We start from the raw sequence: 144,179 nt of genomic DNA on the forward strand, positions 1-144,179 counted from the left end.
GCATACAGTATTAGAAAAACATCAAAACAAAAACCTTAACTTAAACCACAGAACCATGAAAATGAGGGCAAGGTCACATGACACTTGCCAGTTGGACATGTACAACTTACAATCATTCCATACACAGAATATTGTTGACCTACTGCATACAGTATTAGAAAAACATCAAAACACAAAACCTTAACTTAAACCTTAGAACCATGAAAATGAGGGCAAGGTCACATGACACTTGGACATGTACACCTTGCAATCATTCCATTTACCAAATATATTAGACAGTTACTTATAGTATTTGAGATATGGACTTTACCATGAAACTTAACCTTGTTCACTGATCTATGAAATGAGGTCCAGGTCAGTAAAAACTGTTCGATGGGCATGAGGACCTTGCAAGGTACGCACATACCAAATATAGTTATCCTATTACGGTACTCATAATAAGAGAAAAATTATTATTAAAAATACCAGTACTAAAAGTCTTTATCTTATTCTCAAGTAATCACTGAACCATGAAAGGAGGTCAAGGACAAAGGACATGATAGTTGGAAACTTCAAAACATAAGGCATCTATATACAACGTATGAAGTATCCAGGTTCTCTACCTTCCATAATATTAAGCTTTTAAGAAGTAAGCTAATGCTGCTGTCGCAAGATCACTTTCCCTATGTCAAGCTTTCTGCAACAGAATTTGCAGGCTAGACAATGAAAATAATCACTGTTATTTTAAAAAAAAATTTATTCTATGCTGTGTCAGCTGTCTACTGGCTTCTGTTTTTGTATGAGACTGTTTAGTTCATCAAAGTTTCCATCCTGTAGAGATTGTCTGATTTGATGGAAGAATTCAAAATAATGATGGAAGTTGTGGCTGAAATAGAAAGAATTCAAAATAATGATAAAGTTGTGGCTGAAATAGAAAGAATTCAAAATAATGATGGAAGTTGTGGCTGAAATAGAAAGAATTCAAAATAATGATGGAAGTTGTGGCTGAAACAGAAAGAATTCAATACTATATATTTTACATTGTCTTATCGGGGCCTTTTATAGCTCACTATGCGGTATGGGCTTTGCTCATTGTTGAAGGCCATATGGTGACCTATAGTTGTTAATGTCTGTGTCATTTTGGTCTTTTGTTTATAGTTGTCTCATTGGCAATCAAACCACATCTTCTTTTTTATATATAAAATATCTGATGGAAGAATTCAAAATAATGATGGAAGTTGTGGCTGAAACAGATAGAATACAAAATAATGATGGAAGTTGTGGCTGAAACAAAATGAATTCAATACTATATAAAATATCTGATGGAAGAATTCAAAATAATGATGGAAGTTTTGGCTGAAACAGAAAGAATACAATACTATATAAAAAAAACAAAAAACAAAATGTCTCCAATAGACAGTACAGCTCAAGATAAAATGGTGTTGTATGTTTGTATTTTGGAAAAAAGTGTAATAAATACTAAATCGTTTTAGCTGTTGATGTTGATGTTTAGTGTTTAGGTGATAGCAAATAGTTTATACTCTTAATTTTGTTAGGAAATTATAAAATGAAGGAATTTTTATTTTATGACATAATGACCTATTTAGGTGACATGTATAAAAAAAAAATCTTTTTAATTTTCATGTGTTATAACCATAATTAAGCTTAAATATTTCCATCAATTCATTACTTAAGAAGACTTACATCATTAGTAAAACAGATGATAATAGTTCTGATGTGTTCAGTAAATGGTTGATATAAGATCTTGTAAAGTTCTGACAGGCATAACATGTACAACCTTCTAACAACGGTCCAAAGTCATCTACATACCTGAAATAATAAACACACAATACTCAAAAAAGACAAGGTACTTTTTAAGACATTTGTGGCTGTTTTCAAAATTACCAGGAGATTAAAAATCAATGACAATAATATGAATAATAATAACATTTTAAAATGATGTAAGAAAGGTTTTAAAAAATTTACTGCCTTCATAAAAAGCAAAACCCACAGCATTAAAGTGATATGACCAGGGAGACTGATTTACCAAATATAAGACTAATTTGACAAACCTTTTGTCTAAATTAAAACAAATCACATATGTCAACTAAAGAAAAATTGTTTGTATTTTTTTCTTCAATTTAACAATTTTATTTTCAGTCAAGGTTATATTACCTTTGGAAAAGACATATATATTTCAAGCTAAATTAACACTGCATATTTCTGCAAATTCCAGACAATTTGAAATAAGTATATTAAAACTTCACATTTAGCAACACAATAAGTTTTTCTATTTTCAAGTTACCTCCCTTCATATACAATGACAAATAAATCTTTTTTTGTTTCAAGAGTTATTTCCCTTTTCTAATACATCATTCTAAAATTCTTTATAGTATTTACATGTTTTATACATTATTTTCATATTTCAAAATTGATCCAGAAATTTTAAAATATTTTGTAAAAAAGTTTTATGAAAATTGTGTGTGCCAAATCCATTATATATAGTCAAAGTGTTAGGTACTCCCTTATTTATCAGGTTGACTAAATTACTCAGTAAGCTTACTTTTTGTCAGCAAGATTTATTTGAAATCCAAGAAGATGGTCTCCATTGCCTTCCTGTTCTTCAGGACTGGCACATACATTGAATTTAAACACTAAACCACATCCTCTCTCCGTAACAATGTAAGGATATCTGATCTTCAGTTAAGGCATATTGGGAGAAGACAATGCTTGTATAATTCACGAAAGTATGTTACAAATACCACCCATTGGTAACCTCAGATTATAGAAGTCTGTTGATGAAGTTTCAGATTCATTAATAACATCTTTTTATAAATTATATATCTTCTTTATTGTACATCTTCAAGTGAGAGTGAAATGAAAAAAGGATGTGGTGTACAATAAATGAGAGACAAAAACCTGATACTTGTAACACAAAAAAGAGAACTAGAAAATTTACACGGTCGTCATATAAAAAGATAAAAAAGATAAAATATAAAGTATTGATTAAATTGTATATTTTGCTGAAAATAAGGTTTCCAAGTTAAAAAATTATGCAAAAATTATAATGACTTTTGTGTATATGACATAACTGCAGGAGTTAAAATACAGAAAGTACCAAAATCATGAAAATTTTAGTATTTTGTATGGATGCAAAATCCAAATCAAGAAATTAGGAAAATTCCCAAAACATGCATGCATGATAAACATTTTTAAATCATGACAGATTCTAGATGCTAACATGTCGCCAGTTAACTTAATTTGTGACCATCAAATCACAAATTGATGCCCTAGATGCTTAAAATACAATACAGTTATCTCCTAATTGATGTATTTTTTCAAAGGATACGAACTATCAAACATATCTATTCCCAATGCTATGCCTTCCATGACTTTATCTGGTCTCCATGCATTCTGCATAAGTCTGGGTTTGTTCTCTGGTAAACATTCCTGTAATAATAATATAAGGAAACAACCATCCAATAGAGTTCAAAATGAAGGGGACTTAAGTCATCATAATTTATTTTCAATTTTCTTAATGTTTCAGTTGAGGAATATCTTGAAATTGTAAATTACATTTTATAGTTTTGAAATAATCAAACATTGAAATTTATTATAAAAGGACCAATTTTACCCAATGACTTATAATTTTGTGTTTTGTTGATAAATACTGCTGATTAGTTTCTAATGGAGATTATGTCAACATCCATTGAAATACAGATTCTTGGGAGTATTCTGTTAGTGTGATGTTATATTCTGTTAGTGTGATGTTATAATCTGTTAGTGTGATGTTATATTCTGTAAGTGTGATGTTATATTCTGTTAGTGTGATGTTATATTCTGTAAGTGTGATGTTATAATCTGTTAGTGTGATGTTATAATCTGTTAGTGTGATGTTATATTCTGTAAGTGTGATGTTATATTCTGTTAGTGTGATGTTATAATCTGTTAGTGTGATGTTATATTCTGTAAGTGTGATGTTATATTCTGTAAGTGTGATGTTATATTCTGTAAGTGTGATGTTATATTCTGTAAGTGTGATGTTATAATCTGTAAGTGTGATGTTATATTCTGTAAGTGTGATGTTATAATCTGTTAGTGTGATGTTATATTCTGTTAGTGTGATGTTATAATCTGTTAGTGTGATGTTATAATCTGTTAGTGTGATGTTATAATCTGTTAGTGTGATGTTATATTCTGTAAGTGTGATGTTATATTCTGTAAGTGTGATGTTATATTCTGTTAGTGTGATGTTATAATCTGTTAGTGTGATGTTATATTCTGTTAGTGTGATGTTATATTCTGTTAGTGTGATGTTATATTCTGTAAGTGTGATGTTATATTCTGTTAGTGTGATGTTATATTCTGTAAGTGTGATGTTATATTCTGTAAGTGTGATGTTATATTCTGTTAGTGTGATGTTATATTCTGTAAGTGTGATGTTATATTCTGTAAGTGTGATGTTATAATCTGTAAGTGTGATGTTATAATCTGTTAGTGTGATGTTATAATCTGTTAGTGTGATGTTATATTCTGTTAGTGTGATGTTATAATCTGTTAGTGTGATGTTATAATCTGTTAGTGTGATGTTATATTCTGTAAGTGTGATGTTATATTCTGTTAGTGTGATGTTATAATCTGTTAGTGTGATGTTATATTCTGTAAGTGTGATGTTATATTCTGTTAGTGTGATGTTATAATCTGTAAGTGTGATGTTATATTCTGTTAGTGTGATGTTATATTCTGTAAGTGTGATGTTATATTCTGTAAGTGTGATGTTATAATCTGTAAGTGTGATGTTATATTCTGTAAGTGTGATGTTATAATCTGTTAGTGTGATGTTATAATCTGTTAGTGTGATGTTATATTCTGTTAGTGTGATGTTATAATCTGTTAGTGTGATGTTATAATCTGTTAGTGTGATGTTATATTCTGTAAGTGTGATGTTATATTCTGTTAGTGTGATGTTATAATCTGTTAGTGTGATGTTATATTCTGTAAGTGTGATGTTATATTCTGTAAGTGTGATGTTATATTCTGTTAGTGTGATGTTATATTCTGTTAGTGTGATGTTATAATCTGTTAGTGTGATGTTATATTCTGTTAGTGTGATGTTATATTCTGTTAGTGTGATGTTATATTCTGTAAGTGTGATGTTATATTCTGTTAGTGTGATGTTATATTCTGTAAGTGTGATGTTATATTCTGTAAGTGTGATGTTATATTCTGTAAGTGTGATGTTATATTCTGTTAGTGTGATGTTATATTCTGTTAGTGTGATGTTATAATCTGTTAGTGTGATGTTATATTCTGTTAGTGTGATGTTATATTCCGTTAGTGTGATGTTATATTCCGTTAGTGTGATGTTATATTCCGTTATGGTTGTTGCTGTAGAACATCAGTCAATAAACACTGAGTCATAGATTTTTCAGAATCAGATAAAACTTTGAATAATCACCAACATTTAGATCAGATAACTTATCAGACATTTTTCTGTGATTTAAACTTCTTGTTTTGATATTAACCTTACCATTGTTTTCTGACAAATTTCTGTTACTTGGCTTAAGTCAAACATTTCTGTTTTTGGTCCATTGTTATGAAATCCTGCTAGTACAAACCCTGTTAAAGAAATACACACTCTTTTAAAAGAAATTCATAATGCAGCAACTGACATTTTACCAATGATGAATATTCAAAATAAAGTTTTTAAGTTCCAACAGTCTTCATTTCTTATTCAAGTGAATTACATACATCTTAAATTTATGGCAAATATCTTTTAAATTTCATCTGTAATCATTATTTCACATGAATCCACTTCATACTTTGTCTATATTGTGTATCTTAATACAGTTTTCAATGGTTACAATGCTTCATATTGTTTTCTCTGATTCTTTCATGTTTTCCATGTACCATGAGAAAACTCTTTAATTCTGATGGGCATTTCTAGCCTGACTTCTAGATTAGATACAACCAATTAATATATGGCACTTCATGTTTTACATCCCCCCAAAACAGAAATGATTTAAAAATACAAATACAACCAAGTCATCATGACATGCAAACCTCAATCAATCCTTAACTCATGCCAGTAGATAAACGTTTTTCTGCAACTGGTCAGTTAAATATGAATTTAAGCTAGGCAACTTAATAAGTATATCAGTATTGCTCAAATGAAACAACAGTTGACACTTCCTTAATATTACCAGAGTTCACACACACATTGTCTGCTTCAGTGCAAGCCTCAGATTTATATATTAACACAGAGAGGAAATTACAAGAAATTTGCTCAGCACTTATACAGATATTAAATAACAGAACAAAAATATTTTGTAACTAATTACCATAGACATTTACCAACATTAAGCAATATATATGTCAGAAATTTTTAGCACTGAAGATTAATTTCCAACTGGTCAGATTCTGGTTGAGATAAGGATCTAAATTGTAGAGTAAGTTTTTTTATTCGAAAACCAATTCTAATGATGTTTTTTTTTTTGGCATACAAATGCTTTTTTGTTTACAACTGTTTTTTTTTCTTTCTAATATCTTTATCACTTTTAGAGTAGAAGTTACAAGTAAACTAAGACAAGCTCACCATCTACATTTCTAGTAACAGTTTCATGTGCAGACTTCTGTCTTTCTTGTATGCTAAATCCTCCTTCTATAACTCCAAACAGTGCTGTCTTCTGTAACTTCTGTATCATAAGTCAACAAAAAATTGTATTAATAAAAGCTAAATTAAAAAGAAGATGTGGTATGATTGCCTATGAGACAACTCTCCACAACGACCACAAGAGACCAAAATGACACAGAAATTAACAACTATAGTTCATTGTTTCTAAAATAATATTCTTTAAAATAATGAACACACTCGATTAATTCCCCTCACCCACTGCAAAGAGAAAGTATGCAAAGTGTGACAAAAAATGTAGGTGTCAAGTAAACAGAAGGTACAAGTAAATACCTAGTGGCAAGACAGTTACTCTAAAAGACTTTAAGAGACATACAAACCTGAGAACTTTTCCATTTATCCTGAATTTCATCAAGATAGTTCAAAGTTCTATCCATTGCTTTCAGTAATCGTTTGCGAGTAGAATCTTTATTTGTATCCCCGTCATACAATGCTTCACAGATATCAGGTTGAAAAGCTTCCTGGATTTGCATAAAGTGGATGACATCTAACTTTCAAATAAAAAAGTTTTAAAAAATAATAATACATGTAAAGGTTCTTTCATCTGATACATCAGTACTTTCTATGTCTCATTGTTCTAATAAGGGTTGAGATCTCATAAACTATGTTAAACCTCATTACATTTATGTGTCTGTCCCAAGTCAGAAACCTCTGCCGTCTAGTCTTTTTTAGTCTTGCATGTTTTTAAAATTTTAGTTCATTTATATGTTTCAGAGTTTAGTGTGACTCCATTTTCACTGAACACATTTTTGTTTAGGAGCCAGCTGAAGGCTGCCTCCAGGTGCGAGATTTTGTCGCTGTGTTGAAGACTTATTGGTGGCCTTTGGCTATTTTCTGCTCTTTGGTTGGGTTGCTGTCTCTTTGACACATTCCTCATTTCCATTCTCATTTTTATGAATAGAGTCTTATATTTTGTGAATAGAAAATAATTACCAGGAACAGGAAGGGCTATAAAATTCTAAGATTATCCTATCCATGAAATAATTGTATAAATTCATATTTTCTAATCCAAATTAATGAGTCTATATTTACTGTAAATTCAGAAATTATTGTGATGTTTTTATTATTGCGAAAAGTGTGACAGGGTTATAATCTCAATAATTTAAAAATGCATTTTGAAATTTTTTATAAGAATTAAAACAGGATTTTGCTCAATATCGCAACAATTAAAATCGCATTTTAGTCTAAAATTACAAATTCACAATAATAAATACACGCAATAGTTTCCGAATTTACAGTTTCCATTGTTTTTGTGTTGTTGGGTTAAGAAATTTTGTTTCCATTGTTTTTGTGTGTTGCTAGGTTAATATCTTTTTTATGTAAATGACCCACCTGCTTTCTTTCCTAATAATCCTAGTAACAAGATGATTCTTTAATGCAGAATTAAATTTATAACATTTCAAACTAGGTCATTAGCCTTATTTTGTTATAAATACACTATTTTAATTTTCTGTCTGGTAAACCAGCAACAAACCAAAATAATTTTAGAAGTAAACATTTACTTTTTACACGTTGTGACTTGGATGCCGAGTTGTCTCATTGGCACTCAAACTACATCTTCTTTATTTCTATTTGAAAATAACACCAAATAATTTTTCAGCTCTTTTAAACTTTTTGCAAATAATAGTCAGCTTATAAATAAAGGCAACAGTAGTATATTGCTGTTTAAAATTAATAAATCGATTGAGAAAAAAAAAAAACGGGTTACAAACTTAAACTGAGGGAAACGCATCAAATATATAAGAAAAGAACATACAAAGTATCTATAAAGGTGAAAAGGCTATACCTTATACTTCCCTCCCTTTGTCCAGATTGCTGTCCCTGATTTTTCATTGTATCCCGAAGGTACCTCTGTAGCTGGGTCATGTAAGGAACAGTAAACTGCAAAATCCTTTAAAAAAATTATAAACTTTGTTTTACATTTTCTTTAAATACACATACACTTCCTAAAATTACTAAAATTTCAACATATGTATAACTCATGTAATTACAGAAACAAAATATTTCTCCTATATTATCTTCAAACATGGGCCCATTAATAAAAATAAATGGATGTGTTGCTGAAAGAATCTAAAATCAAGTTTATAAAACCTGTACAGATTTTTACTCCACGGTTTTGCAATCTGTTGTTTGGCATTTTTTATCAATGGAATATATCCTGTCATTAAAGGTTATGTAGATATTGATATAAACTTTAAACACAGATATATGTCTCGCCTATTTGTGTTATTTTGATAATACAAATATTGAAATAAGAATAGCAATACTTTAACATATAAGTTATGCAAAGATTTAAAGTCAATGAACCATGACTGAAGGTACAGGGCTAAACAATTGCCATGGAAATTAGATGTGCCTATGCTAATATGTTTTACGAGTTGATATAGATGTATTACGCGTTATAAGCAACAGACATTGTAAGTCTGAGGTACTATTTGTCAGTAAGTCTTCCATATAATACAGACATATTACTGATTTTTAACGGACATAGCTATTTTACCTGTGTAGAACTCACATTTAAAAAGACCAATATTTTTTGGTGTAGAACTAAAAGCTGAAGCCATATTTACCTGCATGCCACAGAAATTAGCTATTCCTTCCTTAAACTGTGTGACAGCTTCACTATGTTCTGCCCTGGAAGAAAAAAACATTAACAATTCATGATGATGATGGTGGGAGTTTTTAACAACATTGACTGACTATACAGCCCTCAGGTAAAACAATCCATTTATATTACATCATAAATTTACATGGATATATTAAAGATATAATGAAGGTCATACTCCATACATAATATACATCTTGAATTTATACATTTATGTTGACTTAGTCAAATTAAGGCATGCATATTTCCCATAATAAATATCTTTAAGGGCATGAATGAAAAAGTGAACATCATAGATCATGGGACATAACTCTGCTTATTCCATTGTAAAGGGAAAAAAATGATTCATGGTTCATCTAATTTCATTGTAAAATTATGAAATTGAATCATAATGTATAACATAAAACTGAACAATGCTTTTTGCATTTTAAAAAGTAAAATTTCAACTAATACAATGAAATTTAAAAAGTTATAATTACTCGTTTTATTTTACTTACAGAGAACTTAAATACATGTGAGCCATTGGAGGAACTCTCTGTATCTTCTTTAAGACGTCTAACGTCAAATGAGGAGCATTGCCTAAAAAAGACGAAAAAATATAACACGATGTAAATGTCAATTGGTATATATGACAAAATGCCACTGAAATGAATGTAAACTGTTGGATAGGATTAAATGAGAATTGAAAACACAATGAATTATAAATGTGGAAACTAAACAGTATAACAGTGTGGTGTAGCATACAATTTTATTTCAGTGGTAGGTTATAAGTCATTAATAAAAATAGGATCAGTTATCAAAAATGGAATAATTATTTTATAACAGAAATATTGTCCTAAAAACATACTTTTCATTTCTATGATACAAAACACAAACAATATAGGTTTCTGCAAATTTCTTCAATTTCTTTTTAAACTCTACTTATTTTCATATCCATAATTTACTTACCTCCTCTGGTATATAACATACACATAGGAGTTTCTATACTTTTGGTTCCATTCTTTCCTAGGTCAGTGATAAGCCCTAAACGACAACCATTCTTCACATTCTGCACAGAAAACTTCATTTTTTCTTACAGTTGTGTAATTCAAATCAGATGGGAATACTAAAAATAAAAAAAAACAATGATAAAATATTATAAATTTAAAGATGCAATACTGAATGTCATCATATCGTGTATGTGTATCATATCAACTTAAAAAAAAACCCTAATTTTCTAGTAAACATTGCTGTGGACAATAGACATATTTACACTTGTATGCAAATTTGTACGCCATTACGTAAAATCACACAGGTTCCCGTAAACTCTGACATCATAATTCAAAAATTTGACTTCACATTTAAAAAGTGATTGTTGCTTGACGTCAAAAAGGTGATTCAGAGTAGATTTAAGGTCATTTTGAGGCTATATATAGCTAAATACTAAAAAGTGTAAATGCGTTAATGCTGGGCAGAAAAACCATTTCAAACTCAACCCTCCAATTGTGAACTTTCCATTTCTAAGTAGCAACATTCCAGCAGCACCTGCATACAGGGTACATATCTCCTAAATTGGTACGATATTTCCGTGCTTGTTTTTCTTATCATGATTTTCTTAATAGAGGGTTGCTGCTCACAAGGAAGCTATTAAACCAAGAGTTTCAAATGGCTTCATAAATTTTACAGATGCCATCACGAGTTGGTTGACCGTTATGGAATAACTGTTTCACAGATGATATCGGATATGTTCCTTACGTCATAACTACAATCCCTTTCCCTTTCATGAATGTGACCTACCAATTTAGACTATTTACCGGTTCTGTTATAACATGAGCAACACGACGGGTGCCACATGTGGAGCAGGATCTGCTTACCCTTTCTGAGCACCTGAGATCACCCCCAGTTTTTGGTGGGGTTTGTGTTAATTATTCTTTAGTTTTACGTGTTTTGTCATGTGAACTATCGTTTGTATGTTTTTCTTTTTCATTTTTAGCCATGGCGTTGTCAGTTTTTTTTCGATTTATGAGTTTGACTATCCCTCTAGTATATTTTGTCCCTCTTTTTAAGCTTATTTTTGTTAAATTCGGTATTGGGCTTATCTGATTTTTACAGAATTCTTGATAAACAATTATCTGACTTTGGGAATTGAAAACTCATTGTTTAGGATCCTGGACGAGATCTTTTTTCTGGGGGAGGGAAATTTGGGAAGACATATCTCTCAACCCTGCACATAGCTGACAATAGCGACAAATACAAATGCAGAATAGCTGTATGCTTACTGTTTGCATTATAAATATAGAAGAAGTATATGTCAAGAGAGAGAGGCAGACAGATACAGATGTGACTGTATACTGTTTTGACAGTTGTTTCCTTCATGTTAGTGGGTGTGACATTTTGTTTCGAGAGTAGGACTTTTCTAAGAAAAGCTGTAAATTCTTGGAATGGAACATAATTATCTAAAATTCAGTTTCTTCATACGGTTTGCTTCTCTTTATTTTTACGTGTACCATGTGTACTCACTATACTATTTTACTTGTTTTCATTTGTGGTATTTAGTGAGTCCAAAGGGACCCTTAATTTCTACAACAAAAATATTCCTAAGAATGAATCTCAAAAAATAAATACTCTCTAAAAGGTTTCATTAATGAAAATTTAAAAAAAGCCCATTGTTATCAAACATTTAAACATTTCTAAAACCATTAGTTTTTCTGATAAATGTTTTTGAATTTAATTCTCCCATTTGGATGTTTTTTTACCTTCTACAAACGAAAGCTGATATTTTGTGATAGATAGATTATAATTTTACGGTTTTGAAATATAGAATACAGAATGGTTCACATTATTTTTCCACCAACACTGACAGAAGAAGAAGAAATTCTCAAACAGAAATATGCAAAATTAAGAAAAAAGGTTAACATTTAAGATCGTGTGCAATGGTTTGCTTGGAAAAACAACAAAAAAATGACCAAACAAACTTTTCGAGTTTTCCACTTTTGGCCGAAACGACCAAGGCCAAATCGGCTTCATACATGAATCATCTTTTTTCCTATTATTTATCTTCTTCATGATTTTTTTTTATAGTCATTTACATTTCCTTAATGTGTCCTCGATAATACCAGCAAATATCTAATACCACAGTCACACTAGGCCACGATCTGTGAAAAAAAATGCAAATTTTAACGATCATAGTGTGATCTTGTAGATCTAAGTAAGGTCGTTATACGGTGGTGGTAAGGTCTTCAAGATCGTGATGAGCGTGGCCAACTTTGAACATGTTCCAAACAATCATGGTGCTGTTGAGGCGAAATCAGGTCGTAGTAGAAGTGTAGTGAGGGTGCAGCAAGGTAGTTGTAAGATCGCAAAGGTCTCTGTACCATCTTAGCAAGAGCGTAGCCAAAGCGTGATTCAATTAGGAGAGACTGCGCTACATGTACGATCTCACAGCAACATTACTGCAAGCTCACTATGACCATCACAGTCTCACTGCGATCTACTCTTCCATTATGGCTATACCACATTTACACCATGCTGTTTAAGACCATAGTCAATTCTAGCACACCAATGCCATTATCATCACGCTCTTCTTATAACCTGACTAAGTTCATACTACAACCATCATGCTCATTGTCATTTTCACATGAAATACATAAAAGCCCTCCAGGTTTTGTTTGTCTATATATATGTAATTTGGACCTTTTGTTGTTTTTCTCCAAAGGCTCAACCATGCTTGATCTGTGTCATCCCTGCTATTGTTCACTAAGGCAGCAACCATTTGATTTTCTGGGGGGGGCTATGGTTTTTTTTTCTGTACAACCTTTTTTTATCGCCTGCGGCGAAAAACAATCTATTTTTTTCGCGACAAGTCGAAAACAATTTTTTTCTTTCAATTTTAGCATTACATATAGACTGGCAGCTGAGGGTGAAACAAACATTTTTTTTTTCTCAGAATCAAAAACAAATTATTTTTTTCTCCAAAAACTGGAAACAAACTTTTTTTTCCAAAAAAAACCATAGCTCCCCCAGAAAATCAAATGGTTGCTGCCTAAAACATTGTCATTTGAGCTTGATGGACCAGCAATAGGTTGTGAATCAGGTTGGATTGCTTGGTCCGACATCTCTGCTAGATCAGGATTAGTTACTATCAGAGCTCCCTCTGCCTCTACATCTACTCCTACCACCATGCCCATGTGTTCTGGTAGATTTTGGTGGCATGACTGTGTTTTTTCCGAGAAATCTACGTTTTAATCAGAAATATAAGGAATGGAAAAGTATTTATATGGAACAGGATGTTGATGTTATTGCTGAGAATGTAGTAAGATCGCAATATGAATGTAGTATAATTGTGTTAAGAACGTGCTTTAATCGCAGTAGAAGTGTGGTAAGATCGTGTTGCAATCAGATAACTTTTGGTACAGTCGAAGTGAGAATGTGATGACAGTAGTAAGATCATGATAATGGTAGGAAAAGCGTGGTGAGAACGTGGTATAATTGTAGTGGGATCGTTGTAGAAACATAATGAGGACGTAGTTTCATCATGAAATAACGAAAATTAACATTTTCCTAATGCAACCTCACCACAATCTTTGTTTATATAAGATCTTGGTTAGCATGGTGCGATCATGGTATAGTGTGACTTGGGCTTTACAGATGTACTATCTTTGGCATATCCATCACTTAAAGAGTAACAAGAATGACTGAATTACACCGTTATTATCCGCTGAACAATTGTAATATCCAAATAACACTTGAAATTTGAATACTATGTTATATTAGTAGCTCATATTGGTGACTTTTAAACATTGATTATTAAATAGTAATATATAATTGATGTATTTTATAACTTATAAAATGATTTAAAGAAAGCAGGTAAGTTCATAAAGATCATTTTAAATTTTGTGTGTACATCTAACATGGCAGCCATTGTGATTTCTGTGGTCGCCATGTTGGGTGTACACACTTTATTCAAAATGATCTTTATAAACTTACCTGCTTTCTGTAAATCATTTGTAAGTTAAAAAATACATCGATAATATACTATTATTTAATAATCAATGTTTAAAAGTCACCAATATGTACATGCACGTGCATATATTAAAATTTCAAGTGTTATTCGTTCATTACAAGTGTTATTTGGATTATAATGGTGTTATTCGGTCATTCAATGTACCGTCACTTAAATGGTGTCAGACCTTTAATTCTGACAGTCCTTAACTCCAACAATCCTATGGTTTGACAGTCCAATAATGTGGCAGTCTTTGAAAAATTTTTGTACAGAATATAGATGTGTTACTGTTGTAAATTGGTATATTTTTTCACACAGAAAATTATCAAATCAGTCAGAATGATGCCTTGTACAGAGTCACACTAATCCCATATGAACAGGAACTGAAGCAGCTGTCTAAATTCAATTGGCAAACTTCAGATGAATCCGCTAATAATCTAAGATCATGTAGATGGTGGAACAGAATCAACCAAGTTTTGACAATTGGGTCTAAAACAGTAATAGGCCAGTCTTAAATGATTAATAGGAGAGCATTTATTACTTCAACATCAACCAGAGTTAATCAAGTTGCCATTTTAAGTGCATGTGCAACAACAAAAAAACTATTAAGAAAATTTAGGAACATTTCATTTTGCAAAGACAATTTTATATAATCATGATATATCAGTATATCCCTTATTATTTTCAGAAAAAAGCGTTATTAGCTGCTAGAACTCCAAAACCAGAGAAAGAACAACCAATCAATGCGCCAACAAAACGAGGTATATATTTCGAAGAAGATTAAAATCATTGAAATTTAGATCCATCTAAGAACTTTAGAATCTCCATATTTGTTCATGTTTTTTGGTGAATATTGTACTAAGACTATGTAGTCATAAAGTATTAAACACCTTTTTAAAGGAATTTATTGGTGTATAAACTTAACCAATTCACTCTTAAACAAATAAAGGAAGGACTTTTATAATATGTTTGTGAGTGACTTGGCCCAGTTTATACATACAATAAATTCCTTTAAATTGGTGTCAAATCCTTATAATTCTTTAAAATTTAAGATAATAAACTTAATTTCCTCACTTGTAACCTCTATTATACATAGATTTTCAAATTGAGAATGGGAATGGGGAATGTGTCAAAGAGATAACAATCCAACCAAAAATTGTATATTTGTGTCATTGAATGAAAATTTAATTGGTGCATAATGTCGAGAGCCACTACTGGAAGCCCTCTCGATCAATCATATAAATGTATCATAATAGCCAAATCATATTAAAATTGTGATTAATTAAAGGCCCTGTTTAAAGGAGATGAACTTAAGCCAAGTTGGCTGAAGGAGATACCAGTACTTTTAAGACTGTGTATAGATCATAAACTTAGTCAGCTTCTGAAATGTTGTTAAGATGAAGTATTATGACTTGCCATTAAACAATTGAAATGTATGGCATATTTTGAAAATTTGCTCACCTGAAAATTAAATTTCTGTATAATAGAGTAGAAGAAAATTATAATCCTGATCAACATGATCAAGATAAATTTAAAATACACTTTTTAATGAATGAATTAAATCTAAAGCATTATTTAGTCATTTTGATTTTATTGTAGCGCCTCCAGAAAATGCAGGAGATGCCACACAACAAGCTAAAAAATTATTGAAGTTAGGGGTAGGTAATTGTAGGTGGATCCAAGGGGGCCCTGGGGCCCCCCTTTTGTGGGAAAAATTTGGTTGATTATATAGGGAATCACTGAAGCATGACTGGAGCAGGCCCCCCTTAGGTCAGTCAGCGGACCCCCTTAGGAAAAGTACTGGATCCGCCACTGGTAATTGAATACCACGTTATTATACAGTGTTACCTGCCTAATCCGACACCTAACTATTCAAACATCCTGCTATAACGACACATTTTTATGGTCCAAAAATATGCCTTTCCTTTCAGGAAAAACCTGCTTTATCTGACAATTTTTTTCTGGTCTCCCAATTTGTGGGATAATGCAGGTTACACTGTATCTGTATCTATAAGAAGATGTGGTATGATTTCCAATGAGACAACTCTTCACCAGAGACCAAATGATAAGCAATATAACAACTATCGATCACAATAGGACCTTCAACAATGAGCTAAATCTTATTTGCATAGTTAGCTATGAATGACTGGGAAATGACAAATGTAAATAAATTAAAACGAGAAAACAAATGACCTTATTTATGTATAAAACAGTAAATGAAAAACAAATATGATATACATAGAGCCTCAAAGGGAGACCACTGAGTAACAGGGTCATTATTCACATATACTACAATTTTCTGAAGTTTGGGTTAAGAAACAAATACATATAGGAAGATGTGGTATGAGTGCCAATGATACAACTCTATATCCAAGTCATAATTTGTAAAAGTAAACCATTATAAGTTAAAGTACGGTCTAAGTACATTTGTAAATATATGTGGTTACATATGTATACTGAAATTGGGTAGGAAAATTAAGTACTATGATATATATGATTATTTATATTAGTATTTAAATGAAAAATAAGGCATGCAAAAACGTCCAGATATGCAGTATGCCAAAAATAATATATTTTGAAATGTGTACCATATAATTTACATACAAATGAAAAAAATAAAGAATGCCAATGGGCAATGATTTGAATTTATATTGATATACAATGATTAACACAAATTTTAAAACTGCAATATTTGTAACAGAAATTTTGTTTTTTAAAAGGCAATTAAGATAAAAGAAAGTCAGGAAAAGCAGAATTTTAAAAGATCAAAGAACTTTGAAAAGAGAAAGGTAAGTTGTCTTGCCTCACTCCGACATGTCAGATGTTGAAACATGACTTAGGCATGCTGTTTCTGTCTCATGATAAGTGTCAAACATTGGGAGCATGGGTAGATCTTATGCACTTAATGATTTATTTTTAAATTTCAACATAAACTTTTTAACTATGGAATAATAAGAGAGGAAAGTGTGGCGTTTTATTTACATTGACAGATGGGTTGTAAATTATGGGCTAATGACATCTACTCTTTTAAGAATCAATCAATAGTTCAAATACAAAGGCAAACTAGAAAGTAATAATATATAGATGAACATCAAACTATTGAAAGGTTTTGCTTTATACAGATTATTTGTGTACAATTATTCAAACAGGACGAGGACAAGTTTCTCCTGGTTTTCAGATTTTGAACTGTAACATAACAGTATAAAATTGAGAGTAAAAAAACGAAAAATGTTTGAAACGAAAAAAATCATAAAAAAAGAATTGTATGTGGCAAGTCATTTCAACAAAACAGTATCTGTCTTTTTCTACAGGACTCTGAGAAGATTCCAGCTGTGGGATTTCAACCATTCTCATCGTCACACCAGGATGAGGAAGAAAAGGAGGTAATAAGGTCAAAGATTTATATTTATAATTGTTGGCATAGTAACAGTTTAGAAGGAACATGATTGAATTTAGATCATTCTCAATATGTCTGTACCTTAAGACAAAAAGTAAAGTTATTGTTGACATAGTAACAGTTTAGAAACTTTAGAAGGAAAATGAATCTGATTTATGACATCAGAAAACAAAAAGTGAATTAAAAAATATATAAAAGATTAAACAGTACCCTTAGAATAGCTGTAAAGGCATTGGTGAGAGCCATACATGTTTATAAAATCAGTTGGGAATCAAAGGAACTTGAAAAAGGAGGGTTTCATCAAGGCATCATTAGGGGTTGGACTTGTCAAAAGTGGGTTCTGGAATGAAAAAGAATAATAAAATGTCCTTCAAATCTTTCTGGATATCATAATAAAAACAGATTGCACCACCCTATCTCGTGTAAATTGATTTAAATATTTTAAACAATAAACGAGCCTCATTTTTAAATCCCAAAAGGTCACTGTCTTGTGAGGAGAAATATCTTATCAAATGTGATCACCTATGACAATTAATTATATGTTCCATTTCAGAAGAACAGACCAAGAGCGAGAGGTCTATATGATACCTTTGTAAGTGGAGGTACCGGTAAGTTATGATTAATTGAAGAATAATAAAGCCTGTTATTTGGCCCCTGAAATTGCATAAATATCAGTAGTAAAATTACCTAGTCTTTTCAATATTACGTTAGTTCTATTATTAGGACAATATAATCTGGTCTAAAACATCATTTGTTATGTCACTCATAACATCATAGTCATATTTGACCAAAATCTGCCATTAATGGATTTTTCATATCTTTTTTTTAGATAATAAAGTTTGAATTCTAAATGCATATATATAAGAAATGGTTCAAAAATATAAATACATTACTCAGTCTTTTTTTTTTTTTTTATAGATATAAGAATATGTGGTATGAGTGCCAATGAGACAACTCTCCATCCAAGACTTAATTTGTAAAAGTAAACCATTATAGGTCAAAGTACGGTCTGCAACAGGGAGCCTTGGCCCACACAGAACAGCAAACTATAAAGGGCCCTAAAAATGACTTGTGTCAAACCATTCAAACAGGAAAACAAACGGTCTAAATCTATATTACAAATGAGAAAAGAGAAACACTTAAGAACCACATCAACAAATGACAACTACTGAACATCAGGTTCCTGACTTAGGACTGGTGCAAACAAATGCATTTTAAGGAGGTTGTTTGATAGTTTTAATGTATTTTTTCAATTTCAAACAGGAACAAATATTATTTCTACTTACATGTATTAACACAAAAATTGATAATCACTTAATTAACCAAATTCAAATATAACTTTATTTGTACAGAGAGAGAAGGAGGGAGAGAGAGGGAACCACCGCCAAAGAAAGGACATACAATATATGTAAATGGTAATGGCATCTCAGAAGACATTCTTAGAAAAGCCTTCAAAGATATTGGTACTATATCACATATCACCATGGAGAAAGACAAAAAGTAGGTCATTTCACATATCACAACGTAGAAAGACAAAAAGTAGGTCATTTCACATATCACAATGGAGAAAGACAAAAAGTAGGTCATTTCACATATCACAATGGAGAAAGACAAAAAGTAGGTCATTTCACATATCACAACGAAGAAAGACAAAAAGTAGGTCATTTCACATATCACAACGTAGAAAGACAAAAAGTAGGTCATTTCACATATCACAACGTAGAAAGTCAAAAAGTAGGTCATTTCACATATCACAATGGAGAAAGAGAAAAAGTAGGTCATTTCACATATCACAAAGTAGAAAGTCAAAAAGTAGGTCATTTCACATATCACAATGGAGAAAGACAAAAAGTAGGTCATTTCACATATCACAATGTAGAAAGACAAAAAGTAGGTCATTTCACATATCACAACGTAGAAAGACAAAAAGTAGGTCATTACACATATCACAATTGAGAAAGACAAAAATTAGGTCATTATTTTAAACATATTTTATTGTTCAAATTTTATCAATATTATTATAACTATGAATACCAGTATAAAATTAAGAAGGTGTGGTTTGATTGCCGATGAGACAACTATCCAACAGAATCCAAACGAAGTGGATTAAAGCAACTAAAGGTCATCTTAAAGCCTTCAACAGTGAGCAAAACCCGTACCTTACAGTCAGCTGTAAAAGGCCATGACATGACAAAATGTGAGCAATGATTTATGATTAACAATAATCAAAAGAAAAAAAAAGAACATTTTTCTTAGATTAACTGAAAACATAATTCTGAGGGTGTTTGTTACTTACTTTGTTAGTTTGTTAAAGTTAGGTTTCACTGTAGTATGAATAATTGGCAGACCTATCTACACATTGGATTCTATACTATTAAATGAGAAGACCTCATTTTGTGAGTCGCTTCTCTCCCTTCCACAATAACATGCCTCTGTGTCCTATAGGTACCATGCATAGTCACATTTGTCATCCATTTTAATGATTATTCAGTTTGGGTTATTTTGGGAGAAAAATGAAAATAAAGGTATCAGGATATTGTTTCCGTTATCGGACATACTTTTAAGTCATAGACAAGACTTTTGTTTAGGGCTTTTTTTAAATTACACATAATTTTCATAAGTACTTAGGTACATGACAATTATTTTCGTGTTTATCTGCACGTATACTATGATCATACTACTTTAATATATAGAGACTCTCTATATAATATATCAGTGACGGCCAGGGATGATAATTGATAGTAAATAGCAAATTTTTATACACTAAATATTAATGATAAACAATTATGTATGTTCATAGTATACAGAAAACACAAAAATAATTGAAACTAACAGAAAGAAAAAAAATAACGGACTTTGGAAAAAAGGGAGAGGGCTAGATAAAATTGTCCTGTGCCAGTTCTCATGGTTTTTGATACCTTTCCTGAAATTCTCCATTCATAAAATCTTTTACAAAAATTCATCCTACAACATACTTGCAACCAGAGACATCTGTTTCAACCACGCTCTAAATGCCCTCAATTTCACGGGTGTGTTCTAGTAAATTATAAAGTTAACAATAGAAGCCACTGAAATACAAGAATTGCTGGAAATCAAAATTAATAAGATGTGTAAGATTTTTGTGGTTATTTGCAGTGTTGGTCTTGTAACATTTATTATGTGGTTATTTGCAGTGTTGGTTTTGTAAGATTTTTGTGGTTATTTGCAGTGTTGGTTTTGTAAGATTTTTGTGGTTATTTGCAGTGTTGGTTTTGTAAGATTTTTGTGGTTATTTGCAGTGTTGGTTTTGTAAGATTTTTGTGATTATTTGCAGTGTTGGTTTTGTAAGATTTTTGTGGTTATTTGCAGTGTTGGTTTTGTAACATTTTTGTGGTTATTTGCAGTGTTGGTTTTGTAACATTTTTGTGGTTATTTGCAGTGTTGGTTTTGTAACATTTTTGTGGTTATTTGCAGTGTTGGTTTTGTAACATTTTTGTGGTTATTTGCAGTGTTGGTTTTGTAACATTTGAGTCGATGGATGCATCAGACAAAGCTATAGCTGAGGTAAGATTATAAACAACTAATAGTCGGCATGTTTTTATTGCCATACTGATGTGTGGAGGGGTGGGTCAAAGTGAATACCTAATTTGTGTGATCAACTACTACTACATTTTCAACTACATATTATGAATGAAAGAATTTGCAAAAAATGCTCCTCTGGCTGTGTTGAAGATGAAATCCATTTTTTAACTAACTGTGAAAATTTTAAATCGGATAGAGATGCTCTCTTTGACTTTGTTTGCCAAAGAATTACGAATTTTTCTACACTTGATAATCAGCATAAATTTATTTATTTATTAAACTGTGAAGACAATCAGGTCCTTAGTGCTGTTGGTAAATTTATTAAAGTGAATATGAGTTAGTAATTGTATTGTAACTGTATGTAAAAAATTGTTGTATCTATGTATCTATGCAAATCAATATTCTTTTGCCTTATTCATGTATGCTCTGTATGCCCCTTGTGGGCCCTTAATTGGAAATAAAATATGATGATGATGATGATATTAAACATTTTTGTTTGCTACTTTCTATTTTTCTTTCAATCTTTCTTTATTTCAATCTTTCTTTCTTTCTTTCTTTCTTTCTTTCTTTCTTTCTTTCTTTCTTTCTTTCTTTCTTTCTTTCTTTCTTTCTTTTTTTCTTTCTTTCTTTCTTTCTTTCTTTCTTTCTTTCTTTCTTTCTTTCTTTCTTTCTTCTTTCTTTCTTTCTTTCTTTCTATCATAGTAATGGATGTAGAAGTCATACTCTTTAAAAGGGCTCCTCTTAAATCAGACTCTTCCTTCCAATGTTGTAATATATGAATGTATTTGCCTATAAGAAGCAAAATTGTTAGGTTTGAAAAGCTTTTACACAAATGTGAAGGTTTATCAGTCAGGGGCATTACTTAAACAAGTAACAATTAAAATTACCTATACAAGTAATGTTGAAAACGAGGCTATTTTAAATATTACTTATATAAGTAACTTTTCTGAATATTGATTTTTTAGGTGTCCAAGAATACAGATTTTACTATCTTTAACAAATTTTCACAGTCATCTGGTTATTTTTCCCATGAAATATAAAATATAATCCTTCTGAAACACTAATTAACTTTCTGACGCACTTATCTTTCATACCGACGCTTCTGGGTCAAAGATTAGTCTTTTAGGACTATTAAATTATCATTTTACTCCAAAATCTTTAAGGTAGATGGATATAAATAGATAGATACTTGTTAATTAATTAAGACTTGAAGTAATTTATAGTTTGTAACCCAATTCATTTGAATATGTTCCTTAAATTAGTGTTATTACTAATCTTTACAAAAATGTATAAAATAACTTATTCAAGTAATATTTTTGTCATTATTTTTAAAGTAACCCTTTACCTCTATACTCCTCTCTAATCTAATAAATTCTGTATTAAATGATATAAAATGATGTAAAAATTCTAGTAAACAACATTCAGTCTATGCTTCTATTGAAATTTAAAATAACTCTTTTAAGTAATTTTATTATTTTTAAAAACGAAAATAACTTATAAAAGTAACTAAAAAAAATTACTTGTTTAAGTAATGCCCCTGACTGTTTATTGTCAGGTTTGAAAAGCTTTTGTAGCAAGCATATACCGGTAGATATCACTTACATGATCATAAAAAAAAGGACTTAAATAGAGCATTCAAAACTATTTCATATTAACATTGCCTGTCAAAGGATTAATTGCATATTTTTGGATAAACAGTTATTAATTTTTATTTTTAAATTATAAAAATAATGTCTGGGTTGATATGAATGAACAGAATATATTTGTCATTGTGAGATTGAATGAACACTTGAAGGTTCTGTCTATTGATTTTTGTTAAGCAGTCTTTACTGTTATAGATTTTCCAGAATGCTTACAAAAATCTGACAAAACCCCCAAATTTCAGCCTTAAGAATGTTTAAAAATGTTTGAATTTTAGGTGAATGGAGCTATGTTTGAAGGAGTGCAGTTACGAGTTAGTATGGCCAGGAGACAGCCAACGTTTGATTCTCAGTCCAATGAACCTCAGTCAACAGCTTCATGGTCAACAATAGGTAACAAACCAATTTGCCATGACATGAATTTCATTTGTAAATGGCATTAAACTTGTGTGCAATTTTTTTATGTGAATTTCAAAAGAAATTAGCTTTTACTTGACAAATTGATGAGAAACAATTGTAAATAGAGATCAATTTTCTTATCTTTAAAGCCCTGTTAAGTTGTACATAATAAGTGCCTAATTAAGTGTGTTTTTAGTTTACAAATACTCATACCTTTCAGTATTGATAAGTGTGAAATAAACGTAAGAATTATGAACTTTCATATTTTCTATTAATACAAATTTCCATCTAAATGTTAAAGGGGCACTAGCTGTCAAATTGATTGTAACCGATTTGACTCAAATTCTCATATTTGGTTTATAACAATGTAAAACATTTATCCAAACTATCAAAAGTCTAAAATAAACAGTTTACAGAGCATGGAGTAGATAATATATAGGTTCGTTTCGTGTGTATTTTAGTCCAGACGCCATCTAATTAACTATCGATTTGACCTCAGATGACCATATAAGCGATGTAAACAAAAATAAAGATACGAATAGATTAAACCAACACGTGCAATTGCATTTTTATAGGTCTGTTTGATTTTATTTTATAGATTAAAAATAGATGTTTCTCATTGTTTTTAACCGTATAAGAATGATTTTATGTGTATCGAATTAGTAATCAAATGATTTACCGTAGTTTCACTTTCATTGTTGACATTCTTTTTCTTTAAATAGCCAGTACACGTACAATGCATGCGTTGTCAATCTCTAGCTAGGGGTTAACTTGAAGTTCACATGAATACCGGTTAGAATGATGATGACGTTTTCACTTGCAAGTGAATCAGTCAAAAATTATGTTTAATCGCTTATTTCAACAAAATTAAAGGAAATTGATTGCTAAAAGCAAATTATTATTTCATTATTCCAATTTGATTAATGATTGATCTAAAAAAAATCATGCTTTATTTTTTTATATATATCGTAGCTAGTGCCCCTTTAAAAGACCAATATGTCATTTCTTCCTTGAATAAGAATGGAGATTCCAATTAGCATTACACTCAATATTTTATATAAAAAAAATGTGATGTTTAGATATGAGTTCAGGTAACTAGTCTGGAGACCAGAAAAAGAGCTTACTGAGGATCATTATATTCAGCGTTTTGCATTTGCGCCGATTTTTTCTTTCATTTGTGCCGATTTTTTTTACAGGTAAATTACAGGTGAATAGATATAAGAATATTTCGTATGAGTGCCAATGAGACAACTCTCCATCCACGTCATGTTATTTTTCATTTATCATTATATACCTCTTCTATTAGCCACTTGTACAAATATAATGAATTGTCAATCATAACATGTATATAACTGTTGTCCCCTGCTCATCACGGGGAGATAAAGAAGGCCTACAAGATACATCTCCAGACTTTTTCCTTAACAGTAACCATAGTTCTTTTGCCTCTGTCTTTCTGACATCTGCCACATGGTTATGCTCGATCTGTGTTTTAACAATAGAATCCGTGGTGACTCTGGCTCTACACGATGGTACATTAGTAAGATATGATGTTATGTTTCGGGACACTAACCTTCTGATATGTATGGCCCTCGATGATTAAAGAATTGACTCCTCGGCTTGTTTCAATGTGCAATATGTCTTTCATGTTACAACAAAGTTCCAAGACAATATGAATCAAAATTAACTTAATAATAAATTAGCAACATTGTTAACTAGATTTTACTAACGGTCTAGTACAGTACATTTACAAGTATTATCTTACCTGTAAATCTAATTAGGAGCAAATATAAAATCGGCGCAAATGAAAAAAGGAAATTGGCGCAAATGAAAGAATGAAAATTTTAATAATCGGCGCAAATGTCATACGCCCATTATATTTGTTGAATACCAATTTTCGTGGGTTTCACAGGTACAAGTGAACCACAAATTCAAATGTCCAATGAATTAGAATTTTTTTATAGGCTTTGTTTGCAGACTTTGTCAAACCATGAAATCAAATAATTACAAAAATGCATGTTTTCCTTAATTCACTAAATGGTACCAATTACAAATGTATAATATTAAACAAACACAATTTTGTATGATTTCAGCTGCCAGTTCATCACAGAAAGGTAACCATAGAGACAGAAGAGGACAGGTGCATTATGAAGATGAAGATCTGTTTGGTTAGGAAGTGTTTACACATGTGTGAATAGTGTGAAGATCTGTTTGGTTAGGAAGTGTTTACACATGTGTGAATAGTGTGAAGATCTGTTTGGTTAGGAAGTGTTTACACATGTGTGAATAGTGTGAAGATTTAAAACATGGGTAATTGTGTAATCTACAACAAGCATTGAATGGTGTGATGATTTGAAGCAAGCATTGAATGGTGTGTAGATTTAAAATATGTGTGATTGGTGTAAAGATCTGAAGCAAGCAGTGGATGGTGTGTAGATTTAAAATATGTGTGATTGGTGTGAAGATCTAAAACAAGCAGTGAATGGTGTGTAGATTTAAAATATGTGTGATTGGTGTAAAGATCTGATAAAAGCTTTGAATGGTGTGAAGATTTAAAACATGTGTGATTGGTGTGAAGATCTAAAACAAGCAGTGAATGGTGTGTAGATTTAAAACATGTGTGATTGGTGTAAAGATCTGAAAAAAGCATTGAATGGTGTGTAGATTTAAAACATGTGTGATTGGTGTAAAGATCTGGAACAAGCAGTGAATGGTGTGTAGATTTAAAACATGTGTGATTGGTGTGAAGATCTGAAACAAGAAGTGAATGATAGGAATGAGGGAAAGTTTTTATATGAAGTTTTTGATTGTTTCTGTTTGAATGGTATGACAAAAAAGTTAATAAATAATTAGATATTGTTTTATTTGGACAAGCAATGTGTAAATATTTGTGTGTGAATTATTGTGATAATGCTTGTGAAAATGTGGTGTTTTAGTTGAACAATTGCGCGCTCCGATTGAACTATTTGTTTAGATATAATTTCATTAATTGCTGTTATTTATGAACTGAACTACAGGAATTAATTTCAAAATTTGATGTATTTATGTATTTAAATGATAACTATATTTAATTGATTAAATATAATTAAGTTATAGTTATGTCCAAAAACATTTACTTAGAATTTATAATAATTCTTTTTGCCTGAAAAACAAGTTTCCCTCCCTTATTGAATTGATAGATTGTAGAAGGTCTCATAGACGAAGTATATATTACAATAAAAAATTTGATCTGAAAGCAGAAAGCTAAAAAATAAGTGTTGTGCATGCAGACCAATCTAATTTAAATACATATCCTGTCTCTAGGCTTTGCTTACAAGGATTTGACAATACTCCAAAATTCCAGCCTTCAAATTTTTGAAACTATTTATCTAACAAAACAAGAGGATCCGAAAAGGTCTTTAAAACAGATGTTTTTAGACATTTGTAAGTGAAGGTTGGACACACAGTATTTCAATCGGATAGCATGCAGGCAAACAATGGATTTTTAAAGCCCAAACATTCATGTGTTCTGCTACTGGAGAATATATTTTTAAATAATTGGTACTAAAATGAAATCAGATTTATGTATTTATTTTTATCATGTACACAATTTTTAGCATCTTAAATTTTTGTTTATAATACATTAAAATGTTAACATGAATCCCCAAAATGTACAAAAGACACACCAAGAACCAGTATCAAAATAAAAGATTTGCCAACAAAAAAACCAACAACACATTGTCCAGATAGCCTGACTTGATATAGGCAAACGTTCTGTGTAGTTAATCTGATTTAAGTGCCCCTTTGTCTATATAGACCATATGATGTTAAGTTGATAAAGGGGGGGATAAATGGTTTAAGCAAAAACTAATCCAGGTTGAACAGGGATGCAGGGCTCAAATGGATAAATCTGAGATTAGAGTTTAACATTCAGTGAAATGATTACGAAAGCTTTGAATAGGATAATTTATAATAGGAAGCAAAAGAAGTGGGCATACATAAGTGGTTTGTATCATATAGGATCTAAGAAAAGATGAGTTTGGTCAATGGATGGAATATTTTTATGTTTTTTACTTCACCGATTTTTTTTTATGTTTTTCATTAAAATACCTTTTATTGTTCACCATATAAAATTCAGAAACTTACCATGAACAAATAAAAAGTAAAATAACAAAAATACCAAACTGATGAAAATTTAAGACTGAAAGTCCCTAATCAAATGGCAAAATCAAAAGCTCCAACACATCAAACGAATGGCTAACAACTGTCATATTCCTGACTTGTTACAGGCATTTTTGTTTGAAGAAAATGGTCGTTTAAACCTGGTTTTCATAGCTAGCTAAATCTCTCACTTGTATAAAAGAGGGACGAAAGATACCAGAGGGACAGTCAAACTCATAAATCGAAAATAAACTGACAATGTGATGGCTTAAAAAAAATACAATATAGAAAAATAAGTGCTAAGCAACCGTAACCCCACCAAATACAAGGGGTGATCTCATGTGCTCTGGGAGGATAATCAGATCCTATACAACACTCGTCTCGTTGCTCATGTTAGTACACACCAAGTTATAAGTCCAATTTGTTACGTCACATTCAGGAAAAGGGAACGGGATTGTAGTAACCACATAAGAAACATATCTGCTCTGAAACAGAGACTCCATAACGGTCATCCAACTCGTGATGGTGTCCGTAATTTGTAATTTTTTGTTTAAAGCTTCCTTGTGAGCAGCAACCCTCTGTCAAAGTAATGATCATAGTCAATACAAGCCCGGGAATATCGTTTCAATTGGGAGATATATACTCCATATGCAGGCGCTGCTGGAATGTTGCTACATAGAAATGGGAAGTTCACGATTAGGAAACTGAAATCATCTAAAGTTTTGTTTGCAAACGACCCTCATTGTCAATTTCTATATGTTAGTCAAGATACGAGGCAGACTTAACTGTATCAAGGATTTGTATAGTAATACTATTACTATACAAATCCCTTGACTGTATCTGTTGTATCCTTTATCTATAGTATGATGGGATAGATGCGTTCAATATTCTGTGGATTCATTATTATTTAGTTTTAAAATGAAATAGAGGGATATTAATGGAGCCCAATCTGAAAAGGATGTATTGTTCATGGAAAGAACATCATCAATATACCTAAATGTTCTTCTTGTTTTTGACAAGCCATCTGAAGGAACTCTGAATTAAAAAACATAAGAAGAGGTCGACAAGGAGAGGCGTACAGTTCGTTCCCATGAAATGCCGAGAAGAGGTCGACAAGGAGAGGCGTACAGTTCGTTCCCATGAAATGCCGACAATTTGTTTGAAAACAATTGCCTCCAAATTCACCAAATATGTTGTCAAAAATTAAGAAACTCCATCAAACTGATCAAATGTTTCTTTAGGAACGAACTGTGCGCCTCTCCTTGCCGATCTCTTCTTATTTTCATATGATTCGGAGTTCTTTTAGACACTTATAAAAAAAAAAGAACAAAGAAGCTATTTATGACTCAATGTACAAAAAAATTAAAATCATATTCAAAAGAGGTTAAAGATACCAAAGGGACATGCAAGTAACAAGAGTACTTTTTTGTAGTGCAAAAGCGTGACTATGCAAATGAAGTAAATATAAAACAAGGGGCCTATGCAAGTCAGAGCACATCTGTATACAAGATATGAATTATTATTTTTTATGGAATTTACTGATATCTGTGATTAATCCAATACTTTATACAGTATACTCTAGATGTGCATTTGTGTGTATGCACACTTTTTTAGTGGACTATGAAAATGAAAATATGATAGATATACTTTTGTTTGTAACATTTGTTCTATATCCTATTTGAACTTGAGTTTAAAATTGGTATTTGTAAGTTCAAATTACTACTAATTTCTCAGCTTTTATGAATTGGCGGATACGATATGTCAGTGTCTCAACTCACTACCGACTTTTTCGCAGTCTTCGATGTTTAGATAACGGCATAAGTCGGATCTGTTATTTTGCAGATTGTTTTGAATTCTTGAATGTAATGTTTTAAGTGAGTGTTAATTCGCACGGTGGGTGGTGCAGGTACAGCTTGAGACGTTTAACCTCTCGACCCTCCAAGTGTCGCTCATTTTCGGGTTAATCGGGATTCCTCTGAATTTTTAAATCTCATTGATTTGTCCCTTTCTAATTAACCTACGAGATTTACGAGATTTGAACATTTGTAAATTACAGTCGACTAAATAACTGTTTACCATTCGTTTGATGTGTTTGAGCTTTTGATTTTGCTATTTGATTAAGGACTCTACGTTTTGAATTTAACTCGGAGTTCGTTATTTTTGTGATTTTCCTTTTTTTTTTTATATATTTCCCGAGAAAGAACTTTCGATTTTGTTCTGTTAAATTTTTTTTTCGTCACTTTTGTTTCTGAAATGTCGCTTTTGTTTTTCAACATTTCTATAAATATTTTGTGTATGATATCAAACAGTTATTGCGCTTGTTAAAATCTCCATTTTTGAAGCAAGCACCTTTTCATATCCATGAAGTGTTAGGATATTTGTTCATTACAGTACAGGTACATGTTATTTCAATTTTTGTTTGACATGAGTATTAAAATTTTATTGAAAATTGATGAAATACAAACTATACAATTTGAACACCTTTTTGTTTACGAAGATTTCTTTTCTGCAATCGAAAAAGATTTTGACATATCTGTATAAAAGTTAGGTGGACAAGAAAAACCTTCAAATTTTCTTTGTCAAATTAATTTTCCTTTCAAATAGTTTTCATTTGAGTGAACAGGTTTATGCTTTTTGCGCTTGTTCAGTATTTAAAGTCTTACAGAAACATGAAAGAATCGCGAATTCAAAGCGTCTTGCGTCAGAATTCATTTCAGGATTTTACATTGATAAAAACAGTACAACTTTCTCCCCAATTTTGAATAAAGAATACATAATTTAACATATGAAAATAACCCTTTATAAATCAGTATGCGACTGAAACGCTTTTTTCTGGATTTAAATCCATCAGGAACATTCAAAGCAAAAAAAATAAAGACCAGGTTATAACTCATTACTTCAGAACGACAGAATCTGATATGAGCCAAATTGAAAGAACTTTCTCTTTCCTTAAAGTGAAAGGTTACGTTTAGATAATACTAAATTATATAAATATATTAAATCTATTTATTAAAATCTGTTCCTTCTGAATATTATAAAAGATATGTTATTTTAAGACCGCAGTACTACTGTTAATCTATCAAATCAACAGCGACCATGGCAGTAAACCAACAACACTATTTGTTTCCTAGAACCATAAAACAGATATTGACACGCACAGAACATGCAGAAGACTGAAGTGAATTTTACTTAACACGTGGGTTAAAATGAATTAATTCAATTTGGGGTTTTCAATACAATAATGCAAATAAACTAGTACAAACTTTAATCAGATCTTAACCATATTTGAATTAATACAAAATTTGATACAAAAGGAAGGTGTATTCATTTCTTCTGGCCTCTCTTGAAGATAACTTTCTCCAGTCCCATCATTGGTGATTCAAATGCAAGCGATACTATTAAAGCAGCAGCATATGAAAGTCCAAGGTTTCCTAGGAAGTCATAAATCTGCCAAAAAAACCAACATAGTTAAAATTTCATAAGATTGATAAACAATACAAAATAACAACTTAATGCGCGGTTCACACATTGCCGATTATTGCTCCCGTTTGAGATCAGACAGCGATACGACACGAAAAGTGAAAAAGTCTGATTAGTATCCTCAATTATCTGGAATGTCCTATTATTGTCTGAACGCAGTCGTTTTAGTTCGTAACAGATTCCTACTGGTCGGGAAGGGTCCGAATAGTTCGGCAAATCACCCCGACACTTAGGTGCGTCCCGTAACATTCGGGGAAACTCAGCCGATTTTGTCTAGTCGGATTACAATCGTGCCTATGTCGTGACAGATTCTGCTGTATCGGATCAATTTCCTAACAATGTTCTGTGTTTTCGGGACGGTGTCCTGTGGAACGGGAATGATCTGGAGAAATTTTTCATTGCTGTTTTTCTGCCGATTGAGTCCAGATTGCATCCAGATCTTGTCGATTGCGAACCGTTTTTGCCGAAACCGTTCCGAAACAGTCCCGTTATTAATTCTAAATTCGTCAATGATACCCACGTCAGAGTCCCGACAATTACAGAATTCAATACGACTGAGACCAGACAAAGCCGTTTGCAATGCGATAGAGCGGACCGTGATAGGATTACGTTCCGACAGTACCTGATCATCCCGAGTATGCCGACAGTTTTCGAACGGATAACTTCCGTCAGCGTCGGTTCACTGTCTTGTCACTATCTGATCTCTGTCGGATTACATTCGGTAGAATCGGGACGCAGTCCTGACAGACTCGGTCGAATTTTACCTGGCGAAAGATACAAATCGGATTAGAAGCGGATTTAGAACGGGATTATCGGGATAAATTCGCTTGGAAACGGTTGAATATCGACGCTTCCTGAACAATATCTGATTGTTGTCGTGATTAAATTATTTTTTTTACAAATTTTAATTAAAGTTTGAATTTCCATCCACGATTCATAGGATCTTGATCAGACTTTTAATAAATTTTAATCGGGAATGGTCCTGTCAAGGACGGCAGTAAAAATCGTGAATGTGTGACCCCAGCTTAATGGAAATGCTATGCATTTTTGATATGAAATAGATAATGTTTCCCGATAATATGGACTGAACATTAGCTAACAACAATGGTAGGAGAGCTGGAAGAGACTTCAGGTAAATTCAAATTTACAAGTAAAAAACAAACTGACTATGTTATTGGAAATATAATAGTCTTTAACACAAAACATTAAAAATAAACAAAGCAAGACGAACCCCATCAAAAACCATATGTGTTATCTTTCTTGTTGCACAAAGCCGGTGCGGTGACAAGTCTTATTCGAGGATGTAACATTTCTGACAAACACTTCTAGTTCAAATGATTTCGAAGAGGCTAATAAAGTACATTATAAAAAGGAGATAGGGGGTTAAGGATCACTCTTACAGAAAAATGGATTAAAACATTATGTTTGGGAGTATTTACAATAACGTTCATTAAAGTATCCTTATAAGTCGAAAGGTACTTAAAGGAAAGTCAAACTCATAAGTGAACTGACAATGATTTGGCAAAAAACCGAAAATCGACATTAAGGTCTATAAGCAAATAAACTCATCATAGATACCAGGACTAAATTTTGTATATACGCCAGACGCGCGTTTCGTCTACAAAAGACTCATCAGTGACGCTCGAATCCAAAATAGTTAAAAAGGCCAAATAAAGTACGAAGTTGAAGAGCATTGAGGACCAAAATTCCTAAAAGTTTTGCCAAATACAGCTAAGGTAATCTATGCCTGATGTAGAAAAGGCCTTAGTATTTCAAAAATTCAAAAAATTTTTAACAGTAAATTTATAAATATAACCATATCAATGATAATTCATGTCAGCACAAAAGTGCTGATTACTGGGCTGGTGATACCCTCGGGGTAATAAATCTCCACCGCAGTCTTCAAAAAGCAAATAGAATACGACATATCAACACGAACTTCACCAAAAACCGGGGATTATCTCATGTGATCCGGAATACGACCCCGGTGCCAAGTCTTTTTCAGAATGTCACATTCGAAAAAAAGCAGACGGGATTATCGTTACAACAATTGAAACATATTCGTCGTCATCTGGTAAACAGATAATTCAGAACAGTCAAACAACTCGTGGTGGCGTCCGTAAACTTTACGAAAGGATGGCTCAAAGTTCCCTTGGAACTCTTTGTTTGAAAAATACCTTGTAAGCAAAAACCTTAATCTAGAAAATCATGATATGAAATGCAAGTTTCAGAATATAGTATCAGCTATTACATATGCAGGTGCTGCTTGAATGTTGCTACACAGAAATGGATTCGTTCTTCAATTCATTAGAGGCTAACATCAATAAGGGTATTATCCTTTAACTTCATGTTCCGCTATATACAAGTATATGGTATTTTTTCACGAAGTAATTCCAAATTTTGTGACTATCTTGAACACATCGATCTCACCGAACTTGATATACAGGATATAATAGATATAGTTTGGATCTGCTTCATACTTGAATAAGATCTAGAAATGTTTACAACAAAAGAGAGACTTCCGTTTCCCAATGGCGAACTTGCCATTTCTATGAAGAAACATTCCAAATGCACCTTTATTTGGAGTATATTTCTCCCAATTGATATCATATTTAAGCTTGCATTTCCCATCATGATTTAATTGAGATAGGATTGCTGCATTCAAAGAAGAAGCCATTGAATCTAGAGTTCTAAGTAATGAAGATGAAATAATCCCTACGTAAATTCTACGGACGCCATCATGAGCTGGTTGACCATTATGAAATATCTTTTTCACAGATGCCGTCGGATATGTTCCAATTGGTGTAACGACAATCCCGTCTTCTCTTTCTCGAATAAAAAAATACGAATTAGACATATGTTTCTTAAGGTCCGTGTTACTTAATAGGCTTTGGTTTCGTTATTGGTTTTTTGTGTGTACTGTATGCCTATTTTTTTTTTTGTGATGTCAATGTCAATAAAATTGAAAATGGAAATGGGGAATGTGTCAAAGAGACAACAACCCGACCACAGAAAAAACAACAGCAAAACAGTTTGTTTTTCCATTATGAGTTTGAATATATTCATAATTAGGTATTTTTGCTTCTGGCATTTTTTTTTTTTTAGACTGATGAGTTAGAATATCTCTTTGGTATCTTTCGCTTCTCTTTTTGATGCAACTCAAGATATAAGGCGGACTTTACTTCGTTTGTAACTGTTTACTATGTTTGTTTTATAGGTTAATTGCTGTTTTTGTTTTACATAAATCAGTCATTTAGTTTTCTCGTTTGAATTGTTTTACGTTTTTATTTCGGAGCCTTTTATAGGTTGCTATACGATATGGGTTTTGCTCATAATTGACGACCGTATGGCAAACTATAGTTGTAAATCTTCAACGTAATTTGGTCTCTGATGGAGAGTTGTCTTATTGGCAATTATACCACATCTCCACATTTGATTTACATACTTTTTTAAAAAGTTTTCCTTAGAAGTTCACGTATGAAGTCTACTTCAAATGAATGAATGAACACATTTGCAAGAAAAGGAGCTTAAATGGTTCCCATGAGAATGTCGATTATTTGTTAAAAAATACATCCTCCGAATGCAATGAATATGTGATCAAAAGATAAATCAAGCATCTAGAGAAACACACGTAATTTTTGTTAGACATCGGGAACAAACGTGTGTCAACATTTAGAAATAACTGACCAGTGGTCTATTTGCTAAAAGAGGGGTGAAAAATACCAGAGGGACAGTCAAACTCATAGATTAAAAATAAACTGACAACGCCATGGCTAAAAGTGAAAAAGACAAACAGACAGTTAAGCCTGTCAATTGATATTTTATCGTGTGTTTTTCTATGTTGTGATGTTATGCTATTGTTTCAGAAAAAGGGAGAAGGTTTGGTACCATTAAAACGTTTAATCCCGCTGCAAATGTTTGCACCTGATGTACAGTAGTTGTCGTTTGTTTATGTAATTTATACGTGTTTCTCGTTTCTCGTTTTTTATAAAGATTAAATGGTTGGTTTTCCCGTTTGAATGGTTTTACACTAGTAATTTTGGGGCCCTTTATAGCTTGTTGTTCGGTGTGAGCCAAGGCTCCATTTTGAAGGCCGTACATTGACCTATAATGGTTTACTTTTATAAATTGTTATTTAGATGGAGAGTTGTCTCATTGGCACTCACACCACATCTTCCTATATCTAAGTAATAGTACACATGACACAACATAGAAAACTTAAGACAAAGCAACACGAACCACACCATCAACTGGTGGTGATCTCGGGTGCTCCAGAAGGGTAAGCAGATTCTGCTCCACATGTGGAACTCGTTGTGTTGCTCATGTTATTACAAACCCGGTAAATAGTCTGATTCGGTAGGTCACATCCATGAAAAAGGAAGGGGATTGAAGTTACGACGTAAGGAACATATCCGATATCATGTAATACTTGTATGAAAAAGGAAGGGGATTGTAGTTACGACTTAAGGAACATATCCGATATCGTGTAATACTTGTATGGAAAAGGAAGGAGATTGTAGTTACGACGTACGGAACATATCCAATATCATGTAATACTTGTATGGAAAAGGAAGGGGATTGTAGTTACGACGTAAGGAACATTTCCGATATCATATAATACTTGTATGAATAAGGAAGGGGGTTGTAGTTAAGACGTAATGAACATATCCAATATCATGTAATACTTGTATGGAAAAGGAAGGTGATTGTAGTTACGACGTAAGGAACATATCCGATATCATGTAATACTTGTGTGAATCAGGAAGGAGGAAGGGAATTATAGTTACGACGTAAGGAACATATCCGATATCATATAATACTTGTATGCCTAACTTACCATTTGATGATCATCCACATATACCATTTGTTTCCGTGTATACACATAGTATTGTATTATAACTGGATGGATCAGGTATGCAGAGTAAGTCAGTCTACTCAATGGTACAAATCCTTTCCAGGACAAAATTGTGTTGATAAATCCTAGTATAGGTATTGATAACAGTAGTTATAATATGCATTGATAACTTACTCAAATATACATTAAAAACAAATGATAACTTGTGAGGAAAAGTTTCATAGGTATTAAATAATTAAAATAAATATTGATAACTTTCATATTTTTTTAATGTGGTGTTTCATTTCTGATATATTTATCTGCTCTACATGATAGTGTTACACAAATGTGTAAGAATATTTAAAGTAAATCAAGCAATACACCTTATTGTATACAAAATTTCCTGTTTTTTTTTATTATAATTTTACAAAAATGCATATTATTAGAAAAAGCGCTTATTACCTAAGACGAAGGTAAATTCGTCAAAAGATTACATTTAGCAGTACTTTTTACTGCAATACATTTTTCTGTATGTCATTTCTAAAATAACTGAAATCTGCTTAAATGTTTCATTTCTCATTTCTCATTACAACCTTTTATGTATATATTACATTCCTCTATAAGTAAAATTTATGGAATAAACCTATATTATATGGTATAACCCCTCTTTTATAGATTAAAATAGATCTTATAATCAAGGAAAGCTGATAACGCGTTTTCGACTTTATCTAATACTATTTTTTGTCTTTTCGATGTTCGCAAATTCATGAAGCAAATGACCGATTTCTAGAATGCATTAGGGATTATACTGTTTGCAATTTCTTGAACACAAATTTCGCTATCGTTTTCGAATGAACTTTACATGCATTATTATATCACAAAATACTCTAGATCTAACCCATTTTTTATCAACGGACTTATTTACTTTGTAATCATATTCAATGATATTGACTGCATCAGGCCGAATAACGTATGTGTTTGCAGCTTCACGTATCTATGATGAGTTTATTTATACAGAATGTTAGGTTTGGCATGTTTAAACACCACAAGTAGTTGTTTTGATCTGTCTATGATTCAGTGAACACATCGATCCAAAAACCTTGATTTGCTATTATTTTTTTGTTTAGTGTTTCAGATTGAATTCTAAGAGATATTCATGTCACCTCCGTTTCCAGTAGCACAGGCAAATATAACCCAACAAACAGCGGCACCCCAAGCAGTTTTATGTACAGCATTATATAAAGAAGCCACCTCTGTTGAAAATGGTTTTCCATTGTAGTGGTCGTATACTCCATACAATACTGAAGAGGCCACTGCAGTGAACACTCCCCACAAAAGTAGGTTAACAAACTGTAATAGAAGAAATTTATTTCGGTAACTGTTTTTTAAATTTAATTATGCGTCTAATTCGTTTATTGATACATGAAATGTGGTGGGTTATGCAATTATATATTGATTTAAGTATTCAGAAGTAAATTTCAAAAATATGCTGAAAATGATCAAATACATGCTGTTTAACATTTAATACTTTGGATACATTTATATCAATAAATTGACATTATTTTCCCGCTTAGTATAATAAAATTCTAATTTTCTTTTGAAGAATTATTATAAAACATGGACGGGGATCTCCTGTTGCAGATCAAGAGAACTTTATCATAGTAACTTTAAATGCAATTGCATGATGATGAAGGCATATACAAATAAGATACCTTATTAATTTTGAATGTACACTTAATTTTATACAAGATATAACCAGTGTATATTCCGACCAGGTATGGACCCATCCTAGTATATGGTTTAATATAGTAGTTGTTAAAGTAGTCCATTGCATTCTTGCTGAAATAAACAGAACAGAAGTTTTAATTAACCAATATGGTAATTGATTTGGGGCACTAAAAATCATAGTGGCCTCTTTAGATTTTAAATGATTGGTACAGATTTTTCTGGTAAACTTTTATATTTATATATAAACATGCAAATATATTTTCAATTGTTATTTCTATTAAAATATAGATATTGGCTTTTGAATTAGTCAAACAAAATAGATATTCGCGATTCTTTTTATTTGCTAGAAATATTTATAGCAAACTATCTCATAAAATCTATGTTATATTCAATAGAATTTAGCAGTACCATGAGTACCTGTTAGTTAAAATCGGTGACATTGACATTATCTATTTTAATAGTGTTATATAACGTAAACAACCGATCTGTCATTTGTAAGATACATTAAATCAGATGTGTGTTAAATAAAAAGATCCTTAAAGATATTTGTTGCAAATATGATATCTTTTATATTTGAAATACACATAGATGAATATCTTTTTTGTTTAAAAAAAGTTTGTTATTCATATTATGACTTATTTATATTCTAGACAATAATTTCATGATGATCATTCACAATCGCTGTTCTATATACATACACACAATAAAATAATTCCGCGGATAGGTGAAATATTATAACTTAATTCCATGTACACTTGAACATAGATATATGTTAATTAATTATAATAAGATTTTTTTCCCTCATTTGCTCTTCCCCTGACAAATGAGAGTGTAAAAATCGGAGCCCCCTCAGTTGCTTCCTTGGGTGACTTAGGGTTGATGTAACAGGTGAAGAAAATAAAGATATATATATGTTTATTTTTTTATTTTTTTTAACTAAACAAGAATGTGTCCCGAGTACACGAATGCCGCATCCGCACTATCGTTTTCTATGTTCAGTGAACCGTGAAAATTGGGGACAAATCTCTTATTTGGCATTAAAGTTAGAAAGATCATATCATAGGGAACATGTTTACAAAGTTTCAAGTTGATTGTACTTCCAAATTCATCAAAAACTACCTCGACCAAAAACTTTAACATGAAGCGGGACAAACGGACGAACGGACGCACAGATCAGAAAACATAATGCCCATAAATGGGGCATAAAAATATAATAAGTGAAAGACGGATAGTCAACGCTGTTTTGAAGAAAGGAAAAATATAATACATAGATAGAACACTAAAGACTGAACAATGTGATTGGCTATTAAAGTCATGTTTTCCGACTGAACAATGTGATTGGCTATTAAAGTCATGTTTTCCGAAAATGCAACGACTCTTTAGTCCGTCGTCGTGGCATGTAAAATGTAGAAATTTGGGGACAAGTCTTACACTATTGTGTCCCTCAGATATAATATGCTTTAGTGATTTTTGTGATATAGCAGCTGTACCCACACTTATTGTAAAATTATTTTCTACTTACTCAAAAGTAGATAATCCAAGGTCATAGTGTGTAGAAATAATTCCTGTAGCTATCGTTGTACCTCCTAGGAACATGGCTGTTACAATAGTACCTGCTACTTTGTTACTGAAATTGTATTTAGAATCCTTACTTCAAAGTTCAAACGTTTTGTATGTAAATTATGTACAAATCACAAACATACAAATATCATCTGCAATTTTGATTTAAGGCTTATCAAAAAAATAATGCATGCGGTGTAACTGTCTGGAAAAGAGCTAGGCAGATAAGATTTGTCCAAAATAGTTTTCAATAAGTGACGTTCAAAACATGACCCCTTTTTTTATATTGAAAACCTCTTTCTTTCAATGTAGCATATCATTATGAAACAAATAAAATACCCTTTTTCAGTAGAGAAAAGTAAAAAAACAAAAATACCGAACTCCCGAGAAAAATACTAGACGGAAAGTCCCTAAGAAAATATCAAAACGCTCAAGCACATCAAACGAATGAATAACAACTGTCATATTTCTGACTTGTTACAGGCATTTTCTTCTGTAGAAAATGGTGGATTACACCTGGATTTAGAGCTAGCTAAACCTTTCACTTGTATGACAGTCACACACACACTTCCATTTTATTGACATCGATATGTGAACAAAATAAACAGACGTAATAGGTAAAAATGTCAAAATAGGGGTACTGCAGTCAACATTATGTTATCATCTTAATCATTATAAAACAAAGAAATATGTCAACAAAGAAAAACAATAAGACATGTAGAAGGCATATATAAACATATTTACTGAAAATGAAAAAAATGCAATACACATTGGCAATACAAACAAGGAGGGATACCTGGTTTTTCGATACGTAAGGGTTCCTTTGTGTTTCAGTATACCTTTACCCCCCCCACACACACACACTAACAAAAGTTCAATATGTTCTCTTAAGCATTACTTATTTCAACTGAACGAAAACACTTTAAATTAAGTTAGAACTAGCTAAGTAGATTTTCAGAATATTGATAAACATTTTACTTAGTATACATTACTTACAAATAAAGCGGAAGAAGAAGAATAGGACTGATGACATAAAACTGCATGTCATTGGCTAAATACCAGGCCCAAGCAAAGCACTGAAATAAAAACAAACAATTGAACGCCCAAAATGAAAATGTCTATGTCATTTGGTCTCTGGTGAAGAACTGTACCATTGGCAATCATCATTATTTTTATAGTTATACAAGACCTGAGCACAACACTGAAATATTTATACAAAACTCCATATCATGTGTCTGATAGGAGCTCAAGCAAAAAAAAAAATAAATAAAATAAATACAACAATAACAAAAATACAACAAAAAAACAAAACAAAACAGAAATAAATACACAAAACTGCAGATACCGGACACTGACAAAGATAGTCAAACATAAACTATTAATCAAGGTACAATAAGTACAAACACAAAACATTATTGCGAACCCAATGCCACTTTTCCACAGATTTACCTGCAAGTTACCTGTCGATTTAATTTTTTGTAAGTTCTATTGTCCCATCTAACAAATACAATAGCTATTCTTCTCTGTGTAGTTTATTCACTGGGACTTTTAAATTTCTTCTAGGAGAAATCTATCACTCACTGATTAATTTACCTTAACAAAAAATTTAACTGTCAATGATGAAAATACATAATACCAATACTAGATAAGGACTCACAAAACTGCATGTTGTGTTGCATTTATTCAATATCAATAATACATTTTTAATGTGTTCAATATCAACACTGATTCAAAAAATTAGAAGTTGATTTCTGGTCAAATATTCTATATTTTACCTATTAGAATTTGCTTTCATTGTGTGTTTGATAAATGTATTCTATAAATGAACAACAACAAAAACAAGTAAATTAATTGGAACAATACTAAAAAAATGTCAGAAATAAACTTTTTATTATTGTATCAGATTTTATATTAAACAGATTGAAAATATATTAATGATATATTGAATAAATGCAATATCGCATACAGTTTATTTGAGTTTATAGAAGTATTTAAATAAAAAAGGAGATAATTTTCGGTCAGGTAAATTAATCAATGAGTGCTATATTTCTCCTAGAAGAAATTTAAAGTTCCCAGGGAATAAACTACACAGAGAACAATATCTATAATAATTGTATTTGTTAGATGGGACAATAGAACTTACAAAAATTTAAATCCACAGGTAACTTGCAGATGAATATGTGGAAAAGTATCATTGGGTTCGCAATAAATATCGATACAAAGCTCATGCAAATCCCTGAAATAACTTCCAAAATATTAAAGTACATGCTGAATATTGAAGATGATATCAATACTCAAATCAAAGTATTGGTACCAGGACCAAAGGTAACAATCAAATGAATATTATTGACCATAGACAATATTTCAATAACAGTCTAACACAAAACACTGAACTAAGTATAAATGCACAAAAATCAGATATACGTCACTGCTTGTTATGTCCTGTGCTGTCTGTCGTTGGTGGAAGATTTTCGTTGATGTTCTGCGGTTTGCATGTTGTGTGGACTATAATATTATTTGTTTGTGCGTGTTGAGTTAACTTGCGTGTTTTGGTGCTGTATTTCTGTCACCTAGTGTTGTCATTTTAGCTAAAAAAAAATAACATTGCCGTATAAGCGGGATGTTTGGTTAACCATAAAACCAGGTTCAACCCACTGGTTTTTTTCTAAAAATATCCTGTACCAAGTCAGAAGTACGGCAATTGTTATCAACTAGTTCGTTTCTAAGTATGTCGGCGTTTCTTTTTTGTTGCACCTCCGCGTTCCTGTTGTTCCTTAGTTTTCCTCTTATAGTTGATGTGTTTTCCTGGCTTTAAGGCTGTAACCCGGATTTGTTTTCTCTCAATCTATGTATGACTATTGAGCAGTCGTTTACTACTGTTGCTTTTATTTTTAGTTACCCGATTAAAACAATAATTTTCTACATATTGGAATCAAAATCAAAACTCTGATAAAGACAATGTCAAACAAAACCAAAGTATTGCTACTAGACATCTACGTAAAAACCGATTAAAACATCAATTTGCTATATAAAGGTATAACGCAAGAAAAATTAAAACAAATATCTAGAATTATTAAAAGCAAGCTTTGAAAATATAGCTTCAGAATTGATTTTTTATTTTTATTTTATTTGCATTAAAAATCTTTTAATTTCGTTAAAAGAGATATTACATAGATTAAGGAAAATAATTTCAATATCCATGACACATGTTTTTCTACCTAGTAACACGGCACCAATAGTGTGCGTGACTAGTCCAGAATATAAAATACCCCCTATAAAGTCGATTTCAAAACATACCCTTTGATTGCGATTTTTGACATTTGTATCAGTAAATAATGTCGATTACTATTCCATTCTCACTAATAAACTTTCATATTGTATTTCCAGTTTACTATTGCAATAACAATTCCTGAAACTGTTTTTGAAAAGCGCCACGCTATCCTATGACAAGCTAATATTACTACTTCGATTGTCGATAGGAATGTGCTCATGGATTTTATCATACTGAGTTATTTTGTTGTCTATTTTACCAGAATTGAACATCAGTAAAATAATGTTGCCTTAATTTATACCTGGACTTTTTTGGGGTATAAATAGAACATCGATATTCTTTCTTCTTATTGAAAACGTTTTTACTATATTTGCAATGTTAACGATTGAGTTGTATGCGAAATCAAGTTAAAGGAATACAATTCGGAAAAAAACATACCTGGTCCGTTATAGGCCGGAAATTTTGTATATAGAGTAGATTGTACCACCATGTATCCTCACAGTAATTATTTTCTAATCCATTCTTTTTCCATATAGGACCACTTCCAAGGTACGGAAACAAAGCTATATAGACCATCATAACCAGCATATATGGTGGTGTTAGCCTACAACATTACATTACATCATTAAAACAATACGTGAGACCCCAGTCAACCAATTCATAATGACATTCGTAAAATTTTTAAAAGGATGGCTTTGACATAAACATTTGGAACCCTTTGTTCAATAGCTTACTGATTATCAGCCGAGTAATTAGCACGTTTCACTTTGTGCTCTTTGGTGATAGATAAATAAATTGAAAAATCGTGTAGCTGTACTCACAGTGATGTCCTTGCATTGTTTTAAAAGTTGTGCTGTATTTTTTATTTTTTTATCTCAAGTCAACACGAATACTTGAGTATATACTAGAAGTCTTTTAGAGCAATTTTAATTCTTCTGTCCTGTAATTTTGTAGCCTGGCACTAAAGTTTTGAATCATATCCATATGCTTCAGTGTATAAGGATGTCATGGAGCTCGATGGCTCAAAATGTGTTCCTTCATATATAAGGTCTTATATAACGGAACATAATTGTCAATATTTGCAAACAATCTTACTTACAACAGCGAAATTGTTAATTTTCAGATTTCATGTGAGTATTTTCTAATGTACATTACAAAAGAAATGATTAAACAAAGTTATTACAAACTATACATACCTCCAAAATCTATGAAAATAGAACATAAACCAGTTCAGTTTTCCCTTTTGTTTCTTCAATTGTTTTAATACGAGGTAAGTTAATAAACATCCACTGTAACAAAAGTATGGATTTGATAATATAATAGATAATTTAGATTTTTTAGCTTATTAAAACAACTAAATATATATCTAGATGAGAGATGCTATGTGCATCCTCGTTTGAGTTGGTATTTCTTGTTGACATTTGTGTGTAGGAGTTTTAGGTCCACCACCACTTTGGCGAAGTTTATCTGAAAAGTTATTTTCGCAAGTAAAACATACATCGTGAGTCTAAAATACAATACCTTACCATGTAATTGGAATTTCCATAATTGTTAATTTCAGTTATAGGGGGCGATTAAATGAATAGAGAAACAATGTAAAGAAAAGAAATGTGGGAACACTAACATTATGATAACTTGTACTTTCAACGTTAACCCATGTCAATATTCGAATACAGAAAAGTGAAGTTAAAATTGAATTCAACCCAACATTGCTGTTTTAAATCAGTGTATTTCCTTTCCTCAATTTATTTTCATGCAATTGTTGTGGGATTAGTTTCCATCTTATAATAATCTTGATAGCAAATTTACAAATAGCCACAGACACCTCAACATTCAAAATGCCCATGAATGATTTGCTAATATAACTGTTACATACCTTAATGAGAAGAATGTATCCACAGACACCTCAGCATTTAAAATACCCCTGAATGATTGGCTACTATAACTGTTACATACCTTAATGAGAAGAATGTATCCACAGACACCTCAGCATTTAAAATGCCCATGAATGATTGGCTACTATAACTGTTACATACCTTAATGAGAAGAATGTATCCACAGACACCTCAGCATTTAAAATGCCCATGAATGATTGGCTACTATAACTGTTACATACCTGAATGAGAAGAATGTATCCACAGACACCTCAGCATTTAAAATGCCCATGAATGGTTGGCTACTATAACTGTTACATACCTTAATGAGAAGAATGTATCCACAGACACCTCAGCATTTAAAATACCCATGAATGGTTGGCTACTATAACTGTTACATACCTTAATGAGAAGAATGTATCCACAGACACCTCAGCATTTAAAATGCCCCTGAATGATTGGCTACTATAACAGTTACTTACCTTAATGAGAAGAATGTATCCACAGACACCTCAGCATTTAAAATACTCATAAATGATTGGCTACTATAACAGTTACTTACCTTAATGAGAAGAATGTATCCACAGACACCTCAGCATTTAAAATACTCATAAATGATTGGCTACTATAACAGTTACTTACCTTAATGAGAAGAATGTATCCACAGACACCTCAGCATTTAAAATACCCCTGAATGATTGGCTACTATAACTGTTACATACCTTAATGAGAAGAATGTATCCACAGACACCTCAGCATTTAAAATACTCATAAATGATTGGCTACTATAACAGTTACTTACCTTAATGAGAAGAATGTATCCACAGACACCTCAGCATTTAAAATGCCCCTGAATGATTGGCTACTATAACAGTTACTTACCTTAATGAGAAGAATGTATCCACAGACACCTCAGCATTTAAAATGCCCATGAATGATTGGCTACTATAACTGTTACATACCTTAATGAGAAGAATGTATCCACAGACACCTCAGCATTTAAAATGCCCCTGAATGATTGGCTACTATAACTGTTACATACCTTAATGAGAAGAATGTATCCACAGACACCTCAGCATTTAAAATGCCCATGAATGATTGGCTACTATAACTGTTACATACCTTAATGAGAAGAATGTATCCACAGACACCTCAGCATTTAAAATACCCCTGAATGATTGGCTACTATAACTGTTACATACCTTAATGAGAAGAATGTATCCACAGACACCTCAGCATTTAAAATACTAGTACCCCTGAATGATTGGCTACTATAACAGTTACTTACCTTAATGAGAAGAATGTATCCACAGACACCTCAGCATTTAAAATGCCCATGAATGATTGGCTACTATAACTGTTACATACCTTAATGAGAAAAATGTATCCACAGACACTTCAGCATTTAAAATGCCCCTGAATGATTGGCTACTATAACTGTTACATACCTTAATGAGAAGAATGTATCCACAGACACTTCAGCATTTAAAATGCCCATGAATGATTGGCTACTATAACTGTTACATACCTTAATGAGAAGAATGTATCCACAGACACCTCAGCATTTAAAATGCCCATGAATGATTGGCTACTATAACTGTTACATACCTTAATGAGAAGAATGTATCCACAGACACTTCAGCATTTAAAATGCCCATGAATGATTGGCTACTATAACTGTTACATACCTTAATGAGAAGAATGTATCCACAGACACCTCAGCATTTAAAATGCCCATGAATGATTGGCTACTATAACTGTTACATACCTTAATGAGAAAAATGTATCCACAGACACTTCAGCATTTAAAATGCCCCTGAATGATTGGCTACTATAACTGTTACATACCTTAATGAGAAGAATGTATCCACAGACACCTCAGCATTTAAAATACTCATAAATGATTGGCTACTATAACTGTTACATACCTTAATGAGAAGAATGTATCCACAGACACCTCAGCATTTAAAATGCCCATGAATGATTGGCTACTATAACTGTTACATACCTTAATGAGAAGAATGTATCCACAGACACCTCAGCATTTAAAATGCCCATGAATGGTTGGCTACTATAACTGTTACATACCTTAATGAGAAGAATGTATCCACAGACACCTCAGCATTTAAAATGCCCATAAATGATTGGCTACTATAACTGTTACATACCTTAATGAGAAGAATGTATCCACAGACACCACAGCATTTAAAATGCCCATAAATGATTGGCTACTATAACTGTTACATACCTTAATGAGAAGAATGTATCCACAGACACCTCAGCATTTAAAATGCCCATGAATGATTGGCTACTATAACTGTTACATACCTTAATGAGAAGAATGTATCCACAGACACCTCAGCATTTAAAATACTCATAAATGATTGGCTACTATAACTGTTACATACCTGAATGAGAAGAATGTATCCACAGACACTTCAACATTTAAAATGCCCATAAATGATTGGCTACTATAACTGTTACATACCTTAATGAGAAGAATGTAGCCACAGACACTTCAGCATTTAAAATGCCCATGAATGGTTGGCTACTATAACTGTTACATACCTTAATGAGAAGAATGTATCCACAGACACCTCAGCATTTAAAATGCCCATGAATGATTGGCTACTATAACTGTTACATACCTTAATGAGAAGAATGTATCCACAGACACCTCAGCATTTAAAATACTCATAAATGATTGGCTACTATAACTGTTACATACCTTAATGAGAAGAATGTATCCACAGACACTTCAGCATTTAAAATGCCCCTGAATGATTGGCTACTATAACTGTTACATACCTTAATGAGAAGAATGTATCCACAGACACCTCAGCATTTAAAATGCCCATGAATGATTGGCTACTATAACTGTTACATACCTTAATGAGAAGAATGTATCCACAGACACCTCAGCATTTAAAATACCCCTGAATGATTGGCTACTATAACTGTTACATACCTTAATGAGAAGAATGTATCCACAGACACCTCAGCATTTAAAATACCCCTGAATGATTGGCTACTATAACTGTTACATACCTTAATGAGAAGAATGTATCCACAGACACCTCAGCATTTAAAATACCCATGAATGATTGGCTACTATAACTGTTACATACCTTAATGAGAAGAATGTATCCACAGACACCTCAGCATTTAAAATGCCCATGAATGATTGGCTACTATAACTGTTACATACCTTAATGAGAAGAATGTATCCACAGACACCTCAGCATTTAAAATACCCCTGAATGATTGGCTACTATAACTGTTACATACCTTAATGAGAAGAATGTATCCACAGACACCTCAGCATTTAAAATACCCCTGAATGATTGGCTACTATAACTGTTACATACCTTAATGAGAAGAATGTATCCACAGACACCTCAGCATTTAAAATGCCCATGAATGATTGGCTACTATAACTGTTACATACCTTAATGAGAAGAATGTATCCACAGACACCTCAGCATTTAAAATGCCCATGAATGATTGGCTACTATAACTGTTACATACCTTAATGAGAAGAATGTATCCACAGACACCTCAGCATTTAAAATGCCCATGAATGATTGGCTACTATAACTGTTACATACCTTAATGAGAAGAATGTATCCACAGACACCTCAGCATTTAAAATGCCCCTGAATGATTGGCTACTATAACTGTTACATACCTTAATGAGAAGAATGTATCCACAGACACCTCAGCATTTAAAATGCCCATGAATGATTGGCTACTATAACTGTTACATACCTTAATGAGAAGAATGTATCCACAGACACTTCAGCATTTAAAATGCCCATGAATGATTGGCTACTATAACTGTTACATACCTTAATGAGAAGAATGTATCCACAGACACCTCAGCATTTAAAATGCCCATGAATGATTGGCTACTATAACTGTTACATACCTTAATGAGAAGAATGTATCCACAGACACCTCAGCATTTAAAATGCCCATGAATGATTGGCTACTATAACTGTTACATACCTTAATGAGAAGAATGTATCCACAGACACTTCAGCATTTAAAATGCCCATGAATGATTGGCTACTATAACTGTTACATACCTTAATGAGAAGAATGTATCCACAGACACCTCAGCATTTAAAATGCCCATGAATGATTGGCTACTATAACTGTTACATACCTTAATGAGAAGAATGTATCCACAGACACTTCAGCATTTAAAATGCCCATGAATGATTGGCTACTATAACTGTTACATACCTTAATGAGAAGAATGTATCCACAGACACTTCAGCATTTAAAATGCCCATGAATGATTGGCTACTATAACTGTTACATACCTTAATGAGAAAAATGTATCCACAGACACTTCAGCATTTAAAATGCCCATGAATGATTGGCTACTATAACTGTTACATACCTTAATGAGAAGAATGTATCCACAGACACTTCAGCATTTAAAATGCCCATGAATGATTGGCTACTATAACAGTTACATACCTTAATGAGAAGAATGTATCCACAGACACCTCAGCATTTAAAATGCCCATAAATGATTGGCTACTATAACTGTTACATACCTTAATGAGAAGAATGTATCCACAGACACCTCAGCATTTAAAATGCCCATGAATGATTGGCTACTATAACTGTTACATACCTTAATGAGAAGAATGTATCCACAGACACCTCAGCATTTAAAATACTCATAAATGATTGGCTACTATAACTGTTACATACCTTAATGAGAAGAATGTATCCACAGACACCTCAGCATTTAAAATGCCCATGAATGATTGGCTACTATAACTGTTACATACCTTAATGAGAAGAATGTATCCACAGACACCTCAGCATTTAAAATGCCCATGAATGGTTGGCTACTATAACTGTTACATACCTTAATGAGAAGAATGTATCCACAGACACCTCAGCATTTAAAATGCCCATAAATGATTGGCTACTATAACTGTTACATACCTTAATGAGAAGAATGTATCCACAGACACCACAGCATTTAAAATGCCCATAAATGATTGGCTACTATAACTGTTACATACCTTAATGAGAAGAATGTATCCACAGACACCTCAGCATTTAAAATGCCCATGAATGATTGGCTACTATAACTGTTACATACCTTAATGAGAAGAATGTATCCACAGACACCTCAGCATTTAAAATACTCATAAATGATTGGCTACTATAACTGTTACATACCTTAATGAGAAGAATGTATCCACAGACACCTCAGCATTTAAAATGCCCATGAATGATTGGCTACTATAACTGTTACATACCTTAATGAGAAGAATGTATCCACAGACACTTCAACATTTAAAATGCCCATAAATGATTGGCTACTATAACTGTTACATACCTTAATGAGAAGAATGTATCCACAGACACCTCAGCATTTAAAATGCCCATGAATGATTGGCTACTATAACTGTTACATACCTTAATGAGAAGAATGTATCCACAGACACCTCAGCATTTAAAATACTCATAAATGATTGGCTACTATAACTGTTACATACCTTAATGAGAAGAATGTATCCACAGACACCTCAGCATTTAAAATACCCCTGAATGATTGGCTACTATAACTGTTACATACCTTAATGAGAAGAATGTATCCACAGACACCTCAGCATTTAAAATACCCCTGAATGATTGGCTACTATAACTGTTACATACCTTAATGAGAAGAATGTATCCACAGACACCTCAGCATTTAAAATGCCCATGAATGATTGGCTACTATAACTGTTACATACCTTAATGAGAAGAATGTATCCACAGACACCTCAGCATTTAAAATGCCCATGAATGGTTGGCTACTATAACTGTTACATACCTTAATGAGAAGAATGTATCCACAGACACCTCAGCATTTAAAATGCCCATAAATGATTGGCTACTATAACAGTTACTTACCTTAATGAGAAGAATGTATCCACAGACACCACAGCATTTAAAATGCCCATGAATGATTGGCTACTATAACTGTTACATACCTTAATGAGAAGAATGTATCCACAGACACCACAGCATTTAAAATGCCCCTGAATGATTGGCTACTATAACTGTTACATACCTTAATGAGAAGAATGTATCCACAGACACCTCAGCATTTAAAATGCCCATAAATGATTGGCTACTATAACAGTTACTTACCTTAATGAGAAGAATGTATCCACAGACACTTCAGCATTTAAAATGCCCATGAATGATTGGCTACTATAACTGTTACATACCTTAATGAGAAGAATGTATCCACAGACACCTCAGCATTTAAAATACCCCTGAATGATTGGCTACTATAACTGTTACATACCTTAATGAGAAGAATGTATCCACAGACACCTCAGCATTTAAAATGCCCCTGAATGATTGGCTACTATAACTGTTACATACCTTAATGAGAAGAATGTATCCACAGACACCTCAGCATTTAAAATGCCCATGAATGATTGGCTACTATAACTGTTACATACCTTAATGAGAAGAATGTATCCACAGACACCTCAGCATTTAAAATACCCCTGAATGGTTGGCTACTATAACTGTTACATACCTTAATGAGAAGAATGTATCCACAGACACCACAGCATTTAAAATGCTCATGAATGATTGGCTACTATAACTGTTACATACCTTAATGAGAAGAATGTATCCACAGACACCTCAGCATTTAAAATGCCCCTGAATGATTGGCTACTATAACTGTTACATACCTTAATGAGAAGAATGTATCCACAGACACCACAGCATTTAAAATGCCCATGAATGATTGGCTACTATAACTGTTACATACCTTAATGAGAAGAATGTATCCACAGACACCTCAGCATTTAAAATGCCCATGAATGGTTGGCTACTATAACTGTTACATACCTTAATGAGAAGAATGTATCCACAGACACCACAGCATTTAAAATGCCCCTGAATGATTGGCTACTATAACTGTTACATACCTTAATGAGAAGAATGTATCCACAGACACCACAGCATTTAAAATGCCCATGAATGATTGGCTACTATAACTGTTACATACCTTAATGAGAAGAATGTATCCACAGACACCTCAGCATTTAAAATGCCCATGAATGATTGGCTACTATAACTGTTACATACCTTAATGAGAAGAATGTATCCACAGACACCACAGCATTTAAAATGCCCATGAATGATTGGCTACTATAACTGTTACATACCTTAATGAGAAGAATGTATCCACAGACACCTCAGCATTTAAAATGCCCATGAATGATTGGCTACTATAACTGTTACATACCTTAATGAGAAGAATGTATCCACAGACACCTCAGCATTTAAAATACCCATAAATGATCTCCTACTTATCATCTTTGGAAAGAAAGTAGCTAGGTTTGCTAGAAAATAATTTAATGCCATGCTGTCAATTATTTACAATCTAAATTAAAATTATTAGTTTTTAAATTCTAATTGTTTAAGTACTAATATTTCTACCTCAGGGATAGATTACCTTAGATGTATTCGGCAAAACTTTTGAAATTTTTTGTCCACAATGTTCGTCAACTTTGTACTTTGTTTGGCCTTTAAACATTTTTTATTCGAGCGTCACTGATGAGTCTTTTGTAGAAGAAACGTGTGTGTTGTACACATATAAAATTTCAATCCTGATATCTATGATGAGTTTATTTACTCCTTATTTTCTTAATTTCATGGAAGGGAAAATATGTCACAAATATTTACATTCTGTCATCAACATAATCAACATTGAAAATAGTATATTTGTGAAACAATTAAGCTTTATAATGTCTTCTTGTCATAATAGTTCAAAACTGGTCAACTTTCAAAGCAGACAATTCATCCCTGGTAAATAAGACATTGATAGTTAATTTGATATCCATAATCCATTTTATCATAAATAGAGAGGGAAATAAGTAGCCAGAATGTTATGAAGTTGAATTCGTTGCAGCAAAGTTGAAAGTAATTAGCCAGCATATACATAGCATGCCAATTTTATCTAATCTTAATTTAGTTGAAACTTTGTTAACATTTATTGCTAATGATATATTTTCTACGTCTAGAATTTGAATTTATTGCACTCAACTTAATTCCTATTTTAAAGGGGCAAATGTTGAGAGTTAACGCATAAGACAATATTTGCATTCACATTGTTTTGTGAGTTCTAAAATGTTTTAATCATAGAAATTAGTATAACTAATGCTGTATATGTTTGATTGCAGAGACCTTTATATATACTGGGAAACCGTTAATCATCGTAGCATTTGTGAATAGGCTTTGATAAATTCATATTAATAGGCACTACCAAAACAATTGTATATATTTAACACATAAACTGTTTAGGCTAAATATCTTCATTGTTTTAAGTTGAAGGATTGTTTTGTTTTGTCTGGTCTTCTTTTTTGTTTTTGTTGTCATAGTTCTTTTTATATGTTTAGTCTTTTTTTCTTTTATATTATCCATATCTATCACACCAAAACAAGTTAAAATAGCTAAACAGAATGAAGCGCTTTGATGTAAAGTAGTAACCATCAAATAATATGATATTTGTATCAGATACATGACAATTACCGGTTTAAGTATAATTAACATTGCCATTAAAGCGGGAGGTTTGGCAGGCCACAAAACCAGGTTCAATCCACCATTTTTTCATAAAATGCCCTGTACTAAGTCAGGAAAATGGCCATTGTTACATTATAGTTCGTTTCTGTGTGTGTGTTACATTTTGGTGTTGTGTTTCCGTTGTGTCGTAGTTTTCTTATATTTGATACGTTTTCTCTATCGATTTATGAATTTCGAACAGCGGTATACTACTGTTGCCTTTATTTAAGTGCAATACTCTCCAAAAAATCACACGAACCTGTGAAGATTTCACTTGAATTTTAAATATATTAACCTGGTCTACTTACACATATTAGGAGCACCGAATCCAATTGAATGTCCGAGAATTACCCAAGTCATACTGATAAAGCGAATACCATTAACTGCTGCCAATGTTCCAGCGCCTTGATGTGTATTTAGGATCTTTGCTCCATTTGTATAAACAGAGAAAGAAAGTAAGAGTTGACCAAGGATACCTGTAAGAAAAGTAAACTACATATCGTAAAGGATTTTGTTCTAAACGTTAGTAGGGGAGATGATATACTCTACATTGGATGTTATATGTGATATTTTAACAGCATTAGTGAGTATATGTCTTCTTTTAAGAGATGTAAATCCTCTTTTCTGTATAGTTTCACTTTTTACTCTCTTGATCTGTGTGTTTAAGGAAGTAAGCAGTCCATTCATTCCATGTATAACTTTTCTCACAAAGTATGTATCGTGCGGTTGTCTAAATTTTTGCATTGTTAATGTGTTTAAAATGAAACTCGAAGGGAGAAATTTCTTTGCCCTTTTAAATTTTAAATGTGTAGTTATTGGTACGCATTTGTACAGGACTATCGACACCAAGGGGAAAACTCCTACCAAATCAGTAATTTGGTACAACTTTAATTTACATAAAGGCGTACGTCTGTGTGTATCTTTACTTTTTGGTTTTATCTAGTGCAAGAACAAACCATTGTTTTCAAAGCATCCAATTTGAAGAGTTTCGATGACTTTAAACACGCCAACATGAAGCTTACGAGGTTAAATGATTTGATATTGATAGCAAATTGCAATAACTTCGTGAAATGCTTGATAGTCCAATTAAAAAGGGTTGCTCGATAAAAAAAAATGAAATAATATAAAAACAATACAAAACTGAGAATGGAAATGGAGAATATGTCAAAGAAACAACAACCCGATCAAAGGGCAGAAATCACACGAAGGCCACAGATGGGTCTTCAACACAGCGAGAAAATCCCGCACCCGGAGGCGTGCTTCAGCTGACTCCTAAACAAAATGTGTACTAGTACAGGGAAAATTTACATCACACTAAACTTCAAAACATATAAATGAACTATGATAAAAAAAAAACCAACATGCAAGAGTAGGGACATGCTCAAAATTAAGTTCGGCGAGGTTAAACATGTTTTGTATTATATGACTTACATTGATTTGATATGATCTAAAGAATTACTAACTGATGAAAATACTAATTTTGTAAATTACCTAATGTCAAATATGCTTTTGAACAGAATGAAAATATGAACATAAAATTGAGAATGGAAATGGGGAATGTGTCAAAGAGACAACAACCCGACCATAGAACAAACAACAGCAGAAGGTCACCAACAGGTCTTCAATGTATTTAATTGTACTTTGTATAATTTGACACGTTCTTACTAACATTATACCTACCGGGTGTATATTTTTCTTTTCCTTCAACAATGCTATTTTCTGATGGCTTAAACTTTTCTTCGTACTTAGATGAAGGCTTTTCAGTACCCCCACTTTTGATGATATTAACGTCAGGGCTCTTGTGATCATCAATCACAAATACTCCATTTGATTTTCCATTTTGTTGTGTTCCTCCATTTTTGAAGATTTCCATGGGCTGTTTTTTGCTAGATTGTGGTCTTTGCACAATAATCAAGTCATAAACAGTTGCAATTGCCATGGTGACAATAAATACTCCTATGACAGCACTATGAGTGAACAGAAATATACATACTATTATATATGTCATTTAGCATGTTAAGCTCTAGAACTTATCTTATTTTTGTCTACAAAGGACACACCAGCGACTATAAAGAAAAGTGTATGGTTTACAACTTTGTTTGATTGACATAAAAATCGTCGAACTATACGAATCTTAACATATTTGACCAGGATTGTGTACAACATGTAATACTCGTTTATTTTGTGTTATCACTCTTACTTTTCATTCTGGTTTGTTTGGATGTAAACTTTGTATTCAGCCCTATAAATTAATTCTACTACTCACAGAACAATCTTGGCTCTCATATCATAGGAATCTAATGTTTCCACACAGGTAGCATATATAACATACACAGTTTTGTTTGAAACTCTTTGTAGCGCTGTAAAATAGTGAGACATTAATTAAAGAGGGACGAAAGGATCTTTTGGTATTCGGAATTGAGATTAACACCTATTGGGACTCGGAATAACACCCTTCCTACCGCCTCCATTTTTTCGTGATACACTTTTAGATACGTTATATATATAACTACATCAGATTTTATTTTTACCTTTTTAAATTCATAGTTATTGATTAAACACTAAGCTGGTAAAGAATGGTATAAGCATGTCTGAAGTTTATGGAAAAATTGAAAATCACAAAAATACTGAATTCCAAAGTAATTCAATACGGAAAGTTCTTTATCAAATTTCAATCATTTCTATCATGACAGAAGTAAGTGAGTCTCCGAATGAATAGGAAAAAATCATCTTACCATCCAAAATTGGTACTGTTAATGTTATCTAAGATTTTAAAAATACATTTATCAAAATAGAAATAAGAAGATGTGGTATGAGTGCCAAAGAGACATCTCTCCGCCCAAGTCAAAATGTCAATTAAAGGTCAAAGTTTGGCCTTCAACACGGAACCTTTGCTCACACCAAATTAAACCATATTAAACAGCAAGCAATCAAAAGTCGGCTAGACAGAGTAATATATAAAACTATGTATTACTTAAAAACATATCAAATAATTTCAACCTACTTTGATTTAATAGGTTTTTTGTATCTGTATCGCTACAACTTTCTGGAAGACACATCCCTATATCAATTCCAGCAGGCAGTTGAGTTATCTAATAAAATAAGGATAAGTTATTCTTTTAACTCATGTTTAATTTGCTCGTTGACTGATTTTGAATTGATATGCTTTCATTTTTTTTAAAAAAGGATGTAAAAGAGTTGACCGAAGCACATCTGTTTATTAAAAACGTTTTAACAACCCTCTTAACTAACATTAATTATATCGAACAACCATAGAATGATGAGTTATATCAAGCTTCTCTTTGTATTCGTATGAGCTGTTATGACATCATCGTGGGAAACAGATGCAGTCATGAAAGTTGCATATTTAAGAATTGAATGCTTCTTTTTGTAACTTCATTTAGGCGTAAAAGCTTTGACCGAAGTACATTTTGTATAAAGCGCGGAAGCGCTCCAATTCTAAAAATGTGCGAACGGTCAACGCTTTAACAACCATATGAAGTTACAAAAAGAAGCATTCAATACTAATAATTACATTTTTTAGCTAGGATCATGAAAACACGATTTTTATCAACTTTTTATTCTTCACTGAGTCTGTCATCTGGATATTCATTTTATTATAAATTCTTTCAAGCATTTTTATATATAATGTCAAAGGTCAGAAATGTAATGTTAACACGAATTATCACAGTGTTATCAAGCGATAATTTAAATAAACTCATCATAGATACCAGGACTAAATTTTGTATATACGCCAGACGCGCGTTTCGTATACAAAAGACTCACCAGTGACGCTCGACTCCAAAAAAGTTGAAAAGGCCAAATTAAGTACGAAGTTGAAGAGCATTAAGGACCAAAATTTCTAAAAGTTTTGCCAAATACAGCTAAGGAAATATATGCCTGAGGTAGAAAAGCCTTAGTTTTTCAAAAATTCAAAATTTCGAAAACAGTTAATTTAAAAATGTAACCATATACCAATGATAATTCATGTCAGCACAAACAGTACAGTGATGACTACTGGGCTGGTGATACCGTCGGGGAAATAAATCTCCACCAGCAGTGGCATCGACCCAGTGGTTGTAAATTAACTCATCATAGATATCAGGACTAAATTTTGTATATACGCCAGACGCGCGTCTGGTGTATATATAAAAAGCAAAAGCAAACAAATGTTGAAAAAAAAATGATTTCAAAATATTCATTTAAATGTTTATGAACCATATCTGTGTGAAAAATGCTAGGTCAATATTTGGAACACAAGTCAAAACAATCACCTAAATGTAAATTTATATAGACTGATTACTTATTCAAACCTTATTTATCAACCTGAAACATCAAATCATTATTTGTTTACTTTTACAGAAAATCATAACGAAGATGTAGTGATCAAATTATTCTTAAAACAACTATTGAAAATAAATCTTGCGCACCTATTTCTTTTTTTAACAATGACAACATTTTTGATTATTCGTTAAAACAGAGATCTACGTGGCATGTTTTCAAATGAGACAAATGAGACAGTTTCCCAGTAAAGACCATAGTAAATACGGGTTACTGCACGGTCTTCGATAATGAGCAAAGCTCATACCTGTTGAGTAAGCCACGGAAACGCCCTGGATAACAGAATGCGTGAAACAATACAACAGAAAAAAATAACAGCAAGATTAACGCCAATAACATCAAACGAAACCAAATATGTTATATGGCAACCAACGGCGAAAAAAATTATATGACCGGGTCTTATTTAGGAGATTTATATGTATAATTTATAACATGCCAATACCAAATGACTGGCTACTTGGCAAATGCTATCTAATTCTAACGCAATTAATATTTTCCAGTATGTTTTGTAAAAAAGTTGTTATTGGCTCTAAACAAGCTTTAAATAACTGTGGATACAAGCTCTCTGATCTTTACTTTGTGTCTTTTTGTTGTGAGATGTATAGATACTCTGCCACATTCGGTCTGTGTTCTCGCTATACTTTTCAGCATTATATCGATCTGATGAGTTAAAGTTCGTTCTGATGCTGTACTGTTAAACCCCTGTCCCACGTAAGAAGATGATTTTGCACAAGTAAACTAACTTAACTTAACTCTACTACATTCTATTTGCGCCTGTCCCAAGTCCAGAAAGTGTAGTTCATGTCTGTGATATTGATATTTGTTTTTCGTAAACTGTTTTGGTAAAAAATAGGCCTTTATAGTTTTTTAATTTGAATCATTTCATATTTTTGATATCGGAGCCTGTTTAAGTAGACTATACGGTATGAGATTTCCTCATCGTTGAAGGCCGTACATTTTTGTTTCTATAATTGATTACATTACTCATTGTCAATCATACCACCTTTTCCTATATCCTTTTTTATATATATTATTTACAATAATTTGATTCAACTCTTGATATTTAAAAAAATCCATATTCAACATTCAACAAAGTGGAATACTACTATTACACCATCTACCATATTTGTCAAAGCAACTCTTTATAAATTGCGAATAAAAAATTGCAATGCAGGTTGGTCCATACGCATAACGAGAAACAATCCTATTTTGATTAAAGTCATATGAAACGAGAGACCGGTAAAAAATAATGTTATTCCAATTCTTAAACCAATGCATACAAACATCATAAACTTAGTCTTTTATCATTTTTTTTCGCAAAAATTTCGTATAATAATCTTTTTTTTTTCAATCGGTCAGTGTTGTGAAAATATGGCAGGTAATTAAAGTCGTGTTTTGAAGCCGAAGTTTAACGATTGTCACCTGTTTGTCAACAATCAACAAAAAGCATGGATATTGAGCACGTGTTTAACATGTACAATCAGATACTAGTTTATTTTAAGGACATCCATACGTATTGCGATCACCGGAATTTTACGAGATGGGTCACACTGAGGTCACTTTGGAAAATATGTCGGGGAATTGCTTCCTGGAAGGAAGCAATTAAAATAAATTATACTTAGTATAAAAAGTATATGTACATAAGTTTTAAAATGAAAACTATCCGTCGAGTTATAAAAAAACATATGCATTATTTTTTTTAATTTGAGGTTTCTTATTACTTTAAAACATTTTGAACGATAAATAAATTAAATGGTAGATTAGTACGGGCGATTGAAAACATTATTAAACAAATGCTTGACTTCTTTCCCTGCACTTAACCATAACATATTGTTGTATTTCATTTTCTACAATTCTGTTGTTAAGTGTAAGTTATTCGTTGGAGGGTATGAAATGAATGGTGCAAAATCCTGCATTCTAGGCATTTTTAGAGAGTTTGATAATGTTTTGAATTTGGACACTTTTTATATAAATTTTTCATATTTTAAGACTTTTACTTACACCAAATTTTTAAAAACTTTATTTAAATTTTATATGTAAGATAATCATCAAAATATCACTGATTTGAGTCTGCTGACAGAACATAGAACAGACATCGATTCAGTAGAGTTTGCCAAATTTTTCTATGGCTGCTTCAGTTAAATCGTTTCAGAATCATAATTTGGTCTGCTGATATCCTTATCGCGATGAACATGGAGCATGGCAAGACCGCACAATCTTTCGCCACTCATGCATGCTCTAAACTTTTCCAAGTTTTCAGTCGTTTCAGGGCAGTCAATGTTTCTAAAGGTAGCACATTATCATCAACACAATGATCAATGTCTTCATCCAATTCCTTCTCCATCAGCAATTCGGTAGCAGCATCGGTAGTAACAGTTTTGTTTGCAAAAGGGAATTAAGCTTTCCTGTAAGCACCATCATACAGTCGCAGTTACAAAATTTTACGGACGCCATCACGAGTTGGTTGACCGTTATGGAATAACCGTTTCACAAATGATATCGGATATGTTCCTTACGTCGTAACTACAATCCCCTTCCCTTTCATGAATGTGATCTACCGAATTAGACTATTTACCGGATTTGTAATCACATAAGCAACACGACGGGTGCCACATGTGGAGCAGGATCTGCTTACCCTTCCGGAGCACCTGATATCACCCCCTAGTTTTTGGTGGGGTTCGTGTTGTTTATTCTTTAGTTTTCTATGTTGTGTCATGTGTACTATTGTTTTTCTGTTTGTCTTTTTCATTTTTAGCCATGGCGTTGTCAGTTTGTTTTAGATTTATGAGTTTGACTGTCCCTTTGGTATCTTTCGTCCTCTTTTATTCGAATCAACATTCTAAAAACAAGTTTTAAAAAGTATACAAACATTCATTAATTGAAAGTGATTACCGGGTTAATTGGTAGTTTTCCATAACCAACCGACACTGAACAGTATTTGCCGTTGAACTTGTATTGACTGACAGCGCGGACGCCGACACATTCGTCATAGTCCCCGCGCCATTTCAATTTCATGCTCATTAATCCAGCCTCCGGTTTACCTGCTGCATCAACCACTGAATTAAAAAGAATATTTGCATTATTGTAAATATTCTACGATTCGTAACTTAAAAATTGACTAACACTCTGGTTATTTCGCCCTTTTTCTTTCGCCCCTTTGTTATCTTTCGCCCCTCTTTTAGATGACTGTGGGTAATTGACTGTCCCTCTGGTTTCTGTAGCCTCTCTTTTAGAAGACTGGGTAATTTCATTATTCGATGGACCCCCCAATGATTTTGCCACAATGTCATTTTTGTAGATCTTATTAGATGGTATATGGCTGGTCATTTTTGTTGAGTTCATTCTTTCTTCCTATCTTTAATAAATTTCGAGATAAATGGCAATTCAATTTATAAAATCAGGTAAAATTGGTTTTAATTGATGGTCAATTTATTTTATTAGGTGTCATTCAATGATTTCAACTACATGATAATATTGTAGGTCTTGTATTGATTATTATTTGTAAATACAAATCGTTTTTTAATGACACCAACTGTTTTTGCTGTTGTACCACTATTCAAGGGTTGAGCACTTAGTCTAGATGACATTTTGAACTCTGGCACATTCTGCCAAGTCAGGAGCCTGTAATTGAGTGGTAGTCGTTGTTTGCTGTGGTAATTTACTGTTTCGTTGGGTATTTCTGATAAATATATGTTGCTCTTTAGGTGTCTTTGGTTACTTTTATTTGTGTGTTTCTGTCTCAATGACACATACCCCACCTCCTTTTATTCATACAATTTTTGGTAGACCTCATTGAAAAAGCGACTTCGACCCAACATTATAGTAGATGAATTTGCATCTGCACAATTTTTCACATTGACAGAAGAAACAAATCTCAAATCAGAAATTAAAATAAATATTTCGATAGAAATCAACGGCAATTTAAACAATCGTTTTGTTGATGTTAGTCTTACCGATTCTTTCATTTAACAAAGAGGCAGTTAGTGAAAGGATAGCATTACAAGCAGCGGAAAACGGTACATAAGTTTACCGAATCAGAAACTTATTTATAGTTGTAAATTAACCTATTAAGAGAAGACATTACACATTTACTAGTAATATGATTTGCATGAAAAGGAAAATGAATAAAATTTACGTTTACATTTAGAGTCAGTGTATGAGTGTACGGATATATCGAATAACTTACTTTTTAAAGCCCATTGTTCTCCTCCTTCCAAACCGGTATATATGGCTTTAGTATGATTCAGACAAACTGGAGATACACTGAAGACTCGTGGACTTGCTGTCACATTTAAAGGAACATCAAAGCTGTCGTCGTATACAGTATTATCCTCATCTTCAACATTCCCTAATATATTCTCGATGTCTGCATATTTGCTAATTTTTAATAAATCGTCAAGAGAATAATTTAATTTACGATTGAAATCATTTGGTCTTACAAGATTCAATCGCATTTGATGATATGTGTTTTCATTATCATTAGCCAAAACACAGCTAATCATAATTATAAATGTAAAGCATAGCCGAGCACTTTTCATTTTTAGATATTTTTATCCCCTTTACATATACAAATTAAACTACATCAGTTATGATGAAGAAAATAATTGATCAGAAAACTACGGTACAGTGACATAAGCTTCCAAATAGTATTGATCAAAACATTTCACAATATCTTATGAGATAGCTTGACCCTAACTGATAAAGCATTGTGAATCAGACAAAGTATCTTGGATATCTTGGTATGACTTAATAAGGTCACTTTAAAGTGCTTATTCTGTAGATATGTATGTATATGTTACTCATAAACGTTTGTCGTGGTTTAGATACTAAAAACAGGTACTAGTATTGCGAAATGATCTTATATTTTAATTTTAGTTTCTTGTGTACAATTTGGAAATTAGTATGGCGTTCATTATCACTGAACTGGTATATATTTATTTAGGGGCCAGCTGAAGGACGCCTCCGGGTGCGGGAATTTCTCGCTACATTGAAGACCTGTTGGTGACCTTCTGCTGTTGTTTTTTTCTATGGTCGGGTTGTTGTCTCTTTGGCACATTCCCCATTTCCATTCTCAATTTTATTATGGAATATTGCACCCAATATTACACTGAAGACCAGATTTTATATTATAGTGTTTATAACTGTTTTGGTTCTTTTATAGATTCGAGGTTAGCAGTTTCGGCACCGAGTCTCATAGAGTCGAGGCTCAGTACAACTGATCGAGAATCTAGAATAGGGACAATACAGAACAGTCAGTTCATAACGCTTTTATTAAATTATTTTAATTCTTTGATCAAACCAAGAAATATAGAAATTCACTTGTCTTTTCGCAGTTTTGATGCATTATGAAATTTCTGTTTTCTCGCCAAAATACTTAATATTTACTTATTCAATTTATTTTATCTTGAGAATATAAAGTAGTTAGGAATAAAGATGCAGACAGTTTACCAAATCTTAGTTTTTAACTTTTGAATAGTCAGAAATTAAACATCGAATGTTTTATCGAAAAAGCCGTTTCAAATCGCTAAAAGCATCTAACTTTTTTCAATGTTATTTAAAATTACATAATACGAAAATGTATTTTATGAATGACAATACACCAAAAGTTAAGTAAGGCGTTAAAATAAAATTACAAATCCATGGGCTTATACGGCTAAAATTTAATTTTGGATGTAACGCGTCTTCTGATTGGCTGACGTTATTTTGTTATGAGCCCATAGACATAATTAAGTCAAGTGACCGTGACGTCATCAACGTTTTTTTCATGGTATTCTACGGTTTAAAATGGAATTTAGAATTAAATTATAAGAAATGACTGTAATATTTTTTTTGTCTATTCGAAATAACATAAAAAATGTGGAGCACACTGTTAGATAACCCGCTACGCGCGTTATTCAGTGTGCACCAAATTTTTTATGTTATTTCTTCATAGACAGAAAAAATAATACAGTCATTCCTTAAATAAAAATGAAACTGCAATGGAACGTCCCGTTTAAGCCCATGGGCCAACACGACTAAAAGTGAGCCCATTGTGTCAATACGGCTTTTCCCGTATTGGATCGGTCCGAAGAGCAATATTAACTAATGTTTGATATTAACAGGACAGTGTCATCAGTATATTGCACATTCTGAATTATTCGTATTAGGGTGGATTTGGTTATATAATTTGATAATAGGGGATATATAAGCTACACAAATGTATATCCAAGGTAAATAGTCAGATCATTGTTTTTATCCGTTTGATTGCGATTATCAGACCAAACTTACAGTTTCTTTGGTAAATTCCATAAGACTTTTACATTTATTTATGTATTCCAGAACCACTTAACAGAAGCTTTCTTGTAAATGGCATTGAGAAACTTTCATTGTAGATCGGTATAGACCGATGAGAGAGAGCTTGTACAGATGTCAGCAGACTTGTCAAACTAGCAAATAAACAACAATAATACAATATACTAGACCTGATGTTAACAAGCCACCAAGGACACATAGAGAGATGTAAAACACTGCCACCTATAGGAAATAGCGACCACGACATAGTATTAGTGGACATATCGGCTAATGTCAACAAACCGAGACCAACAAAGAGAAAAATATACCTATGGAAGAAAGCAGACATGACAGTCAATTTGATACTGTCAATAAGACAAATTTTGATGACATTAACAACATCTGGACATTGATAAAACAAATTATACGGAATCTATGGAAAAATACGTACAAAAAAAGATCACTTGCTAGACAGAGCCACCCTTGGATGAAAACTCAGCTAAGACGGTTGAGCAAACAGAAATGAAAAGCTTACTCCAAAGCAAAACACAAGAACTCACTAAAGGACTGAAAACGGTATAAAAACATCAAGACGGAACTTCAACGAGAGTCTAGACGAGCACATACAAAATGCATGCAAGATATAGTCAGTGAAGATTTGCACAAGAACCTAAACATATTTTGGTCATACATAAAGAGTAGGTAACAGGAATCTTCAGGTATAACAACTCTAAAAAAATATAAAGATGGATACCTTCACAGCGACACACCAACAAAAGATGCTAAACTAAACAACAATTCCACTCAGTATACACCAAAGAAGACCTTAACAACATGTCAAATAAAGGGCCAGGCCCACATTCAACCATCCGACCAATAAAAATTAGTCAGAACTGTGTCACTAAACTACTTACAGGATTAAGACCGTTTCAGGCAACTGGCCCAGATGACGTACCAGCCTTTATCATAATGAATACTGCTGATCAACTATCACCTTAACTGACTAGACTATACCAACTGACAAAGGATCAGGGATCAGTACCAGAAGGACAGTCAACATAGTCCCAGTCTTTAAGAAAGGGGAAAACACACATCAGCAAATTACCGTCCAGTGTCCTTAACATCGATGACGTGTAAGCTACTAGAGCACATAGTCAACAGTTCTATCATTGACCACTTTGACCGAAACACCTACTATGCATGGAACAACATGGTTTTAGAACCAAACGATCATACGAGTCCAAGCTGGTAATAACTATACACGAACTAGCTGAAAACATGAAGGACGGCGACCAGACAGACATCATCCTGTTAGACTTCGCCAAGGCCTTTGATAAGGTACCACATGCCAGACTACTCCATAAAATGGATTACTGCGAGGTTTCCAGCTTGAATGGATAAAACTGTTTCTGTCCAATAGAACCCAGTCTGTGATTCTCGAAAACCACAAATCTGACTCTCTTGGCGTAGTATCTGGAGTACCACAGGGCACTGTGTTGGGTCCCTTACTCTTTCTGGCTTATATCCCAAAAGCAACCACATCAAGCGCTCGACTTTTTGCTGAAGACTGTCTACTCTTCCGCCACAAAAAACTTGCTGCAAAAAGCCCTAACCTCGCTGGAAGAATGGGAAAAAGGAGTGGCAAATGTGTTTTCACCCGGAAAAAAGTACAGTCATCTGTGTCTCAGGACGACGTCAGCAACACTAGACGTCCTAAACACTCCATGGACACACATTAGAATCAATAGACAGCGGGAAATACCTTGGACTCACTATCAACAAAGACTGCACCTAGACAAACCATATCAACCAGATTACAGGAAAAGCCTCAAAGACACTTGGCTTCTTACGGAGAAATCTTGGTAGGTGTACTCCAGCAACAAAAGCCACAGCCTACTCCACGCTAGTAAAACCGACTCTGGAATATGCTTCTCCAGTATTGGTTTTTCACCAAATTACCACCATACGCGACATAGAGCAGGTACAACATGACTGTGGATATCAATAAAACAAATTATAAAGGAATCTATGATAAAATACGTACCAACAAAAAGATCATTTGATAGACAGAGCCAACCTTGGATGAATACCCAGATATAAAGAGAATTGAGAAAAACACAACAACTCACTAAAGAACTGAAAACGGTATAAAAACATCTAAGCTGAACTGCAACGAGAGTCTAGACGAGCACATACAAAATTCATGCAAGATATAGTCAGTGAAGATTGGACACACATTTGAATCAATAGACAGCGGGAAATACGTTGGCTCACTTCAACAAAGACTCCACCTGGACAAACCATATCCACCAGACCATAAGGAAAGCTTCAAAGACATTTGGCTTCTGACGGAGAAATCTTGGTAGGTGTACTCCAGCAACAAAAGCCACAGCCTACACCACGCTAGTACATTTGTAAGACCGACTCTGGAATATGCTTTCCCAATATTACCACTTTACGCGACATATAGCAGGTACAAAGACTATCAGTTCGCTTTGCATAAAGTTGCTTCCAGGACAACTCTCCTCGATGTGTTACTAAGCTATTGAACCAACTTCAATGGGAATCATTACAGCAATGACGATGGAAACAGATCCTTGTGCTGTGTTACAAGACCCAACACCAGTTGATTGGCATTGATCCAGCCAAATACTACACAACAGTGAAGTATACTACCACTCATTCTTCCCAAAAACAACTAGAGAATGGAATAAACTTATCGAATCTGTATTGTAGGCCAGATCACTAGCGGACTTCAGGGCCAGAGTAAATACCATCCCCTGGACCCAGCCACATCTAAAAAAGACAGCAGGCTAACCAGTGTACATAGATGTAATCATGATTAATATTTTATTGTAAATACCACCCAGTTTTCCCCGGATGTTTACTTCTGACCAGACGAGTTGCCTCATGTCTGCTTGAGATACGCCCGATCCAATTACACTTTAGTACACACCTCGAATTGTAACCGTGAAGAAGAAGATGAAATGTGTTTAGTTGGTATGCTCTGTTTGGTAAATTGAGGTAAAATATTTAAAGAAATTAATTAGTATTTCATACAAACTAAAGTGAATCTTCCGAATCAGACTATTTACCGGATTTGTTATCTCATAAGCAACACGACGGGTGCCACATATGGAGCAGGATCTGCTTTCCCTTCCGGAGCACCTGAGATCATCCCTAGTTTTTTGTGGGGTTCGTGTTGTTTATTCTTTAGTTTTCTATGATGTGTCATGTGTACTATTGTTGGTCTGTTTGTTCTTTTCATTTTAGCCATGGCGTTGTCACTTTATTCTCTATTTATGAGCTAAACTGTCCCTCTGGTATCTTTCGTCCCTTTTCCATGTAGTTGTTAGAAAATAACGAATTCTTGTACAAAGCTTTTTGTATAAAAAGATTTGAGTATAGTGTCTATGATGTTATTCAACTTTTTATATATAAGTATTTGATGTGAAATTCTTCCTTTTTGACACTTATCATATAAATAAGGTTTGATAGCTTTTACTCTTGGAAGTATTTCCTTTAGCAAATATATCTAATTATTTTCTATTGTTCACCTAGAATTCTATCTAATCTAATTCTAAAAAGCATTTTAATTAGTGAATAAAACAAGTTCAACCAGCACGTGTTCTTATGTTTTAAAATAGGAAACCCTATCAGATTAACATTACTCTTATGGTTGGACTCAAAATAAACATATATAAACATCTTTGTTTTATTCACCAGGTTCGTAAACATATAAGTTTTGTTGAATGAAAAATTAAACGTAAGCTTTATAATGTTTAAACAAATTTATAACAGAAATCTTTCTTTATAAAGTTACTATAACTATCTTGATAAAATATTTCAATTCATTAATAAGGTATTTGGATAATTGTCAATTCATTTCATATTAATGTATTTTAATTGATTACTCTTATGGTTGGACTCTAAAAATACACATATATAAACATCTTTGTTTTATTAACCAGCGCCAGGCCTCGAAAAAATAAGTTTCTGAGATGAGGGACACGCCAGCTGAAGGTATAACATAGACCTGAAAAGAGTGAGCTAGTATTCCCCAAGATCCTAGAGAGACGCTATAATCCTGAAAACACGACAGAGAAAACAGTCCCCTAAAGAGAGATGCCCGTTCCCCGAGTTTTAACATATGCAAGTTTTGGAGGGAAAGGGGGACAACTCGACAGAGCAGCGAACTCTCCACCCTTTTCCTGCATTACAATTCCACTAAAAATATGAAAATGTAATACGCCATACTGGAGACTGTATGCTACTCTATATTTTTTATTTATATATATGTTTTTTTTTTTTTTTTTTTTTTTTTTTGGGGGGGGGGGGGGTCGTCTCAATGACATTTTCATAATATACCATCCTGAAGTTAGAGTTGAATCCCAAAATACTAAGAAAGAAGGATATTACCAGGCTGTTTTTTCCTATAAAACAATTTTGCGATGTTTGTACCTTTTTCAAACAGTTCAGGTTTTGTTTAATACAAAAATGGCACATCAAATTGATAGATATGTTGAACTTAGCCAGTACTATTATTTTAAAAACTATCATAATGTCACATATACGGTAAGGTTATAAAAGGGATATAAAACAGTCAGGACTCTACTTCGTCAAAATTATCTCCCAATTACGCCAGTTCATTTTCACAATCGTAGAAATGGAAGCCATTGTAGGGATGACGCGCTGCCAATTTTGCTCTCGGCAACCGATAAATTTATCCACATTGCACCATTACGATCCTTATATGTCAGTTGTATTTTAAAAGACTAATGTATCAACTAGCTAATGAGCATTAGTTAATGATCTTGTCTGCATTGATTTAACTTAAAACTATTGTCTGATCGGTTGTCAGGTGGAATTTTCGAAAATTCATAAACATTTAAAATAATTCTAATTAAATATTTCCTGGAAGGGCAGACTAGATTTTTTTAGTGGTTGAAAACTATAAACCCTAGTTTTCACACACAAAAAATTATAATTTTTCGAAGATATGCATTTTCCTCATCCAACTTGAAAGACTGTCGTCAAGTACTTTCAGTAAAAAAATAGCTATTCGAACACACCTACTCTGTTTTTGTGATTCATTAGATAGGTATTTCACTTGACCCATATATTTCATCTTTTAGTACTGTGATTTTTTTATGTTATAAAGTCAACCTGTAGCTTTGATATATAAAAATGATAGAATCTGAAGCGAGACGATATATGAAATATTCTTGCTTTGTACGATATCAAGACAAAATATTCAACTCAAACACGCCCGAACATAAAAAGGTGCACTCGAGTTTCTCTTTTCGATACAATTGTTACCCATTTTTTGGAATTTTTTCTTGAGTCACATAATGGAAGGGCAGACACGAAAATTACTGAACTAATAGATTGATATGTTTTCCGTCCGTGGTAAAACAAAAATAAAAACCGGAGGTTATGCATTTTCTACATCCAACTTGAAAGATATCCATGTCGTCGACTTCATATCTAATTGTTCTGCTTAACTATGTACTAAATAAATTGAAAACTTATGCAAATGGTGTTTTCAAAATAAAACACTTCATAATTGAGAAGAAAATTGTAATTTTGGTTGTTTCTATTAACTTTTAAAATTTTTGTCACTATAGTAAACATTACAGTAAGCATTTATCGCCTGCTCTAACAAAGAGCTTCGTTTCTTTTGTTCTTTTTCAACCTGGTTTCCGACTGAAAACAGGTGTCGAAAATATCCTGATTTCACATATACGGTAATGAAATGAAAGCGATACAAGACACTGATATTATCTTTATTCTTTATTTTACACATGGAATCTAAATATAACAATACTGCATCATGGTGTGTAGCAAAGAAACAACATAAGATATACAATTTCTCCTGATAAACATTAGAACCATATTTTTAACACTGTCAGTAAAACAAATACAAAAAAAACCATCTTTTTGCAACACCATACGTTACCAATACTAAAATTGTTTTCCAGTATAAATTAAAATCTATTTTTAGTTTGACAATCACTATTTTTCAATATATAAACGTCACAGTTTCACTTCTTTTCACCACGTCTGAATATAACCTTTTCCAATCCCATCATAGGAGCTTCAAATGCTAGCGACGTAACGAAGGCACAGGCATATGCTAATACAAGATTTCCAAGATATTCATATATCTGTTGAGACAAAACATGTAATTTAGTTTTACGTAACTTCCTCATTTTTACAGAAGGCTAATACATAAATGAATAAAGAAAGGTATTGCATGAACTCCAACAGGAGCTCTCGGTCATAAAACTTTACTCAGTACTCCGAGTGCGAAATAAGTGCTCGAAACACAAAATCAGGTATTTTGATTGATTGATTATTGAGTCTGAGTACAAAAATCGTGCTCAAAAGTTTTATGAACGCAACGCCTGGCCTTGAAAGCATAACACTTTGCTCAGTGCTCGGAGCACAACAATCATGCTCGAAACATGAAATCCAGCAATTAGATTGGTTGATTTTTGAGTCTGAGTACGAAAATCATGCTCGAAAGTTTTATGACCGTGAGGCCAAGTGTTGAAGTCATAAAACTTTGCTCAGTGCTCGGAGGACAAACATCATGCTCGAAACATGAAATTCAGCATTTTCATTCGTTGATTTTGGAGTTTGAGTACAAAAGACCGACTCGAAAGTTTTATTACTTCCAGGCCAGATGTATTGACAGGGAAATAGTGTTTTTCCATGCATGCAGCACCCGTCAAGTAAATCCACATTTAGTAAATGCCACAATCGGGAAGGCACTTGGCAATTACAGATTAGACGGTTATTTTGATATCTTTAGAAAGAAGTAAAATCACAAAAATACTGAAATCCGATTCAAAATTATGTGTATAACATATTATCTTACCTCCTATACATTTCTAGGAATATGATTGGTTAAAAGCGTCCTCGTGGAAACCGTGTATATTCAATATTAGGTTAGTTGGGAGGCGGGGCTTATTCCATACACGGTTAGTAGTGGAGTTACGTCCCTTTATTTTCCATATAAGGTAATAAGGAGGCGGGGCTTATTTCATACACGGTTAGTAGTGGTGTTACGTCCCTTTAGAAAAACAAAACAGTACTGAGAAAAAATTATAAAGGTGTCAACAGACGAAGAAAGTGATGATAAAGTGAAATAAATTAAAAAAAAACACATTTAAATCTAACAAGTTGTCATTGTTGGCATCATGTTAACTACACGCTAACTGTATTGAAGAATTGCTCATTTTGATAGGTCACTAGTCTAAATTTTACACGTTAAGATAGTCGGTAAGATAAATTCGTTACATAGTGTGCTAGTGACGTAATACGGTATATATGGGGTCAGTAAATTCCATATGGGGATTCGAGCTTCGCTCTCACCCCATATGGAATTTACTGACCCCATATATACCGTATTAGGTCACTAGCACACTATGTAACTAATGTATGATACTACAGATACAGTTAAGTCGGCTTCATATCTTGACTTACATCTAGAAATTGACAATGAGGGTCGGTTGAAGACAAAACTTTACGACAAAAGAGATGATTTCAGCTTTCCAATTGTGAACTTTCCATTTCTAAGTAGCAACATTCCAGCAGCACCTGCATACGGGGTATATATCTCCCAATTGATACGATATTCCCGTGCTTGCATTTCCTATCATGATTTTCTTGATAGAGGTTTGCTGCTCACAAGGAAGCTATTTAACCAAGAGTTCCAAATGGTGAAGTTGAAATCATCCCTTCGTAAATTTTACGGACGCCATCACGAGTTGGTTGACCGTTATGGAATAACCATTTCACAAATGATATCGGATATGTTCCTTACGTCGTAACTACAATCCCCTTCCCTTTCATGAATTTGACCCACCGAATTAGACTATTTACCGGATTTGTAATCACATAAGCAACACGACGGGTGCCGCATGTGGAGCAGGATCTGCTTACCCTTCCGGAGCACCTGAGATCACCCCTAGTTTTTGGTGGGGTTCGTGTTGTTTATTCTTTAGTTTTCTATGTTGTGTCATGTGTACTATTGTTTTTCTGTTTGTCTTTTTCATTTTTAGCCATGGCGTTGTCAGTTTGTTTTAGATTTACGAGTTTGACTGTCCCTTTGGTGTCTTTCGTCCCTCTTTTAATAATATCAATAGTGTGTCTAAACAATAACTTCACTTTTGTGTTACTCAGCCTTCGTTTTTTTATTGCTTTTTGTGTACTGCTGTTTGATTGGATTGTTTCTTCTTTTTTAAGCCATGGCGTTGTCAGTTTATTTTCAACTTACTGTTTAAATTTCCTTTTGTTATCCGCTATCTTAGCACTTGTTTACACTAATTAAATGATCAATCATTCGGTTGCAGAATTTTTTTTTTTTACATGGAAAATGGTCACCAGCACCATTGATTATCCAAGACGTTATACTTCTTTGCATGAACGTCGTATATGAACGGTTTAAGGTATTATTTAAAGGTAAATGTGTCTTTCTCTGCAGAGAAAATGCCAGTGGATAATAAAACAAACTGTATTGAAGACATTTTTTCGAGTGACTTATTAGTTCATGAAATCGTACATAGTGGTTGCAGTATACATTATATAATTGTGAAGCACCTTATAAATTTTAACAACGATTTTAGCCGCGCTTAACAAACGAATATATTGTTTGGTTGTCTGTATTTCATGATGATGTGATGCTGTTTTGTGTGATTTAATGCAGAAACGACTGATATACGATGTTAAACATGACTTACAATTTCATGAGTATCGACATGAATAAGCTTCCTCCTTGAACCAAAATAGTAGAAAATTACAATAGGATGGACTAAGTAGGCACAGTAAGTTAATTTGCCCAAAGGTACAAAAGCTTTCCATGACAAAATGGTGTTAACTATTCCTACAAAAAAGTAAGCAATGATGAATATTATTTACAAACGTATCAATTGTATATTAAAAGTAAAATCACAAAAATACTGAACTCCGAGGAAAATTTAAAAAAGAACATAATCAAATGACCAAATCAAAAGGACAATTGGTGACCAATGCTACAATGTATAGAACTACCAGCTTGGCATCAGACTGAAATGACTGACTTAATTCATGTGTGTCATGTGTATTTCGTACTGGAAGGAAATCAACTAAAAAATCAAGTTTATATAAAAATCCACTATTGTTCTTCGAACTTAAACCTGCAATTTATTTTTAATGTTGTATAGTTATGAGCTAAAATATCATTTCAATATCTGTGATTGTCGATATTCCTCCTCTTTTGAAAACTAAAACTGTCGTTTTTCTTTACACTTTATATTCTAATAAGACTTTAATTGGTTTTCAAATTTCATATTGATTTTATTTATAAGCAATTATCAATTATTATTTCATATCGGTGGAGAATAAGCTTCTTTTATTGGATAAATAGGGGCCACATGACATTCATTATTCATCAGTAATACATTTCATCAGTCATTAACAAAACAAAACGGACAAGAAAACTTGTATGACAAGAAAACCGTATGACAGTGGTATTGACTGTGACAGCGATAATGACCTCGCATTCGGCTCAGTCATTATCAATATCTTAGTCAATACCGCTGTCCTGTGGATAGTTCATATACCACAATAATGACCAGTTATTCAAGAACTATTATGTAGTTACAAATCTGTTGTATTACGGACATTTCATAGGATGATTTCATGTTTTTCTTTGCAGAACATTCCTACCATTTGATATCAATATTTCCGGGTTTCCTGTTAAAACTTATACCTTAGAGAATAACTACAAATATTATTAGTTACATAGTGTGCTAATGACCTAATACGGTATATATTGGGTCAGTAAATTCCATATGGGGTGAGAGCGAAGCTCGAATCCCCATATATAATTTATTGACCCCATATATACCGTATTACGTCACTAACACACTATGTAACGAATTTATCTTACCGACTATCTGAACGTGTAAAAAAAAGAGTCTTCAATACAGTTAGCATTAACATGATTAAGAAACTGCTATCTTTGATCCTACAAAAACAGATGCCAACAATGACAACGTGTTAGATTTAAATGTGTTTTATGAATCTATTTCACTTTATCATCACTTAATTCGTCTGTTGAAACCTTTAAGATTTTTTCTCAGTACTGTTTTGTTTTACTAAAGGGACGTAACACCACTACTAACCGTGTATGAAATAAGCCCCGCCTTCCTTACTACCTTATATGGAATATAAAGGGACGTAATTCCACTACTAACCGTGTATGAAATAAGCCCCGTCCCCAACTAAAATAATATTAAATATACACGGTTTCCACGTGGACGCTTTTAACCAATCATATTACTAGAAATGTATAGGAGGTAAGATAAGTGATTATATTTATCTATTTCTATTTCTTTCTATCTATAAGTGTTACTGTAAACCATCTAATTTTCGCGAGTGAATTTCGCGAGTAGAATAATATCGCAATTATAAATCGTCACAAGTGTGTAAAAACTTGGATTTGTCCTTACTTAACTACATCAAGTAAATTGGAGAATCGTAAAATTTAGTCGCCACGAACTGGGTTAGAAAGGTCTAAACGCGAAATAAATTATCCGCGAAAATAATTTGGTTTACAGTATTTTGTTTTTAGAATTTTCTATTATTAACAAAACAGTATAGACCCTATTATAATCATTACTTAATTGATAACAAACCTCCATTTCCTGTTGCGCATGCAAATATAACCCAACAAACACCAAGACTCCATGCAGTTCTGTGTAAAGTGTTGAAAGTAGCTGCAAGATCAGTTGAAAACGGATGACCATTATAATCCCTGTAGACACCATATAGTGCTGCACTGGCAATTGCGGTAAACACTGCCCATAAAACTAAGTTAAGGTACTGAAACATAAAACATTACCTTTTAATTTTACACTTTAAACGAAAGTGTTATAACAAACTGCAATGTTCGTGCAGATCTAGAACGATCAGCAATTTATCGGATCATGTACACCTTTCATAGTTGAGGACCATTTGTTGCATCAGAACATGTTAGAAGTCTTTTCATGTCTTAAAGTGTTATTAAGTTGTTGTCTGATTAACCTAAATATATACCTGAAATGAAACAACTATCAATCCAAGTTCAGATTAAGAGGATGTAAGCAACCCCCGGACCCCCTGGATCCGCCAATGCTGTATTGTCGGCTATAAAATGCTTCGACATGAAAAATATAAATCAATTTAATTGAGAAAAAATAACGACTTGATTTATTACAAAATAATACACGACAAACCAAAATGATAGTACAAACGACTACCACTATAGGCTCCTGGCTTGGGACAGGCACATAACAGATGTTGTGTGTAAAACATATTGCGAGCACTCAACCCTCCCTTAACCGTGAACAGTGGCGTAATAGCACTACAGAAAAAGACCATATTGAAACCATTTGAAAAAGGCTAAACACATTAAATCGATAGAAAGCCTTATATATCAAACAGAAACACAGACCGGATTTTGTCTATATACTAACCTTATTTATCTTACATTTACACTTAGTTTGGTACAACAGGAAACCACAGAACATACCGACTAAATATGGTCCTATGCGAGTGTAAGGCCGTTGGTAATACTGGTTGAAATAATCCTCACTGTGTGGTCTGTATACATGATATATATAAAATATATTAACTATAGGATATGTACTCTTTAGCTTAATTTATTTTATTGATTTTGTATATACATTGTATCATAGATCTAATTTATTCGTTCAGTGTATTCTCACTTGTGTTAATATGTCTTTTGATTGAGTTAAGCCATTTTGATTGATATTTTATAGTGTGTCTTTCTATGTTGTGCTGTTACGCTATTGTTTAAGATAAGGGTGAAGGTTTCGTACCATTAAAACGCTTGAAAAAGATGCAACTGGAATCTGAGGTTCAGTTGTTGTCGTTTGTTGATGTGGTTCGTAAGTGTTTCTCGTTTTTCGTTTTTTATATAGATAAGACCGTTGGTTTTAACCGTTTGAATCGTTTAAACTAGTGATCTTGACGCCCTTGATAGCTGGCTGTTCGGTGTGAGCCAAGACTCCATGTTGAAGACCTAACCTCGACCTATATTGGTAAAGTTTTATTAATTGGGACTTTGATTGAGAGGTGTCTCATTGGCACTCATACCACATCTTCTTCTTATTTCCACTAAATATATATTAGTTAGACTATTGGTTTTTCTGTTTGAAATATTTAACACTTGTCATTTCGGTGTCTTTTATAGTTTGTTGTTTGGGGTGTCCAAAGACTCCGGGTTGTACATTGACCTATAATGGTGTTTCGTTTTACACATTGTGACTAGGGTGGATAATTGTCTTATTGTCAGTCGTACCACACCTACTTATTTCTATACACACAATTTAAGCCTTTTTGAAATTAACATGTCTTTGATTTGATTTAAAATCAACACATTTTTACCACATGGTAGATTGTGTTTTGTCATAATGTCGTCTAATCTTTTAATTACCAAACGTGACTTATTCCCGATTGTGACTGTTTTGCCGAGTGTGAACTCGCATTACTATAAGACGTGGTACGGTACTTATCCAATTCAAATTCATGTATTTAGTTTAAATGTTTAATGTTATATTTGTAATTCTCATCGGATTTTGTCAAATGTGTTCACGTCTTTTCTATTATATTTATGTGTTATGGTAAAGAAAATTAATCACCGCCTTCATTTATCAGATTTGATTTCGTTCAAAGTAATCAGTACGATATTTTACGTTTGAAGTTAGATTCATAACAAACCTGACATAGTTTTATAATATAGTTAATTGCTACCTCAGTTTTATATTAATAAGAATTAAAATGTGCTTTGTTATTAAATACAATATCAGTATTTAGTTCAAATATATAATCTTAAATTAATCCTAATTCTATCTTATTCATTCTTATGTGACGTCATTTTTCATTTTTTGATGCTCTGTTTTACTAATTCAAATGACGTCATTTTTTCGTCATTTTTCAGTTTCAAATAGGACGTCACTTGGCGTAGAGGTTTAAACGTATTCGGATGTGTCTACTTTTGTGTTTCAAATGTCTGGTTATGTAAATGTATTTCAGTTGTTTCCTGTAATTAGTTAATACTTCAGCTTTATCATGTACATCTTTTGAATATTCATTTTATTAAATTTACTGTTTGCAAAAGTATAAATTACTCTAAATTATAGGGATTTTCTGGTAACTTAACAGAAAACCCTTGCCGTTTTTGGCACAACCTTTTTGATCTTTTGGTCCTCGATGCTGTTCAACTTTGTACTCGTTTCGGCTTTCAAACTTTTGTATCTGTGCGTCACACATAGGTCTTGTGTGGACAAAATACACTTCTGGCGTATTAAAATTTTGAACTTGTTGCCTTTTGTTGGCTGTTGTTCGTGTGATTCTTTGTCAATTGTGTTCTCCAATTTATTTATATTGTAGTCCTGTGTTGTCATTTTGATGTTATATTTCACATGGCCATAAAAGTGCCAGGTTTGGCATGCCACAAAACCAGGTTCAACCCACCATTTTTTCCTTTAAAAATGCCCTGTACCAAGTCAGGAATATGGTCATTGTTATATTATAGTTCGTTTCTGTGTGTATTACATTATAACGTTGTGTCGTTTGTTTTCTCTTATTTTTGAGTGTAAATTCACATTGCGATAAGACGTGTCACGGTACTTGTCTATCCCAAATTCATGTATTTGGTTTTGATGTTATGTATATATGTTATATTTGTTATTCGCGTGGAATTTTGTCTATGTGTGTTACATTTTAGTGTTATGTCGTTGTTCTCCTCTTATATTTAATGCGTTTCCCTCGGTTTTAGTTTGTTATCCCGATTTTGTTTTTTTGTCCATGGATTTATGAGTTTTGAACAGCGGTATACTACTGTTGCCTTTATTTAATAATATAAACTTTCATGTTTACTTCACCCAAAAATCTATGACAAACGGGATGATTTTCAACTTCCCAATTATCAATATATCATTTCTCAGGCGAAATATACCATCTGCTTCGTCGTATGGTGTTTACATATCTCAATTGATACATTATGCACGTGCATGTTCACAATATACTGACTTTATATACATGAGTGTGCTTCTTACGCAGAAACTTTTCCATCAGAGTAACGAGGGGAAAGATGAAAATGTCCTGTACCAGGTAAGGAACAAGGCAGTTATTATCAAATAGTTCGTTTCTATGTTTGTTGGCGTTTGTTTCTCTTCACTTCAGTGATAGTATTGTTCATTTGTTTTCCTCTTATAGTTGATGTGTTTCCTTCAGTTTTAGTTTGTAACCCGTATTTGTTTTCACTCAATCCATTTATGAATTTTGAACAACGTTATTCTTCTGTTGCCTTTATTTAGACTATAACATCTGATTAATGCATAAATCATTACCGTTGGGTTTCCCGTTTGAATGGTTATCCACGTCTAGTAATTTTGGGGCCCTTTATAGCTTGTTGTTCGGTGTGAGCAAAGGCTCCATGTTGAAGGCCGTACATTGACCTATAATGGTTTACTTTTATAAATTGTTATTTGTATGGAGAGTTGTCTCATTTACATTCATACCACCTTTTACCATATCTATATATTATATGTCACATCATCGTGTACTGCAATTACACCTTGCTTTATATAGGTAAAAACCTTCTTTTTTTTAATGAAATCCTCTTACAATAACACTTAAACTTTGTTAATCATATAACCTTCAACGTACCCTTTTTGAGCGGTTGGAAGATCAAAATGTCTGGAAACAAGTCCTGTTGCTATGGCACAACCTAACCACATTACACCCGTCACGACTGTTCCTGCTATTTTAGAACTAAATTAAGAATACAGATATAAATAGCATAGGTCTTACATGATACAAGTCTTAAATATTGGTAACTTTTACGGTAAAACAAAAATGTCAATTTACTGTGGTTTGTAGATTGCTGTTTGTCTATGTTTTGTTTTGTTTTTATTTTTTGCAGTGGTGTTGTTTGTTCATAGGTTGAAAGTCCTTTTGGTATATTTGGCCTCTCTCTTCAATGTCTTAAGATTTACACAGTGTGTGATTCTTACCACTTTTTCCTAATTATTGTAGCAACCAGCAGAAAAACATTCGTATGTTGTTTTCACATTCTCATGTTCACAATAAACCCTGAATATACTTGGAATACCATTAAAAGCTATCCGCGTTAGTTTAAATTTTTTTTTTAAAAACATCTTTTAAATGAAAAACCAGATCATTTTTTTAATATTTGCTGGTGTGATTTTACTTATGGCTTTTAAACGTTAAAATGATTATTCAGCAGATAAAGTGGAACACAGAATCGTGTTTGATTTTTACAAGTGATGTTCTAGTTGAAGTATACCTCTATATCCCAATTATTAATCAAGCTTATACAGATTTTATGTTTTTGTTATTTCTTTTTAAACTTTTAAATTATTAGTATTATCATTTAAATATTTTAATAACGCTATAAGAAATACCCTGATTTCTGTTAACCAAATACACAATCCAACTTAAGCGTTATAAAAAACTGTTGTAGCCCACATTTTAGGACTTTTCTATTTTGTTACTATTTAGGGTTCCAGTTTTCTATGAAATACTTTAGTAGTTTGAAGCTTTTAATTGAAACAAACAACACCATTATCTTCATGTCATTTTCTGTTAGAATATATCTGAATTTAGTTAAATGTGTTTCCTTTATTTATTTTTCTAATGTACTGTTTTCATATACATTCAGTTATTGCAACAACTTAGATAAGATATTACCAGATTGACAATACCCGACATTTGAGTAATGGTTACTAGAAACTGATATAGTTTTACATTAATCACATAGATTTCTTATGAATTTTTACTTACTAATACATGGGAATCAGAATAATTGGACTGATTACAAAAAACTGCATGTCATTTGCTAAATACCAAGCCCAACCAAAACACTAAAAAGAGAAGAAAAAACTGCATGTCATTTGCTAAATACCAAGCCCTACCAAAACACTAAAAAGAGAAGAAAAAACTGCATGTCATTTGCCTAACAATAAGCCAAACCAAAACACTAAAAAGAGAAGAAAATCTATCTGAAATGCCTTAACTTAAAGTCTTTAAGAAAAATAATATCGAAAATTTAATTAAGAATAATGAAGGAAAAAGGCATCACGAAATGTCTTTTATTTATTTAAATACCATTGAAAGGATGACTTTTTATAAAAATGAAAATTTATACTGGAAATTTAAATAAAAATCATAAGAAAGGAAATCGTAACCGAAATCAAAATCATTGAAAACGACCAAGAGACGAATAAGTGTTAATGACTTAAGAAATATGATAAAATTAAGAAAATCTCGTTGATTATAGGTATCTAATCTTATTCACTCGCTCTTCATAACTAAAATTAACAAATGTAAGCAGAATGAAACATATTCTGTAGTATTCACCTTGGTATTATATTGTTGAACTTGATAAATGTGTAAAAAGGAGATATCTCACAAATTAATATTAATATACAAAATGCAAATTAAAATGTCCCGAATAATTTTTTTACAATATATTGATCGCGTGGATGACAAAGATTTTGTTTGTGATATTAACATTAAAAAACAAAAATGAATTATAACGTTTGTTATTTTCGCCTGATTAACTGACCTCATTTGATTCTTTGTTAAAGTTGTTGATGTATAAAAGGTTATACCACCAGTTTGGATGACAATTATCTGGTGATGTTTTACTGTCACTCCAAAACGGACCACTGCCGAGATAGGGATAAAGTCCTGTAAATACCATCAGAACAAGCATATATGGTGGAGTCAACCTAGAAAATAAAAAGAAAGAATTGAAATGTACCCTGTCATGTCTGGTCTATGGTTTTTTTTCTGATTTAGTTTAAATTAGTCAAAATATAGAACTTTTATAGTATTTGAATAGTTGGTTTAAGTTGTTGATTTGATAATTTGCTTGTCTAAATTGTCGCTAACACCTTTCAAATTTGGTGCATGTACTATTTAATGATGCATATTTTTGTCTAGATGATCTGTCAAGTTATCATTCAATGGAGGTTTTGATCCTAGTTTTTTTTTTATTTATTTGCCCTCTTAAAGCTATTTGTATATGTAGAGTATAGACATCTAACCAAATATTTAATTTAAAAAATTCTAACAGACAAAATATTTTACCGAAGCCTTGTGTAGAGGTGCTTATGCCGATGATTTTTTAACCTGACGAAAAAAGCAAAAACCTTAAATCTATGAAGTGTCCCTTTAAATATATTATACCAACCTCCAAAACCGATGAAAGTAGAACATAAACCAATTAAGCTTTAAGACGCTTTTTTGTTTCTGCAGCTGTTGGAGTATCAAATATGCCAATAAGGTACCACTGAAAATATATAATTATTATTATTATTAATCTCAACCAATTTAATATGTAAAATACTAAAAAGAGACGCCCTAGTTTAGATGTAACTATGCACTTGTCAAACTTTATAGTGTAACTATGCACTTGTCAAACTTTATAGTGTAACTATCGCACATGTAAACGAAAAGATAATCGTAAAATTTGTTCACGGATCGTTATAAATATAATGGAGCTTGATGCGACTGTCGTACAAGTAAGAGTTTTTTTTTTACATTTGAGAATGCCTGTACCAATTCAGGAATATAACAGTTGTTGTCCATTCGTTTGTTGTGTTTTATCATTTGATTTTGCCGTTTGAATAGGAAATTTCCGTTTTGAATTTTCCTCGGAGTTCAGTATTATTTTTTTTTTTACATTTTTCTTGTACCAAACATTTTGTTATAAAGCCAAAGCTTATATCTAAATGTTAATGGCATTATCGTGAAAAAAGACAAATTTAAGAGAATATTTAGATAATATAAAGTGACCTGATAGTATCGCCTCCTTTAAAACTTTAAACAGACTATAATGGTATGTAACTATTAGTCTGATCTAAATTGAATGAAGGACGACAACAGTATTCCTGTCTTTGTTTTTATTATAAATGTCATATTTCAGTTTTACCTTAAAGCAAAGAAAGAATCAACCGATACTTCTGCGTTCATGATGGCCATAAATGATTTCCGTTTAATGAACTTCGTGTATACCTGAGCCGCATTGTCTGTAAAACAATTATAAATTAGATAAAATTTGCACGGACAAACTTTATGGTTGAAGCAATTCCTTTACTTTATTATATTGATAATATGATTAGTTATTTGTATCAAACTTCTGTATAACTATATAAAATAAATAAATAAATAAATCATTATGCGACGATAGAAGACCACATGCGAAATTCATATTATGAAGAATAAGCAAAGAGACAAAGAAACGGTAAAATGTATGAATACAAATTTAATTCATGAATCAAAGGGGCCTCGATGGTCGATTGGTCTAAGTAGTCCAACCACTGTTTAACTAACACTGAGGTTTGGAGTGAAGCCTGCACATGGCAGGTGCATTCGACTTCAATCTTAATTGATTAATATTGTCAGTGTTTCGTGTCGGTTGTTATTTTAAGGCACTCAAATGTTATTGCCTCAAAATAGCAACAATTTTGAAAGTGGCATTAAAAAGCCATTATATATGTAGGACTCGGAACCGCGATTGTCACGCTGAAGTGCGATGATATGGTCTACCCTGAAGTGCGATGGTTAACACGCTGAAGTGCGATGGTGACATTGTGACGTTAACTTGTTGATATCTACGCTGAAGTGCGATGGAGGTTATGCTGTAGTGCAGTGGCCAACCTAAGACTTTGAATAAAAGCAAAATGTACATGAGCTGTTTTAATAAAATAACACCACTAAAATTTGACAAAAGTAGCTGCTAGCCTCTTATTTGGAAGATGCTTTTAACTACTGTTTAGATCAAACCAAAGACTTAAAATTTTGTTTTAATCTAATTTTCCAAGTCTCCAATTCTAGCACGCAAAAGTATGGATTAAGGTGTTCAAGGGAGAAATAAAAAAAAAAACGATTCAGCGAGTAGGTCTTTATAATAGTACAAAGAAGCGTCCATCTCATTTACTTAAATATTATGATAAAACTTAGTAATTGCTCTCAACAATTTTTCATCAATTTATATATACCTGATGTCGAAACAGTATCCACGAAGTAAAATACTGACAAGTAAATCTATGCCTGACTTATAGCGAGGATTGTCAATTATTTCACGAAAAATAAAGATGAGGGTGATAAATTGGGAAGTACGCGTAGGGTTTAGTCAGGTTAATTTCTGTCTGACATGTTGTACACAATCAACACTGAAACCATGAAAAAAATAAGACTAGAGCGACGGTGTTCTTTCAAAACAAAACAAAAGGATCTCGAGAATAAAACAACATTATATGAATTTGATGTAGCAAAACATTGAAACATAGCTAATACTAGCATTTGTTTTTATCAAATTGCCCAAATTAAATAATGTGACGCTTACGTGCAGATTAATTAAGATTGACATTAAGATAAGTATATTGTATTAATCGTAGAATATCAGTCTGCGGCATAATTCAGAATACTGGTTAGCCCATTTGGTGACCAAGTTCAACTTTCAGCCGCTTTGCTGCCTAAGATGTTTAAACATATTTTTGTAACCTCAACATGTAATGCTTAAAACTGTTCCGGTCTTAAATCGTTCGATTCTATCTTTTTTCCTTACTTTCCTTTGTTAGCATGAAACCTTCATCTACAAAACCCTATTCTCACGCTGCGAATCCATGTTCTTTTTGAAAACGTCATATTATTCAAACGCCATACACAAAACCATCGCACTTCAGCGAAAGGACCATCTTACTTTGGCGTGGACCATCGCACTTTAGCGTGACCATCGCACTTCAGCGTCCCGATCGCACACCCGAGTCCTACATATATAATACTCAATCGAATACATGTTACAGTATTGAAATAACTGGAAAACATTTTTATACAGAAATAACATTAGCTGTGCTTAATGTGGTCTGATGTGTTAGGGAATATGTGTTATACCCTTTGTATTGTACTACTATTATAATGCTAATAAACACCCGTGCAAGTACGGACAAAATGATGAAAGACATACCTACCCATTTGACCTAATCCAAAGGCAAATGTATGTCCAAGGATGACCCACGACATACTGATAAACCGTATACCATTGATAGCTGTCAATGTTCCAGCTGCTTGTTTGGTTCCAAGAATTTTTTCAATATTTGTATAAACAGAAAACGACAGCCACGCTTTCCCTATAATACCTTTAAAGCAAAAATATAATAAATGTTTGATTTTCAAATATAACTCTGAGTTTATACATGCAATGAGCAAACGCAGAACCCTCTTTGATCATAAGTAAAAAAATGCATAAGAAGAATCTATATTCATGAATAGACCTTTACTCTTAAGTAAGACTTATTTAATTTATATTATTTAGCTTTTATCAACATATTAAGTATCTAATACCTTACATTGTTGTTCATTTTAAATCACTCCTATGTTGTTTATTAGAATAATATTTCACTACTAAAACACTGTGCAACCAACGGTACCTGGTGTGTACGCAGATGTTTCATTTCTGTCTTGACAAACATCTACAGATACTTCCGGTTCCTCTACCTTAGGTTTATAATCATCTCCAGTTTCCTTTTCTTCACTAGAGACGTACGATATATTGATGATACCACCTTTCGGTTTTTGTTTCTGACGTTTTTCCATCACCCGTATGAAGACATCATATATTGTGGCTACCGTTATAACAATAGCAAAATTTGAAAGAATGACTCTGAAAAAAAAACCAAAGCTATATTTTATCATCCTTTATTCAATTGAAGTAGGAAAAGAAGTATAGAAGTAAAATAGATTTCTTAAATTTGAGTGTTTCTTATGAATGAAAATCCAGAAAAGCTTTTCGATAAATAAACTCATCATAGATACCAGGATTAAATTTGTATTTACGACAGACGCGCGTTTCGTGTACAAACGACTCATCACTGCCGCTCGAATCAAAAACAGTTTAAAAGGCCAAATAAAGTACGATTTTGAAGAGCATCGAGTACCAAAATTCCTAAAGTTTGGCCAAATACAGCTATGGTAATTTATTCCTTAGGTAGAAAGGCTTTAGCATTTCAAAAATTTAACAGTTTTGATCCTACGAAAGTTATAATATTAAATACAGGAACATTTGCAACATATGTTATTTATGTATCACTTCACTGTCAATTAAAATGCTGGTAGCGATAAGTAAATTAACTGGACATTACAAACAAACACGTCGACCAGAAGTAATTATGAAATGTATAATGTGACACAATTGTATATATTAGGGAAAACCTTAGACAAATTCTTACCCGCCCTTCTTTGATTTTCGCTTTTCCAAAATCACTAGGTAAACATTTCGACATGTAGTATTGTGTGCCCATCAACATTTTTTGATTATGATAAAATATCAGTTGAATCTGTTACTTTTATTAAATAACTATCCAGTGAATTTTGATTACAGGAATCTGTTTAAAAAAGATTAACTTTCCTTATCATCGTCTGTGGTAAATTTTCATTGGTGTTTGTGACGGAAGTTTTATCTTCTTTCTGAAGTATAATTGACTAAAAATAAACTGGAAGCTTGAGTGAACTGTCGGTACGTCTAATGACCGACTTAGAAATAAATGACGAAGAAATAATACTATGAATGTCCATTTTGTATCTTTCATCCCTCTTTTACCGTAGTAATTCTTATAATAAGAAAGATCACAAAAATACTAAACTCAGAGGGAAATTCAAAACGGAAAGTCCCTTATCAAATGCCAAAATCTAAAGCTAAAACACATCAAACAAATGGACAACAACTGTCATATTCATGACTTTGTACAGGCATTTTCCTATGTAGAAAGACAATAACAATCAAAATCAAGTAGTAAACAAAGACTCAAAAAATCAAAGGACATTTACATCAACAGTTATAAATAATAAATAAGAAACAGCACGAACTCCACCAAAAACTGGGGGTCAAATCAGATGCTACGGAAGAGTAGAAAATGATGGATAGGACGATAACTCTTCCGATAAAAAAAAAATCAGGTTTTTTTTACCGACATAGTGAAACTATCGATGATTATACACAAAGCCGTGCTATGTTTCACAACATATTATCTAGATATAAGAAGATGTGGTATGAGTGCCAAATGAGACAACTCTCCATCCAGGTCACAATTTATAAAAGTGAACCATTATAGATCAAAGTACGGTCTTCAATACGGAGTATTGTCTCACATCGAACAGCAAGCTATAAATGACTAGTGTCAAACCATCCAAACGGTAAACCCAACAGTATAATTAACATTGTCATTAAAGCGGGAGGTTTGGCATGCCACAAAACCAGGTTCAACCCACCATTCTTATCTTAAAATGCCCTGTACCAAGTCAGGGAAATGGCCATTGTTATATTATAGTTCGTGTCTGTGTGTGTTACATTTTAATGTTGTGTTTCTGTTGTGTCGTAGTTCTCTTATATTTGATGCGTTTCCCTCAGTTTTAGTTTGTAACTCGGATTTGTTTTTTCTCTTTTGATTTATGAATTTCGAACAGCGGTATACTAATGTTGCCTTTATTAATCAATATGAAAAACTAGAAATGATAAACACTTATGAACCACATCAACAATCACCAACTACTGAACATCAGATTCCTAACTTCGGACAGGTGAAATCAATTGCAGCGGGTTCAAACGTACCAATTCCAGCATTATCTTTAACAATAGTGTAATATCACAACATAGAAAGACACATTCATATTTTTTGTCTAAACGTACTTACAATACAACAATTGCTCGGGTATCATAGCTCTGATCTGTTTCTTCACAACTCCCACTATAGGGAAATACTGTTTGGTTGGACAATTGTGGCACAACTGAAAAGTTTAAGAGTAAAATGGCATATTTTTGTTTTCAATACTAGCATTATCGGCACGCAAAGCAAGAAAAATATTTTTTTTTCATGTAAGAATTGTTTTTAAACAGGAATACTCTCCTCCTAAAACTAAATTACGGATCTCAGAATACTCACAGTTACGAATTACAAATGCATAGCTAATTCCGACATGTACACAACCATGTTTTCGCAAATTTTAGAAAGTACACATGCAATTCAATGAATTTAGTATTGAGACATTCTTTTTATTGACAGAAAATTATAGCTTTCTGTGGTTCCTTAATACATTAATGAACAACATGTAGTACCAAAAGTATCATAATTGTATAACTATAAATATTTCCATGCTCAATTTTATTATTATTTGTTTGCAATCTGATATCATATTTAACTTTTTTTTAAGATATTTTTCAGATGAGAGTTCTATGGTCTCATGATAAACCAGATGTTTCATAACTTACGCATATTCTACCGTACAGTTCCGGCTATTTTAGTTATACCACTTTTGTTTCTATTTCTCGGTCGTTTTTTGAAAAACTAAGGCTTTTCTACCTCAGGAATAGATTACCTTAGCTGTATTTGGCAAAACTTTAGGAATTTTTGGTCCTCAATGCTTTTCAACTTCGTACTTTATTTGGCCTTTTATCAAAAAAAAATTATTCGAGCGTCACTGATGTGTGTTTTGTAGACGAAATGCGCGTCTGGCGTCAATATTAAATTTTAATCCTGGTATCTATGATGAGTTTATTTACAACCACTGGGTCAATGCCATTGCTGGTGGAGATTGATTTCCCCCAGGGTATCACCAGCCCAGTAGTCAGCACTTCTGTGTTGAGTTGAGTTATCATTGATATGTTCATAATTATAAATTAATTGTTAACAAAACTTTAATTTTTTGAAAAACTAAGGATTGTCTACCTCAGGAATAGATTATTTGGCAAAACTTTTGGAATTTTTGGTCCTCAATGCTCTTCAACTTCGTACTTTATTTGGCCTTTTATAACATTTTTTTTATTCGAGCTTCACTGATGAGTCTTTTGTAGACGAAACGCGCGTCTGGCGTAAATATTAAATTTTAATCTTGGTATTTTATTTTTATATACTTTGCTTAGTAATCCCTAAAAAATATGTCTCGTACGGACATCTTATATTCGTGTGACAATAAGTTAATTGAAAACCGTAGTCGTTGTTAAAATATTTCTCTTAAATATCACAAATGTACTTTCATACCTGATTTGAGAAGAGTAAGAATATCATCGCTGGAACAGGAACTAGGAACACATATTCCCGCGTTTAAACTAATCCCTTTTTGTCTTGTCAGCTAAAATCAAAAGTTCAATTTAAATTAAGTAGACATTCACACAAACATGATGTAAATACTTGATTTAAGTATTTATTTGTGTGCTATTTCCCATTGTAGCAACTCACATTGCGGGTGATTCTTAGCAGTAGATGCCCACCTTGTCGACAAACCTAATCCCGTTCGTTTTTTTATTTCATCCGATTACCTAAGATTTGTTTAATACCCTGATTTTTTCTCTTTCCAGTCGGTTTTAAAGATTTACAACACCAATTAAGTATTTTACAAATCCAGCAAGAAACAAAATAGATTCAGAAGATATATATTGATTGAAATAAAGTTAAGAATAAAAGCCTGTACCAAGTCAGGTATATTTTTTCATTCGATTGATGTGTTTGACACTTGATAATTGACTTTTCGATTTGAATTTTCCTTCGAATTTGGTATATTTTTGTTATTTTACTTCTTTCTGTGACAATTTACATTACGACATACAATAGATATCTTACAGTTGTCTTACATCGTTATATTCACGAAGTTCTATAAACAAGACACATTCAGCGACAAATAATAATTTATTACATTTCTTTTAGTAAAAATACCTCCTTACCGGGTTGGTAAATGTAGCAAGATACAGCTGTTCTCTGCAGTATTTGCCATGGAATGAATCTGTTTTGATGTCCAAACACTCATCATAATCTCCGAGCCACGTGAACCCACCATTTAATATTCCTGAGGGGGGCTTTGCTATGGCATCAATCACTTAAAACACAAACAAAAGATAAGTTAATAGCGCCGATTATGTTAACATATTCATAAAAGAATGGCATAATATAACACAGAGATATTCAAATTCATATATACATGTATCAAAAACAAACTAACAATGTCATGACAAAAACGACAAACAACTGTACAGGAAAATAAAGACCGAGCAATCAGAACCTCACAAAAAGCAGGGGTGATTTGAGGTGCTACGGGAGGATAAGCAGATTCAACTTCACATGTGGCACTCGTCTTGTTGCTCATAACTTGTTACAATAAATGACTGTGCTTTTCATCCTTTTTATAGCTTTATCGCTGAAAAAAGTAAAAGGCGATTGACAATATTATAAATACTTTCTTTGGAATTTCACTTTTGTAGATAGGAATAGGAAACAAGTATATGATATCAAAAGAGGGACGAAAGATACCAAAGGGACAGTCAAACTCATAAATCTAAAAGAAACTGACAACGCCATGGCTAAAAATGAAAAAGACAAACAGAAAAACAATAGTACACATGACACAACATAGAAAACTAAAGAATAAACAACACGAACCCCACCAAAAACTAGGGGTGATCTCAGGTGCTCCGGAAGGGTAAGCAGATCCTGCTCCACATGTGGCACCCGTCGTGTAGCTTATGTGATTACAAATCCGGTAAATAGTCTAATTCGGTAGGTCACATTCATGAAAGGGAAGGGGATTGTAGTTACGACGTAAGGAACATATCCGATATCATTTATCAATCTATGATCCAAAGTCAGTACATGTACAGCGAAAAACACCCGCACTTTGCAAAGGAACAGTGCTGGTATTGCTGTTCTTCATCTCGTTGTCACAGCGAGCTCAACCCAGAGAGGAAACCAATTATTGAGGTAACTCTCCCTACTGATAGGCAGCTTATTTTCGCGAGCGGTTTTACTGGTGAAAGTCGCGAGTAGTATATGAATTGATGAATATGTAAAGCTTGGATCTTTTATTATTAAACTAAATCAAGTATTATAGCAATTAGATTTTTAAATTGGCGCGAAGTGGACTATTAGGGATAAAACGTGAACATACAGTTTACGGTATATGTCAACTAATTAAAGACATCTGACTTTTCATGATATATAGTAAAAACTTACTGCTCAATGCCCATGGTTTAGATTGCTGAATTCCGGTTAGAATCTTTTGGCCATCTAACATACACTGAACCGATACTACCTTTACAAGATTCGTGAAGTTTATCGATGGAAGGTTTGGTAGTCCGAAAGGTGGCGCTGGTAAATTGTTGCTGTCTGTCAATGGATTGTCAATGGTTAGACTATGTCTGTTGGCAGCTGTTAAAATTTTCTCCATATCGAATACACCTTTAAGTTCCCGCTCTATTTGTCTAAATGCGTGTTTATCCAGATTTTTAGATTGTTCAATTATTCTGTACGCGTTGTTCCTGATTTCTCCATATGTATTTGCTTGTGAATGGTAAAAGACACACAACAAAATAAAACAAAAACAATTGAGCTGCATCCTATCCATGCCATACATTGTGAAAGAAAGTATCAATATTTTGAATTTATATTGATATATAATCAGTGCAAACTGATAACAATATTTACAATATACAATTTCGTCACATAGTAAATGGTTATATATAACAACCTTTCATATCTGTAGGATAGATGAATAATTGTAATGAATATTGCTCAATGTGTCTATTTAAAAAGTGATAACTTATTTAGGATAGCTTAATAATAATTCATTATAATTAGAATAGAGGTAAATCAATGAAATATCAACCAAACAGCTTGGTGTCGGTTTAGCATGAGCAAAATATAACACAGATTCAAAGCTGATGAACACGATTTATAATAACATTGTTTTGCAATGATGATCGGGCATTGACGAACATTTATCATTTTAGCTCAGTCATTAGTTTTCTTTGTTGTGTTTCGTAAACTTTTGTTTGTCATTTCGAAGTTTGTCGTTTTTATCCTTTGGCTATGACATTTTTTCATTTCCACGTTATTAGCGTTTATCCCTGGGGTGTGACAGTTTGTCATTTCGACGTTTTTTCGTTGGCTCTGACAGTTTCGCAAAGACTTTTGAGTTTGAACAACCCGTTAGTCTCTCTTTTGCATTAGAACTATGGAACAGCTAAAGGATAGCAAGCGGCAATATAACCAATTAACCCAAAAAAGACGAATCAATGTATCCATGTATACAGATATAAGAAGATGTTCTATGACTGCTAATCAAACAACTCTCCGTCGTAGTTATAATGCAAATGGATTATATCACCTCAAATAAATTAAATACGAAGAACATTTATGTTGGGTCCTCAATGCTCTTCAACTTCGTACTTTATTTGTTTTACAAAACTCATACTCTATAATCAGCTATAGAAAAGCACAGAAAGACAAAAGTAAAACAATTATATTGAGAACATTTATTTTGGGTCCTCGATGCTCTTTAACTTCGTACTTTATTTGTTTTATTGATCATTTTTTTATTCGAGCGTCCCTTATAAGTATTTTGCAGACGAAACTCGTTTGGCGTAAATAAAAAAATCAATCCTGGTATCTATGATGAGTGTATTTATATTTCTTAAATGTTAAAGAATAATTAAAATAAAATTGAGAATGGAAATGGGGAATATATGTTACATTATTTAACCTAAACCTGTTTTAATAAAATTTAGATAAAATTGATGAGACATATAGGGATGATAAAAATAACACTATTTATTAGCATGTATCATCATATCACTAATATTTATCATAACTGCATGTTTATCTAAATGAATAATATAATCACATGTTAATAGTTTTGAATTCATACATATCATTCCATTAAGTGACCACGAAACATGTTTCTGAATCTTTGCTCGCCACTTAAAGAAGTCAAATCATAAAACAAAAATTAGAACATGTGGTATGATTGCTAATGAGACATATCTCCACCAAAGACCAAATAACATAGAAACTAGCAATTCCATGATACCGTACTGCGTTCAACAATTTGTAAAACCCATACTGCATGATTAGCTATAAAAAAGCCCAGAAAGACAAATGTAAAACAATTCGATTGAAAAAACTAATAGCCGGATTTATGTGTACAGAGCAATGAACGCAAAACGAACATGATATACAACATGAAAGGACAACCAATTGTAGGCTCCTGACATAGGACAGGCACATACAGAATGTGGCGGAGTTAAATGTGCTTGTTGACGCCAAACCGTCCTGTTAACCTTATACAGTGGTGTCACAGTACACCATGTGAACATACTTTAAAATCAGTTTGAAAGATCTCAACTCATAAGATCGATGCAAAGCAGATCTAGAAAAACAAATAATTAAAACATACACTGGACATTGTAGGGTATCTGAACAGCGGTATACTGATGTTGCCTTTATTCATACCCCAACAACAAAAAGGACATGCATTACAGACCCGAGAGTACTCGCCGTTTGTAAAAGCTACTTCAAAGCCAATACAAAATATAAACAAATCATTTATCTTTTGTACTTTCAATTTCCCAAAAGATTCTCTGATTAATTTACGGGCAACCATTATTCCCCTTTAATAAAATGTCATGTTTGTCATCTGGAGATGAAATGATCGGTTAGAACATTTATCAACATTGCAAGATTTTGATTAAAAAGTGCATACTTTTAAATCAAAATGACCATTGTATTGAACATCGAGTTAACGAAAGAAATATTTTGTTTGAATAGGGGTCAACAGAAATGTATAGAGATGATCAGCACTCTAATTTATAGACAAAGTTATATGTCAAACCTGAAAATTCATCCGGTTAATAATTAAAATTTTTGCTGCAGGAAAAGGCTTTCATTTTCCTATAGTATATTTCTCTGTTATCTGTTGTCAGCTGCATCCTGGTTAGACTGGAAGGAGTTTTCCTCTTTTGTATTTATCGATACTTGTTTTGTCTTCTTTTATCTCAGATAAGCTGTAACAAACACTTTAATCTATATAGATATTCTTTGAATTATGCATTTCATTTCTTATCATCAATTAAAGTTATCAACATTATAAAACGAGATCCTTATGCAACCGTTTCAACATCTTTCTATGAAAAATTTAAAACAAGTATTGCACTCTTTTCCTTTTTTATTATTAGTTATGAGGGAAAATATGACAAAATGATATGTTTTAAAAGAGAGCCGTCTTAAAAGTGCATTCTAATTTGACATATAATTACTGTTAGTGTTATCAAGACTTTTAAAATACTGTCGTCATGTTAAAAATTCAAGTGTATACAAATAGTTCTCAAATGTATTCAAAGATAGCCTTGATGATAAGAGTTTGCGTTATTGATAAGCGGAGGCTAAAGGTATTTCGATTCAATGGTATTGTTTTAAATGTATGCCTTTTCATATTTGTAAGTCATTGCAATTAATTCCGTTTCGTGAATGCTCACTCACCAAGTCGGAAATATCACTATCAGTAGTTATAACAATATAATACCCTTATTGATAATTTAAGATAATTTTACAATCTTACAGGTTTTGGTTTTCCTTATTTTGACAGGTAAGTAGTGTACATTTTAAGATGTATACACGGTTCACCTGGATTACAAGTATGTCCCCCACTTTATTGTTTCAGATCGGCGTTACTTGTTTTGATTTCAATGCGGGAGCAAATATACTGAAAAAATACAAAACAAAAGCAATCTCTTGGTACGAAATTGTAGGACCCTACAATTGTATTGTACAGATTTTCGTACGCAATGAAATACGACGAGGCTCTACAACGGGCTGGAAGTTATGGGAATTACCAGAAATTCTTAATTTGCCTCCTAGCAATTCCAGCCATCTTCAATGCGACAACAACGCAAGTACTCAATTTTATCGTTGGAAATCATCTGCACAGGTATATATCTTTTGTTTCTGCACAATTCTGTAATTTTAAAAGCTGTCGAGGAAAATATTATCAATATAGAATTTAAAATAATATTATAATTTGTTTGGAGTGATGTGATTACAAAACCACTTTTCTACTCGTAAAATACAGGTACCTTAACATTAAATTAGGGATGTTAGTATCTATGATGAGTTTTTTTTATAAGGACCGATACGACAACCTTTCTTTGAATGTCTTTTTATTAGAGTACATTATAGGTAAAATACATCCAGGAAAAGTGAATAGTTATCAACGGTACTAGGATTATAATTTAATACGCCAGAGGTGCGTTTCGTCTACATAAGACTCATCAGTGACGCTCAGACCAGATAGATATAAAGCCAAATAGTACAAAGTTGAAGAGCATTGAGGACCCAAAAATGTCTAAAAAATGTCAAATACGGCTAAGGTCATCTATGCCTTGGATAAGATAATCACAAAATTACTGATCTCAAAGAAAAATTCAAAACAATAAGTGACTAATCAAATAGCAAATTCACACTCAAACAAATCAAACGAATGTAAAACAACTGTTGTTAACTTTTTTGTCATACGTTGAAGATTTAAACTTGTCTCTCATTGGAAATCATTGCATATCTAATATATTATTTTCATATTCATAAACATATTGTTTAAAAAAGTCAGCCCAAATTGAAGATTTTTTACAGATGCAAATACCTAATTACTAACGACAGTGCATATTACGATATTGAAAATGCAAACAACACCTTCAGCTTATACATCAACAATACAAATCAATGTGTTATTACCACCAATGGTACTGAAACTGCTTGTACGGAATGGATTTATGACAAAACGGTATATCAGTCAACACTTATATCAAAGGTTTGTAAGTACTTATTACATAAAACATTGCATTATAGATTGTGACTTACACATTTAAAGAACTTTCTTAAAACTTTAATAAAATTCGTTTTCAATGATTATTTTACAAAAATATCTTTAATTAATGTTTTAAAAGTAATTCCTTGGCATCGTCTTCAAATAAAGCGTAACATAAAGATATATTTATCACAGGAAATAGGGCTTTACTCAAATAATCAGTAATTGCGAGTACTTACGTGTGGTAACACCACTGTCTATCGTGTTATGGGAGTTCCAAATTACAGTGCTACATTCAAAACTATCATTCACACATGATACCAGAATCATATGGATTTTATAAAAAAAATGTAGATAAATCATGAATCTTTATCAAAAGACTGTATATCTGATCTATTTTGATAGAACTATAACTATAATTTCAGTTTGACATAGTTTGTGATGACAGATTCATGCGCAGTAATGTATTATTAGCTTATTTCCTGGGGCAGATGTTTAGTGCCTTTACATACGGATTAATAAGCGATATGTGAGCGGATTTTATTTGTTTTAATTCATAATTAAGGTAGACTACAAACAACCCATTGTATGGTGATGAAGATAATTGATGACTGCTGATTGTCTATTAGCAAATAGAGTGTTAATTCAAGACGAAAACATGTTTAAATAATTTGAATATTAATTTTGCTTTGTACTAGATCCACATGCTGAGTCGGACAAGGTAACTTTTTGCAGGAAGACATTACTAGTCTTTGCTACTTCTCCTAAATGACACATGCTAAGCGAAGAAGTAGAAAATTCCCCTGGTTAACTCTTTGGTTTGAACTGTCCGGGTTTGATCGACAACCTCCCGCACCCGAGGCATTCACTTCTAAGGCGGTTTACACATTGTAGATTTTTAAAACTTTGAGAAATACTTGATGTAAAAAAATCTCATATTAACATATAGTCAATGTGAAAAGTCCAAAGTAGAAAGAACGTCGATTATTAAGCCGACATGAAACAAAAATCAATGAAATGTAAAAAGGTGTGGCACAATACATTGGTCTGTATATTTCTTTGTAGTATTTATTTTTATTCGGAATTGAGCTAGGGAAATATATAGTAGCTAACTTAATAAATTTCCGAGCACTATTTTATATGACATAAAACAACAAACCTATTAAATAGGAATATGTATTATATATATTTAGGCTGATAACTATTGTTATCTTTGCATATTCTGTTTTTTCTTTTGCTTTTTGATAAACATATAAAACAAGGTTCTAAAAATCATCAAAATAAACATACATGTAAAGTATTGCTGTCTTTTCAGATGGGGAAGAAAACCTGTTATAATTACTGGAGTTATCGTTCTTTTTGTGTCCAATGTCATCAGTCGATGGATGTCAAATGTATACTTAGTTTGTGTATGTCAATTCTTCAACTCTGTTGGAGGAGTATATCACTATGTTGTCTCTTTTATTCTTGGTTAGTTATTTTTCTTATCACTAACAATTAATTATCAATAAACGATTTTAGCATTTATTTTAAATTTTTATTAAAATGAATTAATTATTTAAAATCTTAGGAAAAATTCGTTTAGTTCTGTTTAAGTCATAGCTAGGTAACGTATCATTTCGGCTTCTTATTCTTTTCCCTTTTTACTAAATTTTCTGAATCTTGTGTTTGATTTTTTGTTCAAGTATTTATCTTCATTATATATTTTTTTTGGATTAAGATATAGATATAAGTAGATATGATATAAGTGCTAACGAGACAATTTTGTTAAAGAATAAGTATAGATATAAGTAGATGTGATATAAGTGCCATGAGACAACTCTCCATCCAAGTCACAATTTTCAAACGTAGATCATTATAGGCAAATGGTCTACTTTTTAAAATTTTGTATAAATAAGAAAAACAAGAAACAACACGAACTCCACTAAAAACCGGGAGTGAAATCAGGTGCTCCTGAAGGTAAAACCATCCAAACGGGAAAACAAATGATATAATCTATATATATAAAAAAGAGAAATGAGAAACACTTATGAACCACATCAACCAACGACAACTATTGAACATAAGGTTCATGACTTAGAACAGAGCTATAATTACTGCCATTTTCATTAGGCAGTATTTTTTTTTTATCATCTGATAAGGTGAAAATACTTTAAAAGGAAGGGAGAGGATATTTAGGAGGCAATAACATATAGTTAATATCCAGAAAGAGACACCATAATTAGAACTAAAGAAAACAAAATGAGAAGATACATTAACGTACCACATATAGCTTGGTAAAGTTAGGCGTCCCTGCTTTTCATTGCACACAGGACGTGAAATGCATCAAACTACAATTCTCCAAACTTTTTTCTCCTTGCTACTTTACACTTAGAGTGCAAATAAGAAATTATTTAGAGGCGCCCATGTTTTACATATATTATGGGAAAAAATGTGTATCTTTGTGAATCTCATTTCAGCGGCAGAACTTGTTGGACCAGACAAGAGGATCATGGCATCGTTTATATTGTATATTGCTTATTGCATTGGTGAATATATTTTACTAGTGGAAGCCTATTTTGTTCGTAGATGGGAAAACCTTATGCTGGTAATTTCGATTCCAATAGCTGTTTGTTTCTTCACCTTTCCGTACGTAAGATATTGAAGATTTTAAGGCAATTGATTACAAAAACATATTGCTGAGTTCACACATTTTTTGATTTCGGCGTCACTGATGAGTCTCTCTTAGACGAAACGCTCGTCCGGCGTAAATATTAAATTCAATTTTGGTATCTATGATGGGTTTATTTACAACCACTGGGTCGATGCCACTACTTGTGGAGTTTTAATTCCCCGGGGGTATCCCAAACCCAGTAGTCAGCACTTCTGTGTAGACTTGAGTTATCATTGATTATGATGCGTTTACTTATTCGTGTCTGGTGTTCTGTATTGCTATGATGGTATTTATCATGAATCAAGTATTAAAAATAAACCCATGTATTACCAAAAATACAAAACCCAAATGAAAATGCTCCATGACAGTTTATGAGTTCATAGTCACATGGAATAAAAATGTTACATTCCTGATTTTGTACATATATCTTTTACAAAGATGGTGGGTTGAACCTGGTACAAACGCTACATAAACCTATTTGTATGACGTTTGTATTTTCCATTTTATTGACAAAGCCGTATGAGCAATCAATATATAACAGTTGTTTTCCATACGTTTGGTGTGCTTGAGCTTTTAATTTTGCCATTTGATAAAAAAAAATTTCCGTTATGAATTTCCTTGAAGTTCTTTTTTTTGCTAGTTGACTATTCCCTTAATGGCACGATTTCAAACTAGTTACTAATAAGAAAATGATCATAATAATTTATATATCAATTACAATTAAAGTGCAACAAATCCCCACTCACCATGTAATACATATCACGACCTTTTTAAAAAAGAATTAAAATTAACCAAAAACAGGTTTTGAATATACTCATTTACTGTTTTATACAAACAAAAATGAAATACAAAATGAATGGAATACATGAACAAAAATCAATAATCTAGTTGAAGTAATACACGCCCCCCCCCCCCCAAATTACAAGCTATAGTACACAAATCAAAATTCAGAAAACTAAACACAGAGCAAAAAACAAAATACAACCAAATACCGAAGGGATCTATTGATTATTGATTATACGTAGGCAGGATAAGCGTCCCCTGCTATTTATTTATTCAAACACTGGTCACACGAATCCTCATCAGTCAAAATAACACAATCTGGAGGGAAACATTCGGTAAAACTAAATCTAACACAACTTCTACAGTATTTAAAGATTTAAGACGCAAACATTTTTCAATTAAATGCAATAATAAAATTGAGAAAGGAAATGGTGAATATGTCAAAGCGACAACCACCCGACCATAGAGCAAACAACAGCCGAAGGCAACCAATGGGTCTTCAATGTAGCGAGAATTCCCGCACCCGTAGGTGTCCTTCAGCTGGCCCCTAAAATATGCATAATAGTACAGTGATAATGGACGTCATACTAAACTCCGAATTATACACAAGAAACTAAAATTTAAAATCATACAAGACTAACAAAGGCCAGAGGCTCCTGACTTGGGACAGGCGCAAAATTGCGGCGGGGTTAAACATGTTTATGAGATCTCAACCCTCCCCCTATACCTCTAGCCAATGTAGAAAAGTAAAAGAATAACAATACGCACATTAAAATTCAGTTCAAGAGAAGTCCGAGTCTGATATCAAAAGATGTAACAAAAGAAAATAAATAAAATGACAATAATACATAAATAACAACAGACTACTAGCAGTTAACTGACATGCCAGCTCCAGACCTCAATTAAACTGATTGAAAGATTATGTCTTCATCATATGAATATCAGGTACAATCCCTCCCGTTAGGGGTTTAGTATCAAACTATCATAAAATATAATGTATGTTTTTTACCTAACAGATATTTTGTAGAATCACCGAGATGGTTATTTATGAAGGGAAGGAATAAGCAAGCGATAGAAATCCTTCAAAAAGCTGCAAAGTACAATCAAATATCTGTCGACTTTACAGCAGAGACCATTGTCGTGAAGAAAGAAGAAACTATTTCAATTACGACTGGGATAAAAACTATGATGAAGTCAAGGCAAATGTTATTCAGATCACTGATTTTGATACTAAACTGGTATGTTTTGTGTCTGATGTTTGCACTTAGTTTTTTTAATAAGAAATTTGTCTATTTAATTCCATGTAAAATGAGTAGAATCTACCAATCTTACGGGTTGTTAATGAATTCTTAAAGGATACTTCTATAGTAAACAGTAAAATATGTTTTATTTTACAGGATGGCGGTGAATTTAATATACTACGGAATAAGTTTGAATATTGGTGACCTTGCCGGAAACGTCTATATAAACTACGCAATATCTTCTACAGCAGAAACAATAGCAGTTATTTTCTGCTTTTTCTCAGATAAGTTTCCGAGGAAAAGACTATTTTGCTCTTCTATGATTATTGGAGGCTGTTCTTGTTTGTGTACTTTATTCACATCAACCTTTGGGGGAAATTGTAAGTTTATGTAAAGACTCATGCCATTATGTAAAAGCAAAACATAAAAAATTATATGATATCCATAACAAAAAAAAAAACCCACTTATTTCTGATAAACATCGAAAGTATTGAGACTGTCATACAAGTGAGAGTTTAGCTAGCTGAACAACTAGATTTTATCCACCATTTTCAACTTAAGAAAATGCATGTACCAAGTCAGAAATATGACAGTTGTTATCAATTCGTTTAATGTGTTTGGTCTTATGATTTTGTCATTTGATAAGGGACTTTACGTTTTGAATTTTCCTCGGCGTTTGGTATTTTTGCGAGTTTACCTTTTACCCCTGAAAACAATAGATTTGAAATCAAAGCTTTAACAGTTTCATACCAAACGCATTATAAAGTATTACTTCTTAAGTCATAACATAAGAAAAACCATATAGTTATATTGACCAATTTGTTTGCCGATGCTTATGCATTCTATAATTAAGTAATGGTATGACAAAATTTCGATGTACCGATCTTACTACACACAAAACGAATAAAACACTGCAGTGGTATTTTAAATAAAGGAAAAATTGAAAATACAAAATTCCATGACATAAACAAAACAAATAGTCTCAAAACTCTGCTGATATGCAAAAGCTAAACAAAGCTTATTACAGCTTGGCCTTGTCAGAAGTTATCGGTTATGTTCTTAAAAGTTAAATCTTAGTTTACACATAAAAGAGCCATTAGTTAGTATTTTGTTGATTTACAGTCAGTCAAATTGTATCGGAAGTTCAGAAGATCTAGCAACTATCAATTTGATACTTTTTACATCAAATGGAAAGCGGTTAGTTGAATATCAATCAATTAATGAAAAAAGCTACTAGTAATTAACAAAAATACTGAACCCCGAGGAAAATTCAAAGTGGTAAGTTCGTAATCAAATGGCATTATCAAAAGCTCAAACCAATCAAACGATAATAACTGTCACATTTTTAAAAATCATCATCTTTGCAACTTAAAAAACCCTGGATGTGAAAAGGATACTACCATAACTTTTGTAGACAACTTTATTTATTATTATTTATTGATAAATTATTTCTTGTTATTCATATAGCGCTTACAGATGGAATATACATCTCCTAGTTGATCCGATATTTCAGAGCTTGCGTTTCCTATCACAATTATCTTGATAGAGGGTCCCCTTTGTTATGTGTCCTAAACCAAGTATGCACCGATAACGAATTATCAGTTAGTATGTCCTTCTGGTATTTTTAGCTTTGAGCATTTCTGATGAAGGTAAATCCAGAAAAGCACTTCGGACGCATTGAATTAATATAACGTGTTGTTTTTGATTGTTTACATCACCGGGTCGATACATCTGCTGGTAAACCATCAGTCTCCGAGGATATCATTACTTCAGTAGTCAGTCCTTTTTAAAATTATCCATTTATAAATTTGAAATTATAAAGAAACTAAGGTTTCAACGCCCTGTTGCAAAGTCAAATAGATTTGGCTATTTAATTGGGTTATTTTTGGTCATATAACTCTTCAATTCTTTTGGTTTTTATAAATCGTTGACATCCAATTATTTTGGCGTTCCTGATGAAGGTAAATATAGAAAAGCGGTTTTGGACACATGAAATTCACATAAGGTCTCCTTTTCATTTTTTGCCTCTCTTTTATACAGTTTAGATCTAAATAGATTTTTTACGCTAGATAGTTATCGTGCAGACGGAAATTGCTTCATAAGGGTTTTCAGTTATAATTATAAAGAAAAATAGCACCCTCCAAGGAAATTACATATCGGAAAGTCCTTATATAGTATATCAAAAGTACCAGGTTTATAATTTAGTACGCCAGACGCGCGTTTCGTCTTCATAAGACTCATCAATGACTCTCAAATCGAAATATTTATAAAGCCAAACAAGTACAAAGTTGAACAGCATTGAGGATAAAAAAATTCAAAAAGTTGTGCCAAATACGGCTAAGGTAACCTATGCCTTGAATTAGAAAATCCTTATTTTTTCGAATATTTCAAAGTTTTGTAAACAGGAAATTTATAAAAATGACCACATGATTGATATTCATGTCAACACCGAAATGTTGACTACTGGGCTGGTGATAAAATATAAAATGGTGAAATCAAACGCTCAAGCACATCAAACGAATGAAAACAAATGTCTGTTTCCTAACTTGATACAGATATTTTTTTATGTAGAAAATCGTGAAAAAAAATATGGTTTAAAGTTAGGCAAACTTCTCCTTATATGGCAGTCGCATTAAATTCCATTATATAGACAACAATGTGTAAATAAAACAGAAATACACTGTTTAAATGTAAAAACTTGGGTTAGAGTATTGTTTGATATTTATAATCACTACAAATCAAACGAATTGGTAACAAAGAAAAACAAAATGGCATATAGGCTAATTATAACATATTTATTTTTTGTTCAGTGTTACATATTTTTCGATCGGCCTGTCTGACTACTTAATAATTGAAATCTTCTTAATTGAACTTGTGTTTGCTTTAATTTTACTATTTTATATTTTTTCAGCTTTGCAGTGGTTGACTATTATGTTAGCAATGGTTGGAAAATTATGCGTTTCTACAGCATTTTTTCTAATATATGTTATCACAGCTGAAATTTTCCCAACAATAATAAGGGCAACTGCATTTTCCTTTTGTGACATGGGAGGTCGAATTGGGTCAATATCTTCCTCGTATATTGGTAAACTGGTAGGTGTTGATTTTTTTAGACATTTACAAAGAAGATGTGGTATGATTGCCAATGCGACAAGTCTCCAAAATAGACCAAATGACTTTTTTCACAAGTTTGACTGAAACGGAGATTTGTTTCATTAGCACTCATATCACTGATTTATATTTTGCAGACGAAACGTGTGTCTGCCAAAAATACAAAATTTAATCCTTGTGTCTATAATGAGTTTATTTACCACACCTTCTTATATTCACAATATGTAGAAAAATGTTTTTTTTTTAAATTTTGCCTTCGAGTTCGATAATGATACCTTTAAACATATCTTGACTCTTTCAAATGACCGTACTGTACCATCCGCAATAAAAATGTTGCTGCAAAATTTGACTGGTAACAACTATAACCATACTTTCGAACCTGCTTACCTTTCTTGAGCACCTGAAATCCCCGAAAACCTTTTGTAGGGTTTGTATTGTCAATCCTTTGTTTTTATAGTTATCAAAGGTACCAGGATTATAATTTTATACGCCAGACGCGCGTTTTGACTACATCAGTGAGGACCCAAAATTCCAAAAAGTTGTGACAAATACGACTACAGTAATGTATTCATAGTGATGTTTTGTTAGTTCTTCCTTTGTTTTTCGTATTTTTTGCCAGGCGTTGTCAAATTATCTCGACCTGAGTTCTGGATGTCCCCTGGCACTAGCTGACTCATTGTTTTTTTTTTACACTAACGATATTCCAATTGATTCGTTTTATTAGGTGATAAACTATTAGAATTAGAATCCGGTACTTTTTGAATGTAACTTATTTCGGAACGTAGGGTCCCAAATGGCCAAATCTTCGTTATCTTTGCAACAAAGTCGGTTTGCTGATGGTATAAAATAGAAAAGACATCAAATTTTGACTGGTCGTTAAATAAATATCAGATAAGCCTCTTGTGCATTTACTAAATCTTTACTTTTAATGACCCCTTTTCAGAACTATTTAAATATACACCAAAAATGTGAAAAAAAAGATATTCTTAAATAAATTTGACAAAAAGTGATACGTGCGTCAATAATGTTTACAGATTATTATGTATATTTCATCGATTCGTTCAATTGGTTTATGAAAGATGACGTTTGAATCATTTATGTCTAGGGTGTATTGGTAGACACAAGGTTTGGTCAAGCGTTACCACTGATAATATTTGGTTCAGTTGGAACATTAGCAGGATTACTTGCCATATTTTTGCCAGAAACAGGAAAAACCAAGCTACCTGATACAGTACAGGAAGCTATTCACACGGTCAGGTATATAACATTATCCATATATCAAAAATAAAGTATAAGTTACTAATAAAAATAGAAAAGCAATCACGCTGAATTTGTGTTTAAATAATTACATAAAGCTGTTAGTGTGTACATTTAATATAATTTAGTGAGCTCAAACGTTTATCCCCTGTGTCAACCTGTGACATTCGCAATCAAGTGTAATGAGATGTTCATCACTACCGGAATAATTGAAATAACTGAGATGTTTTAAATCGTGAATATAGTGCATCGCTTAAACAAAAAAAATTAACTGAAATCGATGCTATCTGAAAATAACAACGATCTCAATATATACCGTCAATTTACCAAAAATAATATCTTTTTTTAAAACAAAATCAAAGGAATAAATAACCAATGACTTTTATATTCATAACAAGAAACAGATTTGGTAAATGAGATGTGTTTATGCCAAGTTTTATGACTCACCAAAATTCAGTGTTAGGGCTTTCACCCGAGATTATAAGGGAATTTTACAATTTTATAGTTTCCCAAAAAGGATGATAAGAGTTATTTGCATGTTGTGTGACCAATTCTAATTCTTTATATATTTCATTTATATTCGTAACCTAGAAGCAAAAGCTAAGTTTTGTTTATTATAGGGAATCAAAACATTCATCACCAATCAACAGCAAACCGTGTGAAGAGAACGAAACAATGCTATGAAGTGGTTATCATTGTATGCTGGATTCTCTCTAAGGTATCACTCGATGTGGCTTAATGAAGAATGGACGTAGATATTTGGAGTACCAGCCTAGTAAAAGTCATTTAGCTGTTTGATTAAGAAACGTTTCAATGTGAACTTTTAAATATGCAATCATACAAATGAATAAATAAAATATATATGTTCATTAAACGCGATTATATTTTTAATAGAGGGATGAAAAATACCAGAGGAACAGTCAAACTCATTGATCAAAAATAAGCTAACAACGCCATGGCTATAAAAAATGACAAACAGAAAAAAAATAGTACAGAAGATACAACATAGTTAAAACAAAATATACTTGTCAAAAAGAAATGGTTGTGAACTTATATTATAAATTTGTTTGTTTTTATTTTCCAATCAATAGTAGTCCTATAAGAGATAGACTGAAGATACTCCAAATTTAACATAAAAATAAGGAACTGTGGTATGCTTGATAACAATAATCTATCGGAGAATAAACGCAATGAATATAAATATGACTGTACAGCAGATGACACAGGTAAACCGTGTACATAACTAGAAAAAAAAAATTAACAAAATGTAAAACAATTCAAACGAAAAAAACCAAACGATTTACTTTATGACAAACAATAAACAAAGACATGCAGCTAACAACGCCAACTTCTTAATTACGTGCTTATGACATAGGCCATACACATGAATAATGTGGCGGTAACATATAAAAAAGAAGATGCGGTATGATTGCCAAAATGTCTCAGAAGTTAACAACTATAGGTCACATTACGATCAACAATGAACAAAGCCCATACCGCATAGTCAGCTATAAAAGTCCCCGAAATGACAATGTAAAACAATTCAAACGAGAAAACTAACGGCCTTATTTATAAAAACATGTTTGCGATCGCTCAAACGTCGCTAAATCATAGAAAGTGGTGTAATAACACAGCAGTAGAAAACAAAATATAAGTAGTTGCCAATGAAACAGACACAAAGTACCGATATAGAACATTTTGTTAATCTCAAAGACCATAACATCTTATAGTTGGATAATATTCTCTTACTACTTTGATTGAGACAATCAATCAAATGTCTAGTGTATTAAGTAACGCTTTAAAGTGCAAAAACGACGTATACTCACTACTTATGTTTACATGTAAACATATATATGAAATAAATAGCAACGGTTATAAGACAATATGTGTGAATAAGGGTTATATTTTGAAGTAGATATGCAGAGCTGATGCATCATGTAGTTATTTCCAAACGTTATGATATGCGTAATCCTATCTTTTTGTTTTAATCACCTTTACCCAATTATTATTTTTGTATAAGTTTTCTTTGTTGCCTTATTTAGGAATACCTTGAAATACAAGTTGACTTATTCTATATATTCGTGTTGCTTGTTTGTTTATGTTCCGATTATATATTTGTCCTTCGTTCTATTTTTATAATTTTTTTTTCTTGTTAACAGTTTAGTATGCTGAGCATTAGTAAACTTCATTTCTATTTACAGTTTGTCGTTCCCCGACTAACATCTTAACAGTTTGCAACTAGAAAATAAACAATAACAATAAAATATGGTTGAAAGTCTACACGATTAAGCCTTGACATATGGTAAAAAAAATAGACTATTAAGATAATGGCAAATAAGTTGAAACGATCTACACGACTAAGACCTTCGGAAATAAGAGAAAAATCGAAATACAACCTTTGCAAACAGTAAAGCATTATTGTTGACCTTCAGATGTTTGTACTGTTTCCCTGACGTTCACTTCTGGTTTTCACTGGTTATATTGTTGCTTAGTCTTAAGTTGTCCATGTTGTTTTTTTAATCTATTAAGTAACGCTTTGAAGTGCAAAAACGACGTATACTCACTACTTATGTTTACATGAAAACATATATATGAAATAAATAGCAACGGTTATAACACAATAGATGTGAATAAGGGTTATATTTTGAAGTAGATATGCAGAGCTGATGCATCATGTAGTTATGTCCAAACGTTATGATATGCGTGATTCTATCTTATTGTTTTAATCACCTTTACCCAATTATTATTTTTGTATAAGTTTTCTTTGTTGCCTTATTTAGGAATACCTGGAAATACAAGTTGACTTATTCTATATATTCGTGTTGCTTGTTTGTTTATGTTCTGATTATATATTTGTCCTTCGTTCTATTTTTGTAGATTTTTTTGTTGTTAACAGTTTAGCATGCTGATCATTAGTATTTACAGTTTGTCGTACCTCGACTAACATCTTAGCAGTTTGCAACTAAAAAAAAACCAACAATAACAATGAAATATGGTTGAAAGTCTAGACGATTAAACCTTGATTTATGGTAAAAAATTTAGAATGTAAAGATCATGGCAAATAAGTTGAAACGATCTACACGACTAAGACCTTCGAAAATAAGAGAAAAATCGAATACAACCTTTGCAAACAGTAAAGCATTATTGAAGACTGTATGTTGACCTTCAGATGTTTGTACTGTTTCTCTGACGTTCATTCAAGGTTTTTACTGGTTTTATTGTTGCTTAGGCTTTAGTTGTATATGTTGTGTTTTGTTATCTATTATTTGTGTTTTAATAATTGTGTATTTTTGTCATGAAGTTTTCATTTAATTTTCGAATTATGAGTTTAAATTCCTTGTGTTATCTTTAGGCTCTCTTTTATGATCGTTAATTCTATCAACTGACTAACGACATTTTTTGCCGGTTTAGGATCCAGTATAGTCCAGTGATCTGTAATTTTACCGATTATATCCTTCTCTTGAGTAATAAATTAGGACTGTATGTTAATTTGCATAGCGGTTGATGCATGCAAAGCAAGAGACGACTGCCCTGTCGAAGCACCACATCTTGCTCTTTCGTACGTCTGATTCCCTCATTTATTTGCTTGTTATACACCCGACTTAATCATCGTAGACCCTCTGTGATTAGTTCTATTATTCATTTGAGACAGATTTCCAATAGAGGACTTACAAAAAAAAAACCCAAAAGAATTAACATTATTTTGTTAGTCTAATTTCGATAGACTAAGTCATCTCATGGATTTGGTGACTATAATGAAGTTTAGTTATGTTCATTGAAAATGTTTTGATCATATAACTTGCAAATAGGAGATACCATAAGAATTTTTTGTGATTAAAATCATACTTTATAAACTATTTCATAACGCTTTTCATAATCAATATTAACGCTCTTAATATAACATCTGAATTTAAATTCAGGAATATAATTATAATAACTTGTTTAGGAATTATATGTACGACGAAACGAGACTCGTAAACATTTCATAAACACATTTGTGCACAAGGGTTGGATCGTTTAGATACATTGTCTTATTCAAGAATTTGCCCCATTAAGGCCGTAACTTATATTTTGATCTTCTTAAAAAAAAAATAAGGAAACAATTTTGTACATATTTGAATTTTTCAAAATTTATGATAGTAAAAAATATTGAACAAAAATGAAAGTTCTACATGCGTTGTTGTTTAGTGTAAACTATCTGTTTTCCTGAGCAATTATTTGTGCGACTTTCGCAAGTAGAAAAAAAAAACGCAACTTAAAACCGTCGTGAATGTGCATAACTTGGATCTTTACTTATTTAACTACATCAGGTAAATTAGAAAATAGCAAATTTAAATCGCCGCGAATTGGACTAGAGAGGACTAAACACGAAATAAAGTGTCTGCGAAAATAATTTGGTTTACAGTAATTAGTTACAACAAACGACCAGTGGTTAGATATAATGATAAATGATACGTCGAAATCAGCGAGTAAATTGGTCATGAACCACATTCCCTGTTTTGTGTAGTTTAATAATTTTGAGTAAAGAATAGAAATATATATTTTTCAACCTTGTATAGCATGTTTGGGTTATGGAATGCATGCAATAAACATGTATACTGTTAAACACGTGTTTTAGAATATTTAGGAAACACACGTTTCATTTGTTTCATAAAATTCAATATTTTCATTATGAAAACAATGATTTAGAGAGATGTTGAACAGTTAGTTATATATATTTTTATTGTGTCTGTTAATACATGTATTCACAACTATTTTGGCATGAATAAGCATGAACTTTCTCATTCCTGTTAGATTATATATTTTGAAAATTAAATGAAAAAGTTAACTGACTCGTCTACAATGAAAAGAGACAAGCAGATTATGTTAACTGGACCATGCATATCACTTTGATTCTATCGAGTAGAGATTAGAAATAAAGATGAAGATATCAGGTGAACAATCAGTATTCTTCAGTCCAGAAGAAACCAAAGTGCTACTACAAAATAGTACTAGGTACTCAGATGCATAACATGTTTAGATCAAAACTAACTCATATCATTATTTAAAATCTGCAATTATTTATACTTTTCTTTTGAGTTCCGGTTTTCGATACAGTAGAAGTGTAGTAGAAAGCAGCAATATAAGTTCACAATCAAAACCCATCAACATGTACAGACTTGAATGATATTCCAGTAACAACACTGAGCCTCTACCAAACCTTTCCCGACACTTTTTGTAATTTACCCACAAAAAGACAAAAGTTATAATTCATTTTTCTGTCTAGAAAATCACCAAATAGCATAATTCTATGTTTATATGTTGAAGAAACTAATGGGGAGCTAAACACATAATTAAGATGTTTTTACGACTTTTATTAAAACATGATGATTTTAATGATTTGTGGTGACTTATTGTATGTAAGAGGTGAAATATAATAGTCCTAAATAAACTGCATTTATTCATTTAAACCTCTTCAATAAAGTAAGGTATTTAAATGAACGATTTCTAAAATCTAAGAAATGCGAGAGGTAAGGTAAGTTTAGCCTTACTGTGATTATATCTACTCGAAACGGACAGAAAACAGTTAAACAGTTTGTGAGATTTTTCAATTTCAATGACTGTTACAGACTTCTACATAGCATTGTATAAAAAATAAATTAAATTGTTTGGTTTATCAATCAGTAAAACAAAAAAACATATATCCATTCATCCTTGATCTGATTAACCTTCTATTGGATCAAATTATTCCGTCTTTTATATTGTGGTATTGTGGTCATTGAATGGACATTCAAACTAAAAATCTAATAAAAAACTGACATCCTCATGGCCAAAAAAAAACAAAAAAAAAACAAAAACCAAACGACAGTACATATAACACTACAGAAATCTCAAGTCTAAATGATGTAATGTTTGACTTATGTTGAAACTTTGGACTTCAGACATTTAAATCTGAATCAAGTCAGAATGTCAAGATAAAAAATAACAAGTTTATAAGGGATGGCTTAGTTAGGTTGTTTTATATTAGGTATATACAAAAGTAGCATGTAGGTCTTTATCACATTATTATTCAAGTCATATGTCAAGAATTTGCAACTGAATGAATCAACACCTGAGTAAATATATGTCAGTACATTTACTAGAATACTGACCTATCTCTCATCATATATCATTCGTTACTGGCTTTTCATACTGTGCAATATGTTTTATTACTTTTAAATTAATATAACACGTACTACCTTAATCAATATAGTATCTCCAAGATCGTAGCTCTCAATGTTGTTTTCATTTCCCATTTTAACTTTAAACATCATATTTTGGATTCTGTTATTGACGGCAAACGTAAGGGTCGAGCACCTCATTGATTGACATAGAATTTTTGGTTTGAAATGTCCAGTTTGTTCCCTTTCTTGTTATTATGTTGGCAAAAATGAGCACAACAATACGTGAAACCAAGGAATAATATATCATATAGGTGACTAAGAAGTGACACTAGAATTCTTCTCAACTTATCAATTATATCGAAATCATAAAAACAAATGTTTCATCACTAAATTTTACCTTTGTATTTTCCCCTGCTGTTTGTCAATTAAATTCACAAGAAATGTTAACGATGAATGAAACCGTTACATAAAGCAAATGGTAAAAAACGTGTTTGTATATTTCGATACGTGGGAGACAAAAAAATGTCTATTACATAAACAGAATGGTAAACATTTTGCTTTTATATTTGAAATGTGTGAAATAAAAAAAAAATGTCTAGACGTAAATCCTGGATGAAAAATTACATAAAATTATTTCACCTGCTTAATTTTTTTTTTTTATTTATGTTGATTTTGTCTTAGCACACAAATATTGCTAACTTTGGGAACTAACGGCTGAAAGTATATCGTAGTTCGTAAATATATATTATCGTGTATTAAGGACGTTCGAACTTCCGAAATTGGTAAAACATTTTTTTTACATATAATGCATGCATAAAAAACGCCTTTAAAAGGACAATGGAACACTATTCATATTGGAAAGTTTCCAGTGTACTCGAAAAACCATTAAGAATTATAACTTAAATGTTAAATCGCTTTATAAAAGAAGGAACTTACGTTTTTTAACAATTTTGTTTCAAGTTGTATCAGATCAGAGTGACATAATGGGCACATTTCTTTCTAACACAAACGAGGCAAACGGCTAAGCGAGCATATGTTTTGATCTAACAAACGTTTACAAAGATTACATACACTTTGACAAACTATGCACTCGCTAAAAATGCGTCTACAGTTTGTCGTTCGTCGTTTGTTAGAACAAACGCTACATTTGTTTCTAACTTCACCCTGATTAAACGACGTCTTTGTTTCTACGTTTGTACAAAGTCTGTATACCAACAACATGTGCATGCATTATTGAAAGTTCAAACAGGGTCAGTAAACACTGATAAAAGGATGTATTTGTTTCTACTTTTGTAGCGTTTAGAAAACGACAACATACGCCACACAACGTTTACAAAATTTTGGTTGGAAAGAAATGCACTTAATATAAGATAATGGGCCAGCTGAAGGACGCATCCGGGTGCGGGAATTTCTCGCTACATTGAAGACCTGTTGGTGACCCTCTGCTGTTGTTTTATATTTTGTCGGGTTGTTGTCTCTTTGACCCATTCCCCATTTCCATTCTCAATTTTATGTTAGATCGTTTCATATTTGTCGCTAAACTTAAGATAAATACAGGCCTTTATTGTTAGAGTCATGAATATATATGAAGAACCTGCAGCAGGTTCAAATCCACATTTCATTTGAAATCTGGCATCAGGACAGAAAAAAAACATGTGTCTGGCATGAATCTAGTCCAATTACAAAAATATAAAAGGATATATTCTGGACGGGAAAATAGATCTTGAGAAGTTTTAAATCTTTGCATATTCCCCTTTAAAAAATAATTTGATGCAAATAAATATGTTGCATTGACCCAAAAACCTGTAATTGAAGGGATTAAGGCCCTACCTTTCACTTGTTTCTATATTCTCAATCATTGAATTTTTAATCGAGTAACTGGTTCCAAGTCTGCCTCCCATCTTGGAGGAGGGGGCATTTATCCATCTGTGAGTGAAGCATGTGCTTTAGATATTTTTCATTGAACAGCACAGTAACAGACCATAACATAAAGGAAACAGTAAGCAACGTGAGTGTATATTTTAGTGTGGGAGATATAAAAGATATGCATATTATTTAAACTAAATGGTAAACATCGCGTTTTTATATTTGAAAAGTGGGAGGGAATAAAAAATGTCTAGACGTAAATTCTTGGTGAAAAATATGAAATTTTAACACTTTATTTTAGGGGAAAATATTTGTGCGGGCTTGGCACAAAACATTGCTAAAGTAAGAAAAAAAAACCCCGGCTAAATGTACATCATAGTTCGTAAGCTATTTATCGTATCGGGTATAAAAGACGTCCGAACTTTCGAAATCAGTCAAGATTTTTTAAAAGTAATTTACCTATAAGGCACGCATTAAAACGCATTTATAGTGATGATGGAACAATAGTCAAATTCAAAAATTTCCAGAGTACATGAAAAAAACACAAAGAATTGTAACTTAAATGTTGCATTGCCTTTTAAAATAAATGAACTTGTTGTATCAGATCACTTTGACAAAATACATTTATAAGAGAATGGGTTTTGAATAAATAAAATCACAAAAATACTAAACGCAGATGAAAATTATAAAGGATGATAAAGTTAAGATGTTTTATACATGTCGTTTAACTTAAGTTAAATATAGTTCTTAATGTTTAATGATTATTCGAGTCATAAATATATATGAAGAACTTACAGTGGGATCAAATCAACGCTTTATTTGATATATGTCATAAGGGCAGTAAGGGCTAGTGCCTGGCATGAATCTAGGGCAATTACAAAAATAAAATTTATATTATCTGGAAGGGAAACGAGATCTAGAGGAGTATTACATCTTTGAATGTTCCCCTTTAAACAATGAATACGATGCTAATAAGTATGTTAAAAATGAGAATAGAAATGAGATACCAGAGCGACAGCCAAATTCATAAATCGAAAATAAACTGGCACTGCCTGGATAAAAATGAAAGAAGACAAACAGACAAACAATAGAACACAGGACACAACATGGAAAACTAAAGAATAAGCAACACAAACCCACCAAAAACTAGGGGTGAACTCAGGACCTCCGGAAGGGTAGGCAGATCCTGCCCCACATGTGACACCCGTCGTGTTGCTTTTGTTATAACAAATCCAGTAAATAGTCTACTTCGGTAGGTCACATTCATGAAAGGGAAGGGGATTGTAGTTACGACGTAAGGAACCTATCCGATATCATTTGTAAAACGGTTATTCCATAACGGTGATGGCGTCCGTAAAATTTACGAATAAACTCATCATAGATAATTTGAACTTCATCATTTGGAACTCTTGGTTTAATAGCTTCCTTGTGAGCAGCAACCCTCTATCAAAAAATCATGATAGGAAATGCAAGCACGGGAATATCGTATCAATTGGGAGATATATACGCCGTATGCATGTGCTGCTGGAATGTTGCTACTTTGAAATGGAATGTTCACAATTAGAAAGCTGAAATAATCTCTTTTGTCATAAAGTTTTGTTTTCAACCGACCCTCATTGTCAATTTCTAGATGTAAGTTAAGGTATGAGGCTGACTTAACTGTATCTCTAGTTCGATTGGATAGATGCGTTCAACATAGTCACCAAATTCTGAATTATTTAGAGAAAAAACGTCATCTACATTAATGTAGACCTTTTTCATTGTTCGAGTCATGAATATGTATGAAGTGGTATAAAATCAAAGCTTCTTTAATATCTGACATTTGGTTGATAAAGGCTAGTGCCTGGAATGAATCTCAGTGCAATTACAAAAATTAAAAAAAAATATATTATTGAAGGACAAATACATGTAGATTCAGAAGAGTATTAATTCTTTGCATGTTCCCCTTTAAACAATAAATTTGATGCAAATAAGTATGTTCCGTTGACCGTAAAACCTGTAATTATTCCTAGAAACCCTATCATTTAATTTCCAGCTTCTGTTTCTTAACGTTAAAAAACTGTCGATCAATGCACAATTAGTCTTTAAATCAAACAAGCAAATACATCAAACTAATCAATCAATCAATTAATGCTAAATTCATTTTAAATGTCACTACACACAATTTCATTCAACAAAACTTCCATCATTGTATCATCCTACTCATCGACTCTTTTATTCACTCAATATATATATATATATATATATATATATATATATATATATATATATATATATATATATATGAAGAACTTGTTAAATGCTGTAAGGCAAACCATTTATTGCCCATCCAACCAATTTACCAATAATCAAGTTACAAATGATAATCTTTATTTTCATAAAACATAAGTTGAAATGGTACAAAGATGTAAAAACTTATAAGAATGTAAATAAACTTATGATAATACTAAACACATAAACATGCACATAAAGCATAGAGCATTTATCAATAAATGATAAAAAAAACCCACAGACACACATATATATCAATAGATAAAAGAATGAGGAGCTCTATTATAACCTGAAAAATAAAAATAGATACATAGTTTTTTTTTGTCATAATTTTTCTTTGAATATCAACATATGTAGTATTTATCATGCATATAAAAAAGAAGATGTGGCATGATTGCCAATGAAACAACTATCCACAAGAGACGAACATGACACAGACATTAACAACTATAGGTCACCGTACGTCCTTCAAAAATGAGCAAAGCCCATACCGCATAGTCAGCTATAAAAGGCCCCGATTTGACAATGTAAAACAATTCAAACGAGAAAACTAACGGCCTTATTTGTATAGAAAAATGAACGAAAAAACAAATATGTAACACATAAACAAACGACAACCACTGAATTACACGCTCCTAATTAATGTATTGTTAGTTAGAAAAGATGGAGAAAACTTCCCTCATAATGTTTTTTTTTTATATTTATGGAAACATTTTTTATTAATACTTTTAAGATAATCTTTATTAAATATCTTAACTATAGACCCTCGACTTTCATTTGTTTGTTGTCAGAGGACAACGTGCATATTCCAGTTATCGTAACTTGATCCCGTCCCCCTTTTTCTGAATGTGACCTACCGATTAATACTTATCACCGGGTTTGTACTTTTTCTTTAAATTTTAATTAACTCGACAGGTGCCACATGTGTAGCAGAATCTATTTTTCAAGAGCACACGAGACCACCAAACATTTCTATGCTTTTTTGTGTGTACTTTTGGTTTTTTTTCTTTTTAGGCAATGTCGCTGTAAGCTCGTTTTCAATTTATGAGTTTGACTGTCCCTTTGGTATCTTTCTCCTGTCTTATGTAAACATCTATCTAATATGTCTATGGCATTCCGTGAATAAACCAGTAAACATTGCGTTTGCAGATTTGAAACATTTGAGAGAGAAAAAATGTCTATACGTAAACCCTGAGTGAAAATATCAATGTCTAACATTTGAAGAATTTTAGAAAAAAACCAATTGAAGGGTTTATGTTATAAACTTCATGTAAGCAAACAACACATGATGGCAGTAAGAAAACAAACGGCTAATGTAATTCATGTTCATCATACTAATATTGGTCGCATAGAAAAGACCAAACATTTGTTTTACCCCCTTATGTTATTTACATCGTCAATAACAAATGCACTATGAGCATGCCTGAAAGTCAAATACGCAATGTTTGATATTGCCAAAAGTTCGGATCCCTGTATTCACACAGGGAAAACTGTCTAAATGCAGACTCGCAAACGCATTGTAAATATGTCTGAACGTCAGATACGTCACACATTAAAAGCAGATCGACAAAATATAGAATACACGATTAATTATTGATACTTAAATCGGTTTATTTAATATAAAAAAAATGCAGATGTATTAAATTAACACATCAATTAATATGTGTCAGTGAATATCCCAGAAAACCGACCTATATTTCATTGCACAGCAGTCGTAATTGGCTTTACTTACTGTGCTATAGCAGGAATAAAAATTTGATACTTTTCGCTTTGATCATTTCTTTTAAATTAATATAACCTTATTATTATAATATTTAAACTTATTGATTGAAATATAATTTTAATTTAGATGTCCCCCTTTATTTATCATCATGACAGGACGATATAGAACGACGATATATGAGAACAGAGAATTATTTTATGGTCGGCAGATGGTCAGGAAAGGAAAATTAATAAATGATGTTTATATTAGAAGAAAAACATTTCTAATACTAAATAGTAACTTTCACTTTTCCCCATGCCATTAATATTTGAAAGTTACGGCAAAAGTCAAGAATGATTGATGCCATTTAACAAATTAAAGGTAAACACCTGTGTTTAGATTTAGAATGTGCGAGAAAAAGAAATGTCTAGACTGAAATCCAGTTTGATAAATATGAAATGCCAACACTTGCAAAATATTGGAACAATATATAGGCTTGCTTTGACTTATTAAACTAGGGCAAAAGAAAAGCACCATTGTTAAAATAAAGAAAACACGGGTAAAAAACTTTTTTCTTGCATTTTGATCAAGACGTCCACTCATTCAACTTTAATCATATTGTGATATTCGGATTTTATTTAGTAGCCGTGCATAAAATGCATTTTGTTTTGTCACTTTATTAGGGATTTTCCTTTGTGAATATTCCTCGATATTCAGTATTTTTGTGATTTTACTTTTTATGGAAGATGGTACATTAATCATATTAGAAAATTCACCGTTTGCAAGAAATAGTTCAAACAAACAATCTTTCGAATGATGCATCACCCATAATTACCAGTGAAAAAGCCAATGCCATTGAAGAACTCCTTCCGATGGTCACGCGGGAAAGGGGACATATTCTAAAACTAAAACGTAGCCTGTACTTAAGACAATAAATTTATTACAACAACTTATCATCCATCAGTATTTGAGGTTAATTTTTCATAAGAATAGATTTTGTCACACGACTGCCAAATTAGGTATTAAAATCTGTACTTCGTTACTGAAATAAAATAAATCAAAAGACTACCTCCGTTGATTTCCAAAAACGCGAATAATCCTCCCGTCTGCAAAGAACTGACACAAATGCATCTTAAAGGTTTTCATTGGTCGAGATATAAATAAATGTGACCCAGAAAAACATATTGGCACATGACATGTACAGGATTCCCCGTCACTCTGAGTCTTGTTTACATAATAAATACTTCAACCGGAGGTCAAAATTCAACATTTTCAGACGTTTTTGTAGTTATTTCGGTGCACAAATAAGCAACTTATGACATATTTAACAGCATTTAACCATAAAATTGATTGAGACAATGAAGGGTGATGATGTTTCCAGGATTTTTAATATATTTTATGTAAAAATGTTGTTGGGTTGATGGTTAACACACATGTTTATGAATGTCTGTCCTAATCATGCTTATCAAGCAACCTGATGTACACTAACCATTCATGTTTGAGTGTGTCTGGCCCTGGGGCATGGTTAACTCTTAAGAACTTATATAACCATTTAAAGCATTAACAAAATGCTATATTACTTCCAAGGTCTACTTTGAAAATTGAATATAAATGTCTCACTCTGATTTTGGTGATCGTGTTTTGTTGCATTGATATTAATGCTTGACCCACATTTTTATTTTACACCAATCTACAAGAAAACAAAACTTTGACACTGGATTTATAGTTTACTCAGAATCATACCATTCCTATATCTGTGTGCTGATTTTTCTGCAATAGTTACTTTTTCACACATTTTACTCCATTTTAAAAGCACACAATGACAATAATTGCAAAATCATGTGATTAAATATAGGATAAGGACACCAAGACATCTCATTCCTAGTACTACACAAGGAGCAGGATCGGTTTACTCTTCCAGAGCACATGAGATCAATTATATGGTGTGGGTTCAAGTTGCTCAGTTTTCTTTTGTCTAATTTGTATATTAGTTTAAACTTTTCAACAAAAAGTCTGAAAAAAAGAGAAATGTATCTACTGAAAATGATTTATTAAGGTGCAAGGGTTACATACCTGAAAGCAAGACAGTGAAAAATCATGTCATAATAGACCACTTGAGATACACCAAGGATACTTCACTACGTCTAGGAGAAGTGAACGATCATCAAAAACTTTCCGTTTAGGTACTTCACACCTAATAAATCATTAAAGACCATCAAGTTGACTTTTTATATCTTTGATTTTTTTTATGTCTCAAATACTATAGTACATACATGTATATGTCTGATATTAATGACGGGTCCAGAACTTTTTCTAGGGGGGGGGGGGGGGAGGGGGTTGCTGCTTACTGACTTAAGAGGGGCCCGCTCCAGTGATTCCCTATATAATCAACCAAATTTTTCTAATGAAAGGGGCCTCTTATATGCAAGTCAGGTTGTTGTCTCTTTGACACATTCCCCATTTCCTTTCTCAATTTAAGCTTTTCATCTATGAATCTCAGGTTTTTCAATGACATTAAGTTTTATTGTATTGCAACAGCATTATTGTCTCATGTTCATTTACCCCACGTTATCAATATAAAATAGTTGAGTGTTTCACATTTTATATTTAAAAATATAAAAATATGTTCAGAAATAAAAGTTAATCAAATGATAAATAAATACAAAGTCATAAAAATAATGTTAAAATGAAACATATGTAAACAATATTTCAAATAATTTAAGAGTATTATTGTTAAAAAGTCCAAGTTAAAGTAAAATCAAGTCAGTTCTCTGTCCCATACATGTAAATCCTCAAAATAGATATCCTGCTCTTCTTATTCCTATTGTTATCTGAAAATATATAATTTATGCAGATGATATTATCAAATGAAAATAATTTCAAACTTCTCTAGAGTTGTTATATGAAATTATAATATATTTTAATTGTCTACTGATTTCTTTGTGGTCCAAGAATAAGAAGGTTCACATTTAAATTGGAATTGAATTTCACGAATGGAAAACTAATCATATGTGAATAATTGCCAATGAGACAACTATCCCAAAATACTCAATTTGAGTGGATATATAGGCAATTTTATGCTACTTGAAAGCCTTAAACATGAGAAAATCCCATAATTCTTATTTCAATCTTAAATAATCAAAAGGATGTTTATATGATTGAACAAAAATAAAGAAATTATTTTAGACTTTTGATGTAAATAAATTTTATATTTTTAATGACTTTATATTATATGTCAAAGAAGGGGGTGGGGGATGTTGCAGGGGTCCTGATCCCGAAATCACGGGCTAAAAGACATGATCTTCCGAGGTCCCGAATTTTAAAAAAAATCTCGAAAGGAAATCCCGGATCCCAAAAGTGTCAATCCCAAAATCCTGAGCTTAAAAACACCCAATCCAAACGTCCCGAAAAAGGTCCTACCCTCCCTCAAGAAAAGTAATAATCATATACAGCAACAGATATTTAGAGAAGTTGTCTATTTATTTATTCATTTACTTCGGTATCTTAAATTCATCACCATAATCACATATCAATCTTTTTAATAGATATAAATAATGTTTAAATAAAGTATAACTTAATATGCAACATTAAATTATCTTACATGCATCTGTTATTTTAAAGGTATTTTAAAGGTAACTTTTCATTCAATCATTCATATCTTTAATTCTTCATACACCAGTAATGGATATTAAATATATCCACCACCTAAAAAACCTGGCCACAACACCTAGCCAATACTGAATGTGGTAATAAAATTCAACAATAAATCACATAATTTGTTTTTTTTTAGCATGGAAGGAGGGGCAGAATTTATACTGTCCTACTGGTTAATATTTCATATACCTCAAATCTTTAAAAGATATTTTACATGCTCATATGCACTATTCAGCAGAAATAATAGTACTGTTGTTCATATAAACAAGGGTCTGGATGGGGTGTTCTCCATTTCTTTATCATTTAATCTTTTAAGTTCATTTGTCCATCATTTCACTTTTCTCAATAATTAAATTAGCACATCAATATTTCCAATACTTATGACGTCTGGCTAGAATATTTTTATTTTTTATGGGATGCGTAGGAAGTCGTCCCGGAAAAAAATAGCCTTGTCAGACGTCATAATTATTTGGAGTAGCATGTCATTTGCTCTGTTCCTTAATTTATAGTCAACTTTCTCTATTCTTTGTTCCTTTAGTCATAGTTCTCCAATTCTTTATACTTTTAGCCATAGTTCCCATAAGCGGTTCCAGGGATAGGGTTCGGGGGGTTGGAATCCCCCCTTTTTTGGACGATAAATGCATTTGAATGGGGACATACAGTTGGAACCCCCCTTCATTCTGGGTAGGGAACCCCCTTTTTAAAATGGCTGGATCCGCCCCTGGTTCCTTATTTTGTGAACCCTGTACTAACTGTAAGAAATGATGGGTAGAGGTTTAGGATAAAATGAAACTATACTAATGTTGTTGTTATATTTTTCCTATAATTTTATTTTCTTTGTTTTTGTTTTTTGTCACACACTTTTTGGGTTCAAAATAAAAATATAAAACCAGGCATTTTAACCTTTTTACTACTAAGTATTCGAGACAACCAAACAAATAAGCACAAATGCTTTACACAACCGTAATAATTTAATTAAAATTTAAATGATAACATTGACATGCCAAAATTCAAAATTGAAGTGTCACGCTGAGAAAAGGGCGTTTATTTACTTGTGGTCTGTGGACATTTACTGGATTTCAGCATCGAAAAGAGGCAAACATATAGCCACAACCCGATCTGATCAATAAATTATGTTATGGAGAGTGTTCATATCTTTCTACTAACCATTAAACGTAATAATACTAGGATTTCTTGAGCTCAGAAACCTTGATCTGTTTAAAAAATGGCGTCGATTTATTTTCTTCCTTTTCGTAGCCTCAGTTACAATTTGAAACGGAGTGATCGGTATTCATGCAAATATTTAGGGGTTCCTATTACCATAGATACTATTTTTCTTCATTTTATACTTAAATAGCCAATAGGATGCGAATTTGTCAGTTTTTTTTAGAATGGGAAAACACCCTCCATATTTTTATCTCCAAAAATAACAACGTCACTTGCCATTTTCAGATGTTTGTTTCTTGTAAAATAAAATCTCCTAAGAATTGTCTAATAATTACATAATTTTAGGAAAATATTTTCTAGTGGTTTGTTTTGGAAAAAAAACTTGGGGGGGGGGGGGTTGCGGCATTTTCATGTCTAGAAATAATAATATAAATTTGCCTATATTTTACTTAAGTTTGATCTCATCTATGATATAAACCGATTTAAGCATCACTAATAAATCATTTGTTCTATATATGCAGATCTGCTTTAAATGTGTGAATACAGAGATGTTTATTTTTGACATTATCAAAAATTACTGACGTATTTGATTTTCAGGCATGACCATACTGCATTTGTTATTGACGATTCAATATGAGTTATTGGATATGTTTTAATGGTTTTACTGGTAAACAGAAGATTCACCTAAATAAATATTTGTCCATTGTCCTTGTACATTCGTTTAAGGTATGCTTAAACTATAATCAACATTAGAAAAGTATCACAAATGTAAGAAGTCCTGCCGTCTTTTATGTGCGATAAATATGAGTTTGATTAACTAAGAATTAAATTAACAGTTCTTTTTTTCTTATTGCCAAGGGCCTCGGTGGCCGAGTGGTATAAAAGAGGGACGAAAGATACTAAAGGGACAGTCAAACTCATAAATCTAAAACAAACTGACAACTCCATGGCTAAAAATGAAAAAGACAAACAGAAAAACAATAGTACACACGACACAACATAGAAAACTAAAGAATAAACAACACGAACCCCACCAAAAACTAGGGGCGATCTCAGGTGCTCCGGAAGGGTAAGCAGATCCTGCTCCACATGTGGCACCCGTCGTGTTGCTTATGTGATTACAAATCCGGTAAATAGTCTAATTCGGTAGGTCATATTCATGAAAGGGAAGGGGATTGTAGTTACGACGTAAGGAACATATCCGATATCATTTGTGAAACGGTTATTCCATAACGGTCAACCAACTCGTGATGGCGTCCGTAAAATTTACGAATAAACAGTTACTACTGTAATCACTAGCCTGTCAACACAATGTTTGTGAGTTCGAACCTTGCTCTTTGAAAATAAGCAATCACTGACATGGCTAAAAAAGAGATAATAAACAACATAAAAACAACACGTAAAAGTTGATCTCGAGTGTTCCGTAGAGGTGAGCAAATCGTGCTCTACATTTGGCACCCGTCATGTTGTTTTAAGCATTTGTATGTCTCAGATAACCTTTGAGAGAAACTACAGACCAGGTGATCAGTCCAGTTCGGTAGGTCATATTCGGGAAAAAAGCGACAGGATCAAAATTACTATAATGGAATATGTACGTCGAGGGCTAGCGTTGAGATATAACTTAAGGGGTAACCTCTAAAGTATAAATATAAAACAAAACCTGAATCCAACAGATTTGCAATAAATAATGTCAGTGAAGTCTTTCCATTTTTTCTTACTACATTTGAACTAATAATAGATGAAAATGTGCAGCAAAGACCATATATTTTGATACTTAAAGAAAAAATGACAAGTGTATATTAGTAAACACCTTATTGTATGACTGAAGTGTGGTTGAATGAAATTGGGTATAGTGTAATTTTAAGATAAATTTATCATAATTGATCGATTGATTGTTTGGTTTGTTTGTTTGTTTGATTTCAAGAATTATATAATTTTTACATCCCTTCGTAAATTTTACGGACGCCATCACGAGTTGGTTGACCGTTATGGAATAACCGTTTCACAAATGTTATCGGATATGTTCCTTACGTCGTAACTACAATCCCCTTCCCTTTCATGAATGTGACCTACCGAATTAGACTATTTACCGGATTTGTAATCACATAAGCAACACGACGGGTGCCACATGTGGAGCAGGATCTGCTTACCCTTCCGGAGCACCTGAGATCACCCCTAGTTTTTGGTGGGGTTCGTGTTGTTTATTCTTTAGTTTTCTATGTTGTGTCATGTGTACTATTGTTTTTCTGTTTGTCTTTTTCATTTTTAGCCATGGCGTTGTCAGTTTGTTTTAGATTTATGAGTTTGACTGTCCCTTTGGTATCTTTCGTCCCTCTTTTAAAAAAAGTTTACAAACATTGCGAAATTTTGAACGTCTTTAATACGCAAGATTATATATCTACGAAATATGATGTACATTTAGTTGTTTATTCCTAACGTTTGCATTTTATTTGCCAGTAAAAAACCAACACAAATTGTTTTTCCGAAAATAAGGCAAGTGCTAGAATTTATATAACTTTTCGACAAAGATTTACGTCTAGACACTTTTTTTATTTCTTTCACACATTTCAAATCTAAAACAAAGATGTTTACCATTCTGTTTATGCAATAGGCATTTTTTTTTGTCTCCCACTCATTTGAATATAGAAACACGATGTATACAATTTGCTCTATGTAATGGCTTCATTCGTCGTTAACACGTCTCGTGAATTTCATTAACAAACAGCAGGGGAAAGACAAAGTTAAAATGTAGTGATGAAACATTTGTTTTTCATGATTGTGATATTATTGATAAGTGGCGAAGAAATTTGGATTGTTTCCATGTTATTGCCGTCATAATAACAAAAAAGGGAACATACAGGAAAATGAACACAAAAATCCGATTTTAATCAATAAGATCCCCGACCGTTACGTTTGCCGTCAATCAAAGAATTGAAAATCTGTTGTTTAAAGTATAAATGTGAAAAGAAAACGACATTGAAAGCTAAGAGATAAGAGATAATATATTGAGTAAAGTAGTACGTGTTTAACGAATTTCAAAGCAATAAAACAACGCTAGTATTAAATGTGCATCCTTCATATGGCACAGTATAAAAAATAAAAATAACTTCGAGGAAATTCAAAAGGGAAAGTCCGTTAATGTCCGCAAAATCAAATGATTGAAACCTGGTTTTATAGCGCTAAACCTCTCCATTGTATGACAGTCGCTTCAAATTCCATTATATTTACAACGATGCGTGAACAAAACCGACAAAATAGTGGTACAGCAGTATTCACCGTGTCAAAAGCCAATTACGAATGATGTATACAGAGAAATAGGTCAATATTCTGGTAAATGCACTAACATATATTTACTCAGGTGTTGATTTGATTCAGGTGCGAATTCTTGACACATGACTTAAATAATAATATAATAAAGACCTACATGCTACTTACTGTACATAACTCATATAAAACAACCTAACTAAACCATCCCATACAAACGCTTTATCTTACATTTTGCCATACTTGATACAGTTTTGTTTTATGTCTGAAGTCAGAACATTTGACATAAGTCAAGCATTACAGTATTAGTATTGAGTTTTTTGCAGTGTTATGTGTACTGTTTGTCTTTTGCCTTTTATACAATGACGTTGTCAGTTTGTTATTCGACATATGAATATGCATGTTTCTTTTGTATCTTTTGCTCCTCCTTTACAGACGTATCGGACTTAAACAATACCAATTAAAGTTCATGTTTAATTAGCGATGGACCATTTCAGTTATTGTTCAGTGATATTTTTGTGATACACTGCAGATTTGCCAGTATGAATAAAGTACCATCGCCGTTACAAATACATATAATGCATTCTTTCATGTAGAATATGCAAGAAACGTATGACTAATGTAGGAATCATGATGCCTTTAAGGTGGTACCCAACACTTTCACTAAAATAAATTTGGCTCGTTTAATTTTCATAAAATTTTGTTAAAGTATTCACTTTGACCCTTTAACAAAAATATAAAAATTATTTTTTTTTTGAACCAACCGTTTTGTTAGAAAAATTACACTGGTTATATAGCAGTTTGACAAACACCAATTTTGATCATTGAGAAGCTTAATGTTCCTTTTACAACACAACGTAATTAAAACGTTTATCTGACTTTACAGAGTTATCTCCCTGTAGTGTTAGGTACCACCTTAATATATGATAAATATGAGATTTTCCTAGTAGTGTTTACATTAAGCCCTTATTTCTTACTACCACTTCGTTTGCCCTGATATTTATAAAACAAATTACACAAACATATTTTCATTGACATATTAATTTAAACAGACACGTTTTGAACCTGAAAAAAAGATGTTTACAAATCTATTTTTGTAATTGCATCATTCATTGTTGACTCTTCTCCTGAATTGCCGCGTGCAGGGGAAAAGAGACAATTACAATTTTTAAAAAAATAGTCTCACAATGTTTTATTATTTGAGACGAAATCTGATTTGCTTTGCCGGTCATCTACAAACAATATATTTAGAATCGACTTCAGAAAAAAAACCTGTCTAAGTCCTATTTTAACCGAATATCATAATATGTTGGACATAGGTCAAATCAGAATGTACAAATCAGAACTCATAAGACGTACATCAGAACTAGTTGGCTTTTCTGTAAATTACTAAGGCGTTGATTCCTGGCAGTCGACGGCGATACATCCATTAATACAAGTTTTTTTACTGCATACCATATAGTTAGAATATTACATATGACGTAATTATTTCAGCTTTAGAACTTATTCTTATATAATGAAGAATTAAACACAATTTATGTTCATACATTTTTACAAGAATTGCATATTTGTTAACAGGAAGTAAAAAGGAATAATAAATATATCACAGAAGGATGTGGTATGTATGTAAATACAACAATTATCAACCAGGGTCTAAATTAAGATGTTTTAAACCACAGTAAGTCAATGTACGACCTCGATATAAACAGTTTTGTATTTTAATTTGAACGTCAATATCCTTATTATCCGTATTTTTAAAACAAAAACAGAAATAATATGTCCACACAACCAATGTGTGTCCATCCCCGTAAACCGGACATTGACTTTATTTGTGTCCTGTAAAATGAGATATTTGAAAAGATAAACAATTCATCAAAAGCGGTCTGATACGAAATTTCTCACATTTTCTGTCTTATTCTCGATATACAATTGTTTTTACCCGCATAATTATTTCTGAAAATGTTAAATTTTTGTACATAAATTAGGCCGTTAGTTTTCTCTTTTTAAATTGTTTTACATTGTCATTTATAGCTGACTATGCGGTATGGGCTTTGTTCATTGTTGAAGGCCGTACGGTGATCTATAGTTGTTGATTTCTGAGTTATTTTGGTCTCCTTTGGAGAGTTGTCTCATTATTAATAATTCCAGATTTATAATATATTTAAGATGCCATCAACTCAATTCATATGAAATTGAATAAAAAAATGAAACTATGCACAAACAGTAATGCGACTTGGTCTGAAAGACTGATTCAAGTGGAAAAGATCTGCAATAAACTGTAGAAGAGTTCATGTAAAACTGTATGAAGAGATCGGAGACCTAAACTAACCGTAGACTGGCGAATCGCTGCAAAGGTTTTTTTCGTAAATTGAATTGAATTGTACTTGCAGTGTATTGTCAATTTCTTTAAATTGCATATTATGCAACCAAACTTAATAAACACAATAACTAACTTCTTTTCCTATCCAAATTGCGCATCCCTTAACAGTATTTTATTCGAGCGTCACTGGAGAGTATATTGGCGACAAAACATGCGTAAAGTATACCAAATTAAATGCTCTATCTCTTTTTATTTATTTGTTTTCTAATTTCAAGTGATGCATACATTTCAGAAGACGCTTATTCTGTCGACTTTAGGAGTTCTTGCGAATCCTTAAGTTTGTGTGCTTTACTTCTCTGTGTATCTTCTTTGTGGATTTATAAGGTTTGGGTTTACAACGGTTATAGCATACTCTTATACTAGATAGTTATTTATTCCTGCAACAACATATTTTTATCGTCTTTTGGCTATCCTTTTTTATTAATGTTTTTAAGGTTATAATTAGAAATATGTTTATTGTCGAAATGCGCGTCTGGTGCCTTAAATGGTATTGTTAATAGTATTGTGAAGTTCAGTGACTTTTATTTTTTGTATGATTTAAGCTCATTTTATATCAAAAACTATTTTTTGCATGTCTCATTGGTATCTTTCGCCTCTATTGTCATACTGAGTAATATGTATTGTTCACATTTGATTTATTTCTAAAATTTGACATTATGGAATTAATTTTGATATTTAACTTTAATTCAGAATAAAAAGCTTCAAATACCATTCACTCCACATTTACCTATCATATCAATAACGTGATATATTCTTTTATTTGTCTGTATGAATTTTTCTTTTAATGTTTAGTCAGTTTGGGGTGATATTCATTTTAATCCATCATTTTATACATAATAAATCACCTGTACCAAGTCATGAATACAATAGTTGATGTGCATTCGATGACGTGTTTGAGCTTTTGGTTTTGCCATTTGATAGAGACTTTTCAGTTTCGTTTCCCTCGGAGTTCAGTATTTTTGTGATATTACTTTTGACGTGACTTTGTACTAATACATCACGTTGCTGTGTTATTGTTCTATGATAATTTTTGTATCCTTGTCTTCGATTTTTTTCTAATGTGCTATATTTATATGCCTTTTTGAGTTCCTTTGATATATATGACGCGGCTCTGTACTAATACAGTCCGTAATTGAGTTATTGTGCAATTGTAATTAAATTTGCATTCTCGTCTTTCCTTTTTAATAATGTGCTTTGTCTATATGCCTTTGTGTGTTTCCTTGATACATATGAAGTGGCTCTGTACTTATACTTCCCGTTATTGTGTTATTGTGCCATGGTACACTTTGTATTCTTGTCTTTAATGTTTGCTTATGAGCATTGTATATATGCCTTTTTATACTTCTTTGTTACATATTTGTTTGTTTTGAAGGTGATTAAGATGATAATACCGTTTTGCTTGCTATACCCCTATGTTTGAAATTTTTCCCTAATATGTCTGTTTGTTTTGTTCAGACATCGTTCTCAACATTACGGAATCTGATGAGACAACTATCCACAAAAGACCAAAATGACACAGACATTAACAACTATAGGTCATCGTACGGCCTTCAACAATGAGCAAAGCCCATACCGCATAGTCAGCTATCAAAGGCTCCGATAAGACAATGTAAAACAATTCAAACGAGAAAACTAACGGCCTTATTTAAGTAAAAAATGAACGAAAAACAAACATGCAACAAATAAACAAAAGACAACCACTGAATTTACAGGCTCCTGACTTGGGACAGGCACATACATAAATAATGTGGCGGTTAAACATGTAAGCGGGATCCCAACCCTCCCCCTAACCTGGGACAGTGGTACAGCCATTACACAAATTTTAATCCACCATTTTCTTCATAAGAAAATGTCTTTACCAAGTCAGGAATATGACAGTTGTTATCCATTCATTTGATAATTTAAAGCTTTTGAATTGACGACTTTTTTTTGGCATTTTCCTCGTAGTTCAGTATGTTGGTTATTTTACTTTTAACACTGTACTTAGTTAACAATGTATATGGTAAGTCTTTTTTTATGTTTCTGGTATTTGATATGAAATAGTAAAATGAATTAACGTGTACACTTGGAATGGTCAAAGATGGTTACGTCTTAAACATTTAAACTGTAGTGAATAGTTGTTGTATTGGCCATCATTCAATATCTTCTTAATTTAATAAAATATTGCAAGAAATATTTATTGATAAGTTAACGCTTTATTATAAAACTGAATATATGTTGAAACAAATATGTATAATTAATCAACTTTTACATTATTAGATTCCATCGACTTGACCAATTGAAAAGTATCTATAATTTCTCTACAATATGAGATTGCTGGTCAATACTTGTTTTGTCGTTTAAAAATTTGATGCAAAGTATTCCATACTAAAAAGGATAATCCAAAAGTGACTTTTGGTGTCAAATGCTATACACATCTTAAACGGATCACCTGTAAACTACGACTAGTAAAAGCTTGCAAACAATACCATCAAAGGGTCATTATTTTCTTGAAAACGTCATTTTAAATAAAATCATTTACATTTGATATGCTGGTTACACTACAAAAGTCTAAAAGTCTGAAAAGACCAGTTTTTGTCTTGATTTGCATGAACTCGACATTCTCCAAAAGTATGACTTGTGTCTTAATTTTTCTTGACAAATTCTCATTTATATTAAATTTGTATGAAATTTACTTGACATATTCTCGACATTCTGAATATGGTCTTAAAATTTCTTGACAAATTCTTGACATTTGAATACTGTCTTGAATTTTTTCGACATTTTCTCGACATTCTTTTTTTTCTCAGTATGGCTTGACATATTCTGAACATTTTGAATTGTGTCTTAAATTTACTTGACAGTTCTGAGTTTTACAAATCATGACCGATATTCATGATATAAATTTAATCTGTATTTCTCTTTATATAATATACTGTTGTTTCAAGTTACACTTCTTACAACAAAAATGAAAGTTGGGCATGTAAAATAATTGAAAATTTGGGTATCTTAATATCTTTACAAATGCAAATACGGCTATGAAATCTAATGTATAAAATAATTTAAATGTGGGTGTGTTGATATATAAAACAATTTAAAAGTGGGTTTTTAAAAAATTACAAATTTTGATTCCTAAATCTTATTAATTAAATGATTAAAACCAATCATACTATAAACATATTTTATTCTACAGTCATAATATTCAATGTTAATATGGTAAATAAATATTGTACAACAATGTGGTTTATATAAATAGCAAATTATGATGATATACAAATAGGCGAGTGACTTATTTCAAAAAGACGCTTAGTTAACGACTTTAATGCACCCACCTAACACACGGCTGTATTGTATATCATTCGAAAACTAATAATCTGTACTTTCAGTTTTGCTCGGTCGTAAAAACATCGTACGGTGCATTTTCTGTTAAATCAAGGTCAAAGGTCACGAATAAGCATTCGAATTTTTAGCGATTATTAAACAAAAGGCCATTTTCTTATTCTTGTACCATAAAATTTTCCAAAAGATCATATGAACTTTATATAACATGATACATTATTTCCTAATTAAACAAAAAATAAGAGGTAAGATGCGCAATATTTTCTGAAAATTGAAATTCATCACAAATCCCCAAAAAATGAAAAATAGTTCCAAAAGCAAAATATATCTTGGGGGATAGATATTTGTATGCTAAAAAAATAGATGAATGTATATGTTTTAGGTCAAGGAATATTTGTTTTGTAATTTTAAGATGCAATTATTAATTATTGTTCATAGAACAGCCTTCTATTGAAGGATTTGCAGTTGCCCAAAAATCTGCCATCTGCAAAAAGCGATCATTTTGTTATTCTATGTTAAGATAGCACATCGCTAATTGTCAATTTCAGGGATGAGAATGATTTTCCATAATAAAAGAAGGGATATTTAAAGTTCGAAAAGAATATATACGAGCTAATTGAGATAAAAATATGTTTTTTACGAAGTCAAACTTATTTACTTTTTGTCATAATGTTTAAATGCAAACATGACTTTGCAACTAAATTGTAGGCAAGACTAAAATAAGTAACCTTGTTTAGAAACACTTGGTTGTCTAAAGCAGGATGTAAACGAATTAAATTATATGCTGCTGCTTCCTTTTTAGTTTAAAACCGTGTAAGACATATTAAATGTGTTTAGAAGTATAAAAACTGTTTGAATAAAAGATGCTTTGAGTATTTTCAACTTTTAAAAAAATACAAATGCAGGTCATTGTGTATGTAAAACATTATAAGCAGTTGTGAAATAAAAAAATGAAAAAGTTGAATACCCTTCCTGATCTCATAAGATCATTCGCTGTTTTAGGCAAGGTCGTTTTCATGCTGTGCTGTGTTTTGTGGACTGTTGTTCGTCTCTTGGACTTCAATTTTATTTTGTTCATGGTTTTAATTAAGTTTGCTTGATTTATGGTTTGAGATATTGATTGTACCTTTTGTATTATTTTACTTTAAAGAAATTAACTTGCAGTAATGAAAATCGGCCAAAAAATTGCCTGGAAGTAAAGTGAAGAAGATTAACGCCATAAGACAAATATCTGCGAAAATAACTTAATTTGCTTACGGTGATATATATATACAACCAATTCGTTTACCAAAACTTTTACTACTTGAAGAGTGACGAAATATATCAATGGGACATCAACTCATAATTAAAAACGAACTGACAAAGCCGGGCAAAAAATGAAACAGACAAGCAACACTATACAAAACACAACATATACAACTACAGATTGAGTGACACAAACCCCCACTCGTCTTTTTGCTCATGTAATTCCTAACTCGGTGCCAAGTCTTATTCGGAAGTTGACATTCAAGGCATAGAAGACGGTATTTTGGTTACGTCGATTGGAACTTAGCAGTCGTCATCTGGCGAAAAAGGTATTTCATAATTGTCAACCAACTCGCAGTGGCCTTCATAAAATTGTCCAAGGGATGATTTCAACATTGCATTTGACTTCTGGTTAAAAAACCATGTTCAAACCACCATTTTTAAATGTCCTGTACCAAGTCAGGCATATGGCAGTTAGTGTAGAATAGTCTGTTTCTTTGAATGTTGACGTTTGTTTTTGTTGCAGTTCAGTGTTTCTGTTATTTCGTTGTGTTCCTCGTATAGTTGATGTGTTTCGGTTTTTGGTTTGTGACCCAGATTTGTATCAGTTACTTGTAAATCGATTGATGACTATTCAATAGCGGTATAATATAGTTGGCTTTATTTTATTTCTTCATTGTGAGCAGTTACGCACTATCACGAAAATCGCGAAAGCAAATACAAGCTCTGAAATAGTGTATCAACTTGGAGATATATACTCCACAAGAAGATGCCGCGAAATCGCGTTACAATTGGGCAAGTGTTTAAATAAAGAGTTTAATTTAGATTGCAGTTCGTCCACTGCGAATGCACAAACATGGACAGGATGTTCCCCATGAAATTAAGGTATTCTACACCCCAGAGTACACGCAACTGTCAAATAGAAATTACTGATTTACCTGTAATCAGCCATACAACTTATCAGTTGACCGACCATGCCACTACAATTTAAAAAGTTTGTTGATAGAAATCATTTATCTTATGAACTGAATCTCAAACATCAAACAGACATGCAGCTGAAGGACGCCTCCGGGTGCAGGAATTTTTCGCTACATTGAAGACCTGTTGGTGACCCTCTGCTGTTGTTTTTTATTTGGTCGGGTTGTTGTCTATTTGACACATTCCCCTTTTCCATTCTCAATTTTATAATATAGGTCTAAACTTTTTTTTCTTTTCAGGAAGGAGTTATCACAAATATTTATTTTTGATAAAAAATTATAAAATTCAACACTCAAATTTGAATAAAAAATGTTTTTGGGTTGTTCTAAAAAAATAATAAGGTTTTTGAATCAAGATTAGAACAAATTCTTTGACCTACACGAAAGCCCCCCCCCCTCCCCTTTTTTTAGCCACACAAACCAAAATCATGAATTGTGGGGTCAAAAAGAGACACATGGTCACATTTTAAAACTGCCTAAAAGACACCTATTTTAGTAAAGCAAATTTGACTGGCAGTTTTGCGAATGGCAAAAAACTAAATGCTGTTTGTCAGTTACTTCGACTTATATTCCGAGTGAAAACAACTAATTAAAGGTTGAATAAAAATAAATCAAAATTAAACTACATGGGGGATTATTCAGGGTATTCCAACTTAGTTGCACCAAAAGGGTATCTTACTATACCAAATTAATCCTTGATTCTTCAAAGTTTAGTTTAGACATAATAAAAAGGAGTATATAACAGCAATATAATGTCATAAACAGTGCAGAATAAGTCTGTACACATTTCAGGCGAAATTTATACTGTTGAGATAGTGTCAAGACATATTTAAGACTTTCAAGAATGTGTCAAGACATATTCAGACATTATTAAGAATGTCAAGAATATGTCAAGACCGATCGAGACAAATTAAAGACAGTCAAGAATTGGTCGACACTAATCCAGACCATTATCAGATGATACAGGAAGTGTCGAGAAATTTTAAGACAATGTTCAGACAAATTAAGAATGTCGAGTAAAAATTCATGCGATCTGTCCTATTGACTTATAGGTGTGCCATTTTTATTTTATTAAATTCCTACTTTGGATTCATTATTAATCAAGGGATACCAATGTTGGTGTTTTTGTGATTACAAGTTTGCATTAATTCCACAAGGAGCAAGACACTGTGAGTCAACAGCGTGGACGTCCTACGTAGTTTATGCATCAACTGAAATAGGAAAAAAACTAGCTACAAATATCAGTTTTATAATTTGAAACGGAAACTTTTTCTATAAAAGAATCGTAATTGACACTCAAATACACTCTCAGTCGAAATGTAACAATCGGAATTGAATAATCGGTTAATTGATTGATCAGAAGACGCTTTATCTAGTATCTAAAGATATAAGACCTCAAAACATATTTCTAATAAATTTGAACACATAAACTTAGCCAATCAATTTGTTATGGTAACTGTAAAATCTGTAGTTTTGATTTCTGTAGTTTTCCTCAAAATGTTGTTGGTGCAGCGTCAGAGGACATAATATTATGTACATTGTAAATATTCACAGCCTTAACATATTCATTGTGATACTTAGTATGTGTTTGCCCTACAATCAGATTGTGATGCAAATTCCTTTAAGTAATTCTCAACCATTTTTAAAGAATCATTATTTAATTGAAACTACTGACTGCATACACCTTAAATGCTTATGTTGCAAATTATTGTAGAAAGAATCTGACTAAATCTTGAGTCCAGTTTATAGACACATAGTTGCATGTTTTTCCTTAAAAAGATTTTTTTAGTTAAGGTATCGAGAAAGAACTCAGAAGCCGTAGGTTTACTGTGTTCATATCTCATAAAAATCAATTAATAAAACAAATCAAGTGTACAAAAAAACATCTTTAAGATAGCATAAACTCCGGAGCAAAACCGGGTTTATGGACATGGTGAGGATCTACTGTGCATGCATCACCCGCTATGTAAATAAACTATCCTGAGTAAACAGATTTTGGAAAATATTAAATTAAACATTGTCAGTATTGCGGAAATAAATTTTCAATCGAGTTATGTCATAAATTTGATGTGTTCTGTTTTTCAATGGAAAAATAAGTTTTGTAATTTTTAGAAATAAAGTATTTTTTGTGGTAATTTGAAATAACAGATAATAAATGCATGACTTCTTTTACTCATTATATAATAGTTTTGATATCATTTAATCAACTTTTAAATAACTCATTACTGATTTTTTTATTGTGAGCAGTCTTAATAACAATTTATTTTAGTTTTAATTGATTTCAGAATTTACATATCACCAAGGATATTTAATCAGTGTGCTGGCTCGAAATTGTCAATCATAAAGACATTCATAACAAGAATTATTTTTGGAAGCAAAAATTTAAAAAGTTGTTATTGGTTTTAAAGGTTGTTCACAGTTTTATCGGATAACTTTACACTACCAAATGTTTAATACAACTGCTAAAACTTTAACTTTAACATTTAAAATACTACCTCTAAAGGACAATTAAATCTTTTAAAAGAGGGACGAAAGATACCAAAGGGACAGTCAAACTCATAAATCTAAAACAAACTGACAACGCCATGGCTAAAAATAAAAAAGACAAACAGAAAAACAATAGTACACACGACACAACATAGAAAACTAAAGAATAAACAACACGAACCCCACCAAAAACTAGGGGTGATCTCAGGTGCTCCGGAAGGGTAAGCAGATCCTGCTCCACATGTGGCACCCGTCGTGTTGCTTAAGTGATTACAAATCCGGTAAATAGTCTAATTCGGTAGGTCATATTCATGAAAGGGAAGGGGATTGTAGTTACGACGTAAGGAACATATCCGATATCATTTGTGAAACGGTTATTCCATAACGGTCAACCAACTCGTGATGGCGTCCGTAAAATTTACGAAGGGATGATTTCAACTTCACCATTTGGAACTCTTGGTTTAATAGCTTCCTTGTGAGCAGCAAACCTCTATCAAGAAAATCATGATAGGAAATGCAAGCACGGGAATATCGTATCAATTGGGAGATATATACCCCGTATGCAGGTGCTGCTGGAATGTTGCTACTTAGAAATGGAAAGTTCACAATTGGAAAGCTGAAATCATCTCTTTTGTCGTAAAGTTTTGTTTTCAACCGACCCTCATTGTCAATTTCTAGATGTAAGTCAAGATATGAAGCCGACTTAACTGTATCTGTAGTATCCTTTATCTCTAGTTCGATTGGATAGATGCGTTCCACGTCATTTGAAATCAAACATATGATTTATTTGCTCTCAACTTTAACACTATGGAAGTATTCAAAACATTAAAAAACATGTATCGAGTATGTTTAAGAAAAAAATTGATGCAAGCTATACTTTATTGTAGTTTTAACATGGGTAGACATTATATTCGTGATTATTTTTGCCCGAGCGATAATGACACGAATATAATGCCTACCCATGTTAACACTACAATAAAGTATAGCTTGCATCAATTATTTCGATTCTGATTAATTCAATTAAGGAAATGTCTATGTCCGATGGGAATAAGTGTAGAACGTTTGTGCAGGCTCTTCCACGAACCTCCAGGTTTTGTTTGTAAAGAAGCAAATGAATGTCACTGTGGTTTTTCAGAGGGAGGAGTTTTGATTAGCAAGCATGAACGGTTATTGTATCTAGGTCAAATATGTCAATTTCGAAATGCAATCACATTACATTCATGATAAATGAATAAGGAACAACATGTGCATCATTTAAGCGTTTGAAAGTGTTTTTAAAGTCATAATAAACGAGTGACCGGTGAAAAATAATGTGATTCCAATTCTTGAACCAATGCATACAAACATCATAAACTTAGTCTTCTGTGCACGATTTTATCATTTTTTTCGCATAAATTTCGTATCATCGACAATTATTTTTTCAATCGGTCAGTGTTGTTGTGAAAATATGGCAGGTAATGAAATCATCCCTTCGTAAATTTTATGGACGCCATCACGACTTGGTTGACCGTTATAGAATAACCGTTTCACAAATGATATCGGATATGTTCCCTACGTCGTAACTACATTCCCCTTCCCTTTCATGAATGTGACCTACCGAATTAGACTATTTACCGGATTTGTTATCACAAAAGCAACACGACATGTGGAGCAGGATCTGCTTACCCTTCAGGAGCATCTGAGATAACCTTTAGTTTTTGGTGGGGTTCGTGTTGTTAATTTTTTAGTTTTCTATGTTGTGTCATGTGTACTATTGTTTGTCTGTTTGTCCTTTTCATTTTTATCCACGGCGTTGTCAGTTTATTTTCGATTTATGAGTTTGACTGTCCCTTTGGTGTCTTTCGTTCCTCTTTTTTTAATTAAAGTTCGTGTTTTGAAGCCGAAGTTTAACGATTGTCACCTGTTTGTTAACAATCAACAAAAAGTATGGATATTCAGCACGTGTTTAACATGTACAATCAGATAATAGTTTATTTTAGGACATCTATGCGTATTGCGATCACCGGAGTTTTACGAGATGGGTCACACTAAGGTCACTTTGCATACTGAAAATATGTCGGGGAATTGCTCCCTGGAAGCTTCCTGGAAGGAAGCAATTAAAATAAAGTAAACTTCTTCTAAATATGAATAAATTAAAGAATTTTCTTCAGAAAAAAAGTATATTTACATAAGTTTAATAATGAAAACTATCCATTTTGTTATAAAAAAAACATATGCATTAAATTTTTTCTATTTTGAGGTTTCTTATGACTTTAAATAATAAAATATATTTAGTGCATGCCAATTTGATAAAAAAAAATTAATCTGCAGTAGTCAATATACGCATGTGCCTTTATTAGAGTTAAAGCATGGGTTTGTTCACGTCATATTAGAATAAGAAATAAGTTTTGTTGGTCAGTGGATCATTTAAAGTTTTTTTTATCTCTAGATAATGTTTAAATTGAATGTAATTTGTGGTAGTAAGTATGATTTGTTATTATAACAATATTGGAATTTAATGGAATATGATAAACTTTTTAAAGTTTCTTTTGTAAATATTAAAGACATGTTATTTAATCATCACTTCAATAGAAACATTACAAACACATGTTTGACTTTAAAATAGTCAATGAATGAAAACTATAATTAGTTAATCATGCTCGTTATTACTTAATATGGATGTATTATTATTCGAAGGGTGTTAATTGTCGTGGATTGTGTCGGTAAAAGTGAACAAAGAATTTAAACGTTCAACCAATGCTCCTAAACTTTGTACTTGTTTGGCTTCATAACTATTTTGATCTGAGCGTCACTGATGAGTCTTAAATAGACGAAACGCGCATCTGGCGTATTAAATTGTAATCCTGGTACCTTTGATAACTATTGTGCAGACTTACACAAAAGCTAGGAGTTCAAATATCCGCAATTTTTTCTTCTTCAACAAACCTGATACCAAAATTGGTACTAACGATCATAATGAATTAAAAGTGAAATATACCAAACTATAGTAGTTTATCGATATTTACTTACATCTTTACAAATCCATAAAGGACACCAACTAAGAAAGATCACATAAAAAGTGGTACCAACGAAAAAAATTATTAAATATGCTTGGGCTCAAGTTAACCAGGATATATAAGACGCTCATTACGATTCTCAAGTGACATAAAATCCCCAATAAATCTGAAAGAAAAATAATTTTTTTTTAAATCCTGTGTAAAGACCGGATATTTTCGTCATATATTGCAAGTATTTCAATATAAGTTGAAGTAAGAATTGAGTTTCTTAACTCATTCAAAATCACTTTCCTGAATGGCCAGAGATATATAATTGGATTTCGAGAATTCCTGCTAATTCAAAATTTACCTTTGAGGTATATTGATATCATAAACGCTCATGCATTGAAAATAGCTTCATCCGCAAGATATATGTCAAACGTGTTTTAAAAGTTCACATGATCTCTCAAGCTTTATAAACATTTTTATTTAAAGTTGATTAAATAGAAATGAGGTCGAAAAAAATTTCGAAAAAAATATTTTCAGAATTGCAAAAGTTTATTTCATATTTGAGAAAGAAAAAAGAAATATTGATCTTACGGTTTATTTCAATTGTTATGATAGACATGAATTTTTTTAAAAGTTTTTGGGTGTTATTTTTTTACTTGTTTTACTTTTTTTGTGAAAATGCATTAGTAAAAAGTTTGACTGATTCATAAACGCATATTTTTTAGACTGAAAGAGAGAGGCGGGAAATATCAGAGAGACATTCAAACTCGTATGTCGAAAATAAACATCAGCGAATGGCTAAAAAAGAAAAAATGACAAACAAGACAAACAACAGTACACTTACACCGCATAGAAAACTGGAGACTGAGTATCACTAACACCACTATAATCGGTGGTGATCTAAGACGAAACGATAAACAGATTATGTTCAACATGAGAAACAAGCCATGCAAACTATATGTCGATAACTTTTATCATTAGTTGAATACCTGCATCATCAGCTTTCCTTGAGCCGACCATTAGAAAATATCTATAAATGAAATAAAATGTTAGTTTTCTGGTCAGTGCTTGCTCAAATATAAAGACATTCATTACAATTTTGGTGCTCAATGGGAAATTCTAAAATACATAAATTTTACCTTTGATAACTTTTTACAACTGTTAAAGCTTGAAAAACTCAACCTTAGAAATGCTACTTACAAAGGGTAGTCATTTCCTTTACATATCAGTATACATCATTAGCATATAAAACGTTAACACTAAGGAAATATTAAACACCTTAAAAATAACAACTGTTAAAGCTTGAAAAACCAAACCTTAGAAATACTACTTACAAAGGGTAGTCATTTCCTTTACATATCAGTATACATCATTAGCATATAAAACTTTAACACTAAGGAAATATTAAACACCTTTAAAATAACAACTGTTAAAGCTTGAAAAACCCAACCTTAGAAATACTACTTACAAAGGGTAGTCATTTCCTTTACATATCAGTATATATCATTAGCATATAAAACTTTAACACTAAGGAAATATTAAACACCTTTAAAATAACAACTGTTAAAGCTTGAAAAACCAAACCTTAGAAATACTACTTACAAAGGGTAGTCATTTCCTTTACATATCAGTATAAATCATTAGCATATAAAACTTTAACACTAAGGAAATATTAAACACCTTAAAAATATATGTATCGAACATGCTAAGCAATTAGTTTAATAGGTCATTGGAACTTTTAAAGTGTTCTTAAACTACACATGAACTATTGTCTGACTAATAAAAAATAAATTAAAAGAATGCTTTATTTAAATGTAATTGAATTTATATGATAGGAAGGATGAATAGAACTTATATAATACTTAAAATAATTTGAAAAGGTACATGTATAATCAACTTTTCGGTTTTTTATTATCAATCTTAAATAATGTGATTTTAAAGTTGGTTCTCATTCCAGCTGAAATATAAGAACAGAGATATTATTAATTCATTACAGATACCAAGATTGAACTTTTGAACGCGCGAAAATTAGTGCCCTAGCAGTGGTAAATCAATAAATACATTATTGACTGATTAGTTTTCACTTTCTGTGGATTCATTATTTTTCGAGGGTTACCAATTGGCATCGACTTTTTTGTGTTCATCCAAGTATAAATTGTCTATATGTTGTGCAGACTTAAGAAAAAGCTAGGTATTCAAATATCAGCGAAAATCATTTTTTTTCTTTAATAAACCTGATCTCAAAATTTGTACCAAAACAAATAATGAATTGACAGTATAATAATACCGATGTAAACCAAAATCTTACAAATACAAAAAATAAGGAACACAAACTGAGGGATTCGCATGCACTCCTTAAGTCAACGGAACAGACATCTTCTAATATGTATGCACAATAGGGATAGGATACATTCGCTGAAAAAAAAGAAGTAAAATCACAAAAATACTGAACTTAGAGGAAGATCAATTGGGAAAGTCCATAATCACATGGCAAAATCAAATAACAAAACGCATCAAAAACGAATGGACAAGAACTGTCATATTCCTGACTCGGTACAGGCATTTTCAAATGTAGAAAATGGTGGATTAAACCTGGTTCTATAGCGCTAACCCTCTCACTTTAATGACAGTCTCGTCAATTTCCTGAATTGACTGTTCAGAAGACGAATATTCTGTTATTATTATAAGATATAAGATTTAATTCGATATCTCTATAAGGTTGCGCAGACTATGGCAAAAAAAATAAAAATTCAGCTATTGTCTTCAAACATAAACTAAGCTGCATTATTGGTTCATATTTTTAGTTATCAAGCTTCATCGATCCAGCCATTGCAAAATAATGAAAGCATGCCATGTTCAATTAGATGATCTGTTGTTTTTTTTCAGTGGAATGTGTTCATCATTACCAGATATTGAAGATTTTTTTAAAAATAAAACACAACCTGTCAGATTCTTTTATGAGTTTACGTGGCAACCATAGCAAAATATAAACCTACACAATCTGCATTCAAAGGAGCAAGTAATCATTTAAAGGACATTTAAGATTTTAACAGATGACGTGTTGAAACATCAACTTTTGTCAAAAATCAAACACCTTTCAGAATATTGATAAACATATATTCCAACATACCAAGAAATTAGCTTATTAGGTCAGTAAAACATTGATACTGTTACATATATATATATATATATGAGCAACTGTTCCAGTCTTACCTAAAAAGATATTTATTACACATTTACATATTTGATTGACACATTTTGTAGAACAATGTCTTTTTATGTAATGCTGTTGTTAGTTTCAAAAATTAAATGATAAAATCTTAAAAACGAAGATATTATTGCGTGTTTATCAGGCTTTCACTGAATAATAGAAGTTTGAAGCCCAAATATTCATATGTAGAACCTAATTCATTTACTAAAAAGTAATGATATTGATTTCATTGGCTTGTTCATCATGTTCATTATACCTTTTTTTATATCACAGAAAAAAGTGTGGATTTAACATATGCTGAAAAACACGATCTTCACTAAATTGATTATCGGTCTCATTTTTGTAATTGGATATGTTTAGTTATGCGTTAAATCATATATTCACTTGTGTGTGTCAATTTTTAAAAGTTTTACGATGTTAAAAACTCATACGGCAATAAACTATAGAGAAAGCTCAGGTCCTTCATTGAGTAATAGTCAAATAGCTATTCAAATTAAATAGCAAAAGTCATATAAGTTTCGTGAATCCAGGATTAAGAGATCTAATAAAGCGTAAACAAAGTCAATCAAAGTTTTGGAAAAAGATAAGCTTTATACCAGTTTCATTCTTTTTCGAAACTAAGCCGACGGTAGTTTACCGATTTTTAATCTCGTTTATAATATTCATGTTATAGATAATGCATGCTTTAAGGTTTTTCTTATCATAGAACACACCGAGGGGTATCAGAATGTGACTGATATACCGAGTGTGAATTTACAATGCTATACGACGTTTCTGTGTATTTTTTACGACCAACATTCATGTATTTAGTTTTAATGTTCATTGTCATGGTTTTGATAAGATAATGTATTATCGTCTGTGGTCCATATAGATTGCCTTTCAAAAACCATTATTTTCATGAAAAATGTTTGAACGAATACTGTGAAAATAGTTGTATGAATTTCGAGATTGTATGTTAGTTACGTAAGAGCGTCATTATTTATGATATCCTTTGGTGTCTGTTGTTGGTGGACTATGTTCGTTATTGTTTAGCAGTTTGCATGTTGTGTCGACTAATATATTATTTGTTTGTGCGTATCTATGTGGGGAATTTTCTTGCGTGTGTTTGTATTGTATTTCTGTAACGCAGTGTTGACATGTTAGAGATATTCTTTCACTTTGTTATAGATGCGGAAGGTTTGGCTAGCCATTAAATCATGTTCAACCCACCCTTTTGCCTTAAAATATCCTGTACCAAGTCAGGAATATGGCAGTGATTATAAAATTTGACATTTGAACACCGGTAGTCTACTGTTGTCTTTCTTTTAGCCATATCATTGAAATAAATTTCCTGTTCACAAAAGTATACATTTTTTTAAATACTATGGATTTTCTTATCCCAGGCATAGATTACCATGTCGTATTTGGCAGACAATATTTAATCCTACAAAACCTTATGAGAAATGAACGTTTCAAAGGAGTGAACAGAAATACACCTTGCAGGAAAGGAAAATCGATATTTGAGAAAGAAAATGTTTTCTGTTTATTATTATGTTAGTACGAAGAATCAAAATGAAATTAAGATATCAAGCTAAACAATTTACTGGTGAACACCAATATTAATGTGCTGAATATATTTTTTATCAATCAAGTTTTCAATTTGTTTAATAGAAAGAATTGAAATGACTACAGTAGCTAACGCTACAGTATTCCAATTGCACTGAGTATCGACATTTAAACCATTATGAAAAAAAGAAGAAGAAAGAATTGACATCTTAATGGTTTTATAAGAGATTAATCAATTCGTATTGTTATAATTTGCAAATAGGCACGCCTTTGAACATTGTTCACTACTTAGGTAGACCCCAAAACAGTTGCCTTGATTATCACATTATCACAAAATTAAGTCTTTAGAGATACCTAAACTTTGCTTGCGACATCTACAAAACGTCTATTTAAAAAAAAATTGTCACAGACATCCACATAAAATGTATTAGCTTAAGTCATATTATTAAAAAAAAAAATCGAACATTAAATCAAACATCAGGTACTCGATTTAAAACAGATGTTTAAAGCATTTGTCACTTTTAGGAACCCCATATCTAAAATGATAGGAAATGAAGGGGAACTGTCTTTTTGAGCAGAAAGAATACTGTAGTAGAAATATTTTGTTAAACTTGTGTAACATTAAAGATGACGGAATAGCATTGAATTATAGATTTGTAATTTATTATTTTCATGTCTTGTTGATAAACTAAGTGCAAATTCTATACTTAGCAGATGTGCAAATTAAAGAAACATTCATTAACAATTCTGGATTTATAAATACATTTTTGTTGATTTCAAGGTCAATTGTGTCTAGTAATGGTTTCTTGTATACCAGTATCTCTAACTATATAAAAAGTGTTTGCAGGGTTTGTAATGTATCGTTACATATGCTGTTTTATTTATATTGAGAAATCACCATTTTTGAAAGGTGTTTTACAATACATATTTATGAAGTACAACCAACACTGAACCCCATTACTTCAAATCAACGGGTTTTTTGGCCATTGAAAAAACCCCAAAAACGATATGAAAGAAAGCGGCTACTAAATATATTAACCAACGAATAGTTAAAGTTGAAAAAGAGTTATATTGGTATTTCTAACTAATAAAATAACAGGTGTTTTAATTCCTACAGAAATAAGTATTTTAAAATGATGTATAAATTAGCACATCATGTTTGTTGTTTACGTATTTTATGACATTTAAAGGATATAAAGGTTATATCTTACGCTCTTTTCAATTGGACAAAATACATTTTACGTTAGGTATATATAGGACCGACAGCAAACATAATAATCATTATATCTCCTTACTAACTGAGATATATTTCAGTCCGTGCTTGTATCTTCTTAACATTTCTAGAAAGATGTTGGATCAAAGTTCGAGATTTCAAATGGCATGTCTTGGTTCTGGCGGGGTTGGTAAAACGTCAATTATTAAGCAGTACCTGTACGGAACACATTCACAAGATCACAGTGAAACCGTTGAGGAGACATATATCCAGACATATAAAATAAATGGAGACAACAAACGCATCGATTTTATAGATACGGCTGGAAGTTTTGTCTTTCCTGAAATGCAGAAAATATACATTGCACGAGCAGTTGGTTTTATACTTGTCTTTTCAGTTAACGATGCTATTTCATTTGAACTAGTCAAAATTATTTGGGAACAGATTAAATCTGTTCGGAAAGATATTTTGAGCATTCCATGTGTTATAGTTGGAAATAAGGTGGACATGGAAAACAAAAGAGAGGTTGAAACATTTGATGCATTAGAATGGGCTTATAATGAAAACCTTGGAGGGTGTTTTGTAGAGGTTTCTGCAAAAGACAATAACGGAATAAAGAATGCTTTTGACATTCTATTAGAACAGCTTGGGAACACCAGATCGGAACAGACGGGACCTTTCCGAATGAGGACTACCAGTTTTACAAGACACCAATATCAGGCAGATATTAAAAGAAAAATATTGCAAAGGAACGCCGTAAAGATGAAGGCAAACTATGACATTGTATCTCCGTCTTCTAAGTGTTTTCAGAATCTAGTGTTTGATAACTATCAAGAAAAAACAATATACAGATTAAGAACGCCACAAAGAAAACATGCTTTATGTCATGATAATCAACAACAGAAACTATTTAATCGTTCAAGGAGCGATACATGTGCGCACATAGTGAAGAGACAAAGAAACAGTTGCATGAAAGTGGTACGCAGCAACAGCATGTCAGTAGAAAAATCTTTTTGCATGGAACAATCCAAAGTAGCGTCAAGCATTCGCGACACAAATTTATTAGATTGTCAAGATGAAAAATCTCTGCAGACGGACGATCTTCATCAGGGAAAAAAATCTTCATATAAAACACCTCTGTTTATTGTTAAACGTATATTGCGACTTGTACGTAAAATGCGAAGCAAAACAACCAAATGAAGACTTATATTGTAATAAATATATAAATTTAATTTGAAATAACTTTGTTTTATATTTTTTGTTTTTACATTTAGTTAATACACTATAAATATATCGTAATATCACCCTTTGAAATACTATCTGCGTCTTGAAATGACTGAAAATCTATGTTGAATTCAAAGAAAGAGACCTCTAGACGTAATAAATAGATAAGTTAGTATCTATTTGACAAATCTTACTAGTAACTATAGCTAAGGCAAACATGGTAATAGATTTCTACATTGTCCCTGTTTTTGCATACAAGTATGCCTTGTCTGTATATGTGTTGTAAACATATGAATGGTTAAGTCAGAACAACATCGCATTTGATACACTAAATGTCTAAAGATTTCACGGACAACTAGTTACTGAGATATCCATTTGTTATCTACAGTCTGTTTCTATTTTATGTTGACGGTTACTGTTGATGCA

General features: G+C 32.2%; 5 protein-coding genes across 7 annotated transcripts; 2 read left to right on the forward strand and 3 right to left on the reverse strand.

Annotated features, from left to right (window-relative positions):
* Positions 1–730: 730 nt before the first annotated feature.
* On the reverse strand, positions 731–11,857 carry LOC139510067 (queuine tRNA-ribosyltransferase accessory subunit 2-like). 2 transcript variants are annotated; one of them, XM_071296295.1, is made up of 12 exons: positions 11,775–11,857; positions 10,224–10,380; positions 9,773–9,854; positions 9,241–9,304; positions 8,457–8,561; positions 6,991–7,161; positions 6,575–6,674; positions 5,510–5,598; positions 3,329–3,429; positions 2,543–2,671; positions 1,684–1,809; positions 731–865 (listed from the first exon to the last, which is right to left on the reverse strand). In XM_071296295.1, the coding sequence occupies exons 2-12, from the start codon at positions 10,339–10,341 to the stop codon at positions 751–753; spliced, it is 1,200 nt and encodes a 399-aa protein (XP_071152396.1). In that variant the 5' UTR covers positions 10,342–10,380; positions 11,775–11,857; the 3' UTR covers positions 731–750. The 2 variants fall into 2 exon arrangements, with proteins under 2 accessions (XP_071152396.1, XP_071152397.1); XM_071296296.1 differs by having other exon boundaries at positions 10,224–10,432; positions 11,667–11,803.
* Positions 11,858–12,001: 144 nt separating this feature from the next.
* LOC139510068 (negative elongation factor E-like) lies at positions 12,002–26,345 on the forward strand. The gene is made up of 10 exons (XM_071296297.1): positions 12,002–12,164; positions 14,945–15,017; positions 15,856–15,914; positions 16,977–17,045; positions 17,568–17,639; positions 18,207–18,261; positions 19,006–19,153; positions 21,142–21,196; positions 23,133–23,247; positions 25,344–26,345. Exons 1-10 carry the CDS (start codon positions 12,084–12,086, stop codon positions 25,421–25,423), a joined length of 807 nt encoding a protein of 268 aa, XP_071152398.1. The 5' UTR covers positions 12,002–12,083; the 3' UTR covers positions 25,424–26,345.
* A 4,293-nt stretch (positions 26,346–30,638) lies between these two features.
* LOC139511228 (nose resistant to fluoxetine protein 6-like) lies at positions 30,639–61,693 on the reverse strand. Its single transcript, XM_071297808.1, has 15 exons — positions 61,269–61,693; positions 59,975–60,138; positions 55,746–55,833; positions 55,008–55,101; positions 54,422–54,708; positions 53,050–53,217; positions 51,426–51,522; positions 43,460–43,552; positions 42,702–42,867; positions 39,989–40,068; positions 38,955–39,059; positions 37,417–37,543; positions 36,868–37,054; positions 35,708–35,850; positions 30,639–30,837 (listed from the first exon to the last, which is right to left on the reverse strand). Exons 1-15 carry the CDS (start codon positions 61,618–61,620, stop codon positions 30,715–30,717), a joined length of 2,274 nt encoding a protein of 757 aa, XP_071153909.1. The 5' UTR covers positions 61,621–61,693; the 3' UTR covers positions 30,639–30,714.
* A 7,439-nt stretch (positions 61,694–69,132) lies between these two features.
* Positions 69,133–92,263, reverse strand: LOC139511229 (nose resistant to fluoxetine protein 6-like). Of its 2 annotated transcripts, XM_071297811.1 has the most exons (16): positions 92,090–92,263; positions 89,434–89,760; positions 88,152–88,303; positions 87,472–87,562; positions 86,128–86,221; positions 83,869–84,101; positions 83,410–83,577; positions 81,369–81,465; positions 80,628–80,726; positions 79,998–80,163; positions 79,214–79,293; positions 78,077–78,181; positions 74,857–74,983; positions 74,038–74,224; positions 72,100–72,242; positions 69,133–69,519 (listed from the first exon to the last, which is right to left on the reverse strand). In XM_071297811.1, the coding sequence occupies exons 2-16, from the start codon at positions 89,645–89,647 to the stop codon at positions 69,397–69,399; spliced, it is 2,079 nt and encodes a 692-aa protein (XP_071153912.1). In that variant the 5' UTR covers positions 89,648–89,760; positions 92,090–92,263; the 3' UTR covers positions 69,133–69,396. The 2 variants fall into 2 exon arrangements, with proteins under 2 accessions (XP_071153912.1, XP_071153910.1); XM_071297809.1 differs by lacking the exon at positions 92,090–92,263 and having other exon boundaries at positions 89,434–89,855.
* A 648-nt stretch (positions 92,264–92,911) lies between these two features.
* Positions 92,912–103,976, forward strand: LOC139511230 (organic cation transporter-like protein). The gene is made up of 10 exons (XM_071297812.1): positions 92,912–93,184; positions 93,883–94,060; positions 94,483–94,586; positions 95,373–95,527; positions 96,517–96,685; positions 98,510–98,731; positions 98,891–99,114; positions 101,646–101,827; positions 102,951–103,102; positions 103,723–103,976. Exons 1-10 carry the CDS (start codon positions 93,042–93,044, stop codon positions 103,784–103,786), a joined length of 1,593 nt encoding a protein of 530 aa, XP_071153913.1. The 5' UTR covers positions 92,912–93,041; the 3' UTR covers positions 103,787–103,976.
* The last annotated feature ends 40,203 nt before the right edge of the window (positions 103,977–144,179 follow it).

The sequence above is a fragment of the Mytilus edulis genome, chromosome 2 (assembly GCF_963676685.1).
Source record: "Mytilus edulis chromosome 2, xbMytEdul2.2, whole genome shotgun sequence".
NCBI classification, from domain to species: Eukaryota; Metazoa; Mollusca; class Bivalvia; order Mytilida; family Mytilidae; genus Mytilus; species Mytilus edulis.

Excerpts from the sequence above, each read along its gene's own strand:
- LOC139510067 (XM_071296295.1), bottom strand. The coding sequence starts at position 10,341 with ATGAAGTTTTCTGTGCAGAATGTGAAGAATGGTTGTCGTTTAGGGCTT. Across the intron at positions 9,305-9,772 it reads CACATGTATTTAAGTTCTCT|GGCAGAACATAGTGAAGCTG; the intron begins GTAAGTAAAATA and ends TTTTTCTTCCAG. Across the intron at positions 6,675-6,990 it reads ATAAATGGAAAAGTTCTCAG|AAGTTACAGAAGACAGCACT; the intron begins GTTTGTATGTCT and ends CTTATGATACAG.
- LOC139511228 (XM_071297808.1), bottom strand. The coding sequence starts at position 61,620 with ATGAAAAGTGCTCGGCTATGCTTTACATTTATAATTATGATTAGCTGT. Across the intron at positions 54,709-55,007 it reads ATGAGAGCCAAGATTGTTCT|TGCTGTCATAGGAGTATTTA; the intron begins GTGAGTAGTAGA and ends GTTCACTCATAG. Across the intron at positions 53,218-54,421 it reads AAAAGAAAAATATACACCCG|GTATCCTTGGTCAACTCTTA; the intron begins GTAGGTATAATG and ends CTTTTCTTACAG.
- LOC139510068 (XM_071296297.1), top strand. The coding sequence starts at position 12,084 with ATGGTTCACATTATTTTTCCACCAACACTGACAGAAGAAGAAGAAATT. Across the intron at positions 15,915-16,976 it reads AAAAATTATTGAAGTTAGGG|GCAATTAAGATAAAAGAAAG; the intron begins GTAGGTAATTGT and ends GTTTTTTAAAAG. Across the intron at positions 17,640-18,206 it reads AGGATGAGGAAGAAAAGGAG|AAGAACAGACCAAGAGCGAG; the intron begins GTAATAAGGTCA and ends GTTCCATTTCAG.
- LOC139511229 (XM_071297809.1), bottom strand. The coding sequence starts at position 89,833 with ATGTATGGCATGGATAGGATGCAGCTCAATTGTTTTTGTTTTATTTTG. Across the intron at positions 86,222-87,471 it reads TCTTACTCTTCTCAAATCAG|TTGTGCCACAATTGTCCAAC; the intron begins GTATGAAAGTAC and ends TAAACTTTTCAG. Across the intron at positions 84,102-86,127 it reads ACCCGAGCAATTGTTGTATT|AGTCATTCTTTCAAATTTTG; the intron begins GTAAGTACGTTT and ends TTTTTTTTTCAG.
- LOC139511230 (XM_071297812.1), top strand. The coding sequence starts at position 93,042 with ATGAAATACGACGAGGCTCTACAACGGGCTGGAAGTTATGGGAATTAC. Across the intron at positions 98,732-98,890 it reads CTGATTTTGATACTAAACTG|GATGGCGGTGAATTTAATAT; the intron begins GTATGTTTTGTG and ends TTTATTTTACAG. Across the intron at positions 101,828-102,950 it reads CCTCGTATATTGGTAAACTG|GGTGTATTGGTAGACACAAG; the intron begins GTAGGTGTTGAT and ends ATTTATGTCTAG.